General features: G+C 44.1%; 1 protein-coding gene across 1 annotated transcript; it reads left to right on the top strand.

Annotated features, from left to right (window-relative positions):
* Window positions 1–34,935: 34,935 nt before the first annotated feature.
* Window positions 34,936–123,355, top strand: LOC144683929 (cyclic nucleotide-gated channel rod photoreceptor subunit alpha-like). Its single transcript, XM_078547518.1, has 8 exons — window positions 34,936–35,186; window positions 94,188–94,317; window positions 101,029–101,091; window positions 101,745–101,795; window positions 101,891–102,055; window positions 111,595–111,702; window positions 118,666–118,772; window positions 119,849–123,355. The coding sequence occupies exons 2-8, from the start codon at window positions 94,214–94,216 to the stop codon at window positions 121,264–121,266; spliced, it is 2,016 nt and encodes a 671-aa protein (XP_078403644.1). The 5' UTR covers window positions 34,936–35,186; window positions 94,188–94,213; the 3' UTR covers window positions 121,267–123,355.
* The last annotated feature ends 19,471 nt before the right edge of the window (window positions 123,356–142,826 follow it).

Genomic DNA, 142,826 nt, shown 5'->3' with positions numbered 1-142,826 from the left:
CACGTGTAGTTGCTGTTGAGTATATTGTAAATAAACTTAATGTTTCCACCCAAGAAGTGTCTGCAGATCAGCTCTATCATTAATAGTACAACTCGGCCATCCTGCAACAAACTGGGAATGAGGATAAAACAGGATTGAACAGGAGAAATCAAGTTAGAAAGAAATCGGCACTGTACCTTGCCCAGTGATTGTAAGTAGCAAGCTCTGTTAGAATTAAGGAAGTTATCCCCTCTCAAAATGCCACAATTTGGGAGAATTGAACCTTTTGAACCAGCCACAGACGATTGTTCTCATTACACAGAACGCCTCATGTTCTTTTATCAAGCAAACGAGATTACACAGGAAGAGAAGATGCGAGCAATCCTCTTGAGGACTTGTGGGAGCAAAACCTACAGCTTGATTTGAAGTTTGACGGCACCCAGTGCCCCAGATTTGAAGAATTTCAATGAATTGCTGCACCTCGTGAAGGGTCACTTTCAATCCAACCCTCAGTCACAATGCAAAGATTTAGGTTTAATTTGTGAAATAGAGCCCTGGGTGAGACAATTGCATGCTGCATGGCAAATTTGAAGCAGCCAAGGGAACGTTGTGAGTTCTGTATGACTCTGAACGACATGCTCAGAGATCGTTTAGTGTGTGGTGTGAAAGAGGACTCTATTCAGAAAAGATTATTGTTGGAAGTGAATCTGGGTTTCAAGAAGATGCTAGAGATAGCGCTGGCCATGGAAAGCGCAGTAAGAGATTGTCAAGCAAAAATAGCACCGTCCTCCACATCGGGCGAGAAACCTCAGCCAAAAGCAGCGCAAAAAAGCAAGGCTCTGCCTAGAAGCGGGAAACAGCTTCCATTAACCGAAGAATAAAGAAAAATAACTTAGCAGTGAAATCGAAGAATAATTTTAATAGAGGTGGAAACAATCAGTCTTTTGGCGATTGGCAGCTTAAAAAAAATTGAATGCTCCTATTGTCACAGAAATGGACATATGATGAGGCAGTGCAAGGAAAGATTCAAGCAGGCTTGTAAACAAAAGAAGAAGCCCAATGAAATCTACAATGTAGAAGAGCCTGAAACAACAAATTCTGACATTTACTCATTGTTTAATCTGAAAGTTGGAAAGACAGAACCAATATTTCTCACAGTGAAAGTAAATGTTAAAATGAAAGTAGACATGGGAGTTTCCACTGTAATTGGGGAACATACTTTCAGATATTTCAATAATGGTGAACATCAAAGCTTGGAACGAACAGCAGCCAAGTTAAAAACTTACACAGGTGAAGACATTCAAGTAAAAGGCATAAGCAGAGTAACTGTCCATTATGGAAGCCAATTAGCAAACCTACCAGTGTTGGTATTGAGAGGCAGAGGACCCAAGCCTTCTAGGGCGAAATTGGTTAAGGGAAGTCAACCTTGATTGTCCATCGAGATTCCAAAAGGAAGCTGGAAGCGTTCCTGTTCCCAAAAAGGAGTGTGTAAAGACTGAACAACCTGAAGAAATGCTGGCTGTCTTAAGCAAAACCCTGGAAGAACAGCAGAAGAAACTCAAAGGGACCCTGCTTGATGATCAAGTTCGAGACAAGGTGAGCAACCTTTTAAGGGAAAAAGAAAACCTGTTGAAAGACCTTCACATGCTACAAGATGCCCTCTAGTCAAAGTTGTACATCTGGAAAAGTATGAAGAGAAACAGAAAGAATTCAGCACCTCTCTGAACAAACTGAAGAATCGGTTGGCAGAGAAGACACAAAAATGTTCAATTTTCCAGGAGGCAGCAAACAATTACAAAAAAGCGACGGAAAAGCTGAAGAATCAGCTAAATGAAGCCAAAGAGGCTTAGGAAGCAAAAGTCGCAGAATTTTCCAAGAAGCAGACAGATAATGAAATTTTGGGAGACTCAGCCACAGTGCTGAGACAAGTTGAGCTTGCATCTGAAGGAAGTCTGGCCAATAGTGAAGCCAAAAAGAAGGCCGAGATTAAAGTCTGCACTAGAAAGAAGAAGACACGTAGAAAGAAGATACAGAAACACTAATGAGGCTTTCATTCTGGCAGCATACAAATACACTTTCATACCTAGGCCTGGGAATCAAATCACACATGCTGATGCCCTTAGTCATTTGCCTTTACAAGAAAATGATGAGCATGTCCCAGTTCCACAGGAACTTGTTTTACTGTTAAATTTCTTAGACTCCTCGTTGGTATGTACTCGACAGATTAGAGACTGGACAAGTTGGGACCCAGTCCTATCTCCAGTATGAGAACAAGTGCTACGTGGTTGGTCTCAGGAGACCATCTCTGCCGAAATGAAATCGTACTTCAACAGAAACCATGAAATAACCAGCCAGGATGTGGCTCACCTACACTGGGTAGAAGCTACATATATTTATATGCAAGGATCCATCTTCTGCAGGCAAAAGAAACATCTAGGCATTGCACCTTTTTTGAATGGGTGGGACAAAAGCTCCCTGGTGTATTCTCCAAGGCAACATCTTGACTAATCAGAGTCAGCTTGCCAATCAATCAGCACCCTTTTGTATTGGAGTATGAACTGCTGCTCCCTTTTTAAAAAAATGTCTAAATTGTGTCTTTCCTGATAGCGCAAGCTTCAACAGCATAGCTCCTTTTTCAGCTATACTCAAGTTCCGTACTTTTAAGCTAACACCTGAAATTTCTTGATCTTCTTTGCAAAAATCAGCATTATGCTTTTAAAGGATAGGTTTTCATACCTTACTGGTTACATTCCTGCATGTGATCAAAATATGTGAGGGTGACAGTTCCCGTAGAAACATACAACAACAGTGTACGTCTAACAGGTAATTCTATAACATTATGTTGCTAAATCTGTCACATTGTTTTGCCTCACCCCACAGTGAATTTGGAAGGACACTCCCATGTTTTTCTAACTATTAATGTTAATCATCAGAAAACAATAGATAACACAGGCCTGAATTCACAAGATGCATTTTGCATTTTCATTGGGTGTGGCTCCCTGAGAGTAGCAGAAAAAAAACTCTCTAGTACATAAGGACAAAAAATTCTTATGGGAGGGGCAAGAGAAGTGACTTGCAGTGATCATACCTTGTGGTGCGTCATGCAGTGTCAAATAGGTTTGTTTAGTTGCACAAAGGATGAAATGGTTTTTCAAATATTAATGGAATAAAGAATGTTAACCTGCTGAACTGCTAAGCATGCGTATAGTTCTGCAAGGCTGTAATTAGGAAATATACATTAGTCATTGCTGTTATTCTTGTTGAGCAGTATTTATTAGTAAACCATAAGCAGTATACAGCTCAGTGCGCTCTTAACATCAGGTCATAACCTTATTAATGTTCCCTTAAAGTGTAATAATAAGCCAGATTTTGCTGGAGCGTGGCACCTTACAGTATGTCCCATTAGTTAGACTTACAATTCCACATTTCAGTTTCAGGAATTTTTGACCACAAAATTGCTGGGAGTGTGAGCTGATAATGGTATATAATAGAGGATAATAGAGCATTTGGGAACTTAGTGAACGATGGGACGAGTGAAGCTGCTTAACTGATATGATTTAAAGACTGGGAAATAAACAGAGGAATGAGAAATAAACAGAGGAAGTTAGCAGAGGAAATTAGAGGTGGTGAATTCAATTCAGGTGCAGGAAGAGAAATAAAAATGAGGGAAAGAACAATTGGATTCATTGAGAGAGAAAAAGAGACAGAAAGGAAAATAAGAAAAAAAGTTTAATTTGCCATTTTTAAAATCTCCTAAAATTATTCACAACCTGAAGGAATGAGACCACACACTGAAATTGTTCATTTTTCTGGGCTATAGAGGTTCATTGGCAGCCATTGATAATGATTATGGAGTTGAAAGAATGCTTATTTTGAGATTTTAAGTGCTTATTAAATTTACCACAGAAATTTAAGTGCAAACACAACAACATCATAAAGATCACAGGAGGAGGCGGTGGCATAGTGGAATTGTTACTGGACTAATAACCCAGAGATCCAGGATAATGCTCTGGGGACCCAGGTTTGAATCGTGCAACAGCAGATGGTGAAATTTGAATTAAATTCAATAAAAATCTGGAATAAAAGTCTGATGGTGATTATAAAACCATTGCCAATTGTAAAAAGCTATCTGGTTCACTAAAGCCCTTTAGGGAAGGAAATCTGCCATTCCTTATATGGTCTGGCCTACTATGTCACTATGTGACTCCAGATCCTCAGCAATGTGGTTGCCCCTCAAAAAATGCCCTCTGAACAAGGGCAAATAGGGAATAAATGCTGGCCTTGCCAGCAATGCCCACATCCCATGAACAAATAGAAAAAATGCCATTTTTGTAAAGCTAATGACAGAGTGACAAATTCCGTCAACAACTTTTGCCAATTCACATGGTATCTCGCTATAAGTTGCTGGTGGATTTGCGCATTAAAAAAAGAGTGCGTTATTCAGCTGCCATTGATATTTTTTAGCAAAATCTGGCCCAATGCTTAAAACTATTTTTAATAGTCAGAATTTTTCAAGATACAATACAAGTTGGGTTGTTTGCTCTGTGTATTAACTTAAAAAGAAAATTATTTCATGGCAGCGTTTTCATAGATCACTAACAACTAAGAAAATACAGTTTCTTTATACACAGAGCAATTTATGTCACTATGTGACACAGCTACTATTAAACTTCTGGGTAAATTTTTTTTTATAAACACTCCTTTAATTTATTTTGTGATTACATTAAAATGTATGGCCTCTGAGTATTGTCTGGGTGACCAAGGGAAATAATCTATCAATATTTACTTTATAATTTCATATTCTTGAAAACCTTCAATAGCTGCCCCCAACACCCTCCAATAAAAAAACCCTCTCAGGTCCAGTCCAAAAGCCCCTAAAGTCTGATTGACTCTACACCACTGTAAACTCTAATCTCTGGGAACATTCTAATGAATAAACGTGGCATTTCTTCCATTGCTTTCATATCCTTCCTATAATATAGGGTTCCCAACCTGCCAAAATTGTTCCTGAGGAATTAAATATAAATACCCCAAACACTGCTGTGAGCAACCCAGGAGAAAGAGCATTAGGGCATTTTTTTAAAAAAATTCTTTGAGCATTTTCATTTATTAGCTATAAATGAATATGAATAAATGAATATAAATTAATACTTTGCATCCATCTTAACCAAGGAGGTAGATGCTACCCAGGCCATAGTGACAGACAAGGAAACTCTGTCACTAGAAGGGTTAAAAATTGATAAGGAGTAAGTGTTGAATAGACTTTCGGTACTTAGTCTACAAGGCACTGGGACCAGATGAGATGCATCCAAGGATATTGAAGGAAGTGAGAGTAGAAATTGCTGGGGCACTGGACATAATCTTTCAGTCTTCCCTAGACTCAGGGGTGGTGCCAGGGGACCGGAGAATTGCAAACGTTATGCCCTTGTTCGAAAAAGGTTGTAAGGATAAGGCCCAGTAATTACAGACCAGTCAGCTTAACTTTGGTGGTGGGGAAGCTTCTTGAAACAATTATTCAGAATAGAATTAATAGTCATGTGGAAAAATGTGGGTTGACATGGAAGAACCAGCATGGGTTTCTATAGGGGAAATCATGTTTAACTAACTTGTGTTTTTTTTTAAAAGATAACAGAAAAAGTTGATGAGGGTAATGCTGTTGATGTGGTGTGCATGGACTTTCAAAAGGCATTTGATACTGTGCCACACAACTGAGAAAAGTTATTGCTCATGGAATAAAAGGGACAGTAGCAACGTGGATATAAAATTGGCTGAAAAATAGGAAGCAGAGAGTAATGGCCAATGGATATTTTTCGGGATGGAAGAAGGTTTGTAGTGGAGTTACCCAGGGGTTAGTATTGGGACCCTTGCTTTTTCTGATATGTATTAATGATCTGCAAAAAAAAACTCTAGGTCTATAACCCAAATCATTGATATGGCCATGAACAGAGATGGTCCCAGGATTGTAGTCTGAAATTGCTCGTCAATGCTGTCTTTACAGTGTGGAACTTGCAGTTGATGCTGCAAAGGAGGGTTTTGATATTTTAATCCGACATGCACCTCCTTCAGAAGGCTGCATCAAAGTCATTGGGATAAGACCATAGAGCAGGTCAACGCACTGTCACCTCTGAGCTGTACAATCAATTGCAGGGACACAAGGCTTTCAACCTTCAGAAGTTGCCAAAGTAAGTTTGCCAACATTTAGCTTCACCAAGTTAAATGAGATAACACACCTGCAACAACACCTTTCACCTTAAACAGCTGTATCTGGGCTTTTAATGCTTTTGAAAATGTAGCCTTACTCAAACAATATTAGTGTATATACCAAGCTACATTATTCAAGCAAATCTTGTAATATTGTAACTTAGATTCGGAAGACAGCCTACCAATATTTGTACCAGTGGTAACTTACATGCTTATGGTCTCCAATTTGCAAGGAACTGGCAAAGAATTCAGGTGTTCCTCAGCATAATGAAGCAAAACAGGGCAGCTCCATGAATACTGGAGAGTAAGACAGATATTCTCCTCAGTGATTCTACCTGAATACAGGAAGGGATGGGCCTAGGTCTCCAATGATTTTCCTTTGTTCTGCCCTATTCGTTGCTGCTTCTCAGAACTGGCAAAATGAAATGAGGGTGTAGGATCTGAGGAGCAGCAACAGAGGCCCTGACTGGCTCATTCCACGCAAACCCTTGAACTTGCTGAGGAAGTGTCCAGCAGCAGGACCATGACAGGAGTAAGTATAAATGAGGGGACTGTGTCTCAGGATGACTCCCGACATCCATGGAACTCAGCCGGCCCATTGGAATGGACATCTTCCTGCTGAGTCAAAAAGCAGTCGCGCAATCAGACATGGTGTGAGCAATTGTAAAACCATCATTTCCATCTGGACAGAAAGAGGCAAAGATCACTTGGAATTCCTTGTCTCTATATAGTGACACAGGTTGACAAATTTCTTGTTGTCCCTCTAAGCAACTAATGATAAGGACATATAATGAACCATAATTGTATACAAAATTTGCCAATGCAGAGCTTTGTAATTTTTGTAAGTATAATGCAATAGTTGTGATCATGAACAGGATGCTGTAAAATGCACAGCACTTTGTTTAAAAATAACAGGAAAGAGCTTCCCCTGCTGGTTGTGAAAACAAAGTACACAGCTGTCTTGAATCTTTGAACTTACTATTAAACACAATTTGTTCAATTTTAAAGAGATAATTGCACCAAAAAAGCTTTTATTATATATACCATACCTTTGGGTTGATTTATGAACAGGACCTAATGGTGGGACATTAATGGATGTTGAGTGGTTGAGATTTACATGGGTTAACTTTTAAACGAGATTTTTTTTATAATGCCAAAACCAGTTAAATTTGCTTATGTAAATATCTTTGTTTCTCTGCACAAAAAATCTCTTTATCTTCAGGAACTTTCAATATTGATAGCGGTGTGAAGCTGGTGATATCGGATCAACCAAAGATCAGCCATGATGGTATTGAATGGCAGAGCAGGTTTGATGGGCTCAATGGTCTACTCCTGCTCCTATTTCTTATATTCTATTTACACATCACACACATCGACTCCAATAGAAAAGTAATTCAGGCAAGACGTATAACTGACAGCCAATTCAATACTATTAGCTTTACACCGCTGCCTAATGTCAATATCATTCATCATTCCTGTGCTAAAGCTGTCAAGCTAGTTGATATTTTGTTATAGTGTCAGTGTAAGAAAGTTGTGTGGCACAGCAGATCGCATCCCTGCCTCCGAGCCCAGAAGTGCCTGGTTCAAGCCCTACTCCAGGGGCAGAATTTTCTGCATGTCGGACGGGCAGGCCCGACCCAATCTCCAGCGGGCGGGGAGCTGATCCCCGCTGGAGAAGCGGGCCCTGCCGCTATTTTACGTGGGTGGGCCAATTAAGACCCGTCCAGCGTGACGTCCGGCGGGAAGCGCTATGCGCTCCCTGTGCGGGCGGGGCGGGGCGGGGGGAATTATTCCCCAAAAGCGAGAGTGTGCTCTTTTGCGCATACACATGAAAGCATGAAAGAGCGCACATCTCCCTGAGGCTAAGTGCTGCCTCAGGGAGATCGCTGACACTTTTAAAAATATGAAAAATAGAAAAATAAATTCCCTTACATGTCCCCGTCAAGTGACAATGTCACATGAGATGGGACATGTTCATAATTCACATAAGTTTATTAAACTTTTTAAAACCCTACATGAAACCTCATCCCGCCGGTGGATGAGGTTTCATGTTTTATCTATTTGCCGCTGGGGCTCCTGGCCTGCCCGCCAACCTTAAGGTTGGACGGGCAGGTCCTTTAATTGTATAATTGATCCTGTCAATGGTCTCAATTGGCCATTGACAGGTCGGCGGGCGCACAGCTGATTTTGCTGCAGGCCGTCCTTCCTGAAAATTTAAATGGGCCGGGATAACGTTGGGGGTTCCGCCTGACATCATCCCGTGTCATTTTATGCATCAGTGAGCGGGCCCCGCCCCCTGCTCGCCGATGGAAAAATTCTGCCCTAGGACTTCATGGCCAAGGAAGGTGCATTCATAACGCAGCCAAACAGGTTGAATATCAATATGCCAATGGCAGACAATGAGAGTGGGAGAGATTTGTGGTCAGCCATGTGATGGAAAAAAAATTGGAGCCACTATCACCATTATTCATAGCCCCAGGCTACAACAGGCATGTAGAAGTGTATGTTGCCACAACAACTTGGACTCTGACCCCTTAGGGGTCCAGTAATGTGGACTAGATTGGTGCCAATAGAACAGGGTTTGATCCCCGTTCTGACTAGGGTGGATTTGAGACCTGCCTTCTTGCCCTACCTGTGGAGGAGGAGAAAGAGGTGCTGAGGATCAAACCTGCCTTTGGGCAGTGAACTGAAGTATCAGCGTACAGTATATATATGGGGATTATGTTCTTACTTTGGAATTAGGGATTTTTCTTTGAAATGTAGGCAATCACTAGGTTCCAAAAACCATAAGTCCTACCCAACAACTGATTCTCCATGTTTGAAGACCCAATATAATGAACAAGCAAAATACACACATCTGGTCTCCCATTTAAAAGTTTTATGGTTGGCATTTCCTGGCCCTGCCACAGTGGTTTCCCCACAGCAGATGCAATGAGCCATTCAAATCTCCGTTGATATCAACGGGACTGGAAGACACCACTGGCAGGAGGGGCCAGAAAGTCACGCCCTATAGATTTCTAATACGCTGTTCTATTTCCAGTTACTACATGAGGCCCTCACCATTCCCCCTTTGCTTTGTTTAGCAACAAATCCATAAGTAGGACACATTTCTTTGTTTACCTAGCTATGCCATTTGAGAATCAAACAATACATTAGTTTTGTTCTTATCAATTCAGAGTCTACTGTCACCTTAACACCTGTACACAAAAACATAGGAATTAGAAGCAGGAGTATTACAAGAAATTACAGGCCAGTGAGCCTTACGTCAGTGGTAGGGAAATTATTGGAGAAGATTCTTCATGACAGGGTTTACTATCATTTGGAAGCAAATGGGCGTATTAGTGAGAGGCAGCATGGTTTTGTGAAGGGGAGGTCGTATCTCACTAACTTGATCGAGTTTTTCAAGGAAGTGACAAAGACGATTGACGATGGAAGGGCAGTGGATGTTATATACATGGATTTCAGTAAGGCCTTTGACAAGGTCCCTCATGGCAGACTGGTACAGAAGGTAAAGTCGCACGGGATCAGAGGTGAGCTGGCAAGATGGATAGAGAATTGGCTTGGTCATAGAAAACAGAGGGAAGCAGTGGAAGGGTGCTTTTCTGAATGGAGAGCTGTGACTAGTGGAGTTCCGCTGGGACCTTTGCTGTTTGTAGTATACATAAATGATTTGGAGGAAAATGTAACTGGGCTAATAAGTAAGTTTGCAGATGACACTAAAGTTGGAGGAGTTGCAGGTAGTGAAGCGGATTGTCAAAGGATACAACGGGATATAGATCGGTTGGAGACTTGGGCGGAGAAATGGCAGATGGAGTTTAATCCGGACAAAGCGGGGTAATGCATTTTGGAAGGTCTAATACAGGAGACCTGCAAGCAATAATAAGGCAGGAATTATATAGTAAATGGCAGAGCCCTTAAGTGCATTGACGGACAGAGAGATCTGGGTGTACAGGTCCACAGGTCACTGAAAGTGGCAACGCAGGTGGATAAGGTAGTCAGGAAGGCATATGGCATGCTTGCCTTCATTGGCAGGGGTATTGAGTATAAAAGCTGGGAAGTCATGCTGCAGCTGTATAGAGCCTTGGCTAGGCCACACTTGGAATATTGCGTGCAATTCTGGTCGCCACATTACCAGAAGGATATGGAGGCGTTGGAGAGGGTGCAGAGGAGGTTTCCCAGGATGCTGCCTGGTCTGGAGGTTATTAGCAATGCGGAGAGGTTGGAGAAACTCGGATTGTTCTCACTAGAGCGACGGAGATTGAGGGGCGACTTGATAGAAGTTTACAAAATTATGAGTGGCACGGACAGAGTAGATGGTCAGAAGCTTTTTCCCAGGGTGGAAGAGTCAATTACTAGGGGACATAGATTTAAGGTGAGAGGAGAAAACTATAGAGGAGATGTGTGGGCAAGTTTTTTACGCAGAGGGTAGTGAGTGTCCGGAATTCGCTGCCAGAGGAGGTGGTGGAAGCAGGTACGATAGTGGTGTTTAAGAGGCAGCTTGACAAATACATGAACAGGATGGGAATAGAGGGATACGGACCCTGGAAGTGCAAAATGTTTTAGTTGATGGGCAATATGATCGGTGCAGGCTTAGAGGGCCGAAGCGCCTGTTCCTGTGCTGTACTTTTCTTTGTTCTTTGTTCTTTGAGTAGGCCATTTGGTCCCTTGAGCCTGCTTTGCTATTCGATAAGATCATGGCTGATCTGACTGTGGCCTCAGCTCCACTTTCCTGTCTACATCCCCATAACCCTTGATTCTCTTGTCAATCAAGAATCTACCTAACTTAGCCTTGAATAAAAACAAGAGGAGACAATTAGTGAGTGACAGGTGAGTTATTGTATTATACATACTGTAGTAAACACTTTATATAAAGTTTAAGGTATGTCAGTGGAGCTAGGCCATGTGGAATGTGCATCCTGCAGGATGAGGGAAATCATGCAGGCACAAAGTGCCCTCGATGACTACATCTGCAGAAGTGTCACCAGCTGTAGAAATTTGAGCTCTGGGTTGCGGAACTCGAGCAGTGGCTGGTGTCAATGTAGTTCATCTGCAAGGCTGAAGATTACATGGATAGAGAGGTGGTCATACCGCAGCTAAGAAGCACACAGGCAGAGAGGGAATGGGTGACCGCCAGAGTATCTAAGAGAAACAGACAGATAGTGCAGGAATCCCCTGAGGTTATCTCACTCCCTAACCGCTTTCCCATTTAGTATACTGGTGAGCGAGATGGTTCCTCAGAGGACTGTTGCAAGAGCAAAGTTCGTGGCACCATGGGTGGCTTAGCTGCACAGGAATGGAGGAGAAAGAGTGGAAGATCTATTGTGGTAGGGGATTCCATAGTTAGAGGAGGAGGTAGGCATTTCTGGAGCCGTAGACGTGACTCCAGGACAATATGTTGCTTCCCTGGTGCCAGTATCAAGGATGTCACAGAGTGGCTGCAGGACATTCATTTGGAGGAGGGTGAAGAGCCAGGGGTTGTGGTCCACATTGGGAACCTAAGGGGAAACTCAGAGTAGAGAGGAGAAAAACTGGCAGTGAGAAGTAGAAAAGTATTAACCGATAAAGAGGATATATCAGAGAGTAATATCAGGGTAAATAGAACACTTGGAGAGTTTGATAGAATTAGAGTGGGCAACAGTAAGCTATTAGAATAGGTCACAATAAGGGGAAAAGTAAAGCCTAAATCAGGGATGATGTGCATGTATGTGAATTCACGGAGTATGGTTAATAAGATTGGTGAACTACAGGCACAGGTTGACAAATGGAATTATGATATTATTGCTATAACAGAGACTTGGCTCAAAGAAGGGCAGGACCTTGTATAGAACCTTGGAGCGGCCATAGCTAGAGTACTGTGTGCAATTCTGGTCGTCACATTATAGGAAGGATGTGATTGCACTGGAGGGGGTGCAGAGGAGATTCATCAGGATGTTGCCTGGAATGAAACATTTAAGTTATGAAGAGAGGTTGGATAGACTTGGGTTGTTTTCATTGGAGCAGAGAAGACTGAGGGGCGAAACATTCGAGGTGTACAAGATTATGAGGGGCATTGACAGGGTGGATAGGGAGCAGCTGTTCCCCTTAGTTGAAGGGTCAGTCACGAGGGGACACAAGTTCAAGGTGAGGGGCAGGAGGTTTAGGGGGGATGTTAGGAAAAACTTTTTTACCCAGAGGGTGGTAACGGTCTGGAATGCGCTGCCTGGGATGGTGGTGGAGGCGGGTTGCCTCACATCCTATAAAAGGTACCTGGATGAGCACTTGGCACATCATAACATTAAAGGCTATGGACCAAGTGCTGGTAAATGGGATTAGGTAGGTAAGTCAGGTGTTTCTCACATGTCGGTGCAGACTTGATGGGCTGAAGGGCCTCTTCTGCACTGTGTGATTCTGTGATTCTGTGACTGGGCATTAAATATTCCTGGATACAAGGTATTTAGGAGAGACAGCAAGAAAAGTGGTGCAGTAGCAGTATTGATTAAAAATGGCATTACAGTACTGGAGAGAGAATGTTCCAGAGAGGAGTCTCTCTGACTATAGGTAAGGAATGAAAAAGGCGCAATAACATTGATCGATGTAGTCTGTAGACCACCAACTAGTGAAAGGGATGTAGAGAAACAAAATTACAAAGAAATTACAGAGAGGTGCAAGAGTTTTAGATAATTATAATGGGGAACTTCAGTTATCCAAATATGGACTGGGCTGGGAATAGTGCAAAGGGACAAGAGGGATGAGAGTTCCTGGAACATGTTCAAGATAATTTTCTGCAGCAGTATGTTTTCAGTCCAATGAGGGGAATGGCACCGTTGGACCTGGTTCTGGGGAATGAGTTGGTCCAAGTGGATCAAATATCAGTTGGAGAGCAGGGGGTGGTAACCATTGTATCATAAGGTTTAGGTTGGCCATGGAAAAGGACAAGGAACAATCCAGAACAGGGATAATTAATTGGGGGGAAGCCAACTGCGATGGGATGAGAATGCATCCAAGTCGAGTGAGTTGGAATCAAATGTTGGCGGGAAAGACAGTGCCTGAACAATGGGCCACCTTCAAAGAGAAAGTATTGCAGATAATGTTAAGGTATAGTCCCTTGAAGGGGAAAGGCAGGACAAATAAATCCAGAGCACCCTGGATGATGAGAGAAAGAGGTGTAGGTGAAAAGGAAGAAGTGTGTGTACGACAGATGTCAGGTAGAAAATACAATGGAGAATCAGGCTAAATGTAGAAGGATCAGAGAGGAAGTGAAACTAATAAGAAAAGCCAGGAGAGAGCATGAAACGAGGCTGGCAGCTAACATAAAAGGGAATTCTAACGTCTTCTATAAGCATATAAATAATAAAAGGGTGGTGAAAGAAAGAGTAGGGCTGATTAAGGACAAAAAGGGAACTTGCATTTGGCGGCAGGAGAACTAGTGGAGGTATTAAACGAGGCCTTTGCATCAGGCTTTACAAAGGAAGAAGATGCTACCAGGCCAAGGTGAGAGAGGAGGTAACTGGTACACTAGAAGCATTTACAATTGAGAAGGAGGAGGTGTTAGAAAGACTAACTTTACTTAAAATTGATAAGCTACCAGGACTGGATGAGATGCATGCAAGGGTACTGAGGGAAGTAAGAGTGGAAATTGTGGAGGCACTAGTGATAATCTTCCAATCTTCCTTAGACACAGGGATGGTGCCAGAAGACTGGAGAATTGCAAATGTTACACCCTTGTTCAAAAAGTATTGCAAGGATAAAGCTGGCAACTACAGACCAGTCAGTATGACTTCAGTGGTAGAGAAACTTCTGGAAACTATAATTCAGGAGAAAATCAATATACACTTAGACAAGTATAGGATAATTAAGGAAAGCCAGCAAGGATTAATTAAGGGAAAATCATATTTAACTAACTTGCTGGAGTTTTTTGAGGAGTTAACAGAGAAGGTTGATCATGTAAACAATTTTTATATGGTGTATATGGATTTTCAAAAGGCATTTGATATAGTGCCACACAATAGCCCTGTGGGCAAAATTGTAGCTCATGGAATAAAAGGGAAAGTAGGCACTTGGATAAGAAATTAGCTGAGTGACATGAAACAGTGAGTAGTGATAAATGGTTGTTTTTCAGATTGGAGGAAGGTTTGCAGTCGAGTTCCCCAGGGGTCAGTGTCGGGACACTTGCTCTTCCTGATATATATTAATGACCTAGACCGTAGTGCTCAGGGCATGATTTCAAAATTTGCTGATGATACAAAGATTGGAAATGTTGTCAACTATGATGAGGAGAGTCTTGAACTTCGAAAGGACAGAGACATTTTGGTGGATTGGGCAGACAAGTGTCAGATGAAGTTCAATGCAGGGAAGTGTGAAGAGATTCATTTTGGCAGGAAGAATATGGTGAGACAGTATAAAATAAAGGGAGAAACTCCAAAGGAGGTGCAGGAACAGAGAGGACTTGGAGTATATGTATATAAGTCATTGAAGGCGGCAGGGCATGTTGAGAGAGTAGTTAATAAAGCATGGAGTATCTTAGGCTTTACTAATGGGAGCATTGAGTACAAGAGTAAGAAGGCCATGTTGAACTTATATAAGATACTAGTTAGGTCTCATCTGGAGTACTGCGTCCAATTCTGGGCACCATTTCTTGAGGAAGGATATGATGGCATTGGAGAGAGTACGGAGGAGATTCACAAGAATGATTCCAGGGATAAAAAACCATAGCTGTGAGGATAGATTGGAGAGGTTGGGACTGTTTTCCTCATAGAGAAGAAGGCTGAGCGGAGAGTTGAAGAGGTGATGGTATCGTGGTATTGTTGCTGGAGTGGTATTCCAAAGACCCAAGGTACCCAGGTTTGAATCCCACCATGGCAGATGGTGAAATTTTACTTTAATGAAAATCTGGAATTAAAAGCCTGATGATGATCATGAAACCATTGTTGTAAAAACCCATCTAGTTCACTAATCCCCTTAGGAGAGGAAATCTGCTGTCCTTACCTAGTCTGGCCTACATGTGACTCCAGACACACAGCAATCTGGTTGACTCTTAAAACCTCTGAACAAGGACAATTAGGGATAGGCAATGAATGCTGGCCTAGCCAGCTATGTCCATTAAAAAATTCAAGATCCTGAGGGACAGGGTAAATAGTGAGAAACTGTTCCCACTCAAGAGACCATCAAGAACTAAAGGGCATTGATTCAAAATAATTGGTAAAAGTGACATGAGGAAAAATTTTGGTAGTTGGAGTCTGGAACGAACCCTGAGAGGGTGGTGGACGTAGCTTTGATCAAGGTATTCAATCAAGGGATTGCTATCTGAAAAGAGAGCATGTACAAGATTATGGGGATAAGGCAGGGGAGTGGATCTAGGTAGAATGCTCTTTTAGAGAGCCAGTGCAGACTCGATGTTCTGAATGGCCTCCTTCTGCAATGTAAAGATTCTATGATGTGTACCATCTTTCCAGATCAGTATTACATGTTCACCATAGATTACAAGCATCACCATGGGAGATTTGGTAGCTTTTTTAAAAAAGGAATAAAGTTAAAACAACTCTTCCAGGACTGTATTAAATATTGCATCTGAAGTATTACATATTTTCTTGGCAGCCAATGTGACAGTAGAAATTTGTTAAATTTATTTTCACCACAATCCTTGGTTTCATTTTTTAAAATAAATTTTCAGGGATTTTTGCCACACTTCTCTAAGGCACAGTTGAGCCCTTTAAATGCAAGCTGTCAAAACCAAAAACTCAGCTGATGATACAAACCTGCTAGGATCTCTATATTGAGCAGCAACAGCCCCCCTCCTTCTTCCTGGTTGCCTCCCTTCATCCTGATTTCTTCTCCTCCTGCCTCACTGCCCTTCCCATGCCATCCCCTTTCCTCAGTTCTGTCTGAGGGCTACTGCTAAGAAGACAGCTGACTCAACTTTGTCTTCATATAACTTGCAAGCTGCCTCAGGACTGGTACCTACAACTTGCCAGTGATTAGGTGATGAAGCACAAGGCCCATTTTCAGATGACCCTCAGACCTCTGGCTCTGGCATGCACCCAGCTTGCCATCTGTTTCAAGCCCAAAAATGAATCAAACCAAATTTCCACCTTAATGTCTTTACATTCTGCTGTTGCAATGTGATGTGTTCCTAGCAGAAGAAAGTGTGGAGCTTTCCTGAGAGGTTGGCTGCAGATTTGTTTTTGATCTAGCGACCGCTTACCTTGCCAGTAGGTCTTGCCTGTATGCCAGGAATAGTTTGTGATGATTTGAAATCCATCGGACTATCCATGCTTTCAGTCACGTAGTCCTCTTGAAAGACAAGGCCTCATGTTGGCCATGGCTGTGTTAGAGGACGGAGTATAGCACTGTCACAGCCTTTTGGAATCCCTTGACACAATTTACTGGAATCTGTCTCCCAGCATGTGGAAGCTGACTTTTGCAGAATGTGGATCTCAATCCCTCAGCACCAATGGTAGCATTTCCTGAGGTGTTCTCCAGATACATCAGCTGGATACATGAATGTCCACTGCTAATGTGACTAATGAATTACGCTGCTCAGTGGCAATCTATCGATCAATTAACTCTTGCTTCATAACAGTGGACAGCTGGTCTGTGAAATTCACAGGTATGTGCAGCATGGCTTGCAAGATGCTAAGTGATTGGGGGTGGACTCCATTGTTTTTATGAATTATCCTTATTTCCATATTTGCCCAGTGAGGATAAATGAGTATTGCGCATGACTTCCACTCAGCAGTGTCCATCTGTCCTTCATTCTGTCCTTCAACCTCTTCCTCATTTATACCAGGGCAATGTCATTTTGTTTCTTCAAACCCTTTGGAGATTGTGACTGCAAACTGGTGTATTTTTGAAGTGAAGATGACATATGTGCTGTGGTGAGTCCTGCTGCTGAGAGGGTCTGGCGCTTTTGGGTTTGTGGCTGATCTGTACCAATACGAAAGAGCACATTACATGCACATAGCTAGGCATGTTTTTGTTATAACAGGAAATGGCACATTTTGTTGTGCAGCTGGGCCCTCACTTTAAACTTGCTGAAACAAATCTAGTATAACCAGCCTGAAGCACCTTCCTTTACTTGAGCTTATACATCAGATACATTGTGTCCAGTTTTCCTGTCAGTGCTGTCCATGCTATTGTCTTTGAGGGAAATGAGAGATTTGGATGGCTGACTTTTTCCATGCATGTGTTTGTATCTTATGTTGAATACAGATTTTTCTCATAACAAGAATAAAAATATGAATTGAATGAGGTTTTATGCTGTGTATTTTAATTAGTTGGGGAGTTTTATAACCTGATGCATAATTTACCTTGATGTAAATTACCTTGCCTAGAAGAAAATTGTGGGCATATTTCAGAGCTGCCGGAGTGTATTATAGTTATTTTGTGTGTCTCTGTGTGTCTGTGTCAATAATGGTGGTCAGTTTTTATCAGCTACGCCATTCGAGGTTTTTCTTTTATGGATGATGCTGTGCTAATTCTCAGTTGATGCTCCTTATTTCCCCTTGTTCTGCAAATACATATTATTATGGTTCCAATTGGGTAAAATACTATGGCACTTAAGCATCTAACACTTGCAGTTTACTGAGATTGCCTTCAGTGATTATCAATATATATGGCAGCCTCCAAACATACCAGACTACAATTATTCACTCTCATTCTTCACCTTCGAATTTCTTTGCAAGGTTAACAATTTTTTCCAAATTTTCTCTTGCTCTTATTTCTTATGTTCTTATTGCAGGCAAATGGTGTTGAAGTAGAAGATCAGCTACGATCTCAATGAATGGCAGGTTGGGCTCAAAGGGCTGAATGGCCTACTCCTGCTCCTATTCCTTATGTTCTTTCTTATGTTCCTCCAGATTCTTTTGGGGACCAAGCTAGTGATAGCCTCTCATGCGTGCTTCATTTTCTTTGTATTGTGCCTTGGGATACATTCACCTGGTTCCATTCTTCTTCATCCAGGCGTAGCGATAGAATCACATGCAATGGCTTCTGTTCCAACCATTAACTCTGGTGTCCCGCAAGGATATAAACCCCCTTCACCCCCTCCTATTTCTCATCCGCATGATACCCCTCAGTGACATTACCCGAAAACACAGAGTCAGTTTCCGCATGTACGCTGACCACACGCAGCATACCTTCACCACCACCTCACTCGACTCCTCCACTGTCTCCAGATTGTCAGACTGCTTGTCTGACAGCCTGTACTGGATGAGCAGAAATTTCGTCCAATTAAACATTGGGAAGACTGAAGGCAGTGTCATTGGTCTCCACCACAAACTCCCTTCCCTAGCCACCGAGTCTACCCTGCTCCCTGGCAACTGCCTGAGGCTAAACCAGAATGCTCTCAACCTTGGTGACATATTTGGCCCCAAGATGAGCTTCCAACCCCATATTCATGCCATCACTGAGTCCACCTATTTCCACCCCTGTAACATCACCCCAACTCTGCCCCAGCTTCAGTTCATCTCCTGCTGGAACTCTTATTCATATCTTTGTTACCTCTAGACTTGACTTGACTCCTGACTCACCTCCCGTGTTCTACCCTCCACAGGTGGTAGCCCAAAAATCTGATGCTCGTGTCCTAACTTACACCAAGTCCTGTTCAGCCATCACCCTATATTGACCAACCTATGTTGGGATTTGATGGGGTATATCTTAAAGTACTGTCAATCATTACCCGTGTCTTGACAGGAGGTGATTGTAAGCCCATGACTCTGAACTCAGAATAGAGCAGCAGATGTAGAAGTTAGACATTTATACAGAGCCTCCTGGTTAACATTGCATGTACATAGTCTCATCTTCAAATAAAGAACCCACATTATTGTTTTACCAATCCTTGTCATATGATTAGTACATTTATGTTGAACTGAAAGACTTTACATTGTGATAGCATGGTTTTTGAAGACGTGACTGAGAAGTATACAAGCCACAACCCTTTCTCATGCAGCAGAAGAACTGGTTTGGAATTAGACAACCATCAAGTATTCACCATGTGTGAGTGATTCTGCAGCACTGTGGGAATCCTACACACTATGGGGAGAATTTTCTCCCCGTCGGGCGGGCTGGTCGGGAGCGGGCACAGGTGGGCGTGGAGCCAATCGCTGCCCGCAATTGGCTGCGTGCTGCCATTTTACGTGGGCGGGCCAATTAAGGCCTGCCCAGTGTGACGCACGCCCGATAGTGTTCAGCATTACCTGTGCAGGTGGGGGAGGAAGGAGAATCAGGGCCTGCACTCTTTCGCGCATGCGACAAAAGAGCACAGCAATCTCCCTTAGGTACTGCAACTTATGGAGCTAAACTAAGCCTGAATCGTTGTTCCTATCCCAGTTATTCTGAATAATCCTGCAAAAAGCCACAGGATGACCACAAAATTTCCAACGCTCGGTTGAAAGGCAGTGGACCCCCTGTCTGAGTTTACTTTTTTCCCTGCAATGTGTAGAGCTCTGTTTTCTGGACTTGAATATGTCCAAACCAGACAAACAAGCTATTAAGATAAAATTGCTATAAGCAATGAAGGCTTCCACAGACTGAATGCTGTTGGACAATGCCCTAAAAATGCAGATAAAATATGGCCAACACTCAATGATCAATAACAAGGGAAGCTCAACTTCTGAATACACCATCTGGAATTCATGTCTTTTAGGCAACAACCACCAGAGACCATTGATCAATTCATAAGTAGATGCAGAGATAAGGGGCATGATTGTGACTTTACATTGTCAGAGCTAGCCGACAGAATAATTGAGCTTGTGGTGGAATCTATCCCAATAGAAGCATTCCAAAAGGACCTCTTGGATCAACCCAAAGGTTACAGTCTGGAAATACTACTGCAGAGCAGACGCAAGTACAAAGCCACACTACTTGGTAAACAGAGTCTACAAGCCATGCATAATTCATCCACCATCGACCTGTTAGCCAATGCAGGAAAGCCAAGTAAGCAATGTGGGCAATGTGGCTTCGTACATGTACCCAGGAATTTCCCAGCATTTAACAATGTATGCAAGGCATGTGGCACCAGGGGGCATTGGAAAAACCAATTCAGAAGGCAAAGGCCAGAACAAGTGGTTCAACCTCAAGAGAAGCCACAAACAAAGGCCAGACAGGTACAAAATTCCAATCAAGCAAGGGCAGACAACAGACATCGTCAAAGTAAGATCCATGAAATGTCTAGCCAAGCTTTACGGTCAGGTGTTGAGGATAACCAGACCATTGATATAGGGACAGCACAGATGCAGGGACAGCTCAAATTGTATGCAAAACTGGATACTAGTGCAGATACAAAAATCCTTCCACTTCGTACACTGAAATGTATGTACCCACAAAAGTAGAAGTGATGATTCAACCAACCAATGCCAAACTCACTGCGTACAATGGCTCAGAGATTCCACCCCTGGGATCCAATACACTCAAGTGTTGGTATAACAATACAACCTGGTCACCCCATATATTTTATGTTGTGGACACCACGGGTCCAGTGATTGCAGGCCTGCTTGCATGTCCTTGATCACCACTTACGGTATCATCAAGTCAATGATGAGGACCAAAGACCACAAGGAGTGTCATTGGAAACCCTGTACTTACACTGGGAGAAGTTCACTTAACTCTCCAACACTAATAATCAGCCAATAGGCTGCATGGCCCAGTTGGAACTGAATACGTATACCCACTCCGATCCTGCACACGTCATCATACTGCGGAACCAATGTGTAATTACTATCTGGCAGACAAATACAGACAAACTTTCCCAGTTATCACTCACAGATATTCCCAGGAGTCAAATATAAAAACAGGAAGACACAAGATGCCCACAACCAGCATTTAGATAACAAATTACCCAAACTGAATGTCGGACAAAAGGTTTGAGTACAACATCCAACTGATTGCACATGGAATCCAGCAGAAATTGTCAGCATGTGCCCAGAACCAGGATCATATCAAGTACAAACACCAAAAGCATGACAGTGTGAAAAAAGAGATGCCAAATCAGAACAATACTATAAACAGAAACACTGAGTAATCCTATTGTGAATAGGACACAGTCTGAGATGCAACACAAAGAGTACCCCTAACCAGCCTTCGCAAAACAAATAGCAGCCTCCAACCAAGATCACCATAATTAAGTCTGAACGGATAAGCAAACTGGTGATACATTTCAGAGACTTGTAAATTTATTGCCTTGTATAAGGGTATATTCAAACACAATGGCCAGGATTTTCCAGCTCTGCCACTGTAGTGGATGTGGCGAGCCAGCCAAAAGTCCAATGACTTCGGCGGCACCAGTAAGTCCCACCAATGGGTGGGACCCGAAAGTCCGCCAAATGTTATTTCCTTTTGCTGTCATGTAAATAGTTTGATTCCTTAAGGGTAAACCTCTATTTTATGAAAAAGGCGGATGTTGTGATATGCTGCTGTACATGTACCTTTAAGGGAGCATTTTTTAAACTGCTGTCAATCATTACCCATCTCTAGACAGGATGTAATGTGTAACCCTATGACTCGGTACTCAGAATACAGCAGTAGATTTTAGAAGTCAGACATATATACATAGCTTCCTAGTTAACATTGTATGTATATTAACTTATCTTCAAATAAAGAACCCACATTGTTGTTTTACAAATCCTTGTCATATGATTGTTACTTTTACATCGAAAAGAAGAATGTAACAACCTACATTGGCTTCCAGTTAAGTAACACCTTGATTTTAACATTCTCAACTCTGTTTTCAAATACTCCATTGTTTCGTCCCTTCCTATCTCTGTATCTCCTTCAGCCATACAAACCTCTGAGATACCTAGCCTCTTGAGGATCCCCAATTTTAATTGCTCCACCATTGGTGGTCATGCCTTCAGTTGCCAATGTCCTATGCTCTGGAATTCCTTCCTTAAACCCCTCTCTTTCCTTCCTTCTTTCCTCATTGAAGACACTCCTCAAAACCTACTTCTTTAGCTTTTAGTCATCAGTCCTAATATCTCCCATGTGGCTCGGTGAAAAACTTTGTTTGATAATGCTCCAGTGAAGAACCTCGGGATGTTTCACCACCTTAAAACCATGACATAAATGCAAGTTGTTGTTGCAGAACTTCATTTATAAATCTTGCTTTAGATCTTTAGTACTTTGACTCCAGTTATTGCAGAAATTGCACATCCCTGCAGTTGGAATGGTCCATGGTGCATGATTCATGCTGGTTAAGTGTCTCTAGCTATTTAAACAATATCAATTGAGGAGCTTTTCCATTGGCCATTCAGCTGTAAGTAATTTGAATGCACCTTTCTACACCCCAGTTTACAGAAAGTTTTTATGGGAGTATCTTAAAGGAGGAAAGAAAGAGAGGTTGTTCAGACATAGGCCCAAATTTTACGTTGTTTGAACAGGCGAGAAGACGTCGGGTGCATGTCCCAACGTCACCACGCACTCACACAATAATTTGCATGGTGGATGCGCACGGCAGCCAGAAGTGCACCCGCTGACAATTACGTGGGCAATTAAGCCCATTAAGGAGTCAATTGAAAGCAATTTTACATGGGCCAGTCCACTTTTAGGGTTGGCGGACAGGCGGCCTTCACATTTTTACTACAACCTTTTGAGTTCTGCTGCCAGGTGCTTGAATGCACTGCATAGATACAGTTTGCTGCAATTTTTTCTTCTCATTTAATCTGTCCAGGTCTGCAGCTCCCTGAGGCAGCTCCGCAGCAGCTGTCTGCCTTCAGGGAATTCGTTAGAAGCGCCCACCCACAACCTCACTTTTCTCGGCATCTGCCCTCTTCCCACCCCGGCCAGCTTCAAACTGGCTGCCCGTGAATCGGCCAGCCGGCGTGAAATGGCGTTCGTAGGGCCGATTGTGGCTGGAAGCGCATTTCACGTTCATTTCCGGGCCGGCTGATTGCACGTGCCCGACAAGCGCAAATTTCAGCCCATGAAGATAGTACAGAAGGAACAGGGATTAGGTACTGTAATTTTAAGAAGAGATTTTTCGCAATATTTTTCAAATTTAACAAAACGTATCAAATTTTCAACTGACATGCATAGCAAAACGGTCAAAATTTAATTTTCTCAATGCAATATATTTCTAATGTGAGCAATCCCACCCTTTAGTCTTCCTCTGTAAAATTCACACAATAGCAGCACATTTGGGAAATAACTTGGCAGCCCATGACCATTTTGTTCATCAAAATGAAATAAGTGGTGAAATGTTTTAGGCTGTACACATAATTTCTAATGTGCAATCCCAGAAGGATGAGGCGCTGGGAGTAGTCAAAGCCAATAGCGGTCTTTAAAATCTAAATTAGTCTGAAATCTGGTCTATCCAGGTCATGGCCCCCAATGTTGAAGTTCCCACAGGCCTTGTTGGAATCTAAGCCTTTACCAGCCCCAGATAGGAGGGTGGGGTCAGTGTGGGGAGTGCCAATACCAGGAGATGCAGCTCTCAGGCATACATGGTATAGGCGCAGTGGAAATGCGTGATGGCTGCACAATCCTAGTAGTGGGTCCCAGGCTGTTCAGCAAATGTACATTCTGCATCCCCAGGTATGTGGAATTTCAACCACATGATGTTTACAATTGTCAAGGTTGCCCAGGTATTTGGCTCCAATGAACGAGAGTATAGAGTGGACAGAGGGTTGTAACACTGTAGCCCCCATTGTCCAACCCATGCTCTCCTGAAGCGTGGTTCCTAGTGGGGAGCACAGGACGCGTGAGCTATGCAGCTGGTAATTTACGCTGCGCATTGGGCCACTGATTATGGTGCACCAGCATTCAGTGAGGGGTAATGGATGCCCGTCCTGTGTGCTGAGTAATATTTCAGGATGTGAGGTGAGACATTTAATATGTGGTGACACCGGACAAACAGGACAGGCTTGCCTGAACCTGGGGTGCCTGAGTGTCAAAGGTGAGGGTCGTAATTTTTTTTTTTTTTGCTTTTGACTTTGGTCTCCCCTTCAGTGCATACTCAGCTGCAGCACTGTCCAGGGGTCTCCATCTGTGTTATAGGGTGGTCACTTTAACTTGGATCGAAGTTGAGGGCCTTATATTCCTAGTTCACAGGCTGTGTACAAGCTCCCAGCTGCTTTTGCACCATCATCCACATAAGGAGTATCATAGGCCTCACGCATCTACACCCAATAACACAGAGAAGTGGGTGCCAGGTGCACTTCAGGGTATCAGGTTCCCACCATTGTATTACCTACCCCTATTTCTTATGTTTTGACTCACTGCATGCAATCTATTTTTAAAATGATACGCTAATTAGAGCTTACAGATGGAGCTAGTTCTAATAGGATTTGGAAGAATTACACAAAGCAGACCAAGCAGCATTTGATATGAGATTAAACCTAGCCTAGCAAAAGAAAAATCCCAATGCAACATCACCCATTGCTCAAGGTTACCTAATTGAAGGAATGCGTAAGGGAACTTTACATGAATATGGGAGAGGGAGTAGATAAAGAAACAAATCAGTTGCAATAGAAGTAATACTTATTCATTTTTACTGCCAGCAGGCATCTGTAGTATTAGTGAAAAGGATGTTTTAGTAGTGATGTACAACTGTGGGTTTAGCTTTAGCAGCAGGCCATTCACTGGGAAATGCTGAATGTAAGGTGACCCATAAGAAAATTAATTTCATTGTTTAAGTGAAGTTGATTTTCAGAGGATAATCATGAAAAGCAAATATTACAACATAGTATTTAATATATCTTCTGGTTCCATTCTCATGTATTCAATGCTAATTGACATATTTTATGTTGGTTATGGTATAATAGAGTATGAGCCCAGTTCATGTGACTTCTATTGCTGCTGTAATACAATTCTCTGCACAGAGGATATAGTATTGTGGTAGTTGTGGTTCTGTACTAACAATCCAGAGGATGTGAGAGGAAATCCAATCAAAGTAAATAGTGAAACTGAATTTAACTAATTGGGTAATTTGTGGGCTGGCACCTGGAAAATGGCTATAAAAGCAGCTGGTTTGTTGTAAGAACCCAACTAGTTCACTAACCTCCTTCAGAAACCTTCCACCCTTATCTGGTATTGTCTGCATTGGACTCTAGTTCCACACTAATAAAAACAGAAAATGGTGGAAATACTCAGCAGGTCAGGCAGCATCTGTGGAGAGAGAAACAGAGTTAACACTTCAGGTTAATGACCTTTCACCAAACTCTAGTTCAACATTATCTGTGGACAAGGCATTTGGCTCATTAGTGCTCATTTATTGAGAGCTATAAGAGCGTTTATAGCTCTAAAACGTTGTTTCTAGTTGCAAAAATCTAGAGAATGGTGTAGTAAGAGCTGAAGGACCTTTCCTGACTTCAAGCTTCTGTACAAACCAGTTGTTCCCAGGTATAGGTGCACAAGTTGGTCATACTGTAGAATGCAGCATGACCTGAAGAATGTTCAGAGGCCCCACAGAGCAGGACAAGCTGATGGAAGAGTGAGGGGGAGAAAGATTCTGAGGGGAAGGAAATATCCATCCAGGGTGTTCAAGGAGCAATTCTCGTATCTGAACCACAGCGAGTAATAGTGTGCGAGATATCTACACTTCAGTCAGGATTCCCTCACTGAAACCTTCCACCTGCTGCAACCATAACTACAACCTCAGAGCTGGGCAAGGACGGCATTGCCAGTGGCTCTGAAGGTGACTGTAACGGTGAATGTATGCGTTTGATTCCTTCCAGGCTGGAGCTGGAGATATTTGCAGCATCTCACAATTTGCCATCCAATATTGTGTAAGGGAGGTTATTGAATCTCTTTATTCAATGAGAACTAACTACATTTCACTTTCTCTTGCCAGAGAAACAGAGGCAGAGCAAGTACACAGCTTTGCTCAGATTGCAGGTTTCCCATAATTCAGGCTGCCGTTGACTGCACACACATCGCTTTGTGGGAGCCGCATATCAACTCTACATTATATGTGAAACTAACAGTTTCCACTCCCTTAAGATTTCACTGGTGTGGGATCAAAGGCAATGCAAAATCCACGCAGCAATCATGATGCCTTTATTCTGTGGAAGCCAGCTGTGTTAGCTACGTTGGAGCCCCCACAGCAAACCAGAGTATTTACTGGGCAACAAGGTTCACCGTTTGATTGCATGGCTCATAACGTTGGTGCACAACTCTCAAAAAAAGTGGGCAGCATGCATACGATGAAAGCCATGCTGCCGTATGAAATCTGATAGAGCAGACCGTTGTTGTGCTGAAACAGTGGGCTGGACTTTACACTCCCCGCATTGGTGGGTTTAAAGGGGAGAGAGTGGTCTTCCTGCTGCCTATCTGCTTGCCTCTGACCTGTATGAAATTTTACAGTGGGGGCATTGGGCCTCTTGAGGCCTTTATATGGCCACTTAAAACCTCATCCTGTCCCTGCTGCTGCATTACCCAAGGGAAAGGAGGCCCAGTCAAGCGGGATAACACGGTAGCTGCATGGGCTGATGTCAGGGAAGGGGGGTGGAAACTCCTTTCTGGGTCCCCTGTGCCCATCTGAGGCACACCTTGCAAGATCACACTTCCCCACTTTACCCTCCCCACCTTGGCCTCTCAAAGCCAGAGCCCTAACACCCTTAAACCCCCCTCGCTGGGGCCTGCTAGCCTGACCCGGTGAAATCCCCCTCTACTTACCTTGGCATTGAGACCCAGTGACGATCTCCATGGGGACTGCCTGCAGGCTGATCAGATGCTTCCCATGGGCTAGCAGTCCCTGAGGGGCGGAAATCCCCCCTCCAGCCTATTAGCAGCTAATCAGCGGTTAAATGACAGTGGGACAGCCATTCTTCCCATGGGCGGGCTCCCGTCCAACATTTTAACAGGTGGGATGGGGACCATGGTGCCCTGAAAATTCAGCCCCATGTTTCTGCTGTGTTGATGACTCTGGAAGAGATCTACATTGCTAGGCAGAGCGGGTGTCAAGATTCATGGTGGTCTGCTGCATTCTTGCACAATCTCACCATCATGAGGGGACAGACCTTCGCACCAGCTATATGGTGACCAGCTGAGGGGCAGGAGCATGAAGAGGAAGAGGAGCTACAAGAGAGAAAGGGAGGAGGAAACCTAGACCATGGCTTTCTGCTTTGCCTGCCTGTAAGAACTAATTCAAATGCAATACCAGTGTCCACATTCCCAATAGTCCCATAACTTCCCTTCCCTGTCTCAATGGCCATCACAGTGCCTGCTTATCCACAACGCAAAAATAAAAGCCACCATCAAATAAACATTCCAAACCAAAATTATAAATGAAACCATGGCAGACTGCATTCAGAAGTCATAAATCACCCTTGTGCATTCCCTTAATGCTTGTCTCCTGGGTGACTCTGTCTATCCTAGTGCTCATACTCCAGTGGCTGCAGCATGGCTGGTAAAAGGCTGCTGACTTTCAGTGAAGGAGACTGCAGGTGACCTTGCAGGACAAACCTGCGCAGCTCTGTCTTTAGGAGGCCCAGTGGCAGACTGCACCACATTGGCATGGGTGGCAAGTCTTGACTGATTTGCTGACAGGCAACAACAAGGCACAGGCAGAGTGCAGGCTGCGAGGATGTACGCTGTCATCCTGAGAGAGGACAGCAGGTTTATGCCTCATGGAGCCACTGCCATTCCTCTGGGGCAACACTTCAGCAATCCTAGTAATTTGTTGGAGATAGCCAACAGCTCCTTTGAACATTGTATTCCACAGCCAAAAAGCAAGTAGTCAGAGCTTGCATGGCAACAAGCTGATCTTGCACTCCCTCTACTGCAGCACCCAGATGTTGGGTTGTCACTGCTTGTGCTGCAACGGAAGCTGAGACATTGACCCTATTGGTGGATCCACAAGTGCTCTGATGGAGTTGGTGACCATTTCCATGCTGGAGAGATTGGGTTCCAAGTCCTGTGCCAAGTTGTTGCTGGATTACTCCGTGCTCCTCGACTTTGAATACAAGCTTTCTGACAGGCTTCACACTGCAACAAGCATTTTGTTGTATATACCCATCAGCTTTCTTCTGTAGGTTGCCCCACTGAAGTGCCTGTTGGAGCCCTCTACAGTGGAACCCAGGTGTCACATCTGTGAACTGGCACCAGCACCTTCCTTACAACCTAACTTGGCTGCAATCCACTCATGTTCGGTGTCACACCCCATGTAAATCACAACTTTAATCTATCCTCCAAGATACAGGCAGTGTCAGTACCCAAGCTGATGGCTGTGAGTTTGAAATCAAGTGTCTTCATCATTATTCTCTTCTGGGTGTTTCTCCACTAACAGGTTGCACATCTTGGGCATTTTAAAGGAAAAAGCCACAAGGGTAAGTGTGATGAGGGGAGGGGAAAAGTAAAAGGCGCTTGCTTATACCATCTACAGCTTATGCCTCAGAAGTGCTTGTAAATGAGGGTGACTTAGAGCCATATCCTGCCTTTTCCCCGTAACACTGCACATTGTTTCTATTTAGACAATCATCCAATGCCCTCTTGAATGCCTCAATTGAACCTGCTTCCACCACACTTCCAGGCAATTGAACCTTCTGTATTGTGTGGCAGTTCTTCGGCTGCTGGAGGCTGCACTGACTGCTTTTGCCTTCTCCCTCCCGACGGTCTGTGCCACTTTCCTATGGTGCCTTCTCGCCTCAGTGACCATCAGATGCTCTCTCCTGGCCCTCACATTTGCCACTACTGACTCACTAGAAAATCAGGGAGTTCTTCCAGCTGTTTGCAGACTCAAAGCTGCTAATTTTTCTACCATCCTACTGAACTGATGTTGACCAAACTGCTTTCGCTTCTTTCCTGGTAAACCAATGAGCGGTAGCTTTCTGGCTTTCAAACTAACCCACATGGCTAATGAGCTACCGGAAGAAAATTAAAATTGGTGATTTTGTATAAGTAATAGTTGGGACTACTCACTGCAATCCTGCCAATGGGAAGAGAATTCTGGTAACTGGGAGGAAATTTCAACCATCATTTCTTTGAATGATTGTTGAACAAGTTGGAAAGGCAAGTTTTCTGTAACAGCTCTGGAACCAAACATCATAGACACCAGATCCTGAATGGATGAGCACATATTCTCACACCCAGCCTTCAAGTCTCAGAGTTCTGTCATCAGCATCATAGAATCATAATTTTTAAAAAATTTATTCATGGGATGCGGGCTTCGCTGGCTGGGCCAGCATTTATTGCCCATCCCTAGTTGCCCTTGAGAAGGTGGTGGTGAGTTGCCTTCTTGCACCGCTGCAGTCCATGTGGTGTAGGTATACCCACAGTGCTGTTAGGAAGGGAGTTCCAGGAGTTTGACTCAGCGACAGTGAAGGAATGGCGATATATTTCCAAGTCAGGATGGTGAGTGACTTGGAGGGGAACTTCCAGCTGGTGGTGTTCCCATCCATCTGGTGCCCTTGTCCTTCTAGATGGCAGTGGTCGAGGGTTTGGAAAGTGCTGTCTAAGGAGCCTTGGTGAATTCATGCAGTGCATCTTGTAGATGGTTCACACTGCTGCTACTGTGTGTCGGTGGTGGAGGAAGTGAATGTTTGTAGAAGTGGTGCCAATTAAGCGGACTGCTTTGTCCTGGATGGTGTCCAGCTTCTTCAGTGTTGTAGGAGCTGCACTCATCCAGGCAAGTGGGGAATATTCCATCAGATTCCTGACTTGTGCCTTGTAGATGGTGGACAGGCTTTGGGGAGTCAGGAGGTGAGTTACTCATCACAGGGTTCCTAGCCTCTGACCTGCTCTTGTAGTCACAGTATTCATATGGCTAGTCCAGTTCAGTTTCTGGTCAATGGTAACAACCCCCAGGATGTTGATGGTGGGGGATTCAGTGATTGTAATGCCATTGAACGTCAAGGGGCAATGGTTGGATTCTCTCTTGTTGGAGTTGGTCATTGCCTGACACTTGAGTGGCGTGAATGTTACTTGCCACTTGTCATCCCAAGTCTGGATATTGTCCAGGTCTTGCTCCATTTGGACATGGACTGCTTCAGTGTCTGAGGAGTCACGAATGGTGCTGAACATTGTGCAAGCATCAGCGAACATCCCCACTTCTGACCTTATGATGGAAGAAAGGTCATTGATAAAGCAGCTGAAGATGGTTGGGCCCAGGACATTGCCCTGAGGAACTCCTGCAGTGGAGCTGAGATGACTGACCTCCAACAACCACAACTATCTTCCTTTGTGGTAGGTATGACTCCAACCAGGAAGAGTTTTCCCCCTGATTCCCATTGACTCCAGTTTTGCTAGGGCTCCTTGATGCCACACTCGGTCAAATGCGGCCTTGATGTCAAGGGCAGTCATTCTCACCTCACCTCGGGAGTTCAGCTCTTTTGTCCATGTTTGAACCAAGACTGTAATGAGGTCAGGAGCTGAGTGGATCTGACGGAACCCAAACTGGGCATCAGTAAGCAAGTTATTGCTAAGCAAGTGCTGCTTGATAGCACTGTTGATGACCCCTTCTATTACTCTACTGATGTTGGAGAGTAGACTGATGGGGTGATAATTGGCCGGGTTGGATTTGTCCTGCTTTTTGTGTGCAGGACACACCTGGGCAATTTTCCACATAGCCGGGTAGATACCAGTGTTGTAACTGGTACTGGAACAGCTTGGCTAAGGGCGTGGCAAGTTCTGGAACACAAGTCTTCAGTACTATTGCCGAAATGTTTTCAGGGCCCATAGCCTTTCAGTATCCAGTGCCTTCAGCCATTTCTTGATATCACGTGGAGTGAATCGAATTGGATGAAGACTGGCACCTGTGATGTTGGTGACCTCTGGAGGAGGCCGAGATGGATCATTGACTCAGCACTTCTGGCTGAAGATTGTTGCGAATGCTTCAGCCTTATCTTTTGCACTGCTGTGCTGGGCTCCTCCATCATTGAGGATGGGGATATTTGTGGAGCCACCTCCTCCAGTGAGTTGTTTAATTGTCCACCACCATTCCTGACTGAATGTGGCAGGACTGCAGAGCTTAGATCTGATCCATTGGTTGTGGGATCACTTAGCTCTGACTATCATTTGCTGCTTATGCTGTTTGGCATGCAAGTAGTCCTGTTTTATAGCTTCACCAGGTTGACGCCTCATTTTTAGATATGCCCGATGCTGCTCCTGCCATGCCCTCCTGCACTCTTCATTGAACCGGGGTTGATCCCCTGGCTTGATGGTAACGGTAGGGTGGGGGATATGCTGGGCCATGAGGTTACAGATTGTGTTTGAGTACAATTCTGCTGCTGATGGTGCACAATGCCTCATGGTTCCTCTTGAGTTGCTAGATCTGTTCAAAATCTATCCCATTTAGCACAGTGGTAGTGCCACACAACTGGATGGAGGGTATCCTCAATTTGAAGGTGGGACTTCGTCTCCTTAATGACGGTGCGGTGGTCACTCCTATTGATACTGTCATGGACAGATGCATCTGCGGAGGGAGGTTGGTGAGGATGAATATGTTTTTCCCTCAACACCTGCCACAGACCCAGTCTAGCAGCTACGTTATTTAGAACTTGGCCAGCTTAGTCAGTAGTGGTGCTACCAAGCCACTCTTGGTGGTGGACATTGAAGTCCCCCACCCAGAGTACATTCTGTGCCCTTGCCAACCTCAGTGCTTCCTCCAAGTGATGTTCAATATGGAGAAGCACTGATTCATCAGCTGAGGGAGAGTGGTACGTGGTAATCAGCAGGAGGTTTCCTTGCCCATGTTTGACCTGATGCCATGAGACTTCATGGGATCCGGAGTTAATGTTGAGGACTCCCAGGGCAACTCCCTCCCGACTATATACCACTGTGCCACCATTTCTGCTGGGTCTGCCCTGCTGGTGGGACAGGACATACCCAGAGATGGTGATGGTAGAGTCTGGGACATTATCTGTAAGGTATGATTCCATGAGGATGACTGTGTCAGGCTGTTGCTTGACTAGTCTGTGAGACAGCTCTCCCAATTTTGGCACCAGCCCCCAGATGTTAGTAAGGAGTTCTTTGCAGTGTTGACAGGGCTGCGATTGCCGTTGTTATTTCCGGTGCCTAGGTCAATGCCGGGTGGTCCATCTGGTTTCATTCCTTTTTTGTGTCTTTGTAGTTGTTTGTTACAACTGAGTGGAGTGACTTGCTAGGCCATTTCAGGGGGCATTTAAGAGTCAACCACATTGCTGTGATCTGGAGTCACATGTAGGCCAGACCAGGTAAGGATATTAGTGAACCAGATGGGTTTTTACAACAATCAACAATGGTTTCATGGTCATCATTTTAATTCCAAATTTTTATTGAATTCAATTTCCACCATCTGCCGTGGTGGGATTCAAACCCAGGCCCCCAGAGCATTACCCTGGGTCTCTGGATTACTAGTCCAGTGACAATATCACTACGCCATCACCTCCCCTAAAATGATACAGTACACAAGGTGGTAACTTGATTCTTTGTGCTCATGCCAGCTTTTTTAAACAGCTATCCAACTAATTCCATGCCCCTGCTCTTTCCACATAGTCTGCAATTTTTCCCCCTTCAAGTATTTATCCAATTCCCTTATGAAAGTTATTGAATCTGCTTCCTCCATCCTTTCAGGGAGTGCATAACAACTAGCTACACAAAAAAAAACTCATCTCATCTCTGGTTCTTTTGACGATTATCTTAAAGCTGCATCCTCTGGCCACCAACCCTTCTGCCACTGGAGACAATTTCCCCTTATTTACTCTATCAAAACCCTTCATGATTTTGAAACCTCTATTAAATCTCCCCTTAATCTCCTCTGCTCTGAGGAGAACAACACCAGCTTCTATAGTCTCACAACATAACTGAGGTCCCTCACCTGTGGTATTTTTCTAGTAAATCTTCTCTTTGCCCTCTCTAAGGCTTTGACATCCTTCCTACAGTATGGTGCCAAAATTGGAAAAAAATACTCCAGCTGAGGACTAACCAGTGACTTATAAAAGTTTGCAACAACAACTTGCATTTATATACAACCTTTAGCATAGTAAAATGTCAGAAGATGCTTCACAGGAGCGTTGTCAACAAGGTTTACTACATTTCTTCATGATTTTTGTACTTAACACCTCTATTAAAAAAGCCAAGGATATCATATTTCATTTTAAATCAACCGGCCCTGTTGATTTCAAAGATTTCATTACTTAAACCTTCAGGCCTCTCTGACCCTGCACCCCCTTTAAAATTGTACCATTATGTTTATATCGCTTCTTCCCAATCTTCTTTTCAAAATGCATTATGCCACAGTTCTCTGCGTTCTGCCATTTATCTTCATATTTCACATATCTATGTCCTCTTAGCATCTTCTACTATCCTCCTTACTGTTTACTTCATTTCTTATTTTTGTGTCATCTGCAAATTTTGAAATTATGCCCTATATACGAAAGTCCAAACCATTAATATATATCAAAAAGAGCATTATACCCCTGGGGGACACCACTGCACACATCCCTCCAGGATGATAAACAATCATGCACCACCACACTCTGAATTCTGCCCCTTGGTCAATTTCCTATCTGTAGTGCCACTACCAATATAATCACCTGGACTTCAATCTTGTTAGCAAATCTATTATGTGCACATATTGGTATTTTACTATCTACTTTGTATTTAACAAAATGATTCGTATTTCAATAGTAAAGCCTCCTAAAATTACTGGGATGACACCATTGGATTAGTGTTCACATGTTATCCTCCTGCTGTATATGCTTGATTATGCTTGTAGTTCCTTGCTGGATAACTGATTTATATTATTTAATTTTTGGAATGTACCATAGCTCATGGATGAAAGACTTTGTTATTATCTGTAAAGTAAACATTTAATTTGAGTTCAATTTACTAATTTCCGCTTGAATTCTAGTTTTACTTCACACATTTCTATTATATATATAATATATCTATATATTTATCCTATATACATATATTTATATATTTGAATGTATATAGTATATATATGAAGAATAAAAATGTAATAATAACTCAGAACATAATATAAATCTAACTTAAATGTTTAACCTCAAACATTTTGGTGAGGTTTGCCATGGAAATCTTTTAACTAGGTTCAAACTAATCAGAGGTGACTTTGTGTGGATATGAACATTCAACAAAGATTAACAACTTAATAATTGTAAATAAAATAAAGTATAGGAATATTTAAGGAGCTCCAGAATCCTGATTTTGATTTCACCAAGTTATCTTTGCCATTGCTTACAAGGGTTTTGGTCGACATTGATCCCTAAAGCAACATCACCAAAACTGATTATGTTACTTATCTCATTGCTAACTCTGAGACCTGTTGTAATATGCCTTTAAGGGATAGCAGCATGACATTACTAGAAGGGAAGTGTGTCATGTGATCCAGTCTTTGTTTCACTGTTGCTGTTGAGCAGAGCAAACACACACAGCTCTGCTGCTGATGTCTTCAAGCTTTCTATCCATGTATAAATGTTCCCATGTGCCTAATTTAAATAAATGAATCCACAACTCGTTTATCCAATCCCTTATGAGTGATTGGTGCCTTTATATCGACAGGACTTCTCTGCACATAAATTAACTACCATATTTCCTTACATTACAGCAGTGACTAGATTGCAGTTAAATCTTCTGGTGTTACTTTGTACATTATTTTATGACATACCACCATTTGATTTTAGTTTGCCCATCAATATTATAGCCGCTGCCTGGGACTTATATCATCTATTTGATGTCTGTAGTTTGCTCTATACACTGGGAAATTAAAATCAAAATCAAAGTTGGGATTGGTGATGCTAACATAAGAAGAGGAGATTAAGTCATAATGTTCAGTATTATAGCTAGTGGGCTGGATCTGGTAATCACCTGAGGTGGTTGTAACTGGTTCAAGGTGGACAGCAAAGAAGATGTTGCTGAAGTTGCAGCTCTGCATACTTACTGGTCTTTTGTTGTAACCGCAGATGTTTTCTTCATTTTGTGCTATTTTTCACAATGTGTGAATTGTCAATTTTGACTTGGCTGAGGGTTGTTGCTGCAGTTGAATGAAGGCAGTGCTTTGCATAAGCTATTGATAGCCTACTTTCTTTACCTGGATCCAACATAAATGTAGACAATCTGTGGGTGTCCAGGACTTGTGTCAAGAGGTCCATTCCATTGTGGTAAGTTTTTTTTAGTGCTGTGTCACAAATAGATGTGTTGTGGATATTGTTTGCTTTGTTTTTTATGTGTGTTCACCTGGTTCGTTGAAAATGATAGGTTTAGATATATTCTGTGCACTGGTACCTACTCAGCATAGCGAAGCTTTTAATTAATTAACTTGTAAACCCTTTTCTATTTTATTTGCGGAGACATGATGAACTCTTAAAATTGTGTCCCTCAGTCGTTGATTTTCAATGTGAAACACTGCTTGGTTGCTCCACGTAGTCTTCCAGATTCTCTCAGAGCAAAGTGTTGGCTTATCTAAACATATGCTACTGAGAGAACAACAGTACATTTTTGTTACAGCAGTACAGTACTTTTTGCTGTTTGTGCACAATTAAATTCTGCAGTTCCGTTGCCATTCAGTTGATGGCAGTGTTGTGTCATTTCTTTTTTAAATTGCATTTTAATTAGAAAACTGAACAAAAAGCAAAAGGAGGATATTCTTACCACAAATTTTGCAAAGATTATTTTACTGTTGTTGCAGTTACTCTTTAAGCACTTCACTACTCTATTTATTACAGGATAGATCTGAATTATTTTAACGGGATAGGACAGGAAGACCAAAGTTGCTTCACAGAGGATAGGAAATCAATTTAAGATACCTGAAAGGTTAGACATTGGGTAAAGATAGAGCATAATCCTTGCCAGAGATTATGTTCCCTCCATCCTCATGCCTGGTTCAGTTAATTTGATAACTTTAGTGCCATTGTGTTATTTTCTTGCTCTGGTAGGATTAGCAATTTGTTATTCTGTGCTCCAGCATCAATTAGCTAACAAACAAAATATTAGAAAAACATTCTGTCATTAATTCTAGAATCAGGGCAATTATATTTATATTGCTATGCATGACTGTGCATTGGAAATTACCCAGATTTCTGCAGATAAAAATGAAGAACATAACTTTCCTAAGGGAGAGGAAAGGAGTTGAGTGGAGAAGTGGATTAGCACAGTTTTTCAGTTTTATTATTTGGGCCCAAATATAACCTAAAATGATGACATGAAAGTGTGCCCTGCCCATTGGTTGAAAATATCCTTCTGAGCTGCTCATTTGTGTTGCCTTCACCCAGTTCCTAGTGGATGTAAAATACTCAGAACCAAACTACCCACAAATTGGTACACAACATTAAATTAGCAACTTCATTGGTAAATGCAATGAGATTAGCTGGTATGGGAAATGTAAAATGGTGCAGTGTGGGACATTCTGTACAGGCTATAACAAAGATGGGTTTTGGAGCATAACAGAGAAGTTTACTCTGGACCTATTCCTCACAATACCTGACTGGAATTTTTGATGCTGATGGTGATAGTGAATGCTAAATATGGAAAATTATCCCATTTCCTAAAACTAACATTGCTCAATGTGAAGACCATGAAATACCACAAAAACAGAATTAAAAATTCAATTAAAATATATATGTAAAATACTATTGTGTTCATTTGTGTTCTTCTGGCTTTGCATTTTTCCAAAAGTCTGGCCATAGCCAGCATTCAAGAGTATAGTATGAAAGCAATTCAAGATCAGTAACCGAGAAAATTTGCACTAGCTAGGTTAACTTCATGATTATGTCACAGTATAAACTTCCAGATGAATTATATAGCACAGTGCTCAGATTGACACTGGGGACCTGTGGATGTGGTTTTATTGTTTCATTACACTTGTCTTTATTTGATGCCTTTGTCATATAAATGGAATTTAGTTATAAATCTGTTTTCCTATCCGTCTGGATACAGCCGATTATGAGAAATAGCAGAGGTTTAATAGGATTACTGAATTCTCATATCTTTGTGGTGTTCATGAATGTTCAACAACGTTTTAGGATAATATTCATGGTTAACTAATTCCCAATGCTTCTGGCATATACTTGGGCTAGATAAGGGCCGGTGTGACTGCCAAACTAATCAATACATTGCGCAGTCTGTGATTTTAACAGCTAAAACAGAACAGCAAGTCCAAGTCCTTATTGTCACATTGCATTAGTTGTTATGGATGGTAATGAGAGTCAGTAACCAAAATAGATCATCATTGGAATGACCTAGCTCTGAGTGTGAAGATTAGAAGGATGATACCAAGTGTTAAGTGTATCTGTGTTGTTGGACATGTAATTCTTACCTGCTTGAAAGGGTCACACAAACTAAGACCCAATTGCTGAGACATTCCAAAATAGGTGCTGTTTAGACCTGAATGGTTAAAAGCAGGAAAGCAGAAAGCCCATTGTTGCTGTTGCGCTGCCTTGTTTGTGGGGCCGGAAGAAGAGCTCACAGAGAGTGCTGGAGGTGCAAATCAATAAAAAATGTCAAAATAAGAAGAAAAAAGTTTTGCAAGTCTTCGGAAGGCACCTCAATCCATCTGTAGAATTTGCCAACACTAAATGGGGTAGAGGTTAAGAAGTAACAAAGAAAAATGAAAAGGCAGAAAACCCAAGGTGCAAGCAACAGCGTAGCAAAGGCTCTGATGCCCTGCCTGATGAATGTTGAAGTGGAGGTGCTACTGGCTGAGTGCGGTCAGCACCTTTGTATATTTTCATAGAGATGGAGCCAAGTTTCAAGCCACAGCTGACCATTACTGTCTCTGGATGTGCCAGCCCGACACATCATGGTAGCTACAGGTGTAATTATGCCATCTAGCCATGTGAAGTTAGTTCCCAATCTGGTATATCTTATTTCATGTAATGTCACTGAAAACAAGATATACTGTGATTAGAGTTTTTGGTGGAAAAACATTATGGTTAGACTGCGATTAATCTATCCTTCATTTGCTGTCAAATCCTCCTTTGAGAGTAGGAACCACCACGCACACTAATTTTCTTTTAAACTGGGACAAGCTCACCTCTTTCTGCAAATATGAGCATGTAGATAGTGATGGATTTGCACAGAAAACGTTTTGTGGAGATTGAGCTGCTCGGCAATGTTGTATTGACCAACTCCCCTTCCAAAAATCTAGGATAGGGGAAGTTTTTTATATATATTTTTACATGCAATGTGAGCATTGCTGAAACAGCAAGAATTGTTGCTCATCTCTAACTACACTTGAGAAGGTGATGGTGAGTCACCTGCTTGAACCGCTGCTGTCCATGTGGTGTAGATACACCTACAGTGCGGTTAGGAAGGGAGTTCCAGGATATTGACCCAGCGACTGAGAAGGAACAGTAATATAGTTCCAAGTCAGGGCAGTGCGTGACTTGGAGAGGAACTTGCAGGTGGTGGTGTTCCCATGCATCTACTGCCCTTGTCCTTCAAGGTTGCAGATTTCGCGGGTTTGTAAGGTGTTGTCGAAGGAGCCTTGGTGAGTTGCTGCAGTGCATCCTGTATATGGTACACACTGCTGCCACTGTGTGATGGTGGTGGAGGGAGTGGATGTTTAAGGTGATGGATGGGGTGTCAGTCAAGTGGGCTGTTTTGTCCTGGATGGTGTCAAGCTTCTTGATTGTTGTTGGAGCTGCACTCATCTAGGCAGGTAGAGAGTATTCCATCCCACACTTGACTTGTGCCTTGTAGATGGTGGACAGGCTCTGGGGAGTCAGGAGGTGAGCTACTCTCCACAGAATTCCCAGCCTCTGACCTGCTCTTGTAGCCACAATACTATGGCCAAGATGTACTATCACCAAGTTTGCAGATGACACAAAAATAGGTGGGAAGGCAAGTGGTGAGCATGACACAAGGGGGAGAATTTACTTCCCGTCAGGCGGGTGATTTGGGAGCGGGAGCGGGCGCGTAGCTGATCGCCGCCATTTTGTGTGCATACATGCAAAAGAGTGCAGAAATCTCCCTGAGACATGGTGCTGCCTCCAGGAGATTAATTTAAGAATAAAACTTTGCAAAAAATAATTTAAAATATTATTCAGACATGTTCCCTTTTGTGACAGTGTCACACGAGCTGGGACATGTCAATGAATTTTACCAAAAATTTTTATTACATTTATAAACCCTTCATGAAACCTCATCCCGCATATGGATGAGGTTCCATGAAAAATGCGAAGGCCGTCTGGGCTCTTTGCCTGCCCGCCAACTTTAAGGTTGGACGGGCAGCCCTGTTAATTATTTCAATTGGTATTTAAATGGCCTTAATAGGCCTTTGACAGTTCAGCAGGTGTGCAGCCAACTCTGGTGTGCGCCCGCCGAATTGAAGATTGGAATGACGCGCGGTGACATCGGGACACACGCCCAACGTCACCATGCATCATTTTACACGTTGGCGAGAAGATTCAAGCCAAGGAGTCTAGATAGGAATATAGACAGGTTAAGTGAGTGGGGAAAAACTTGGCAGATGGAATATAATGTGGGAAAATGTGACGTTTGGCAGGAAGAATAGAGGAGCTGAATATTATTTAAATGGAGAAAGACTGCAGAAGGCTGCAGCACAGAAGAATTTGGGAGTCCTTGTGCATGAATCCCAAAAAGCTAACACACAAGTTCAGCAGGTAATAGGGAAGGCAAATGGAATGTTGGCCTTTATTTCAAAGGGAATGGAGTATAAAAATAGGGAAGTCTTGCTAAAACTATATAAGGCACTAGTTAGACCACACCTAGAATACTGTGAACAGTTTTGGTTCCCTTATCTAAGGAAAGATATACTGACAATGGAGGCAATCCAGAGAGGGTTCACTAGCTTGATCCTGGGTATGCAAGGATTTTCTTTTGAGGAGAGGTTGAGTAGGTTCAGCCTGTACTCATTGGAGTTTAGAAGAATGAGAGGCAACCTTATTGAAACATATAAGATTCTTAGCGGGCTTGACAGGGTAGATGCTGAGAGGTTGTTTCCCCTTGTGGGAGAGTCTAGGACCAGAGGGCATAATCTCAAAGTAAGGGAGCACCCATTTAAAACAGAGATAAAGAGGAATTTCTTCTCTCAGAAGGCAGTGAATCTGTGGAATCCTTTACCACAGAGGGTTGTAGAGGCTGGGTCCTTAAGTATATTCAAGGCTCAGATAGACAGATTTTTAATCAGTAAGGGTATCAAGGGTTATGGGAAAAAGGTGGGAAAGTGGAGTTGAGGATTATCAGATCAGCTATGATCTCATTGAATGGCGGAGCAGAGTCGATGGGCCAAATGGCCTACTTCTGCTCCTACATCTTATGGTCTTATATGTGCTGGTCAAGTTCAGTTTCTAGTCATTGGTAAACCCCAGGATGTTGTTGGAGGGGGGGTTCAGTAATACTAATGCCATTGAATGCCAAGCAGAAATCGTTAGATTCTTTCTTGTTGGAGATGGTCAATTCCTGGCCCTTGTGGTGCGAATGTAACTTGCCACTTATCAATCCAAGCCTGAATGTAGTCCAGGTCTTGCTGCATGCGGGTATGGGCTGCTTCAGTATCTGAGGAGTTGCAAATGGTGCTGAACATCCAGCAGACATCCCCACTTCTGACCTTATGATAGAGGGAAGGTCATTGATGAAACAGCTGAAGATGGTTGGACCTAGGGAAGCACCCTAAAGAACGCCTGCAGCGATGTCCTGGGGCTGAGATGATTGGCCTTCATCCGCCCCACACACCGTCCTTTGTGCTCGGTATGACTTCACCCTGTGAAGTTTTTCCCTTTGATTCCCATGGTCGATGCTGAGAGGCTGTTTCCCTAGCTGAAGGGTCTATAATTAGGATCACAGTCTCAGATAGAGGATCGGCTATTTAGGACTGAGATGAAGAGAGATTTCTTCACTTAGGGGTTGTGAATCTTTATAATTCTCTAATCCAGAGAGTTGTGGTTGCTCAGTCATTGAGTGTATTCTATAGATCATTATCAATAGGTCTTTGGACTTCAAGAGAATCAGGAGATTATGCAGAGAGGGTAAGAAAGTCAAATTGATGTCGAAACTCAGCCATGATTTTATTGAATGGTGATACATGGCTTGAGGGGCCATATGGCCTTTTCCTGCTTTTATTTCTTCTGCTCCTATGTTCTTACTGGAATTTAAAAAAATTACTTGTGCTCATGTGACAGACAGAAAGAGTTTAATCTGAAAACTCAAATGCAGCTATTTCTTATGTTCGTACAGTTTCTCTGTCCCCAGAAACTTATATCCTGAATATCCATTGAAAAAATGCCTATTAATAAGATAAACCTAATTGGAAAATCTAGGCCATTATTTTCTCAATCAGTATCCAGAACACAAAAAGCATTTTATTTATGCAATTACATCAATAAGCGATACTTTGTGGACTATCCCAATGAACATTATGTTAATTTACATTGTATCAGATTTTATAGTGAAAGGTATAGTGTCCATAATTAGTTGTGTTGCCACTAAAACATTAAAAAAATAATAACTTTTAAAATTGCAGAAAATAAATAGGGCTGCTGGAAAATACTGTGGTTAAAAATTACAGTGACTTTCCAAGAAAAAGATCATAGATAGCCCAGAAATACAGCATATATCTCACTTGAGTGCATTTATTTGATCATTTTCAGTTTGCCAGCTTGCTTCTTTTAAAATTGATCACTCAACAAAAACATCTACCGTATATAGTAGTGTAAAAGTCAAATTTTTTAGACCACTTTTTTAGGCAAAGAGTTACACGGTCAATTTTTACATGAGTAATATTTTAGAAGGATTGACATGCGTGCTTGATTTGGGCCCAAAAAAGTCAACGTAATCAACATATGAACATACGAATTAGGAGCAGGAGTAGGCCACTCGCCCCCTCGAGCCTGCTCCACCATTCAATAAGATCGAGGCTGATATGAATGTAACATCAACCCCACATTCCCGCCTATCCCTGATAACCTTTCACCCCCTTAAAAATCAAGAACCTATCTACCTCTGCATTAAGAATATTCAAAGACCCTGCTTCCACTGCCTTTTGATGAAGAGAGTTGCAAAGAGTCACTACCCTCTGAGAGAAAAAATTTCTCCTCATCCCTGTCTTAAATAAGCGACCCCTTATTTTTAAACAGTGACCCCTAATTCGAGACAAAAATTGCTGGAAAAGCTCAGCAGGTCTGACAGTATCTGTGGAGAGAAAGACAGAGTTAACGTTTCAAGTCCATATGACTCTTCTTCTTCATACGGATTCGAAATGTTAACTCTGTCTTTCTCTCCACAGATGCTGTCAGACCTGCTGAGCTTTTCCAGCAATTTTTGTTTTTGTTTCAGATTTCCAGCATCTGCAATGTTTTGCTTTTACCCCTAATTCTAGATTCTCCAACAAGAGGAAACATCCTCTCCACTTCCACCCTGTCAAGACTCCTCAGGATCTTAAAGGTTTCAATTAAGCCACCTCTTACTCTTCTGAATTCCAGTGGATACAAGCCTAACCTGTCCAACCTTTCCTCATAAGACAACCCACCCATTCCAGGTATTAGTCTAGTAAACCTTCTCTGAACTGCTTCCAACACATTTATGTCTTTCATTAAATATGGCGATCAGTACTGTACACAATACTCCAGACGTGGTCTCACCAATGCCCTGTACAACTGAAGCATAACCTTCCTACTCTTGTAATCAATTCCCCTCACAATAAATGATAACATTCTATTAGCTTTCCTAATTACCTACTGTACCTGCATACTAACCTTTTGTGATTCATGCATGAGGACACCCAGATCCCTCTGAATCTCAGAGCTCTGCTATCTTTCACCATTTAGATAATAAGATTGATTTTTATTCTTCTTCCAAAATGAACAATTTCACATTTGCCCACATTATAATCCATTTACCAGATCTTTGCCCACTCACTTAACCTATCTATGTCACATTGTAGCCTCCTTACATCCTCTTCACAACTTCCTTTTCTACCTGTCTTTGTGTCGTCAGCAAATTTAGCCACCATTCCTTCGGTCCCTTCATCTAAGTCATTTATATAAATTGTAAAAAGTTGAGGCCCCAGAACTGATCCCTGTGGCACACCACTCGTCACATCCTGTCAACCAGAAAAAGACCCATTTATGCCAACTCTCTGCTTCCTGTTAGCTAGTCAATCTTCTATCCATGCCAATATGTTACCCCTACACCATGAGCTTTTATTGTCTGCAATGACCTTTGATGTGGCACTCTTTCAAATGCCTTCTGGAAATTTGAGGGCAGAATTTTGCCCTTGGCGGAGGTGGGAGCAGTTGGGAAGCCGACTGCGATCGGCACCGCACCGCAATTTCACGCTGGAGGGCCAATCAGGGCTCGCCCTTTATCCCCACAAATGTAACTCCTTCAAAGAACTCCAATAAATTGGTTAAACATGTTTTCGCTATTACAAACCCATGCTGACTCTGCCTGATTGTCTTGAATTTTTCTAAGTGCCATGCTATAACATCTTTAATAATAGCTTCTAACATTTTCCCTATGACAGATGTTAGCCTAACTGGCCTGCTTTCTGTCTCCTTCCCTTTTTGAATAAAGGAGTTATATTTGCTATTTTCCAATCTAATGGAACCTTCCCTGAATCTAGGGAATTTTGGAAAATTAAAACCAATGCATCAACTACCTCGCTAGCCACTTCTTTCAAGACCTTAGGGTGAAGTCCATCCGGACCTGGGGATTTGCCAGCCCGCAGCCCCAGCAAATTGCTCAATACCACTTCCCTGGTGATTGTAATTTTCCCGTGTTCCTCCCTCCCTTCCATTTCCTAATTTACAACTATTTCCAGGATGTTACTTGTGTCCTCTATAGCAAAGACCGAAACAAAATACCTGTTTAATTTGTCCGCCATCTCCCTACTTTCCATTATCAATTCCCCAGCGCACGCTCACTTTGTTAATAGAGTCATAGGCCAGAATCTTCCGTTTGGCGTGCGGGGGCAGGCTCCGCACACCGACGCGTAAAATGATGCGCGGTGATGTCGGGCGTGCATCCCGATGTCACCGCGTGTCATTCCGACCTTCATTTCAGCGGGCACGCACTGAAGGCCTGTTAAGGCCATTAATTACCTAATTGAACTGATTGTCTGGGCTGCCCATCCAACCTTAAGGTTGCCGGGCAGGCGAAGAGACCAGGCGGCCTTCCCATTTCTCATGAAACCTCATCCACGGGCGGGATGAGGTTTCATGAAGGCTTTCTAAATTAAATAAAAACTTTTATTAAAACACATCTCCATGTCCCAGCTCATGTGGGGACATGTCTGAGTAATTCTTTTTTTCCTTTTTTGCAATGTTTTATTGTGAAATTAATCTCCCTGAGGCACGGAGCTGCCTCAGGGAGATTTCTGTGCTCTTTCGAGTGTGTGCGTGAAACAGCGCAGGCCCCGACTCTCCCTCCTCCTCCTGCCCGCACAAGTAGTGCTGAGTGCTTCAGGGTGCACGTCACGCTGGGCGGGCCTTAATTGGCCCGCCCTCGCAAAATGGTGGCGCACAGCCGACCGCTCCCGAACTGCCCACCCAATGGGGAGAAAATTCACCCCTAAGAGTCATAAAGTTTTACAACATGGAAATAGGCCCTTCGGCCCATTGTGTCCGCAGCAGTCTTCAAGCCCCTATCTACTCTAATCCCATTTTCCAGCATCTGGCCCTTGGTCTTGTAAGCTATGGCGTTTCAAGTGTTCATCTAAATAATTCTTAAATGTCGTGAGGGTTCCTGCCTCTACCACCCTTTCAGGCAGAGTTCCAGATACCCCCCACCCTCTGGGTGAAAATCATTTCCTCAAATCTTCTCTAAACCTTCTGCCCCTCACCTTAAATCTATGCCCCCTGGTTTTTGACCCCTCCATTAAGGGGAAAAGTTTCTTCCTTCTATCCTATCTATGCCCCTCATAATTTTGTACACCTCAATCAGGTCCCCCCTCAGACTTCTCTGCTCTAAGTAAAGCAACCCCAGCCTATCTAGTCTCTCTTCATAGCTGAAACACTCCAGCCCAGACAATATCTTGGTGAATCTCCTCTGCACCCTCTCCAGTGCAATCACATCCTTCCTATAGTGTGGTGACCAGAACTGCACCCTCTCCAGTGCAATCACATCCTTCCTATAGTGTGGTGACCAGAACCCAGGCCCAGATGAAATGTATCCCAGGCTGCTGTGGGAGTCAAGGGAGGAGATTTCAGGGGCCCTGATATTAATTTTCAAACCCTCTCTGGCCACAGGAGAGGTGCCAGAGGACTGGAGGACAGCTAATTTGGTACCATTATTCAAGAAGGATGATAGGGATAAACCAGCGAACTATAGGCCAGTGAGTCTAACATCAGTGGTAGGGAAACTTTTGGAAAAAATACTGAGGGACAGAATTAATCTCCACTTCGAGAGGCAAGGATTAATCAAGGGTTTGTCAGGGGGAGATTATGTCTAACAAATTTGATTGAATTTTTCGAGGAGGTGACTAGGTGTGTAGATGAGGGTAGTGCAGTTGATGTAGTCTACATGGACTTCAGTAAGGCTTTTGACAAGGTCTCACATGGGAGACTGGTCAAGAAGGTAAGAGCCCATGGGATCCAAGGCAATTTGGCAAATTGGATCAAAAATTAGCATAGTGGCAGGAGGCAGAGGGTGATGGTCAAAGGTTGTTTTTGTGTCTGGAAGCCTGAGTCCCAGTGATGTGCTGCAGGGTTTGCTGCTGGGTCCCTTGCTGTTTCTAGTGTACATTAATGATCCAGACATGAATATAGGAGGTATCATCAGTAAGTTCACAAGTGACACAAAAATTGATGGTGTGGTAAATAGCGAGGAGGAAAGTCTTATGACTACAGGATGATATAGATGGGTTTTAAGCCCACTGAAACTGTTAATACCTCCTCCCTCTCAATGCCAATTTGTTCAAGTATATCACAGTTCCTCTCCCTGATTTCTATACCTACATTGTCCTTCTCTATAGTGAATACAGATGCAAAGTACTCATTTAAAACCTCACCTACGTCTTCGTGCTCCTCATACGGATTGCCACTTTGATCCCTAATGGGCCCTACTCTTTCCCTGGTTATCCTCTTGCCCGTAATATACTAAGAAAACGTCTTTGGATTTTACTTTATTTTACCCGCCAGTGTTTTTCATGCCCCCTCTTCACTCTCCTAATTTCTTTTTTAAGTAACCCCCTGCACTTTCTATGCTCCTCTAGAGCTTCTGCTGTTTTGAGTGCTCGGTATCTACAGAATCACAGAATCGCAGAGTGCAGAAGAGGCCCTTTGGCCCATTGAGTCTGCACCGACACATGAGAAACACCTGACCTACCTACCTAATCCCATTTACCAGCACTTGGCCCATAGCCTTGAAAGTTATGATGGGCCAAGTGCTCATCCAGGTACTTTTTAAAGGATGTGAGGCAAACTGCCTCCACCACCCTCCCAGGCAGCGCATTACAGACCGTCACCACCCTCTGGGTAAAAAAGTTTTTCCTCACATCCCCCCTAAACCTCCTGCCCCTCACCTTGAACTTGTGTCCCCTCGTGACTGACACTTCAACTAAGGGGAACAGCTGCTCCCTATCTACCCTGTCCATGCCCCTCATAATCTTGTACACCTCATTTAGGTCGCCCCTCAGTCTTCTCTGCTCCAACGAAAACAACCCAAGTCTATCCAACCTCTCTTCATAACTTAAATGTTTCATCCCAGGCAACATCCTGGTGAATCTCCTCTACACCCCCTCCAGTGCAATCACATCCTTCCTATAATGTGGCGACCAGAACTGCGCACAGTACTCCAGCTGTGGCCTCACCAAGGTTCTATACAACTCCAACATGACCTCCCTACTTTTGTAATCTATGCCTCAACTGATAAAGGCAAGTGTCCCAAATGCCTTTTTCACCACCCCACTAACATGCCCCTCCGCCTTCAGAGATCTATGGACACACACGCCAAGGTCCCTTTGTTCTTCAGAACTTCCTAGTGTTATGCCATTCATTGAATACTTCTTCCTTGTCAAATTACTCCTTCCAAGTGTATCACCTCAGACTTTTCAGGGTTAAATTCCATCTGCCACTTATCTGCCCATTTGACCATCCCATCTATATCTTCCTGTAGCCCAAGACACTCAACCTCACTGTTAACCACCGGCCAATCTTTGTATCATCCGCAAACTTACTAATCCTACCCCCCACATAGTCATCTATGTCATTTATATAAATGACGAATAATAGGGGACCCAGCACAGATCCCTGTGGTAAGCCACTGGACACCTGGCTTCCAGTCACTAAAGCAGCCTTCTGTCATCACTCTCTGTCTCCTACAACTAAGCCAATTTTGAATCCACCTTATCAAATTATCCTGTGCATTTGCCTTCTTTATAAGTCTCCCATGTGGGACCTTGTCAAAGGCTTTGCTGAAATCCATATAAACTACATCAACTGCACTACCCTCATCTGCACACCTGGTCACCTTCTCAAAAAATTCAGTCAAATTTGTTAGACATGGCCTCCCTCTGACAAAGCCATGCTGACTATCCCTGATCAAACCTTGTCTCTCCAAGTGGAGATAGATTCTCTCCTTCAGAATTTTCTCCAATAGTTTCCCTACCACTGACGTGAGACTCACTGGCCTGTAGTTCCCTGGCTTATCTCTACAACCCTTCTTAAATAGCGGAACCACATTAGCTGTTCTCCAGTCCCCGTGGCCAGAGAGGAATTAAAAATTTGGGTCAAAGCCCTTGCTATCTCCTCCCTATCTCCTCCCTTGCCTTCCTCAGCAGCCTGAGACACAAATCATCCGGATCTGGAGATTTGTCTACTTTTAAGCCTGCCAACACCTCCAATACCTTGTCACTCCCTATATCAATTTTCTCAAGAACCTCGCAGTCCCTCTCCCCGAGTTCCATACTTTCATCCTCATTCTCTTGGGTGAAGATGGATGTTAAGTATTCATTCAACACTCTACCGATGTCCTCTGGCTCCACCCATAGATTGCCCCCTTGGTCCCTAATGGATCCTATTCTTTCCCTGGTTATCCTCTTCCCATTGATGTACTTATAGAATATCTTGGGATTTTCCCTACTTTTACCAGCCAGAACTTTCTCATATCCCCTCTTTGCACTCCTAATTGCTTTCTTAAGCTCCACCCTGCACTTTCTGTACTCCACTAATGCCTCCGTTGATTTGCTTCCCTTGTACCTGCTAAAAGCCTCTCTTTTCCTTCTCATTGTATCCTGAATATCTCTGGTCATCCATGGTTCTCTGGGATTGTTACTCCTTCCTATCACCCTTGTGGGAACATGTTGAGCCTGTACCCTCCCCATTTCCTTTTTGAACGCCCCCCACTGCTCTTCTGTAGATTTCCCCAGAAGTAGCTGTTCCCAGTCTACCTTGGCCAGATCCTTGATCCCTAATGGGCCCTACTCTTTCCCTGGTTATCCTCTTCCCATTGATATATTTGTGCACACGATCCTGCCTTATTTTACACTATGTGCAAGACACTAGGTGCATCATCTACCATAAACTTCCCTTTTTTCCTTATCCAATCCTGCATATTCCTCAACCTCCAGGGCTCTCTGTACTTGTTGGTCCCATCCTTCACCTCTACGGGAACATGTTGGGCCTGCACTCACACTATTTCATTTTTGAATGACTCCTACTGCTCTGGTATGGATTTTCCTACAAGTAGCTGCTCCCAGTCAACTTTGGCCAGATCCTGTCTTATCATATTTAGAATGCCTTCCCCCAGTTCAGAACCTTTATTTCTGGTCCATCTTTGTCCTTTTCCATAACTAACTTAAATCTTACCGAGTTATGGTCACTAAAACCAAAATGCTCCCCCACTGACACTTCTACCACTTTCCTGGCTTCATTCCCTAAAGCTAAGTCCAGCACCGCCCCCTTCTCTTGAAGGACTTTCTACGTGCTGGCTTAAGAAGCTCTCTGGGATACATTTCAAGAATTCTGATCCTCTAAGCCTTTCACCCTTTGTCTATCTCAGTTAATATTGGGGAAGTTGAAATCTCCCACTATTATTACCCTATTATTTTTACACTTCTCTGAGATTTGCCAACATATCTGCCCTTCTATCTCTCCCTGACTGTTTGGGGGTTTATAGTACACTCCCAGCAATGTGATTTCCCCCTTTTTGTTTTTATGTTCTAACCATATGGCCTCATTTGAGGAACCTTCTAAGATATCTTCCCCCTTTATTGCAGTAATTGACTCCTTGATCAATACTGTGACACCACCTCCTCTTTTACAATCCCCCATGTCTCACCTAAAGATTGAGCTGCCAGTCCTGCCTCCCTCAACCATGTCTCTGTGATAGCAATGATATCATATCCCCATGTGTTAATCAACACTCTCAACTCATCTTCCTTACTGGCAAGACGCCTTGCATTCTCCTTTGTGCCTTAACTTGACTATATATGCTCTGCCTTCCAGGCTGACTTGGTTTTTCTTCTATACTTGTCTCTACATCACCCCCTATTATACCTCCACTCTGTATCCCATCCATCTGCCAAACCAGTTTAAACCCCACCAACAGCACTAGCAAACCCCACTGCAAGGATGTTGGTGCAGTTCCAATTCAGATGCAACACGTCGGACTTGTACAGGTCCCACCTTCTCCAGAAATGGACCCAGTGATCCAGGAATCTAAAGCCCTCCCTCCTGCACCAACTCTTCAGCCACGCATTCATCTGCTTTATCCACCTATTCCTATACTCACTAGAACAAAACAAAAACAGAATTACCTGGAAAAACTCAGCAAGTCTGGCAGCATCGGCGGAGAAGAAATCAGTCAACGTTTCGAGCCTTCATGGCCCTTCGGCAGAACTGCAGCATAGTTTCAACAAGGGAGAAATATAAATTGGTTTAAGGTGGGTGGGGGGGGGGGGGGGAAGAGACACATTGAGGGTGTGGTGTCCGGCCCATATCCCGCGCATCCTCCCTCACGCCTTCTCCTCCTTCCCAGAAACATGATAGGGTCCCCCTTGTCCTCACTTATCACCCCACCAGCCTCCGCATTCAAAGGATCATCCTCCGCCATTTCCGCCAACTCCAGCATGATGCCACCACCAAACACATCTTCCCTTCACCCCCCTTGACGGCATTCCGTAGGGATCGTTCCCTCCGGGACACCCTGGTCCACTCCTCCATCACCCCCTACTCCTCAACCCCCACTTATGGCACCTCCCCATGCCCACGCAGAAGATGCAACACCTGCCCCTTCACTTCCTCTCTCCTCACCGTCCAAGGGCCCAAACACTCCTTTCAAGTGAAGCAGCATTTCACTTGCATTTCCCCTAACTTAGTCTACTGCATTTGTTGCTCCCAATGCGGTCTCCTCTACATTGGAGAGACCAAACGTAAACTGGGTGACCGTTTTGCGGAACACCTGCGGTCTGTCCGCAAGAAAGACCCAAACCTCCCTGTCGCTTGCCATTTTAACACTCCACCCTGTTCTCTTGCCAACATGTCTGTCCTTGGCTTGCTGCATTGTTCCAGTGAAGCCCAACGCAAACTGGAGGAACAGCACCTCATCTTCCGACTAGGCACTTTACAGCCCTCTGGGCTGAATATTGAATTCAACAACTTTAGATCTTAAACTCCCCCTCCCCCCATCCCCACCCCGTTTCTTTTCCCCCCCCACCCACTTTTTTTTCAATAATTTATATAGATTCTTCTTTCCCCACCTATTTCCATTATTTTTAAATCTAAAACTAAAACCTTTAGTCTTTCCACCCCACCCCCACTAGAGCTGTACTTTGAATATCCTGTTTTCCATTCTTAATTAGCACTTTTCTCAGACAAAGACCACCACCTTCAACACCTCTTTGACCCTTTTGTCTGTGACATCTTTTGATTATTATCTGCTCACACCACACCCTCAATGTGTCTCTTCCCCCCACCCCCCACCCACCTTAAACCAATTTATATTTCTCCCTTGTTGAAACTATGCTGCAGTTCTGCCGAAGGGCCATGAAGGCTCGAAACGTTGACTGATTTCTTCTCCGCCGATGCTGCCAGACTTGCTGAGTTTTTCCAGGTAATTCTGTTTTTGTTTTGTTTTGGATTTCCAGCATCCGTAGTAGCTTTTAGCTTTTTGTTTTTACCTATACTCACTAGCATGTGGCACCGGGAGTAATCCAGAGATTATAACCCATGAGGTCCTGCTTTTAACTCTTCTTATTTAAGATTCTATAGAAATTCTTACTATCTGTCTTTATATTACTAGCTAGCTTTCTCTCATACTCTAATTTTTCTCTCCTTATTAATCTGCAGTCATTCTTTGCTGTTCTTTATATTCTTTCCAATCTTCTGCCCTGCCACTCGTTTTTGCATAATTATATGCTTTTTCTTTAAATTTGACACTGTCTTTAACTTTTTTAGTTAACCATGGATGGTGGGCCCTCCCCTTGTAATTTTTCTCTCTTATTAGAATGTATCTCTTCTGTGTTTTCTGAAATATCCTTTTAAATGTCTGCCACTGAACTTCTATTGACATATCCCTTAACCTCATTCGCCAGTTCACTTTAGCTAGCTCTGCTTTCATGCCCTCATAATTGCCCTTAGTTAAGTTTAAAATGTTAGTCTTGAACATACTCGTTTCACCCTAAAATGAATGTAAAATTCAATCATATTGATCGCTGCTACGTGGGGTGCCTTCATTAGGAGGTTATCAATTAATCCCATCTCATTGCTCAAAAGCCTGCTCTCTGGTTGGTTCCAGAATGTGCTGTTCTAATAAACTATCCTGAAAACATTCTATGAACTTTTCATCACCTTTGCACATCTGATTTTTTCAGTCTATATGTGGATTAAAATACCCCATGATTATTGCTGTACCTTTCTGGCAAACTTCCATTATCTCTTCTTTCATACTCTGCCCTACTGTGTAGTTACAATTAAGAGGGCTGTACACCACTTCCACAAGTGACTTCTTGCCTTTATCATTCCTCAACTCAACTCAAACCGCTTCTACATCCTGGTTTCCTAAACTTCAGTCATCCCTCTCTAATGTGCTGATACCATTATTAATTAACAGAGCCGCCCCTCCACTTTTTCCTAACTTCCTGTCCTTCCTAAATGTCATGTACCCTTCAATATTCAAGTCCCAATCTAGTACATCCCATAGCCATGTCTGTAATGGTTATCAAATCGTACTTATTTATTTCTATTTGCGCTAATTAAATAAAGTATAAACTAACAACAATGAAGAATTCATTTTAACTCTTATTTGTCTATAACATTGCAACTATATATATTTCATCCACACAAAATAAATACATACCATAATACATACCATAACTAACTACAACACAAGTTGATTCCACATGTCTATAATTCATTGGCACAACGCTGCTAGTGAGGGTGCTGGCATATTTCTAACTTTACTGAATGTTTTTTCACCTTTCAACATCCAATGGTTCCACATCTTTCGGATACCGCCCTTGAGAAGTTTATTTATACACATATCCAAGGGCTGAACAATGCTCTTAAGAGCACCGGGAATAACTACTACATTGGTGTATGTGAACCTCACATCATTAGACTACATCGTCAGCGAGATGGGATTTGAACATGTCCCAAATGAGCAACTTTTTTTTGTGTAGTCCTCCAGTCTCAAGTTCCACACTTCTTGGCCCATTTCTTGAAGCCTCCTTCATTAATCCAACCTTTCTCATGAACATGGACGACAACGCCTTTCTGAAATTTCTCTTTGGGGAGAGCTTTGCCCTTGACTATCACCATTATCTTTATGCCACTCGCCATACAAGATGGAATTGCTGTGAACCGTGTCTTCTCGTGGCCAGTTGTTTTTACAAGGACAGTTTTTTCAGCAATCTTGGTTGTGGTCGTGTTTGCTGGTATGTCAAAGTTCATCAATGTTTCATCCATATTTCCAATGCAGGCCAATCGATATGCATTCTTCTCTTGATGTTGCATGACAAAACAATGGATATTAATGATCTTATCACCAAGTTCAGATGCTGCAAAATTTTCATTTCCTGACAGAGTACTAAATCGTGCCTTTCCATGAATCATGGCACTGGCCATGAATTCTGTAATACCATCTTTCTTTGCTTCTCTGAGAGTGTAGAGTTGGATGGCTCTGGGGTGATAATATGATCATTTTGCTGATGCTCGTTAACCCAGTCTGCCGCTTTTTTGTCCAGTTTAAACTAAGCTGTGTACTTGTTATTCTTTCTCGAAGGCATCGTGATAGATCATGTGGTACACATTCGTCTTTTTGATTGGCTGGGAGATTACCACTAGAATTGGCGGCAGGAAAATCTAAAGGTTCCCAAGCATGCTTTTAAATTAATGGACCATTGGAATTCACAGTAAATAATTAATAAATACAATGTGGTTTGATCCCTGAAAAACTTGCGTTGACTTTTACATGAGGTATATGAAAAGATGCAGTTTTTTAAGCTAAAAGTCATCATTTTTACACAAGATCGACTTTTACACGAGTGTATATGAGGCTTACATTTATATGGAATGTTTAACATAGTAAAATTCCCCAAGACATTCCATGTGTGTGATCATCACACAAAATTTGACAAGAGTCACATGAAGAAATATTAAGACAGATGACCAAATGCTTGGGCAAAAGGGAAATTTTAAGGAGGGTCTTAAAGGAGGAGGGAGAGCTATAACGGGAGAGAATTCATGAGCTTAGGGCATAGGCAGTTGATGGTGGAGTGAAGCAAATCATGGATTTGCACAAGGCCAGAATTAGAGGAGGGATTTCCGAGGCTGCAGGGCTGGAGGAAGTTACAGAGATAGGTTGAGGCGAGGCCTTGGAGATATTCTAAAACTTATGCCTATGGCTACATGCCAGATGGGCACTGAGGGAGTAGAATCCTTTTTGGTTGCAGTACATGTTGACATGTGGCACCCGCAAACCAATGTGTGAACAGTCAATGGCAGCCTGCATCATGGGGAAGCTCACAATCCGAGCAAAGAATATAAGAATATAGGAAATAGGAACAGGAGTAGACCATTCGGCCGCTCGAGCCTGCTCCGCCATTCAATAAGATCATGGCTGATCTTCTTGCGCTTTGATTTCCACGTTCCCATCTAACCCCGATAACCTTTGATTCCCTTGCCTAAAAAGAATCTATCTACCTCAGTGACCCCGCCTCCACCACCTTCTGAGGCAGAGAGTTCCAAAGTCACACAACCTTCTGAGAGAAAGCCATGTGTTCAATTGCCTGCTCCTTTCTGGCTAAATACTCCAACTGCTCCATCCCTGATCACCTTCACAGCCACTGGCACTGTCATCTTTATCCTGCTCTGAGGTTGCGGTTATGGCTGCAGCAAGTGGCAGATTTCAGTGAGTCCTGCAGGCATCTCACAGACTGTTCCTGTCTGGGGTTTAAGTAGAAGAACTGCCCCTTGAACACCCTGGACAGATATGGCCTTCTGCTGGGAGCCTTTCTTCCTCTCCTCCTTTTGCTCCCTCTTCTAGCAGCTTTTCCTGCCCTGCATCCCTCCTGTTCATTCTCCCTTTCGTGCTGCAGCCTACCACTGCACACATATCTGGGAGTAACTGGTTTGTGCAGAAGTTTTGAAGTCAGGGCGAACTTCTTCAAGATCTGTCATATCACTCCCTGTAGACTTCAGCAACTTCAAAGAATTCTATAAAGCACCAAACACTTGTACAATCATAGTAACAGCCATCAGCAACTAACCTGAAAGTAACATCGGTGCATCCAAACTTTGAGCTGAATATATTCAATAAAGCACAGTAAGATCCCATTGAAATCTGGGTTCTCTACTAATTCTGACCCCCATGTTGGCAGTCTATCACTTCATGTACCTCCCTAACCCTAGGAATTTCACATCCATATTTTCAGAATACCATCTTCCCATTACAGCATCAAGCTGTGTTTTTCTTTAACCAAATAGTTTTTTGGCATAGCAATTAAATTCCCTTCTCATAAATAAGTATTCCCTGAATCTGTCCTAAATCTGTTCTTAGTAGCTCTCTTATAGGAAATCTGTGCTATTCAAACTAACCGGACAATCTGCGATTTAAATTAACTAAATTAATCAAAGATAGACGATTATTTTAAACATTAAGATCAAAAAGCTGTTGATTTCAATTTTGTAACTGAACAAATTTAGTTCTTTGTTGGGATAGAAACCGAAACTATTCAGTTCCAGACACTGATTACATCTTAGAGTAGACGTATCATGAAACAAATGTATTATAAGTTGATTTGCACTTTAAATTGGTTTCACATTTTAAGTTGTATTTTTTTGTGCTCAACTGAATAACATTCAGAGTAAAACTCTCTGGATTAGTATCAGTGCCACAAGCTGGACAAGACTGGGAGAAAAAGATTAGAAGTTTCAACTGATAGTGTCAAGGATAATATACACGAGGATGTAGAAGTTCGGCTTTGCCCTGCCTCAGATCTGCCCACATACCTCCTCAGGTAATTCAGGACTGCAGCATCAAATGGACCAAATTGAAGTTCTTCAACAAAGTTAATCGCGTGACATAAAGAATTGGAGACTATTGGAGCTCCCAGGAAACACCGTAAATGCTGGAAATGGTAACTCCCACCATTTTTCTACAAGTCCTTCTGATCTTCTACCAGAATTACACCAGGAAACCAGTAGAATCCCTGTGGAATTTAAGGGCCCTGGTTTATTTAATTGTGAAGACATTGAGCCAGTTAACTAAGAAACCTGTTTGATTCTTGTAGGCGAGTTACCTATCCAGAACGAAAAACAATAAAAACTGGGAATAAGAATATTGGCCCAAACTGGTCTTGCATACCTTTCTTTTTGGGTATTTATGTACCTCAGCAGACAAAATAATATATGCTCTTATATGTAGTGAAATATGTTTACTATGTATCATTATGTTCATTACAAAATATGATGGGTTTAGTAACTTGTCACTAAAATCAAGAAGTTGGACGAAAGATTAATTTATTTGAAGTAGAGAAGAGACCATCTGTGAGTTATCCTAGATATGGTTGTTTTGTAACTCATACCGGCCACAAAATTCAGCTCTGTAGTACGGACGGTGTTAGTGATATGGAAACTTGGAGTCTGAAAATGGCAGCTGATCCATTTCCAGCCAGTCCGGAAGGGCCTGCTTTGCGCTCCATATTTGTAAGGGTGCTAATGTGGACCTGCCATGAACACGCCAGGTCTATGCAGAGTGGGATGATCGCGGTATCACTCAGTGCCTAACACTGATTTAGCACCAGACCTGCCATTCTGGACCTCATGGGGTTTTGTAATGCACTTAACCTGTAATAATTATGGTTTTATTTAGTGTGCAATGTACCTTTAAGAATAATACTTGTTAAGGAAGATCACATGATCTGTAGTAACCAATAAGAGAGTAGCGTGGGCTACCTCATCAGGCAGTGCAGTGAGTTGAAGTTGAAAACAGATGCATAGTTGTTGCTGAGTATATTGTAAATAAACTTAATGGGCAGAATTTTACAGTCCCGTTTTGGCAAGGACAGGGCCGTAAAATGTGGCGAGACATTCTAAACTTCATTGGTTTCAGTGGGAACATAAAATCCCGCTGCTGTAAAATTTCGCCCAATGTTTCCATCTAAGAAGTGCCTGCGCATAAACTCTATGATTAATAGTACAACCCGGCCGCCCTTACAACATAAACACTCCCAGATGAACATGCATTCAGGCGCATGAGGGACCACACACTACTGCAATTTAAAGAGATCAGTATGGAGCTTTCAGGTGAGGATCTTTTGACTTTCTTTTGCTGTTGCACAGTTAGTGGAAGTACTGTATCCTGCGTTATTGGAGGAGTTCTGAAAAGTTGGAGTCAGATGGGAGTGTTGCTGAACTTTTCCATGGAGTTCAATAGAGTTTGACAGCCTGTCAGCAGAAAGCCTGCTTTCACTTAGGTGAGTTACAACTGTATTCCCTCTTGGGCTGCAGCATGACAGGGTAACGAAGCACAGACAGCAGAGAGGGAAAGCTGTGCACGGAGGGAGGAGGAGAGCTCTCAATAGAAAACTGTACACACCAACAGGTCTCAGAGAACATCTCTGCTACCTTCATTTCAGCCAGGTGCAGTGTCTAAGGTGGCTATAGTTCACCCAGGAGGTGGACACTAAACTGTGCCACCTGCTTCACAACTGCACAGCAGATCAATGTTGATGCTACCAGTGGTGTGAAGATCAACTTGGCCCTCAATTTCTACAGCAATGAACCCTTCCAGGCTGGAACCAGTGGAATTGCCAACACTTCACATTTCACTATGTATTGCTGCATCAGGGAGGTGATAAAGGCCATGGACACCAGGAGAGCAGACTTCATCATCTCCTATCTAACCAGAGGGAAGGTATAAGCGCAAGCACATGGCTTTGCCAGGATAGTGGGATTCCCAATGATGCAGGGAACCATCGACTGCACACATGTGGCTCTGCAGGCACCTCAAATCACTGGGGAAAGGTTTGAGAATGCAAAGGCTTCTATTCCCTGAACATGCAGTTGGTGTGACCACCCCCAGAGCATCATGTTGGTGCATGCCAACTATCCTGGCAGCAGCATCTCTGCTTTTATCCTGTGCTAGTCAGCAGCTCCATACCCAGCCAGATGGTGACAGAGCTACCCACTCCAGATGTGGCTCATAACTCCCCTCCATCTCCACACCAGATGTGGGCAGCACGCAAGCCATGCCATCACGTGGAACATCGTGAAGTAGTGTTCGGAAACAATGGTTCAGCTGCCTGGATCACTGCAGTTTGGCTGGTAGAGGAAGACTGCAAATAGCCTTGCAGTATGCTGGCAATCATCTCTGAGCCTTGGGGGTTGGTTTTGGATTGTACAAACACAGCATGGGTGACTACAGTCTCAGATGGTTGGCAATGACTCAAGTGCTAGCAGAGTGGCAGTGGTCAGTGGTCAGTGCACAAGTATTGCCATTGTTATGACTGGGATGGGAAGAGTGTGCGAATTATCAAGCCCCGCTACTCTGCAGGCCATACCATTAATTTAAATGTTTAATTTTCTCACTGAAATTGTTTATCTATACTTCTAGTACCCAAAAGAAAAAAGACTCTGACCAGGCTTTTTTCTTAAGGTTTGACTCTGTCATGTCATTGCCTTTTTGTCTTCCAGCTTTTCATTAATTAAAGGTCTTTGCAGTTCAAAACAAACAAACAACTCCTTCACAAGTCGCATACAGCTCAGGTGATTTCTTGGAAGAGGCCTGCTTGTTGACAGTTCCAAGTTGAATCTATGACCCTTTTAAAAAAAACCTCTCAGGCAGCCTCCAATGTCCAAATAATAAAAAGTAAAATCCAGTTTAAAGATATATGATTCTAACACCATCCTGAGTGAAGGCAGCAGGTTCATGCATCATGGAGCCAATGCCACTTCCCAGGGTGGTACCTCAGCAATCTTAGTAATCTGCTGGTGCAGATTGCTGGACTGCTGTGTGAACCTGCAAAACCCTTTTGAACATTGGTATCCACAGCCATGATGGCAGCAGTCTGAGTCTGCACGGCAGCAAGCAGAAATTTCAGGGCCTTAGTCTGAGCTTCTGCAGCACTGAGGCATTGTGTGGCTTCTAGCTGTGCTGCAATAAAAGCTGAGTCATCAGGCACCAAATGCTGCATCATGGCTGCATCAGTACTGTCATAGATTTGGCCACCACTCCCATGATGGAAAGGATGGATTCCAACTCTCTGTCAAGTTGGAGTCAGTCTCCTCCATGCTTTTCGACAGGGCACTGTCTAGCAGGCCTGTCAATGTACTAACACCTCTGTGTGCATGGCCAACAGCATTCTCCCACCTTGTCACCCCATCAAATTTCTCATCTGATTCCTTTGCAGCAGAACTCATCCATAACCTTGCCCTCTGGGGAGCTGGCACATGTACTACCCTTTCACACTGGCCTGGCAGCACCTCCCCTCGATCCCACCTCTAAAGTATGCACAATGCTAGTATCTGAACTGGCGTCTGTTGCTGTCAGATCATGTAAGAGTGCTTCTTCATCAGAAGCCTGCTCCTGCTTGTGACCCTTCATGATGCAGCTGTACCAGCTGCCTAAGCAGAAGTTCTTGGGTAACTTAAAGCATAAATGTAGGAGGGAAAGTTTGGGGCAAGGGAAGAGGGATGGAGTCGAGAGAAAAGGTTCATGATCACAACAACTAAAACTTACTTTTTATGTCAGATAGTAGGGTGATGGTGAAGGGGGATTTGAGAAGGAACTTAAGGCAGTAACATACCGTCAGCCTGAAATTTCATGGAGGTGCCAGTTGCGACAGCCTCAGAAGAGAAGGCTCCATGACTGGAACACCATTTCCTCCAAGGGCTTCAGGAATCATAGGTTTGCCCATCCCCTGCCAGTTTTCTGCTTCCTATTATGTGCGACTTTGTTCTGCAAGAGAGTCAGTGATCGTGTTGCAATGTGTTTGGGTGATGCGGCTGTTAAAGCTGAACAGCTGGAAGTATGTGGAGGCTGAGTGGCTCTGAGTCCAGCGGCAGTGATAAGTGTGCAAGGGTGAGCTGGAACAGATGAATATTATGCATGTGTCCTGATTGCTGATGGGTGATTGTGATAGGGGTGTGATGCATTGAGCAGCAAGGGAGATTGGTGCTATGGTGGGTGTGGGATGGCATTTGAGGATGCATCCACTAGCCCTGACCACTCGTGTGAGATTATTGAACTTTCTGCAGCACTGCAGCCAGGTCCTTGGAGCCAAACACTTGAATTTACATCTGTTGCTATCTGGTCACTTACCCCTCAGTGTGTGCCTGGAAACGCTCCTGTGGAAACATGACCTCTCTCTCCCTTTCCACCTTCTGGACAAAAGCCTCCAGCGATGCATCAGAGAAACTGGCATTATGGCCACAGCCGATGTAAATTGCTGCACAAACCAAATTCCAGAGGGAAAATTGTTTTACGGGCTGACTGGATGACTGATTCAAACTGCATCCTCTCCCAGTCCAGTTCCAGCTGCTACATCTCACAGCAGCTCCACCTCAACAGGGTAATCTCACAGCTGGATGCAAACATGTTTCTTCTTACCTCTGACTCCCCTTTGATATCCAAATGAACTCTCAACTTATCTAAAAATGCAAATGTTAGATCTAACCTATTCATTTGTACCTCAAATCTCATGTTTTAACCACCCCCCCCAGACAACCTGTCTCCTATTAATCTCTGCCCTGCTCAATTAAATCATATACACACACACACACACACACACAGCCTTCATCACAGAATAACAATGTTCCCCCAAAATATTTTTAAAACCCCCCATTTCTCACACTGGGAGCCTTCTTTCTGGCCTGCTGCACCATCGGTATTCTTATTCCTACTCTGCAACACTTTTGGAGACAGTTCCACCAGCTCTGCAGCCTAAATGTGCTTTCCCTTTGAGATGCAGGCTGCATTTCAAAAATGCAGATTAGCTTCACATCGCTAACCATTTGTATACATGAGGCCCCTTTTCAGCATGCAGCCAGTCTGTAATGTGTTTCATGCAGGACTACATGCCACAATCATGCCAATGAATAGGCAGCCCGAGATTTACAAATTGACTGGGCACAGAGGAATTGCGTATTAGGATTCCCATGCCCCAAAACAGGCACCAGCCGATTTTTACCTCACAGAGTTAAAAGGAGCTCAGAGCATGGGAAGTTCTTCCAAAAGCTGTTGGTCTGTAGAGATTGTGAATCATTTTTCTTCAAACAGTTTGTGTTCGAGTAGAGATAGTGTAAAGTCACAATGCAATAGGCGAAACTTTGTACATCAAATGTATAGACACTTGAGCTAACCCAGAAGTTCTGTTTAAGAAAAATGATTAACCCATGACACACATTCTTTGTATCTTTATATTATACATGATGATTTTACTTTATAGGGGCAACCTTCTGCTTCATGCTTTGTGCTGGAGATGAGCTGTGAGAATATATATCAGAAATCCTGGTGCCTATTGTGTATGGTTTTATTAATTTTGATCTTTTGGAATTTCCAATATGTGCCCTGGTGAGATTCCTGTCAAAAGAGTGAAGTTGTAATATTTCCTCCTGTATCATTTGCTATTTGGTGTGCTTCATTTTGCTATTTGTTCATAAAGCTATCAGTGGCTCTGGCTTGTAAACATTAGGTTTGTGAGATAATATCTGCCATTTTGATAAGAATTTTGTCCGATTTAATTCGGTAGCTGATTAGTGCAAATATGACCATTGTCAGCTCCCGGGATGCATTTCGGAAATTGCAGAAGTACGGAAGAGATGAAACTTTGAGATTGTAAGAAATAAGAGGTCTGCTTACAAATCTTTCAGCTATCAACGAGAAGATGGTGATAAAGACTGTGTGTTTACTGAAGACACATTAGATATTGGTTGATAATCTGTAGATGATATGCTTATACTGTTTAATTGCATTGCCCGTCTACTACTTAAAATGCCCATGGCAGTTTCTTATGATAGTTAAAAAGCAATGACTATTATCCATATGCAACGTTCCCTTTTCTGGTCTCAGAAATGTTTTTATTTCTGGCAAAAACAGCTGTGCTTTCTTACTATAAATATCCTCCATAGGAGAAATCCACAATCACTTTGGCTGGGCTTATCCAGAGAAAAAGTACTATTTTTGTCTAACTGCACATTTCCTAGACTTGCAGAAAAGTGTTTGGATTGTGAAACTTTCAGCAATACTCCTTCAGCTGATATCTCTTCAAAATCTTTGGAAGGGAAATGTTTTTTTTAAAAGTGTGGATAGGTACTGAACAGATTCCAGGTGTGCTGAAATTCTCATTTACAAAGCAAGCAGGTGATGACATTGAGCAATAGGAACTGGCTGAGTGACATTGTCCAAACACAAGTATTAGTTTCTGGTGTTCTTGTCATTTATCTTGCTTAGCTGGCTGCTTCAAGAGAATTCTAGGCGATATCACATATGCTTTGCCCAGTCCAATGTCATCAAGGCAGGCCCACTGCTGCCCATTTAAGTATCTAATTGGCACTTAATATGGTCGACCTTCCCCCCCAAAGAAGGTGATGAGGAGCTCTCACCAGCTCTCCAGCTGGCAAATGAGACCCCAATTGCTGAATTAAATACTGCCCTATGCCTCTATTTAAAAAGCCCAGGATCTTGTGAGTCCTTTTTAAAGCCTTGTCAACTTGTCCTGCCACCATTAAAATGTATATGTGAACACTAAGGTCTCTCTATTGCTGCAGCCCCTTAATGTATCATTTACTTAATATCTTTTCTCCTACTACATCACCTCACACTTCTCGACATTCAAGCTCATCTTCCACGTGTCTGTCTGTATCACATGTTTGATCCTGAAATCTGCTACTATCTATCTCGCTGCTTGTTGCATTTTCAAGTTTTGTGTCATCTGAAAACTTTGAAAATATGCCCATATACCCAGTGGTGTAGTGCCAAATTTTGAGGTGCAGGAGTTGTAAGAAAGTGTGTTGGCCATATAATTTATAAATCTGCTATTATGTTGTTTTCCTATGTATTAATCATTTGAGTCCCTAAATGTCAGAAAAACTATGCTTTTTACGGGAAAAATATTAGTGCCAGTAGGCATTTTATTCCGAACCATGTGGTATTTTGGATCATTAGTCTTTAGCATAGCTAGAATTTCATTATGCAACAGTTTAAATATTTAATTCAAACCTTGTAAAAACATGAATTACTTACTTCTAACTGGGGGATGGTATATAGAGGAACCACTGCTGTTCTTGATTTATAGACCTGGGTATAAAGGGCACAATTTCAAAATTTGAATTTGATGCACGACTTGGAAGTATTGTGAACTGTGAGGAGGGTAGGATAGACTTCAAAAGGATACAGACAGGCTGGTGGAAATGGGCAGACACGTGGCAGATTAAATTTAATATAGAGAAGTATGAAGTGATACATTTTGGTCAGAGGAATGAGGAGAAGTGACATAAAGTAAAAGTTGCAATTCTAAAGGAAATGAAGGAGCAGAGGGACCTGAGTGTATATGCGCATAAATCATTGAAGGTGGCAGGGCAGGTTGAGAAAGCAGTTAATAAATTATACTGGATCCTGGGTTTTATAAATAGGGGCACAGAGTACAAAAGCCAGTAAGTTATGAAACTTCATAAAACACTGGCTCAGCCTCGATGAGAAGGGTATGAAGGTTTTAGGAAGGGTGCAGAAAAGATTTACAAGAATGGTTCTGAGGATGAGAGACTTCATTTATGTGGATAGATTGGTGAAGCTGGGGCTATACTCCTTGGGGAAGAAAAGGTTAAGTGGAGATTTGTTAGATGTGTTCAAAATCATGAGGGGTCTGGAGTGCATAAATGGGGAGGTACAGTTCCCATCGGCAGAAGGTCAAAAACCCTTAAGTGATTAGCAAAAGAACCAGAGGCGACATGAAGAAAAATTGCTTTATGCAACAAATAGTTTGGATCGGGAATGCACTGCCTGGGCGTGTAGCAGCCGCATTCAATTGTGGTTTTCAAAAGGGAACTGGATCATTACCTGAAGAGAAAAGATTTTACAGGGCTGCAGGGAAAAGGTTGCGGAGTGAGGCTAGCTGAGTTGCTGTTGCAGAAAACTGATACAGAGACAATGTGCTGATTGGCTTCCTTCTGTGCTGTACTGATTGTATGATTATGTATAGATACATTCAAGGAAGTTGATAAACATGTGAGGAAGAAAGAAGCTGAAAGTTACACTGATAGTGTGACGAAGGGTGAGAGGAGACTTGTGTGGAATGTAAATGCCAACATAGATGGGGTGGGCCAAATGGCCCTTTTCTGTGCTGTAAATTCCACGTAAAGCTGTCAGCAGGGAATACAAACAATGTACCATGTTTCACATCCACAGGCCATCACAGCCAAGGAATTAATGTGAATCACTCCCTCTTCCCCCCCCCACCCCCTCACTCTAACTCTCGCCCGTCCCACACCCTCACTCTATCTCTCACACAGTCTCGGTCACTCACTTACTCAGGCACTGGTGGGCCCCACTGCTCCAGCTACCTTACCTGGGACCCTGCTGCTTTAACCCTGGAAATTACTTTCAAAACTTACCTTCCCATTCTTTGCTGCTCATCCAATCAGAGGCTGGTTTCACTACTGAACCTATCAGCGGCAAATGCAGGGAGGGACCAGGCTGTGATTAGATGAGCAGCTTTACGACATTTTTTAAATATAAGCCACTTGAATATCCAACAAATTTGGCAGGCTGCATTGAGTTGGACAAGTCTGCTTTAAACAGAGGGTGCTGGAGCAGCGCTGGAATGCTTCGGTGCATTCTGGCAGCACTACACCACTGCCTATACCCAAGTCTACACCATTAATATATATCTAAAGAAGCAGTAGTCTCAGCATCAACCACTTGTGGATTGGAAATTGCAGTCTGAAAAACAACCATTCATCACTAAACTCTGTTTTCTGTACCTCAGCCAATTTCATATATAAGAACATAAGAACTAGGAGCAGGAGTAGGCAATTCAGCCCCTCGAGCCTGCCCCACCATTCATTACGATCATGGCTGATCTCATTTCGGCCTCAACTCCAATTTCCCGTCCTCTCCTCATAACCTTTCAACCCATTACTAATTAAAAATCTGTCTATCTCCTCCTTAAATTTATTCAGCGTCCCGGCATCCACTGCACTCTGAGGCAGTGAATTCCACAGATACACGACCCTTTGAGAAAAGCAATTCCTCCTCATCTCTAATTTAAATCTACCACCCCTTAGCCTAAAACTATGGCCTCTCGTTCTAGAATGCCCCACAAGGGGAAACATCCACTCCACGTCTACTTTGTTTATCCCCTTTAGCATCTTATATACCTCAATTAGATCTCCTCTCACCTTCTAAACTCTAGCGAGTATAGGCCTAAACTGTCCAATCTCTCCTCGCATATATGCTGACACTACCCTTAAATCCCAGAGGCGATGATTTTGCTAAATCTATTAATTGGGACTTTATTGAACACCTTATGAAAATCCAACATCAACATCTGTCATTACCAAGCATTGAAGAATGCAATCAGATTTGTTAGACATGATTTCCCTTTAAATAGGAGATAAGTGAAAGTAAATGGGAGCCAATTAGTGGCAGAGACAGTTGAAATTATAATGGGGGATGGTGGAAACATTAACAATCAACCATGATCATATTGAATGGCAGAGCAAGTTCGATGGGCCATACGTCTACTTCTGCTCCTATTTCTTATATTCCTATGTTCAAGTATTGCAATTTTGGTTGGCATGGGACTCCCAGAGTGCCACATATTATGTGCCTCAAGAAGTATGAAGAATTTATTTTGTAAGATTATCTTTTTTTGTGTTTAATATTGCATAATTTATGAAACAAGCCTTTTTGCACTGAGTTGGCTGTGGTTAATTATTATTGTGTAGTAAGATTTATGTACATAACTTATAAAAATCTTTGCCAGCCAACAATCCAAATGACCATTATCCAAATAACATGGAAGCCCATAAAAGATACATCTTCTCCCTTTATATTGCAATGTATTTTCACCCTTTGTTAGAGGAAGACATCTGCTAATTGTATGCTAATGTGTAGCATTTTGGGCACTATACCTCAGGATGGAAATGTTGGTCTTGGAGGGAATCAATGCAGAATGATATCAGGACTTGGGGATTTAATTATGAGGACAGGTTGCACATACTTGATTTGTAATCCCTTGGGTTTGAGGGGTGATCTAATCGAAGCCTTTAAAATGATAAAGGTTTTTGATTGGGTAGCTAAAGTGAGAGCTAGGCTATTTAGGAGTGCAGTCAAAAAACATTTTTTCACATAAAGGATAATGGAAATCTGGAACTCTCTCCCCTAAGGAGGGAGGTCATGCCTAACAAATTTGAATTTTTTGAGGAGGTGACCAGGTGTATAGGTGAGGGTAGTGTAGTTGATGTAGTTTATATGGATTTCAGCAAAGCCTTTGACAAGGTCCCAAATGGGAGACTTATAAAGGAGGCAAATGCACATGGGATACAGGGTAATTTGATAAGGTGGATTCAAAATCGGCTTAGTTGTAGGGGACAGAGGGTGATGACAGAAGGCTGCTTTAGTGACTGGAAGCCAGTGTCCAGTGGTGTACCACAGGGATCTGTGCTGTGTCCCCTATTATTTGTCATTTATATAAACGACATAGATGACTATGTGGGGGGTAGGATTAGTAAATTTGCTGATGATACAAAGATTGGCTGGTTGGTTAACAGTGAGGTTGAGTGTCTTGGGCTACAGGAAGATATAGACGGGATAGTCAAATGGGCAGATAAGTGGCAGATGGAATTTAACCCTGAAAAGTGTGAGGTGATACACTTTGGAAGGAGTAATTTGACAAGAAAGTATTAAATGAATGGAATGACACTAGGAAGTTCTGAAGAACAAAGGGACCTTGGCATGTGTGTCCACAGATCTCTGAAGGCAGAGGGGCATGTTAGTGGGGTGGTGAAAAAGGCATTTGGGACACTTGCCTTTATCAATCAAGGGATAGATTACAAAAGTAGGGAGGTCATGTTGGAGTTGTATAGAACCTTGGTGAGGCCACAGCTGGAGTACTGTGTGCAGTTCTGTTCGCCACATTATAGGAAGGAGGTGATTGCACTGGAGGGGGTGAAGAGGAGATTCACCAGGATATTGCCTGGGATGAAACATTTAAGTTATGAAGAGCAGTTGGATAGACTTGGGTTGTTTTTGTTGGAGCAGAGAAGACTGAGGGGTGACCTGATCGAGGTGTACAAGATTATGAGGGGCATGGACAGGGTGGATAGGGAGCAGCTGTTCCCCTTAGTTGAAGGGTCAGTCATGAGGGGCATAAGTTCAAGGTGAGGAGCAGGAGGTTTAGGGGGGATGTGAGGGAAAACTTTTTTACCCAGAGAGTGGTGACAGTCTGTAATGCGCTGCCTGGAAGGGTGGTGGAGGCGGGTTGCCTCACATTCTTTAAAAAGTACCTGGATAAACACTTGGCACGTCATAACATTCAAGGCTATGGGTCAAGTGCTGGTAAATGGGATTAGGTAGGTAGGTCAGGTGTTTCTCATGTGTCGGTGCAGACTTGATGGGCCAAAGGACCTCTGCTGCACTGTGTGATTCTGTGATTCTAAGAGACTGCAGATGCTGGGTTAATTCAAATTTTCAAGACTGAGATTAATGGACTTTTATTAGTTAAGGGTATCAAGGGAAGGGGGTTAAATGGCAATGAAGTGCAGATCGGCCATGATCTAACTGATTAATTGATCAGGTTGAAGGGCTAAATTGTCTACCCCTGTTCTCATGTTCCCTTTTGGTTATTTTTCTGTATTATCCTATATTTCTCAAATGCCTCTTCTTCATAACTTCATTTCTCTTGTTTATTTATTTATTTATTTTTAATTATTGGAACTTCAACCTTCTGTGTATCCCTTTAGCCCTAATTAAATGTATTTAACCTTCAATTTATAAATCTCTTATCTAATTGTGCTTGAACACTGATCTATTGTTTAATCTGTCATTATTTTTCCAGTTAATTGACTCGGTGTCCTTTCATTAGATAATTTCCAATCTGCTGCCTTAACCTTTTTTAAAATCTATTTTCAATGAAAAGTTAGTTAAGTTATGGTCACTTGGGACCTGGACTGTGTGACAGTGGCAAAACTGTCAGTGTTCGCCATCATTATCTCGTAGATGTGACAGTTGTTTCTGGTGTCTGCACATGTACAGTTAAACACAGGAATCCAGAAGTTGCTGCTGGTGATTCCCCATTCCTCCTCAGAGTGTGTTGTTGAAGTGCCTGCAAACGAAAATCTTTACAATTCACTGAACTGAAGAGAACTTCCATTTTTATGCTGTAATAACACTATTAAACCACCCTCGAAAAAATTACACCTTGTTAATGAGGTATAACTGGGTTTATAATGGTGTCATAATTATTTAATGGTGGTCATAACTATTGCTCAACAAGCCCTCTGGCCCTGGAAAGATAATTTTGTCTCTGTGTAATATCAATTCTTCCATTATAATGAAAATTCAATAGGTTTTCAAAGTAATCACATTGGATCTTTCACCTTCTAACCTATTTGTACCAATCTTTATTTTGCTTTCTGTAAAATTTATAAGAAGTGAAGAATAATTAGTGGATTTTACTTCCTGGTTTTAATGGAAGGGTTCTACAAGGTGAGTAGATGTTGTGCCTACTTGATGACACCATTTTTACTGAATGCCTTGAAATCTCCTTGATTTGAGGTCAGTTTCAAATTAATGCCAGTAGAAATGAAATCTACTCACTGAGGTCCTTAGACCTTTGTGGACAGCAATCTTCAAGATTAGCAGCAAACACACTTGTTTTGTTGCTGATTGGCTGATTGCAATATTCGAGCCATATTTCCTTGCGAAAATCCTGGAACTCCCTTCCTAACAGCATTGTGGGTGTACCTACACCACATGGACTGCAGCGGTTCAAGAAGGCAGCTCACCACCACCTTCTCAAGGGCAATTAGGGATGGTCAATAAATGCTGGCCCAGCCAGCGACACCCAGATCCCATGAGTGAATTTTAATTCCTGATTTATGGAAATAGTCCAGGATGAATTCTGAGGGACCCCTCCCCATTTTGATGACCAACTTTCAAACCTCCCAGGTTTGCCTTTCGGCAGTTTTTTTACCCAGTTGGGAAGCCAATTAAGGTAATAATGGAAGCAAAATACTGCAGGTGCTAGAGATCTAAAATAAAAATAGAAAATGCTGGAAAAGCTCAGCAGCGCTGGCAGCTCCCGTGGAGAGAGAAACAGATTTAATGTTTCAAGTCCAATATAACTCTTCTTCAGAAGATAATAATGGAGGCAATTAGCAGGCAGGCTTTGGAAGGCTGTGGAAATTTGCTGCCGGCATATAGGAACCCCATCCCTGCTGTGTCTGCAACTCAGCTACTCATGGAGACGAGAACAAAGTAGGAGGTTGGATCACTATGGGATTCATCTGCAGTGGTCACTTTAAAGGACAAAATTGGCAACGTTCAAGGTACCTGCAGGCAAATGCCAGCAATTGCTTGCTTGTCATCTGCAGATGGATCCCTGGATAGTGCAGATTGGCTGCCAGTTCCATCAGCGGTATGGAGTCTCCATCTTGTCCCGTCCTCTCCTTCTCCATTCACCTCAGCAGAACACAGCATTCATAGTGGGTCTGCCATCCGCCCTTCATTTCAGATGCTCTGATTTTTCCTCAGCCACCCACCGTCCCCAATTGGCCGGTGCTCCTAGAGGTGGCTTCTTAATTAGCGTCATTTGGAAAGATTGTGCCTGCTGTCCCACCACACAGAAGTCCGGGTTTGCCGCCCAGGAATCAGAGTGACTCGAACGGGAAAATTCAGCCCTTTGGGCAGAATTTTACGCCTCACAGGCGGGCGCCCGCCCGACCTGATAGGGCATGAAATCCCGGGAGATGATGTCGGGCGAGTGTCCTGACGTCATTGCACACTTGTGCAATATTTTGCTCGGCGGGCGCGCATAAAATCACACCTGCCGACAATTAAGAAAGCAATTAAGCCCATTAACGACACAATTGTCTGTGATTACCATGGCCTGTCCAACCTTACGGTTGGCGGACAGGCAAATCAGGCAGGCGGCCTTTGCATTTTTCATCAAAACTCATCCAAGGGCTGGATGAAATCTCCATTAGGAAATAAAATATAAATAAGTATCTGAGGACAGCATTTTTTATGAGGTATGCTTTCAGGTGCTTGATTGTGATGCATGGAGATTTTTTTGTGGCTTTTTTCAGCTTTATTTCATTATTTGGAGGTCTGAAGCTCCCTGGGGCAACTGTCTGCCTTCAGGGAGCTCTCTCACAGTGCTCACCCACGCCCGCGGTGAAGCCATCGCCCTCCTTCTTCCCAACCCCACCCCGACAGAGGTGCAATTTTCAGCGCACGTTTCACGCTGGCTGTTAATTGGCCAGCCAGCGTGAAATCACAGTCGGGGGCCAATCGCGGTCAGAGGTCCATGTCCCGGCCACTCCCGGGCCCGCCGATCGCGCGTGTCCGCAAAGGGTAAAATTCAGGCCTTCAAGTCTGTGTTATTACAACTTGGCAACTGTAATAATTTCTGCATTGCTTACAGATCTCATGGTCAAATTATTTCTTGTTATTTGTTGGTCTATAATGCACTCCCATTATTCCATTTTAAATCAACCCAGACAGCCTCTGTCAGTAAAACTTTCCCTTTCTTTGGCTGTAATTGTATCCTAATTATTAAAGTCCACCTTCATAGATTTTGTTTCCTTTTCTCTCATGAAAATTATCTGTTAGACAAGGCCAGTCCCACAGAGTATTTTTGTATTGGTTACTCCTGCCTCTTTCTAACCTATCTGAGTGTGATCCACATTCTTCTTCTGACTCATTATCCCTTTTTATCAGTGGAGTAATTACTGCCAAGAATGTTTCTTCCAGAAATCTTTCCTCCGCATCTATAGGACTGTACTGAACATTCCTCTGCTTGTGCAACATGACTTTCTGCCATTTTGTGCATGTGTAGCCCTGGATTCTTTGCATATACAAGTTGTCCCACATCATGCACATCACATGCATTGTTTGCTTTAACCCCTATTCCACCAGTGATATTCTCTTACCTTCTCTATTACTGTAGATTTAATTAATTACAACAAATTCTCACATTCCTGCCTGGCCTTGCAGGTGATCCAGTCTGTCTCAGTACTCAACTCCTGTTTGGGCCAAACTCATTAGGTGGAATTTTCCCGTCCATAATACTGCATATAACTCCAGCATGATGCCACCACCAAACACATCTTCCCTTCACCCCCCTGACGGCATTCCGTAGGGATCGTTCCCTCCGGGACACCCTGGTCCACTCCTCCATCACCCCCTACTCCTCAACCCCCACCTATGGCACCTCCCCATGCCCACGCAGAAGATGCAACACCTGCCCCTTCACTTCCTCTCTCCTCACCGTCCAAGGGCCCAAACACTCCTTTCAAGTGAAGCAGCATTTCACTTGCATTTCCCCTAACTTAGTCTACTGCATTCGTTGCTCCCAATGCGGTCTCCTCTACATTGGAGAGACCAAACGCAAACTGGGCGACCGTTTTGCAGAACACCTGCGGTCTGTCCGCAAGAAAGACCCAAACCTCCCTGTCGCTTGCCATTTTAACACTCCACCCTGTTCTCTTGCCCACATGTCTGTCCTTGGCTTGCTGCATTGTTCCAGTGAAGCCCAACGCAAACTGGAGGAACAGCACCTCATCTTCCGACTAGGCACTTTACAGCCTTCCGGGCTGAATATTGAATTCAACAACTTAGATCTTAAACTCCCCCTCCCCCCATCCCCACCCCGTTTCTCCCCCCCCCTTTTTTTTTCAATAATTTATATAGATTCTTCTTTCCCCACCTATTTCCATTATTTTTAAATCTAAAACTAAAACCTTGTTAGTCTTTCCACCCCACCCCCACTAGAGCTGTACTTTGAGTGTCCTGTCTTCCATTCTTAATTAGCACTTTTCTTAGACAAATATCACCACCTTCAACACCTCTTTGATCCTTATGTCTGTGACATCTTTTGATTATCTGCTCCTATCACTGCTTGCTTATCTCCACAATCACCACACCCTCAACTTCTCTCTCCCCCCCCGCCCCCCCACCTTAAACCAGCTTATATTTCACCCCTCTCCTAACTATGCTTCAGTTCCGCCGAAGGGCCGTGAAGGCTCGAAACGTTAACTGATTTCTTCTCCACCGATGCTGCCAGACCTGCTGAGTTTTTCCAGGTAATTCTGTTTTTGTTTTGGATTTCCAGCATCCGCAGTAGCTTTTAGCTTTTCGTTTTTATACTGCATATATGCTAGATTATCAATGAAAGCCTCTAATGTGCTTTCTCCAATTGGCGTGGATAGCGGGCCAAAGGGCATCTAGTTATTACTCATATGCAAGTTAAGTTTAATCAGTATGGCAGATCTGAGATTGGAGGAGTGAGCTTGGTAAGGTGGTGCATGTCATGAATGCATCCAAACCTTTTCCAACCTCCGTGGGATTGAGATGTTAAGTGTCAGGGTTGGCATCTTGTTCACCTCGCTCTATAATTTTGCGCCTCAGTTACAAGGCTATATCAGCAACAAGGCTAGTAGTGCAGACACAGCTCAATGCCATGACAGTGGCATGTTTTTTCTGAGTGGGAGCATTACTGGCCAGGATTTTACGACCCCTCCCACCCAAAATTCCCACCGAACTGAATGGGGATTTAAATGACTCGCTGCATCCGGCGGGGGGAGACATGCCGCAGCAAGGCCTTAAAATCCTGGCCGCTATTTTTCCCCGTGAATCATTAATCTGTTATATCTATCATTCCACAGAGAGAAGGAGCAAACAATAATGGAGCCTGTGCTCAATGCTGCCTTCTTGATGGTACTCATGGCAAGGAGGAGAAGGTGGTGCCTGGAGCCGCCGAGTGCAGTTCAGGAAGAGGTCCAGCCTGAAGTCCAGGGTCCAGGGGAACCCCAGCAAGAACCAGAGGATGAAGAGGTTAGACCCATACCATGGAGGCAACTCACTCGACCAAGGGTCTACCAAAGAAGGTTCTCCTATCTGCAGATGATCGAGAGACAATGTCGCGCATGTCTGCACTTGTCCAGAGATCTGGTGAATCATATCTGCCACTTTCCACGGGAGGATCTAATGCCCTGTGGAGTGGGAGGACACCTCCTGCCTTTGACCCTGAAGGTCAATTTCTGCACTCAATTTCTTTGTCTGCGGCTAGTTCCAGGGATCTACAGGGGACCGCTGCAGCATCTTGTAGGCCGCCACACATAAAAGCATCAAGGATCTGACAGATGCCCTCTACAGTAAGGCTCATCATTATGTGAGGTCCACACTTGATGAAGATAGCCAGGCTGCTAGATTTAATGATTTTGCGGCTATCTCAGGCTTCCCTGGAGTGCAGGGTACAATTGGCTGCACACATGTTGCTTTGAGGGCTCCATGGCATCAGCCCCTGATGTTCATCAACCAGAATTGGTTCCACTCCATCAATGTTCAACTGGTGTCCTATCACCGGAAACACGTAATGCATGCCTGTGCCCAAAACCCTGGGAGTTCACATGCATCCATCCTGAGTCACTAAACATCCGTGGACATGCTTGGAGTGTTGTGTGTGGAGGGCTCCAGTGTATCCGGCTGACACTCATTTTTCCTGTGGGGGCCCCTTCCCTGACTCCTTGACGAGAAAGGGCACCTGGAGGGAGGTCAAGATGCCAAGTTCCCATCTTGCCTAGCCACTGATTGATCCCACTAATGCCTATAGCCATGGAATACAGCTCCAAGCACAAATCTGGCAAAGCCTGCTGGACCAAGGTTTCCAAGGCAGCCGCCACCCTTCGCATGGAGGTCTCGGTGTGCTCGCATGTCAGAGCCACGACATCAGACAGAATGTGGACAGACTCCTCCATCCTTCGCTCTAGTCTGCTGAGTGACTCTCGCATCTCTGCCAGATTTTCTGCCTGGCATCCATGTGGCATCTCCAGCATTGTATCAGTGGCCATTCACCCAGAGGCTCATTACCTGACCTGGACTCAGCAGGTGCCTGTTCTCCAGGAGTCCTCCGAATGCCAGAAACCTGGGCTGTCACTGCCTCAGACTTTTGCGGAGACGTGTCAGTGAGGTGTTCTCCAGAGAGTGACCCCGAGACTAAACTACAGCTATGACCCACTGAGGTGTATGTCCCTATGCTGGAGGGTGCAGCTGAACGCAAAGACCATCTCCAACAAAAGAGAATCTAACCATCGCCCCTTGACATTCAATGACATTACCATTGCTGAATCCCCCACTATCAACATCCTGGGGGTTGTCATTGGCCAGAAACTGAACTGGACTAGCCATATAAATACTGTGACTACAAGAGCAGGTCAGAGGCTAGGAACCCTGCGATGAGTAATTCACCTCCTGACTCCCCAAAGCCTGTCCGCCATCTACAAGGCACAAGTCAGGAGTGTGATGGAATACTCCCCACTTGCCTCGATCAGTGCAGCTCCCAAAACACTAAAGAAGCTTGACACCATCCAGGACAAAGCAGCCCGCTTGATTGGCACCATATCCACAAACAGTCACTCCCTCCACCACCAACACACAGTAGCAGCAGTGTGTACCATCTACAAGATGCACTGCAGGAACTCACCAAGGCTTCTTAGACAGCACCTTCCAAACCTACAACTGCTACCAAATAGAAGGACAAGGGCAGCAGATACATGGGAACACCACTGCCTGGAAGTTCCTCTCCAAACCACTCACCATCCTGACTTGGAAATAAATCACCGTTCCTTCACTGTCGCTGGGTCAAAATCCTGGAACTCCCTCCATAAATGCATTGTGGGTGTACCTACACCACAGTGACTGCAGCTCACCACCACCTTCTCAAGGGCAATTAGGGATGGGTAATAAACGCTGGCCTAGCCAGTGATGCCCACATCCTGTAAATAAATTTTAAAAAATCATGACTGATCTGATTGTGACCTCTACTTTTCTGTCTATCCCTTTTACCCTTTGACTCCCTTATCAGTCAAGAATCTGAATCTCTACTAGTCTCTGGGGAAGAGAATTACACAGACTTACGACCCTCTGAGAGAAAAAACTTCACCTCATCTCTGTCTTAAATGGGAGACCCCTTATTTTTAAACTGTGTCACCCAATTCTAGACTCCCCCACAAGGGGAAACATCCTTTCAGTATCTACCCTGTCAAATCCCCTCAGGATCATATATGTTTCAATAAGATCACCTCTCAATTTTCTAAACTCCAATAGATACAGGCCCAGCCTGTCCAACCTTTTCTCATAAGACAACCCCTTCATCCCAGGAATCAGTAAAGTTAACCTTTTCTGAACTGCTTCAAATGCAATTATATCTTTTGTTAAATAAGCAGACCAAAGCTGTACACAGTACTCCAGATGTGATCTCACCATCATTCTGTACAACTCTGGCAAAACTTCCCTACTTTTAAATTCCATTCCTCTTGCAATAAACAACAACATCCCACTTAACTTTCTAATCACTTGCTGTACCTGCATACTAACTTTTTGTGACTCATGTACCAGGACACCCAGATCCCTCTGTGTACCTCAGAGTTCTGCAATCTCTCTCCGTTTAAATAATATGCTGCTTTTCTATTCTTCCTGCTAAAGTGGACAACTTCACATTTTCTGACATACTCCATCTGTCAAATTTCTGCCCACTCACTTAACCTATCTAATCCCTTTGCTGACTCTTTATGTCCGCTTCACAACTTACTCTCCTATCTTCGTGTCATCAGCAAATTTAGCAACCATACATTCAGTCCTTTCATCCAGGTCATTGATATAGATTGTAAATAGTTGAGGACCCAGCACTGATCCCTGTGGCACTCACTCCACTGGTTACATCTTGCTAACCCAAAGATGATTAATTAAGCCCTTCTCTCTGTTTCCTATTAGCTAACCAATCCTCTATCCATGCTAAGAGCTCCTCTTTCATATAGTAATGTTTGTTGTGGCACCTTGTCAAGTCCCTGTTGTAAATTTAAGTACACCACATCTACAGGCTCCCCTTTATCCATGTTGTTTGTTAATTCCTCAAAGCACTCTAATAATTTAATCATACACAATGGACAGCAGTGTCCACCTCTGCCAGTGGGGCTGCCATCCATCTAGTGCAGGAAGGCCCACTGCACTGGATGGACAGCAGCCCCACTGGCAGAGATGGGCACTGTTGAAGCAGATAGGAAGCCTGATTAATATAGAAAAATCGTAGGGCCAACATTGTCAAGGAGAAATCCCTCAACAGCAAGGGTATGGCTAGGAATGCACCCTTTGTGCACTTTTGTGGCCTCTTCATGGGACCAGTGATAAAACCACCTTGATGGCCCTACAGTTTGTCACCAGGAAGCCGCCTCCAAGCCAGTACCTTCAGCGGAAACATTTATTCCCGTGCCTTGCTGCCTTTTCTGGTGCTAGAGTGAGATCCTGCCACAGCATCATCAGGATTATCTACCTTTGCACTGCCAGACCCCTCTCAATAGTGGAAATCATGCCCTGCAGAAGCACAATGTGCATGTGTACTGACCTCCAACCCAAGAAAATAGGTTAAGGCATGGATGGATCCGACATTGTTGTTGGAAATCTCATTCCATCTGAACACCACGCGGAGTGCGTGGCAACCCGAGCACCCCACCCATTCCCCCTACCACCGCCTGCCCCACCTGTGACAGAGACTGTAGGTCACGCATTGGACTCTCCAGACACCTGAGACCTCATTTTTAGTTAGGGACAGTCTAAGAAGAATACACTAAAGAGCAGAATTCTCCCTTTATTTTGTACATTAATAAGCTGAAGGTTGAAAAAGAATTTTGGGGATCTATAATTACTTAAAATTACTTATTTTTTTTATTTATAATGCCAGTGTATCACTCTCAGTTAGCCTCTTTATGTAAGATAATCTTATGCTTCTGACCTACCACCATGATGTTGGAAAAGATGGCACTGCCACCAACATATACAGACACAAGGACAACCCTGTAGCCTTAAAGCTGACGTCTGTTCGTGTAAGCAGAAAGCATATAAAGACTGACAGTAAAACACAGACTGATGATCAGTTTCGATCACTTTGCAAAAGTACCTTGCCCAGGCCATATCTGGACAACTAAACAGACCGCTGGTGATTGTGACATAAAGCACCAACCAGGCCCTAGAAGCAGTGCAAAGATTAAGAATAAGAACAAATTGCCCAGTATCAGAATGAAGCCTGACTTGTTAGGTCACAGCTCTTCAGTGACATCCCAGAAGGTCATTATAAAGGCATTTACGATACTTAATGAGATCAAAAAAAATAAATCTGGAATTATATTTTAAGATAAGCCACTGCAGCAGTGAAAAAGGTGCAGGTTCAAGTAGGTGAAACAAAGACACTAGGCGTTTTTTCTTCACACAGGACAGAATTTTCCCGTTGGTATGCGGGGGTGGGACCCGCACGCCGACACGTAAAATGATGCGCGGTGATTTCGGGCGAGCGTCCCGATGTCACCATGCGCCATTGCAATATTTCGGTGGGCGGGCGCATGATGATCTCCGATGCGCGCCCGCCATTAATTAACGGGCCACTTAAGGCCCTTGAATCGCCAGTTGACTGTGATTTTGCGGGGCCCGTGCAATCTCTGGGTCGGTGCACGGGCACAACGGGCAGGCGGGTAGGACACATTTGTATAAACCTCATCCACGGGAGGGATAAGAGGGCTCAGTGGGGTCACGAGTGTGCTCTGTCAAATATTGATTTTTCAAAGTTACTGGTACTCGCCTATGTGATCTGCAATACTTCAAAACATATACCAGCTGCTTGGACTGAACTCACAACCTTCAGGTCAGCACTCTGCAATAAAGAATCTTTTTTGGGCCTGCAGGTTTCAGGAAGCCTTCCCTTAGCCTGGGAATGAGAGCTGAATTCTCCACTGACGGCACCTCCTCTGAAGAGGAAGGGAGGGCTAGAAGGAGAAGGATGGCAGGAGTGTACATTCAGCCTCCAGGGGAGCCACCTTTGGGAGGACAGGCGCAGGTAAAGGGGTGCAGGGCCAAGAGGTAGTGCAAGGCAGATGGGGTCGCAGAAGACACCACTATCCTGGTGCCAGGGTATACAGGCGGCGAAGCAGCTACCTCAATATGACTGAGGCGCAGTGCCAAAGGAGGCTTCGTCTCTCGGGGGAGACAGTCAACTACATCTGTCAGATGATTGGGCCTGTGATCGCCGCGAACTGTGTGGGTTGGCACCCCATGCCAGTGGCTCTAAAGGTCACAGCTGCCCTCAACTCCTATGCCTCTTGCTTCTTCTAGGGGTCGGTGGGTGATTTTTGCGGTGTCTCCCAATCGGCTGTCCACATTTGGGTCAAGCAGGTGACAGACGCTCCGTTCAGGCGCGCATTGACCTTCATCCACTACCGTTTGGACCAGGCCAGCCAGGCACAGCGAGCCAGAGGCTTTGCAGCAATTGCTGGGTTTCCCCTGCATCCACGGTGCAATAGACGCACACATGTGGCCATCAAGGCACCAGCAGGTGAGCCCGGTGCCTTCTTCAACAGGAAGGGCTTCCACTCCATGAACGTGCAGATAGTGTGTGATCACAGGATGCAGATCCTGCAAGTCTGTGCAAGGTACCCAGGCAGCTCCCACGACACCTACATCCTCAGATACTCCCAGGTGCCGGGGCTCTTCAGTACTCCAGCCTGGCTGGATGGATGGCTGCTGGGTGACAAGGGCTATCCCCTCAGAATGTGGCTCATGGCGCCTCTTTGCCATCCAAGAACAGAAGCTGAGCAGCGGTACAATAGGAGCCACGCCTCCACAAGGGCTGTAGTGGAGAGGACCATCGATCTTCTCAAAATGTGCTTCCGATGCCTGGACCGCTCAGGGGGCGCACTCCAGTGCCCCCCAGGTGGTGTGTCAGTGATAGTAGTTGCATGCTGCGCTCTCCACAATCTTGCGCTGGAAAGGGGGGACGCAGTGGATGATGAAGACGTGGACGCAGTGGCTGCGGCTGCACACGATGAGTCCAGCAGTGAGTCCGAGGATGAGCACGCACAGGGAAATGCTGTGGGGGTGGACACTGGCCTGGGCATACTCCAGGGAGGCAGGGACACGCGGGAGACTTTAATCCAACTTTAATCCAACCTTCTGCTAGCACACCACAGATGGACCTCCAGGACAAGCCTGAGCTGCAGGCTCCATACTCGATACCTGAGTGCAAAATCTGCCTGGATAGGAACATTAACTAAAGGCCTTGTTAATAAAGCTGAATGTCCCACAAAGCACTCATAACATTATTAGTAACCGTCCACCTGCAGAAGAAAAGAGTCACCCTCAGCCATGGTGACATGTCTGAATTTAATATTATAACAAAAGGAACTTAAGAAAACAAAATGACAAAGGTGTTAAACATCACATCAACTCATAAAGACATCATTGCAGGCCGACACAAAAGCACCAGCGATAAACCCGTGTGGTGTGCCTAAGGTGCCTTATGTTTACATTTTCGGGTGCTACATCTTGGTGCTGCCCCCTCGCTGGGAGTGGCATCTGAGACAGCCTGCTGACTCTGCTGTCCTGTTAGCCTCGATGACTTTGGTGGTCGTCCTCTGGCCTGTGGCGCCTATGCTGGCCCCACCTGGGAGGGAGCTGCCAGTGCCACAGCTGGCATCTCCCCAGTCATCGCAGCCTCATCGGATGCAATGGTCACTGGCAGAGGGGTGGAGGAGCTGTCGCCCTCATCCGGACAGACCTGAGAGGTGCCCGCAGAGATGACAGGCAGCTGCAGCGCCGACGTGAGGTCGCTTTGGACTGCTCTGCTCACCATGGATGGGAAACTTGGTGCCCAGACCATCTCCCACACTGGCACTGACCAGCTGAGGTCAATGCCGATGTGAGGGCTTGCTGGTCCAAGCGCATCCCCAGGAAGCCCTGATGGGTCTCCTGGAGGAGCCTCTCCATGAGAGTTGCCACTCTCTCCATGGAGGACACATGGCGCTCGGCCATGAGGCTCATTGCATTGGCAATGGTCCGTGTAGACTCCTCCACCACGAACACCAAGACAAGCATAGCCTCATGTATCTCCACTAGATGCTCCCGTACAACCGGCCGCATTTCCAGCATTTGCTGCCACATGGACAACTCCAGAGGCACATCATCAGCCACCGACTGAGCATGTGCCTGGTCCCCTGCAGTCCTCCGACTGATGGTGCCATGGGCACTCTCTGTCTCTGCCAGCTCCTCCAGTGACGGTGAAGTGCCCTCACCGCTGTGCCCCGGACACCAGCCAATGTTCTAATTCCCACCGAGGTGCTAGTATCTGCGCTGGTGCCTGCCTGGCAGAGATGGTGTGACGCTGGTGAGTCTGTGACTTCAGGGCCCACAGATGAGAGAGGGGGCCTCTGCTGCTCCTCCTCCCGGCCCTGCTCCACTGATGCTGAAAGGAAGAACGAGGACATTGGATCAGTTGACGTGGAGACAATGTCAATGTGCATCCCTGTCCCCCGGATCATTTTGCGCTTATCCTTCCATAAGCAATGGTCAAGCCATGCTGCAAACTTCAGCAGTGCCATGGCTGTTGGGAGAACAATGGTGACCTCACTGCTGGGCTAACATACCTGCCCATGGCACCCCAGCCTCACCAACACTGGTGAACCTGGGCACATGGCGCTTCTCCAGATCGAGGGTCTCCTGCTCAAAGTGGCTAAGAATTGCCACCTGGGCCGGCTCTCCACCAGTCCTCACCCGCTCGGCGGCATTATGTGTATTCATCTCCTGAAAAGGAGAGAAGAGCATTGATTAGTGCTAATTGTACCTGGATTATCTTCGCGGACGGCCCACGCCATCAGAATGGGACATATCAGGGCTCCAGTGCCTCCTCACTCCGCTGCTGCTGAACACCCACACAAAGATGCTAGGCCTGTCCCCCCACCTTCCCCCTTGGCCAAAAGCTGCCTACATCACATTAGGCACCTCACGGTCAAACATTCCATTGCAAGGAGGCGCAAGCACGTGGACCGCAAAGGACAGTAGATCGATCGGTGCCAACGCCACCTTGAAGCTCCCCTCCCAGCATGTCATCACCCTGACTTTGACCTGTCCTGGAGTTCCAGCACTGCGCCCAGGCGCAGATCCTCCAGGTTGTCCCAAAAACAGTCATGTGGGTCTCAGTGTACCACATGCTGCGGGCGCAGAATCCATCTCTTCACCACCCTCTCAGGGTGACCTCGGCATGCGCAATGTCTGCTGGCCCACCCAGCAAAGGACACATTCCGTCAATGATTCAATGCAGTCACTACACTCAGACTTGGGGGGGGCGCCATGGGGGAAAGCCGACCTGCTGGGTTAAGTGACCAATACCAACATTGTCCTCACCCTTCCTGACTGTCCTGAAGCACTTGTGACACTGGACCCAGGTGCGCCGCACCACGTTGCGGGAGCTCACCACCTCCTGCCAGGCATGTCTGGTCATGTGGGGGGGCCTTCTCCTCCCATCCTCGGGTACAAGGACGTCTCCCTGTGCTGCTACCTCCTTAAGGCAATCGTCAGAAAAACGAGGGGCACAGTGCCCCCCTTCCCTACCCTCCTGCCTGGCCTGCTCACCAGCAGCGCTCTGGGGGGTCCTTCCATTTACCACGTTTGACGGCCTTTGAAAGGCTACAGCAGCTTTTTTAAACAGGCCGCCGGGTCGCCATTGGACGCGGTGGTCATTGCAGTCCCGCCGCTGCCCGCCCACTCCCGCTGTCCTCGGGAGTCGCGATTCACACTGGGCGGGCTTTAATTGGCCCGCCCGCGTAAAATGGTGGCGATCGGGTCTGCGCCTGCTACCGCTCCCACTCCGCCCGCCTGACAGGCAAAAAATTCTGCGCACAGAGCTTGTCAGGAAAAGGAGATGATGCCTGTACAATGAACTCACAAAAGAAACAGTTAGATACAGTGATGCCATAATTGTTATTTTTGATGTATGAGATAATACCGACTGAATATATAGGGCTTTGGTGAGACCACACCTGGAATATTGTGTGCAGTTTTGGTCTCCTTATCTGAGGAAGGATGTTCTTGCTATAGAGGGAGTGCAGCAAAGGTTTACCAGACTGATTCCTGGGATGGCAGGACTGACATATGAGGAGAGATTGAGTCGATTAGGATTATATTCGCTGGAGTTCAGAAGAATGAGGGGGGATCTCATAGAAAACTATAAAATTCTAACAGGACTAGACAGGGTAGATGCAGGAAGGATGTTCCCGATGGTGGGGGAGTCCAAAACCAGGGGTCGCAGTCTGAGGATACAGGGTAGACTATTTAGGACTGAGATGGGGAGAAATTTCTTCACCCAGAGAGTGGTGAGCCTGTGGAATTCGTTACCACAGAAAGTAGCTGAGGCCAAAATATTGTATGTTTTCAAGAAGGACATGGCATGGCATGGACAAGATGGGCCGAATGGCCTCCTTCTGTGCTGTAACTTTTCTATGGTTCTATGGTTTCTAAGGAGTTAGATATAGCTCTTGGGGCAAAAGGGATCAAAGAATATGGGGAGAAAGCAGGAGCAGGCTATTGAATTAGATGAGCAGCCATGATCATAATGAATGGCGGAGCAGTCTCGATGGGCTGAATGGCCTACTCCTGCTCCTATTTTCTATGCTTCTATGAAGGTTTTCTTCATCTGAACCTAAAATATGTAGATAGATCTATCTTGCAATCTTATGACTTCTTATGACTGCTTCTAAGGTAAACAGTAGTGAATTGCATTTTTTCTTATATACACCTTCATGGGCTGTGGGTGTCACTGGCGAGGCTAGCATTTATTGTTCATCCATAATTTCTCTCAAGAAGGTGATGATGAGCTGCCTTGTTGAACCACTGCAGTTGATGTGGTGTAGGTGCACCAACAGTGCTTTGACGGATGGAGTTCAAGGATTTTGACCCAGTGCCAGTGAAGGTATGGCGCTATTGTTCCAAGTCAGGATGGTGTGTGACTTGAGAGGAACTTGCAGGTGGTGGTATTCTCATGGGTCTGCTACCCTTGTTCTTCTAGGTGGTAGAGGATGTGGGTTTGGAAGGTGCTGTCGAAAGAGCCTTGGTGAGTTCCTACAGTGCATTTTATAGATGGTACACACTGCTGCCACTGTGTATCGGTGGTGGAGGGAGTGAAAGTGGTAGCTGGTATGTTGATCAAGCGGGCTGCTGTGTTCTGGATACTGTTTGAGATTCTTGTGTGTTGTTGAAGCTTCATTCATCTGGGAAAATGGAGAGTATTCCATCACACCTCTGACTTGTGTTTTTTAGGTGGTGGACAGGCTTTGCAAGCCACTGGGCGAGTCACTAGGCACAGAATACCCAACCTCTAACTTGCTCTTGTAGCCATAGTATTTATGTGATTGGTCCAGTTAAGCTTCTGGTCAATGGTAACCTCCAGGATGTTAATAGTGGGTAATGCCATTGAATGTCATGGGGAGATGGTTAAATTCTCTCTTGTTGGGGGTGTCATAGTCTTTCATTTTGTAGCACAAATATTACTTGTCACTTATCAGCCCTAGCTCAGATGTTGACCAGGTCTTGCAGGCACAAACACCTTCATTATCTGAGGAATTGCGAATGGAAATAAACATTGCAATCAAAGCAAACATCCTCACTTTCCACCTTATGATGGAAGGAATGTCCTTGATGAGGCAGCTGAGGATGGCTACACCTAGAACACTGCCCTGCTGAATTCCTGCAGTGATGTCCTGGGGCTGAAATGATTGGCTTTCAACAACCACAGCTATCTTCATTTATGCTAGGTGTGACACCAGCCAGTGAAGAGTTATCCCCCTGATTTTCATTGACTTCACTTTTACTCAGGGTCCTTGGCGACACACTAGGTCAAATGCTGCCTAGATGTCAAGGGCAGTCGCTCTCACCTCAGCTCTGGAATTCAGCTCTTTTGTCCATGTTTGGACCAGGGCTACACTGAGGTCTAGAGCTGAGTAGTTCTGTCAGAACCCAAACTGTGCATTGGTGAGCAGGTTCTTTGTGACCAAGTATCATCTGATAGCACTGTCGATGACACCTTCCGCCAGTTTGCTGACGATTGAGAATAGACTGATAAAATGGTAATTTGCCGGATTGGATTTGCCCTGATTTTTGTGGACAGGACATACCTGGCAAATGTCCACATTATCGGGTAGATGCCAGTGTTGTAGCTGTACTGGAACAACTTGGCTAGGAGTGATATTCTGGTGCACAAATCAGACATTATCTGGTCTCATAGCCTTTGCTTCATTCAGGCCTTCAGCTGTTTCATGATGCAAGATGTTTCACCCATTTGGCATTTCTGGCTGAAGATGGTTGCAAATGCTGTAGCTTTGTCATTAGAACTCATACGCTGGGCTTTGCCATTATTGAGGATGGGGATGTCCATGGAGCCTCCTCCTTCGGTTAATTGTTTAATTGTCCACCAACATTCAAGACTGGATGTGACAGGACTGTAGAACTTTGATCTGATCCGTCAGTTGTCCGATTTGTTGGCTCTGTCTGTTGCACGATGCTTCTGCTAGTTAGCATTGATGTAGCCCTGTGTTGTGGATGCATCAAGTAGGCATTGGTTCTATAAAAAAGGAATTTATGTGTAATTGTAAAGTCATAGCACCCTGTTAAAGTTTATGTTTGCTAATCAAAGAGGGTGATTTTTCATGCGGCTTCTGTTACTCGTTTGCTGTAACTTTGGCAGAGAGGCTTGGAAACAACAGAAAAATGGTTTAAACACTATTTATGGGTGGAATTTTCCATGCCCACTGGTGTCACGCGTCTTTGGCAGTGTGAGTGGACAATGTGGCAAGAAGGCCAAAAATCAGTTTCACAACGTCATGAAACCAGTTTGCAATCATCCGCTCTGCCCTTTAATGGCGGACCACGTTTCCTGCTGTCGGGCGTCGAGAACCTCATTGTAATACCTTCGCATATCCTTATAAGCCCAGCTCGCTGGAATCATCCCCCAATGCTGGATCATCCGCCCACATCGGCGGGAAAACACGTCAGTTCAGAACACGTCTTGACACGTGTGATGTGCAGAAGTCGAAGCTTACCATCAGGGCCTTGCTCACATCGCGGACATCCGAGGAGCAGCAGATGCTGCAGCCCGACAGAACGTCCATCACATGCTGGGTGGAGTCTCATGGATATGGCTCCGCCGCGAAGCAGCTCACGGAAGGTGGAAAGTCACTGTTGAGGGTCTGCTCACAACAGATGATAGTCGAGGGGATGGAGAGGAAGGTTCAGCTGTGTTTGAGAGAGAAAGATGTACTGAGGGATTGGAGAGGAAAGTCTATGTTCGACTGGGAGAGGAACATGTGTTGGGGGGATGAGGTTGAGAGGGGGGAGACAAAGGTGTCGGGGGGTGAGGTTGGGAGCGGGGAATGAAGATGTCGGCGGAGTGAGGTTGGGGGTAGGGAGTATGGGGAGGAGGGGTTAATGGGGGAGAAGACGGCAACTGTGGAGGTAGTTGTAAATGGGAGGAATGTGTAAGGGAAGGAGTTTTGAGGAGGGGAAGGAGTCCAGGGAGTGGACGGAGTCCAGGGAGGGGATGGAGTCCAGAGGGAGGAAGGACTCCAGGGGTAGGAAGGAGTCCAGAGAGGGGAAGGAGTCCGGGGAGGGGGAAGGAGTCCAGGGAGGGGGAAGGAGACCAGAGAGGAGAAGGAGTCGAGGGGAAGAAGAAGTGCGGTGGAAGGAAGTAGTTTGAAGAGGGGAAGGAGTCAAGTGGGAGGAAGGAGTCTGGAGAGGGGAAGGTGTAAGGGTGGCAGAAGAAATAAGGGTGGAGGAAGGGGCAGGATGAAGCGGGGGTGGGGAGTCCGGTTGGGGGGAGGGAGTCCATGAATGGGAGGAGTTCCAAGGGGAGGGTAGTTGGATGGGAGTAATGAGTCCGGGAGAGGAATGGGTCCAGGGGGAGGGAGGAGTTCCAAAGAGAGGAAGGAATTCCAAGAGGGGAAGGACTTCCAAGAGGGGAAGACCATAAGACCATAAGAGGTAGGAGCAGAAGGAGGCCATATGGCCCATCGAGTCTGCTCCGCCATTTAATGAGATCATGGCTGATCTGATAATCCTCAACTCCACTTTCCTGCCTTTTCCCCATAACCCTTGATTCCCTTACTGATTAAAAATCTGTCTATCTCAGCCTTGAATATACTTAACGACCCAAACTCTACAGCCCTCTGCGGCAAAGAATTCCACCAATTAACCACCCTTTGAGAGAAGAAATTCCTCCTCATCTCTGTTTTAAGAGTACCCTTACTCTGAGATTATGCCCTCTGGTCCTACCTAGACTGTCCCAGAAGGGGAAACAGCCTCTCAGAATCTACCCTGTCAAGCCCCTTAAGCATTTTGTATGTTTCAATAAGGTCGCCTCTCATTCTTCTAAACTCCAATGAGTACAGGCCCAACTAACTCGACCTCTCCTCATAAAAAAATCCTTCCATTCCCAGGATCAACCTAGTGAACCTTCTCTGGACTGCCTCCAATACCAGTATCTTACCTTAGATAAAGGGACCAAAACTGTTCACAGTATCCTAAGTGTAGTCTAATTAGTGCCTTGTATAGTTTTAGCAAGACTTCCTTATTTTTATACTCCATTCCCTTTGAAATAAAGGCCACATTCCATTTGCCTTACCTATTCCTGCTGAACTTGTTTGCTAGCTTTTTGGCATTCATGCACGAGTACCCCCAAATTCCTCTGTGCTGCAGATTTTTCAGTCTTTCTCCATTTAAATAATATTCAGCTCCTCTATTCTTCCTGCCAAAGTGCATTACCTCACACTTTCCCACATTATGTTCCATCTGCCAAATTTTTGCCCACTTACTTTACCTGTCTATATCCCCATGTGGACTCTTTGTCTCATCCTCACCACTTGCCTTCCCACCCTCTTTCTGTGTCATCTGCAAAATTGGCGATGGTACATTCATTTTCCTCATCCAAGTCAGTAATATATATTGTAAATAATTGTAACCCCAGCACTGATCCCTGTGGCACTCCACTAGTTACAGGTTGCCATTCTGAAAATGCATTCCCCCATGTCCCAACTCTCTGTCTTCTATTAGCTAGCCAGTCCTCTATCCATGCTAATATACTATCCCTAACACCATGGGCTCATGTCTTATTGAGTAATTTTATGTGTGGTACCTTATCGAACGCCTTTTGGAAATCCAAATATATTACATCTACTGGTTCCCCTTTATCTATCCTGCTTGTTACCTCCTCAAAGAACTCTAATAAATTTGTCAGGCATGATTTCTCCTTCATGAAGCCTGGTTGACTCTGCTGGATTAGATTATGCATTTCTAAATGCTCTGCTATTACATCCTTTATAATAGACTCTAACATTTTCCCAATGACAGATGTTAAGCTAACTGGCCTATCGTTACCTGTTTTTTGTCTCCCTTCCTTTTCAAATAAGGGTGTTACATTGGCAGTTTTCCAATCCTCTGAGGCTTTTCCAGAATCTATGGACTCTTGGAAGATTACTACCAGTGCCTCCACTTTCACTGCAGCTATTTGCTTTAATATCCTCGGATGCAACCCATCAGGTCCAGGTCTTTAGCTCCATTAGTTTCTTTAGTACTTTTTCTCTAGTGATAGATATTGTATTTATTTCCTCCCCCACTTTTCCCCATGATTATTTAGTATTTTTGGTATGCTATTAGTGTCTTCTACCGTGAAGACTGATGCAAAGTATTTATTCAACTCCTCTGCCATTTCCTGGTTCCCCATTATTATTTCCCCAGCCTCATTATCTAAGGGGCCTATATTGACTTTGGTCTCTCTCTTCCTTTTTATATATTTAAAGAAGCTCTTTTTATATCCCTTGCTAGTTTACCATCTAAGTTTATTTTCTCCCTCTTTATTATTATTTTGGTCATCTTCTGTTGGTTTTTAAAATTTTCCCAATCCTCTGACTTAGCACTAATCTTTTCTACATTGTATGTTTTTTCTTTCAATTTGATACTATCCTTAACTTCCTTGGTTAACTATGGTTGGTTTATCCCCTTCCTACAATCCTTCTTCCTCACTGGGATATATCTTTGTTGTGTCCTGAACTATTTTCTTAAACGTTTGCCATTGTTCATTAACCGTCTTTTCTGTTAAACTCCTTTCCCAGTCCACTCCAGCCAACTCTGCCCTCATTCCTTTGTAATTATCCTGATTTAAGTTTAGCACAGATGTTTCCGACCCCAGTTTCTCACTCTCAAACTGAATGCTAAATTCCACCATTTTACGGTCACTGTTTCCTAGAGGATCTTTTACTCTGAGATCATTTATTAAACCTGCCTCATTTTACATAACCAGATCCAAAATAGCCTGATCCATGGTTGGATCCACAACATATTGTTCTAGGAAACTGTCCTGAATACTCTATGAATTCTTGCTTGTGGCTACCTCTGCCAATTTGATTTTCCCATTCTACATGGAGATTAAAGTCACCCATGATTAATGTACTGCCTTTTTTACATGCCCTCATTATTTCCTGATTATTTGTCTGTCCAACAGCATAGCTACTGTTGGGGAGCCTATAGACTACTCCCACCAGTGTCTTCTTCCTCTTGTTATTTCTTACCTCTACCCGTATGGATTCCACATATTCCAATGCAAAATCATTTCTTGCTATCATACTTATTTCATCTCGTACTAACAAAGCTACCTCACCACACTTTCCTTCCTGCCTGACCTTTCGAAAAGTCACATACCCCTGAATATTTAGTTCCCAGCTTTGATCTCCTTGTAACCATGTCTCTGTAATGGTTATAAGATCATACCCATTAATCTCTATTTGTGCCGTTAATTCATTTATTTTGTTCTAAGTACTACGTGCATTTAAGTAAAGGGCCATTCATTTTGCCTTTTTACCATTTTTTCCCCTTTTGACCCTATTTGCTGCTGTTTTTTTTATGTTTGTACACTCTGTCCCTTCCTGTCACACTCTGGATATCATTATCTAAGTAGCCACCCTGCAATGCTGCCATATCCTTTTGCTTTGTAAGCCTACTTATCCCCTCTCCAGATCCCTCCCCTGCTCTATTTAGTTGAGTTCCAAGAGGGGAAGGAGTCCAGAGGGGGGATATCCAGGTGAATGTGCAAGAGAGGGCTCTCTTGAGTTGATGACTGCCTCCTGGGGAGCAAACTGAGGGTGAGCATGGTAGGAGGGAATGGTGAGAAAGACAGAGGGCAGAGTGAGGCGGGAGGGTGGGAGGGCGAAGGTGCGACGGGATCAGTAGAAGGGACGGTGAGGGTGGCTGGTGGGGACTCAGAGGCTGACATGGACACTGGAGTGGGAAGGAGGTGGCTGGGGAGATTAATGGGGATGGGAGTGGGATTTTCTGGAATGTGCACATTCACCTGGACATGCCTGAAAGAAAAGGGTTGTGGCTGCTAGGTCACGGTGGGGGGTGGAAGGTGATGGCAGGGGGGGTCAACAGTGATAGGGGAAAGGAAATAGGTGTCTGGGGGAGGGGAAAGGATGGGAGGCCTGAAGAAAATTGTTAGACGCACCATGCTTGCTAAACTGAAAGTGAAACAAAATTTGTGGTGGGCAAGAACAGTTGCAGCATGGGAGTGTGATCAGTGGGTGGGCGGAGATGCAGCTCAGCTGAGATGGACAACTGAAAGAGAACCCTAGCAGGCGGCATTGAAAATACTCAGGACATTGAGCTGAGTGTGATACAGAAGGATTCACGTGTGTGTGGGAGAGTGCTTGCACGAGGCTCCGAAAGGCTCTGCCACACACACAATTCTCGCTCCAGAATCACTTGTGGGCCGGCTGTGTGCAGCTGAACTGTTAGTGGGTTGGGGGCGGGAAATGCACTGGGAGGACTCGCGAACCCTGTTAATGAAGCTGAAAGACACCAATACACATTATTCAGTGAAAGTGAATACATTTTCAGGTTGTAAAGTGACAAAATGTGTTCACCTGTGCAACCAACTGTGATCAGAATTTCTTAACTTATAAATGCCTTAGACCTCGAAGTGCTGCCCTGTCATCCATAGATGGGGTGGAGACAGCCTGTGCAATGGTTGGCCCTGTTGCCTCTGATGCCTTCGGTGTGGGTCCTCGGGAGAGCCAAGGCTTTGGGGGCCCCAGCTTGCTTTGACTGTCCTCCTGTGGGCCAGCTGCTCCCTCTGTAGTGACAGAGGACGAGGCTGAGGGGGCCACAGGCAAAGGGGACTTGGAGAGAGAAGACAGCGCCTCTGAGATTCCTTAGTGGATGACTCAGGGATATCCTGATGCCACTCCTCCTTCCTTTGGGTGCCTGAGGGCCCCAGCCTGACTCCTTGAAGGGAAGGTGCACATTGAGAGACGTCAAGGTGCCCCATTTCCCTGTTGTGTTGTCACTGCAGGTACTCACCCATGGCTACCGCGATGGAGTGCATGTCTGCACACACCTCCACATTCTACTGGACCAGGGTCTCCATGATGTCCGCCATCCTTCCCATGGAGACCTCTATGCATGCACATGTGGGCACCACTTCATCACAGAGCAGACGGACGCACTCCTCTAACTCACGTGCCTCTCTGTTGAGGGTGTCCAATAGCTCTGTGTGATGTTCCCCCGCCTTCTACTGACTCTCCAGGATGAGTTGGAAGGCCGAATCCAGAGGCTCATCATCTGACTCGGACCTCACAGATGCCTCTTCCCCAGGAGTCCTCTGAGTGCCGGGGAGCTCAGCTGAACCTGCCTCCTCCTGCTGTGGACACGTGTCCATGCAGTGACCACCAGATTGTAAACCTTAGTCTGCTCTAAATGTAGGTCCCGCCGAGGTGTGTGTCTCTGCCCTGGTGCAGGGTATGGGTAAGCGCTGTGACAGGTCTTTCAGGCTGCTTGTTTCCAGCTGTTCAATGGAGGGGTTTCCTCTTGTCTGGAGGTGAGGACCTGGATGGAGCTGAGGGACTGGCTGGCTGAGGGTGACAGTTGCTTGGCAGAGCTCCCTGTGAGTAGAGATAATTAGTGCACGGCAGCAGAGTCAAAAGGAGGAGAGAGAGCACTCATCTTTGCGTTGAGAGGGGTGATGTGCTGTAGGTTTCTCATGAGAATGTTTGCTGCTGCCTTCACCATCGCCACAGGCATGATCCAGAACCTCACCAGTCAGCGTGATGGCACACTCCACAAACTTAAGACTTAACCAAGAGAGGTTCTTAGTATACCCATGTTAACCACCAGTCTCTCTCTTTCATCCTGCAGGAGGAGTACATTAGGCGCATGGAGCCTGGTGAACTAGTTGTAGGCCTCATGGTGTACAGAGTATGGAGACGGTGGAGAAGAAAGCGTTGAGAGGCCTGGCTGCGCAGAAGGAGGAGCAGCACCCTCAGGAAGAAGGGGTGGCTGGGGCTCCTGCATACACTGCTGAAGAGCCACAGTGAGCCGTCATTGATCAGCGCCTAGCTAGATCCAGGATCTATAAACACCGCCTTTCATTCCTGCAGATGACCGAGAACCAGTGTTGCCAAAGACTGCGCATGTCTAGGGAACTGGTTGGTCACGTCTGCCAGCTACTGCAGGGTTTGGTGCCACGGGGATATGGAGGGCATCCACTGCCAGTGGCTGTGAAAGTGACCGCGGCGCTCAATTTCTATGCCAGTGGCTCCTTCCAGGGCTTCACAGGTGACCTCTGTGGGATATCACAAGCCTCCACCCACAAACGCATCCATGAGGTCATGGAAGCCATCTTTGCGAAGGCACACCACTTTGTGCATTTTGCCCGGGACCAGGAGGGCCAGGATGCAAAAGCGATTGGCTTTGCCCAGATCTCGGGCTTCCCACAGGTGTAGGGTGCCATCGACTACACTCACGTGGTGCTCACATCTCCATCGCAACACGTGGTCAACTACATCAACTGCAAGGCATACCATTCACTGAATGTGCAGCTGGTGTGCGACCACCACCAATATATCCTGCAGGTCTGCGCATGGTTCCCAGGGAGTGTCCACGACTCCTACATTTTCAGTCAGTCACAGACCCCTGACGTCTTCCAGGGTCCACAGAGGCTGCAGGGATGGCTCCTCAGGGACAAGGGCTACCCGCAAAGGCCATGACTGATGACACATGTGTGGCGGCCTCGGACTGCAGCAGAGTGAAGGTATAATGAAGCTTATGCTGCAACTCACAATTTGGTGAAGCAAACAATCAGGATGATGAAAATGAGGCTCCAGTACCTGGACCACTCTGGTGGAGCCCTGCAATACAGTCTGCAGAGGGTATCATGCATCATTGTCATCTGCTGCGCCCTTTATAACCTGGCGCTGCAACGGGGAGAGGAGCTGGCTGAGGAGGAGATGCAGGAGCTGGAGGTTTCCTCTGATGAGGACGTCATCGACGGTGATGATGGTGAGGAGGCCCTTGCACTGGGCAGATAAGGCAGGCGCGTTCGGGAGGTTTTCATAGCTGCTAGATTCATGGAAGATGATGATGACATGCAGTGAACAGACACCATAGATCCTCACATTGCATTTATGGACATTTGATCCAGTCTGGCTGATGGCAGTGCACATACCCTGTGATAAGGCTCCTGCCATGGAGATGCACTGGAGGCCCTAACAGTCACTTGATTGCTGTAGGATGATGATGACATGTAGTGAGGACACTCCATAGATCTTCACAGAGCCTCTGAGAATGTCTGACTCCTGTTTGGCAGAGGGCAGCTCCCTAGCGCTTTGTGATTAGTGTCATATCATAGAGACGCAGCCATGAAACTTTAAAAGCATCTGATCCTTTGTCTGCCTTCAGCACCTGACCCCTTCAGGAGCACAGCATCACCGGTCACAGATGCTGAGGAGATGTGGGCCAGCCCCACCTTAAAGGTGCTGAGAGCACAGGGAGAGAATGACAGAACTCTGTGACACCTGCCCACAACATTCTGGCAGCAATGACAAGCACCATCGAGGTGCAGGCATCAGTAATGTGTCCAGGGAGTGTGAGGCTGGACCATCACTTTGGTCTGAAGGCTGCACAAAGCACAGGGAAGAGGCCCTGGACTGAGACACCTGCCTTTATCTTGTGCAGAAAGGTTTCACATCTGAGTGACACGAACACTGCTCATCAGAACAAGGAGCCACAGGCAGTGAGACGTTCTTGGGAGTTTATTTACAATAGTGAACATTATGTACAAGTGATTAACACCCATGCCCAGGATATGCAACTAATTCTTCTTTCTTAACTTTCCTAACCCTGCCGCTATGTCTTGGTGCTCCACAGACATACACAGCGGAGGTGGAGGCAGCCTGCTGATTGCTGTGCCCTGTCTGTGATGATCTTGGCGGGCATCCTCTGGAGGGCTGAGACCTGGAGGGTCCCAGCCTGATTTCGGGGTCCTGCTGTGTGGCAGTGGCACCCCCCTGTGGAGCTGGAGCTTCTATGGTGACAGAAAGAGGGGCTGGACACTCCCAGAGTCATCTGGATGGATGGCCCTGGGGGGGTGGGGGGGGGATACACCTGCTGATCCTCCTCCCTATGGGTGCCCAAGGGCTCCTGGCTGACTCCTTGAGGAGAAGGGGTAGCTGGATTGCGATCGAGCTGCCCTGCACCCCTCATGCATACACACTGTTGGAGGCCAACTATGGCATCAACGATGGAGTTCAGCCCGCGCACCAGTGCAGGAGTAACATCCTGGACCAAGGTCTCCATGGCGGCCGCCATCCTGCCTGTGTTGACCTCGGTGCATTGCAATGCCGGCGCTATCACCTTAGACTGAAGATGGACAGACTCCTCCATCGTGCCTTGTAACCTGAGGAGTGCAGCAGACATCCCATTCTGATGTTCCCTAGCTTGCCTTTGCAGCTCCAGCAACTGTGACATGACTGAATCCAGACGCTCATCATCTGACTCGGACTCAGCAAATTTCTGGCCTCTAGCAGTCCTCCGAGTGCTGGACATCTGGGAAGTCACTGCCTCCACCTGCTGTGGACCAGACAGTGCGATGTGAACCCAAGGCTACTCTAAAGCCAGGTCCCACCAAGGTGTGTGTCTCTGTGCTGGTGGAGGATGTGGGTGAGCGCTGTGACGGGTTTTCAGGGAGGGTTTCAGCGGATTCCTCTTCTGAGTTTCCCTCAGGCTTGATTGGAGGCCCTGGGTGTGCGCAGCTACACTTTAAATATGGCACCTGGCGTGATGAAGTGGCGAGGTGATGATGTGGTGGGCAAATGAGAGCCCGCCCACCATTGAAAGGGGATGTTTCCCGGCAATGCATAATTAATGAGACGGGTTTGGGACAATGCGGAGCGAAAAGCCGCCATTGCAGCCAGCGGGTAAAACATCCTTTTCCCCGCCCGCTACCACACTTAGTGAAAATTTGGGGCGATTCCACCCTATGCTTTTTTCTGGAGTTTCTACATATAATCCTGAGAACCCCCAGTGGAAATTCAACCCAGTAATATTTTACCTTTGCAGGTTAAGTTTTTTCCATGGTCCTCAATTGTTATCCCCTGGTAGTATATTACCAGCCGCTGTTTATTCTCTACATCAATACTTCTGGCTAAGAATTATTCTCAGTTTATTTACTTTTTTTCTGAAAATGCTTCACATGCATTGTACAAAAAATTCAATCCTTACGGGGAGAAAAAGAAGGAAGAACCTTCTATTTACACATTTAAATAGATTGTGCAACAATAATGTGTGCCACAATGTAAAAGAAAAATAGAGTTTCGAGCTGTCTCTCACTCTTTATTTGCTTTGTTTCTTTCCAGGGTTGGAAATAACTTTAGTCATCAAGATGGCGGCTGTGATTAATACACACAAGAGCTACATACGCATTCCCCGAGTGTCCGTTCATCCTGCAAATGATGAGGTAGAGCAGATGGAAAATGGACAAAGCAGGTATGGCAGAATACTGCAAGCTAAGATATCTCCTTGCACCAGGAATCTTGTTACTTAAGAAAAGTTTCATATTGAAACTCAACAACACTACACTATGTAAAAGATACTGTCAAATGAAAAAAAACTACTCTATTGCTATACTGAACTATGTGTAGTTCTGAAGGAAAATGCACACATCTGCTAGTTTTGTAAGGTGCATGATTTTGAATGCCCTTTCAGGTATTAGCTGTAAGTGATAGAAGCGTGATGAAAATGTACAGACGTAACTTCCAGTGGAGTGGCAATTGAGTCTGATTGCCACTCCGCTCATAGTTACTTACTTTGAAATCCAGCTGCTCCTATCTTGCCCGACCTTCCAATTCAGGCCGGGTGAGATTTGTGTAGTGCAGCGTGTTCTCAGGGCCTACAGCTGAGGGCAGCTCGGTTGCAGGTAAGCCACGCCCTCTTTTTTTTAACAGCACGAGCTGCCGTAAACCAGGTAGGTTTAAAGATCCAGCTAAGTTTAAATGGCTTTGAAGGGCCAGGGAGAAGGTAAGTGTATATATAATAAGGTAAGTGAGTAGGATTTGGGGGGGTCGGGTCAGACTTTGAGGGGGGGATCAGGCCTGGCCTTGGGTTGGGGGGAGTCAGGAGTTGGGTCGAGCCTTGGGGCAGTCAGGTTGGGCCTGGGGAGGGTAGTCGGGCTTGTATTGGGGGGGCAGGGTCTAGTCCCGTGGGGGGCCGAGAGAGATAGTCTGGGTGGTGGGGGGGGGACCCGTGGCGGGGGGGGGGGGGTAAGTAGTTGGGGGTTGGGAGGGGTAATGGGGGGGTGGGGGAAGTCCTGTGGGGGTTGGGGGGAAGTCCTATAGAGATGAGAAATAATAAAGGCAAGAAATGGGAGTCGTGTACAGGCCCCTTAATAGCAACCACATGGTAGGATGGAGCATAAAGGAAGAAATAGTGGGAGCTTGTCAGAAAAACATGGCGATAATCATGGGAGATTTTGATGTACTTATAGACTGGAAAAGTCAGATGGGCAAACATAGTTTAGATGAGGAGTTCATAGAATGTTTCCAGGATAGTTTCTTAGAACAGCACGTTTTGGAGCCAACAAGATAGTAGGCTTTACTAGACCTGGTATTATGCAATGAAATGGGATTAATTAATCTCATAGTGAAAGCACCCCTAGGTAGCAGCGACCATAATGTGATTGAATTTTAAATTCAGTTTGAGGAAGAGAGGAGTGGATCCAAGACTATGTTTTTAAACTCAAATAAGGGCAATTATGAGGGCATGAAAGTAAAACTGGCTAAAGTGAATTGTAAAATTAGGTTAAGGGATAGGTCAATAGAGATGAAGTGGCAAGCATTTAAGGTGATATTTCAGAATACACAAAATAGATATATTCCAACGAGTAACAAAAAGTCCAAGGGACGGACACACCATCCATGGTTAACTAGAAAGGTTAAAGATAATATTAAAGAAAAAGTATATAATTGTGCAAGAATAGTGGAAGGCCAGAAGATTGGGCAGAATATAAGGAACAGTAAAGGATGACTAAAAGATTAATAAGGAAGGAAAAACTAGAATACGAGAGAAAGCTAGTCAGAAATATAAAAACAGATAGTAAGAGTTTCTATATATATTTTAAAAAGAAACGAGTTAACAGAGTGAGTGTTGGTCCTATAGAAAGCGAGTGTGGGGAATTAATAATGGAAAACAAGGAAATGGCAGATGAATTGAACAGGTATTTTGCATCAGTCTTCACTATAGAGGATACAAGGAACATCCCAAAAGCAGCTATAAATCAGGAAATGGAAGGGAGTGAGGAACTCCACAACATTACAATCACCAAAAAAGTGGTACTGAATAAATTGTTGGAGCCGCAGGCTGACAAGTGCCCAGATCCTAATGGACTTCATCCTAGGGTCTTAAAAGATGTGGCTAGTGAGATAGTTGATGCATTGGTTTTAATTTTCCGAAACTCCCTTGATTCGGGAAAGTCCCATTAGATTGGAAGATAGCAAATGTAACTCCATTATTCAAAAAGGGAGGGAGACAGAAAGCAGGAAACTATAGGCTAGCTTAATACCTGTCACAGGGAAAATGTTGGAAGCTATTCTTAAGGAAGCTATAGCAGGGAACTTGGATAAGTTCAAAGTAATCAGGCAGAGTCAACATGGTTTTGTGAAAGGGAAATCATGTTTAACCAACTTATTGGAGCTCTTTGAGGAAGTAACATGTGTTGTGGATAAAGGGGAACCGTTGGTGGACTGTAACAGAAGGCATTTGATAAAGTGCCACATCAAAGATTATTGCAGAAAATAAAAGCTCATAGTATAGGTGGTAACATATTGGGATGTTAAGAAGATTGGCTGGCTAACAGGAAGCTGAGTAGGCATAAATGGGTCTTTTTCAGGCTGGCAAGATGTAACGAGTGGTGTGCCACAGAGATCAATGCTGTGACCTCAACTGTTTACAATTTATTTAAATGGCTTGGATGAAGCGATGGTTGCCAAATTTGCTGATGACACAAAGATAGCTGGGAAAGAAAGTTGTGAAGAGGACATAAGGAGGCTACAAAAAGATATAGATAGGTTAAGTGAGTGGGCAAAGGTCTGGAAAATGGAGCATAACTTGGGAAAATGTGAAATTGTCCATTTTGGCAGGAAGAATAAAAGAGAAGCATATTGTCTAAATGGTGAGAGATGCAGAGTTCTGAGATGCAGAGGGATCTGGGTGTCCTAGTGCATGAATCGCAAAAGGCTAGTATGCAGGTACAGCAAGTAATTAGGGAAGCTAATAGAATGTTATCATTTATTGCGAGGGGAATTGAATACAAAAGTAGGAAGGTTATGCTTCAGTTATACAGAGCACTAGTGAGACCACATCTGGAGTATTGTGTACAGAATTGGTCACCTTATTTATGGAAGAAGTTCAGAGAAAGTTTACCAGACTAATTACTGGCATGAGGGGGTTGTCTTATGAGGAAAGGTTGGACAGACTAGGCTTGTATCTGCTGGAGTTTAGAAGAGTAAGAGGTAACTTGATTGAAATGAATAAGATCCTGAGGGCACTTGACAGGGTGGATGTGGAGAGGATGTTTCCTCTTGTGAGAGAATCTAGAACTAGGGGTCACTGTTTAAAAATAAGGGGTCGCCCATTTAAAACGGAGATGAGGCAAAAATTTTTCTCTCAAGAGTGTCGTGAGTCTTTGGAACTCTCTTCCTGAAAAGCCGGTGGAAGCAGAGTCTTTGAATATTTTTAAGGCAGAGGTGGATAGCTTGTTGGTAAGCAAGAGGGTGATAGGTTATCGAGGGTAGGCAGGATGCAGATTTGAGGTTACTATCATATCAGCCATGATCTTATTGCTCCTTGTTCATACGTTCGTATGTTCATATAGAAGTAAGCCCTCACCCTACTGCATATAAATAAGATGCCCTCCCATGCATGATCTGCTGAGTATCAGCACTGAAGGGTACCAGCAGATAGAATGCCAGCACTGACGATGTAGTCTGTATATACGAGGCTTGTGCTCTTTGGATTTATGTATTGTTTAACCTGCAAATAAATCTGCCCAAGTAGTTTTAATGCATATGTTTCAATTTCTGCCTTCGGAGGCTGCGAGAAAACATGGCAGCCCATGTGTTCTCCTGTAAATTGTTTATTGCAATTAGGCTTAATTGTTACAGCTGGCACACTAGTCTGTACACAGTGTAAATAATGACACAGGTTTTCAGTTCCTGGGAGATTTTGGTCTGTTTATAGAAACTGATGGCTGGCCGTGAGCATCAGATACGTTTTGAGAAAAAGCACGAAAGACATCAGGCAATTGTTCTAAACTGCTTGGTGCAGGATTTTGAAGTTGAATTAATTATCAATCTGATAGTCAATATGTACATCTGGCTGTTTGTCTAAATTTATTTCACTTTTTAAGATAAATGCTGCGCAGAATAAAACTACTCGGTTTATATAATACCCACTTAGGAAGTGCATTACTCTTTATAGTAGTATGCCTCAGACTAGTAGAGTAGCTGCTGAACAACTGTAATATATTAAATGTTCTATGTATGTTACATACTCCTTAATTGGGCATCACCATTCTGTGACATTCAATCACACCTGCAGTTGTACTCGCCAGTGTTACATGGGGCTGGATTAAATGCTGAGGTTGGGATGCCCGCGCCCCAGCATAAATGTCAGAGATGTGTCTGCCTCTGCTTGGCCAGCTTGTCCCATAGAAACATAGAAAATAGGAGCAGGAGTAGGCCATTCGGCCCTCCGAACCTGTTCCGCCATTCAATACAATCATGGCTGATCCTCTATCTCAACACCATATTCCCATTTTCTCTCCATACCCCTTGATGCCCCTGATATCCAAAAATGTATCAATTTCTTTCTTGAATATACTCAGCGACCTGACCTCCACAGCCTTCTGTGGTAGAGAATTCCTCAGGTTGACCATTCTCTGAGTGAAAAATATTTTCCTCATCTCAGTCCTAAATGGCCCGCCCCATATCCTGAGACCGTGGTCCCTGGTTCTAGGCTCCCCAACCAAAGAAACATCCTCGCTGCATCCAGTCTGTCTAGCCCTGTTAGTATTTTATACGTTTAAATCAGATCCCCTATCATTCTTCTAAACTCTAGTGAATACAGGCCTAGTTGAACCAATCTCTCCTCATACAACAGTCTTGCCTTCCCCGGTATCAGCCTCGTGAACCTTCGCTGCACTCCCTCTTTGGCAAGTATATCCTTCTTTAGGTAGGGAGACCAAAACTGCACACAATACTCCAGGTGTGGTCTCACCAAGGCACTGTATAACTGCAGTAAGACTTCCATACTTCTGAAATCAAACCCTCTTGCACTGAAGGTCAACATACCATTTGCCTTCCTAATTGCTTGCTACACCTGCCTATTTACTTTCATTGACTGGTGTACAAGGATACCCAGATCCCTTCGTACATCCACATTTCCCAATATATCACCTTTTAAATAATACTCTGCCTTTCTGTTTTTCACACCGAAGCATATAACCTCACATTTATCCACATTATACTGCATCTGCCATGTGTTTGCTCACACACACAACTTGTCTAAATTGCCCTGAAGCCTCCTTGCATCCTCTTCACAACTCACAACCCCACTCAGTTTTGTGTTGTCAGCAACTTGGAAATATTGCATTTGGTTCCCTCAGCCAAGTCATTTATATATATCGTGAACAGCTAGGGCCCAAGCACTGATCTCTGTGGTACACCACTAGTCACCACCTGTCAACCAGAAAAAGACTAATTTATTCCCACTCTCTGGTTCCGGTCTGTTAACCAATTCTCAGTCCATGCCAGTATATTACCTCTAATCCCATGTGCTTTAATTTTGCCTATTAGCCTCTTATGTAGGACCTTATCATAAGCCTTCTTGAAATCCAAATACACCACATCTACTGGTTCTCCCTTATCTATTCAACTAGTTACATCCTCAAAAACTCCAGTAGATTAGTTAAGCATGATTTCCCTTTCATAAACTCATGATGACTTTGTCTAATTGCATTAATGTTTTCCAAATGTTCTTGTTACCATGTCTTTGATAATAGACTTTAACATTTTCCCCACTACTGATGTTATGCTAACTGGCCTGTAATTCACTGTTTTTTCTCTCCCTCCTTTTTTAAATAGTGGGGTTACATGTGCCACCCTCCAATCTGCAGGAACTGCTCCAGAGTCTATAGAATTTTGGAAGATGACCACCAATGCATCCAATATTTCCATGGCCACTTCCTTTCGTACTCTGGGATGTAGATTATCAGGCCCTGGGGATTTTTCAGCCTTTAATCTGTTGTCTGAAAAATTTAAAATTTAATTTCCCAGAAATGTTAGGGAACCAAGGGTCTAATGAGAGGGAGGAATTGAAGAAAACCAGTACTAGTTAAAAAATGGTGCTAGAGAAATTAATTAGTATGAGGCGGAACTTCTGTCCGTTTCCAGGTGGAAATCCCACCTCAAGCAGCTGCCAGCCAATCGGGGAGGCCAGCAGCTCTGCATCACATCAGGCACGGTGGCCACTGCTGGTATTGCAGGAGGCTACACGTTGGGCGCAGGCCTCTCCTCCCAGCCATTAAATTGGAATGTCGGAGGGATGACACCCTTAATTGGGTATTAATTGCTCACTTAAAGACCTCAATTGGGCCATGGGTGGGCAGCTCAACCAACGCTTCACTCGTTGCCTGTAAAATTGTGGTGCAGTTGAGATGGCTGGATCAACACTGGGAACACCGCTGATGGCATGGTGCCCTAATTTACGGGTGGCACATAAGATTTAGCCCATGCAATTTCATGAGCTCTTAAGATGTTGAGGATGGTCATTCTCAGACCAAGAGCATTACTAATACACCCTACTGGATTTATTTCAGATTGTCAGCAGCCGCAGTATTTTGATTTTGCCTATTGGAAATCCACTTTGTCCTGAATTTCCATGAGCAACACCACAGAAAGTTAAAGGCTACAGTCAGTCTTACCAAAGTATGATCTCTGCTGTACAAAACTTAATTTACATCCTGAATACATTCATCCACTTCAAATATTCTTCTACTTTATTGTCCTGGCGTGGGCTGCCCAGTATTCATACATGCAAATTAGGTTATTTCAGATCAAAATTCTCAAGAGAATATTCTCAATTAGCCACTTGTAAAGTTTGTTTTAAATTAACTTTATTTCTAACCATTATGCTGTTGCTTAGGAACCAGACCCTTGCTGATGACATGGAGATGTCTAACATTAACAACAGCAACAACAATGATGAGTAAGTATAAAATTGGATTTCTGAAACAAGATAATAGTTTTGCCATTGTGCATTTAATACATTTTAAGAAAATACATAAATGTCAGATGTTGCTCTCTTGTCTCTGAATTAAAAGGTTTTGAGTTCAAACCACACTCCAGATATTTGAGAATTGTAACTTAGACCAAAACTTTGGTTCAGTACTGAGCTAGTGTTACATTATCAGAGGTCTTTTGGATAAGACATTAACCCTGTCTGCCCTCTCAGGTGGACATTCAAGATTCTATGGTACTATTTGCAGAAAAGCATGGAAGTTTCTCCTGGTGCTATGGCCAATATTTATCCCTCAACCAACCCCTGTAACAAATGATCTGGTCATTTGTCATTAGTCATTGTGGGAGCTTGCTGTGCACAAATTGACATTACAATGGTGACTACAGTCCAGAAGTACTTAATTGGTTGTAAAACGCTTAGAAATGTCCTGAATTCATGAAAGAGCCAATATAAATGCAAGTTTTTTCGCATAAATTTCAGACATTATTAAAATTAAAAGAAAAATGAGAAACATTGCAGTTTTAATATATTTCTGTGTGAACTTGTGCACAAATAAAGTTGTAGATGTACTTTTAAATGAGATTATGACAGGCTGAATGATTTTTAAAAATCTTTTTTAGAGAGAAAGGAAAAAATAAAGAATCCAAAAAGAGCAAAAAAGAGAAAAAGGGGTAAGTTGAAAAGACCTCATTATTTTTAAATTTATTTAAGCAAACTTTATTTCTCTCCTTCCTATAAAAGTGCTTAATCTCAATCCATTTTACAGTAAATCTGATGACAAAAAAGGAGAAAAGAAAAAGGACAAAGAAAAGAAAAAAAATAAAGACAAGAATAAGGAAAAGGCAAAAGATAAAGATAAGGATGGGAAGGAAGATGAGAAGAAAGATGAAAAAAAGGATGAGAAAGATGACAAAAATGATATTGTGGAAATGTAAGTGTCCTTAACTTTTAGCTCACTAGAGTTTGGCAGTATTTGTATAGCTGCAGATACGTAATTCATAGCAACCAACTTTTTAAAATTAAACTTTAACACCGACACTGCAAGAAAAGCAATGGTAATAATACCCAAAATAGTTTATAGTATTGTATTTTACAATAAGGCACTCCTTTAAGTCTCACTGAATGGTTTAATCACAAAATTGGTAAGCATACTCAAGAACCACTGCGAGTTGAAACATCAACTAATCTAAAGCAGAAAAACATCAGAGAAAACAAGAATGAGTTACATCTATCTCCTGAGCACTGCTGCTAGCAAACTAGGGAAAGGTTGAGATTTATGTCTGTGGCTTACACCTCAGCACTTCCTTTGCCCACTCACAAGCAGCTTTCCGGTTCCCAGAACTTCTCACACGAAACTGCAAGCAGACTAGGATCCCAACCTTTAAAAGGTAAATGCAATAATGTTTGCAAACTGTGAGCAACTGTCACATGACCAGATATTACATGATCAGATATCATGTGATCAAACAGCGCATGGTCAGATGATCCAACTTGGATTTTGTTATTTGGTTGCTGTTTTCAAGAACAGTGTTGTCCATTGTCACATGATCTGCACGTTTCCAGAAGTTTATAGCTTCAAAAAGCCTTTGACAGAGTGTGCTTTAAAACCATGTGGCTGCATCTCTGAAATCCTCACTCAGGTAAATGGGGGTTGTGCTCTCTGGTGGAGGCTCCTCATCTGAGGAGAAGGAGGGAGAAGAGGCCAGCTGGTCATGGCAGCAGCAACATGTCTGCCACCAAGAAAGAGCTGCAGATGATGAAGTGGTTGAAGGTCAACGAAGAAGAGGACATGAGAGGTGCATGAGAGAAGAGGACAGAGGAGGTGTCATTACCCTGCTGGCAGAATCTACAGGGAGTGCTCTAATTACCTGCACATGATTGAGGCACAATGTAGAATAAGGCTTCACCTTTCAAGGGTGGCAGGCACTTCCATTTGCAAAATGATTGGTGCAGAGATCACCTCAAACTGCGTTGGGAGGCAACTGATACCAATTGCTTTAAAAGTGACTGCTGCCCTGAACTTTTACGCTTCTGAGTCATTCCAGAGGCCAAGAGGGGATCTCTGTGGAATATTATATCTGCTGCCCATCACTGTATAAAAGTCCTGACCGATGCATTATTCAGGCGGGTATACTCCTTCATCAAGTTTACTACTGTTAAAGAGAGACAAGTGAGTGAGCGAGAGGTTTTGGGGTAATTGCTGGTTTCCCAAAGATGCAAGGCACCATTGATTGTATCTATGTGACTAGAAAGGCAGCCTGTGGGTCAGCGAGGGGCTTTTGCTATCACGCACTTAATGTACAGCTTATGTGTGATCACCATCAACAGATTTTCCGAGGTTTTTTGACAAAATCCTGGAAGTTACCATGATGCCTACATGATCTGGAATTGCCAAGTGCCAAGGCTTTTCACACCCCCACCACCTCCCCACCCCGCATGAGTGGATGGCTGGCTGATGGAGAATAAAGGATATCCACTGAAGAGGTGGCTCATGATGTCAATTAGACATCCTCGAACCCGTGCTGAGGAAAGCCAATCATGTCTCCACAAGGGCCACCGTCAAAAGGATGATCAGATGATCTGCTAAAGATGAGGTTTCAGTTTCTGGACTGGCCTGTGGGCTCTCTATAATATCCATTGGTTCAAGTGTCCAAGACAGTTGTCATTTATTGTGCTCTGCACAATCTTGCTCTTCCCCGGGGTGAGGCTTTGGAGGAGGATGACTGAGAAGAACGCTGTGAAACATCAGAGGAGGAGTACAACACCAATTCCAGTGATGAACCTGAAGAGCCACAGGCCGATTTGGAGGAACCGGCAAGGCAGCACTTTCTTGGAGCTATGGATGCCAGGGAAGCACTGATCCAGAGACACTTCCAGTAGGGTGCCACAGGCCTCATGAAAAATCCCAACAGAGGGGAGTGAAAGCATTGACAAACACCTCAAAAGCCCTTTAATATATCCTCTGGGGCCTCTGCCACTTCCCCATCGTAATCATTCAGAGACTCAGGGAGAGAGTGTCATTGAGTTGCAGGCCTACACTCTTCATTTCACTAATAAGCATGACACCAACATCTAGAAGGCAACACCAGTTCAAAAAAGTGCATTTGCACAACAGAACACACAGGTTACACAAATATATATCACCTACAGTGGCCTTTTTGTGATTATGGAGATTTTCTCATTTTTTCCTGAGTGCTGCATCTTTGTAGTCCCCCATCGCTGCCAGCCGTGCTGGAGGCAGGCTGCTGATTCTGATGCCCCATTGGTGTGGATGACTGTGACCATCGTCCTCTGGTTGCCTGAGGCTGTGAGGGCCCAGACAGAGGGAGGGGCTCCTGCACAGTGACAGGAGCCTCTGCTGTCATCATAGAATCCTGAGGCATTAGTATCACTGGCAGAGGGGAGGAGGAGATGCTGTCACATACATACATATAAACATATGAATTAGGAGCAGGAGTTTGCATTTGGCCCCTCGAGCCTGCTCTACCATCAGCCAATAAGATCATGGCTGATCTGATTTTGGCCTCAATTTCACATTCTGCCTACCCCCAATAACCTTTGACTCCCTTGTTAGTCAAGAATCTATCTATCTCTGCCTTAAAAACATTCATTATCCCTGTCTCCATGCTCTTTGGGGAAGAGAGTTCCAAAGATTCACAATCTAACTCCATCAAAAGCAACTGGAGAGGAGCCCCTGGATGCAGACAGCTGCCGCTCATCTGCCAACATGAGGTTTCTTTGGACCGCCTGCTCACAATAGAGGAACCAGAACCTGGCTGGGACTCCAAGTGCCCTGTCCTTCTCTCACATGAGCAGTGCGTTGCTGAGGTCATTGACTGTGTTTAAGCTTGCAAGTATTGTTTGAGCTGCTGGGTCTGGCTCTCCATGAGTGTCGCCAATCTCTCAATGGAAAAGACCAGGTGTTCAGAAAACAGGGTGATTGCAGTGCTCATGTCCTGGATGGACTTCTTAAATGTCAGTACCAGGGAGCACATACCCTTTGGATGCTCTGTTTGATCTCCATGCACCTCCGTTGGACATCCAACATTTGTCATGGATGACTCCAGAGGCATGTCATCTGCCTGGGGCTCAGCAACTTCCTGGTCTCCAACACTCCTCTGGGCATCAGGGTCCTGGGAATTGCTTTTTCCGACAGTTACTCTGGTGATTGTGCAGTCCTATACCCAAGTTGTGCTTTCATCTTGACGCACACACACAACCCCACCAAGATGCTGAGGAGGTGCATGATGCGGAACAAGGATGGGATGGTTCACCCTCTGATGCCCCCTGAACTTCCCTTGGAGATCAGCGGCGGACCCATTGGAACACTGGTCTGTCTGGAACATGAACAACCTGATTGATAAAAAAGAGCAGTGAGTGCACATGAGCAACAAGGCACCAGACTGAGTGACAAATGTATCATCTTACACACAGACATGGCACATGTCACAAGTGATGAGATTCCAAAGTCACCGAGATCAAACGTAATAGCCAGCCATCCCTTCACCAAAGCCCAGCAAATTCCTCATCGCCATTGCCGAGAATGGGTCCCCTTCACACTCACCATCCTCATCAATAACCCTCACCTCTCCTTTGCCAACTGCTCTTGCCCCTCTGAGCTTGTCATCTCAAGAATGTCTCCCCATTGGGGTCAGCACAGCAAAATTGGGCACTCTATCACTTGCCATGGAATGTTCATGGATGTTGTGCACTCTCTTCTCTTGTAAAGACAAAAACACATTAATGTCCAAATTGTGAATGGCTCATCTGCTCATGCTGGTCTCCATCATCTCCAGTTCATATGGAATGCACATCGCGCCACTGGTTCTCTACTGTGCATACCTGTTATTCTACACACCTCAGCTGGGTGCTAGGACTGCATTTGGCCATTAGTGTACCAAACTTTAACACATCTGGCAGACACCTCCCAGCCTCACCAAATGCATAGTCTCCCATAGATATTTGCTCCGATTACCGGATGTCTTCCTTACTCACCCTTACAGAATGTAGACAGTCATTCAGTCTCTTCTGGCGCTGCAGCCAGGTCCTGCGCACAACCTCACTGCTGTTGACCACAACTGCCAACTCCATCCAGGCCCTCTTGTCATCTCGCCAGAGGAGAATCTCCAACCATTCACAGACAGTCTACAGGAGCAGCAATACATCCATGAACCATGCATGTACACTCCTCCTGACTCACTGCACCACAGCTTCTGCTCGTGTGGACTTTTCAGGCTTCCGAGCATTGACTGAACTGCTTAGCAGCAAATTTTTTGTTTTATTCATTCAAGGGATGTGGTCTTTGCTGGCTGGGCCATTTTATTGCCTATCTCAAGTAGCCCTTGAGAAAATGGTGATGAGCTGCTTTCTTGAACCGCTGTAGTCCATGTGCTGTAGGTACACCCACAGTGCTGTTAGGAAGGGAGCTCCAGGATTTTGACCCAGTGACAGTGAAGGAATGGCAATATATTTCCAAGTCAGGATGGTGAGTGACTTGGAGGGGAACTTCCAGGTGTTGATTTTCCCATCTATCTGCTGCCCTTGTCCTTCTAGGTGGTAGTGGCTGTGGGTTTGGAACCTTGGTGAATTCCTGCAGTGCATCTTGTAGATGGTACACACTGCTGCTACTGTGCAACGGAGGTGGAGAGAAAGAATGTTTGTGGATATGGTGCCAGTCAAGTGGGCTGCTTTTTCCTGGAAGGTATCAAGCTTCTTGAGTGTTGTGGGAGCTGCACTCATCCAGGCTAGTGGGGAGTATTCCATCACACTCCTGACTTGTGCCTTGTAGATGGTGGTCAGGTTTTGGGGAGTCAGGAGGTGAGCTACTCGTCGCAGGATTCCTAAGTCTGAATCTTACCTATGTCGGGCAGGCTGGGCGGGAGCGGGCAGGGAGCCAATCGCCGCCATTTTACGTGGGTGGGCCAATTAAGGGCCGCCCAGCGTAATACATGTTCTGTAGTGCTCAGTGCTACTTGTGCGGGTGGGGGGAGGAGGGAGAGTTGGGGCCTGCGCTCTTTCGCGCATGCGTGTGAAAGGGCACAGCAATCTCCCTGAGGCACAGAGCTGCCTCAGGGATATTAAGTTCATAATAAAACTATTGAATAAAGGAAGTTAAAAATTATTTGAACATGTCCCATCATGTGACAGTGTCACATGGTCTGGGACATGTTTGTGAATTTTGCAAAATTTAATTAATTATTTTATAAAACCTTCAGGAAACCTCACCCCGCCCGTGGATGAGGTTTGCTGAAAAACACGAAGGCCGCTTGAGCTCTTCACCTGCCTGCCAACCTTAAGGTTGGATGGGTAGCGTGGTTAACTACATTAATTGTTTTTTTAATGTCCTTAATAGGCTGTTGACAGCTTGACCGGTGCGGAGCCACCTCCGGCGCGTGTCCGCCGAACAAAATATCGATATGACACGTGTCATTTTACGCGTCGGCGTGTCGGGCCGGCCCCCGCACGCCGACAGCAATATTCTGGCATTGAACATCAAAGGATGATGGTTAGTTTCTATCTTGTTGGATATGGTTATTGCCTGGCACTTGTGTGGTGCGAATGTTACTTGCCACTTGTCAGCCCAAGCCTGGATATTGTCCAGATCTTGCTGCATTTGGACATGGGCTGCTTCAGTCTCTGAGGAGTCGCAAATGGTGCTGAACATTGTGCAATCATCAGCAAATATCCCCACTTCTCATCTTATGATGGAAGGAAGGCTATTGATGAAGCAGCTGAAGGTGGTTGGGCCGAGGCCATTACCCTGATGACCTCCAACAACCATAATCACCTTCCTTTGTGCTAGGTAAGGCTCCAACCAATGCAGAGTTTTCTCCCTGATTCCCATTGACTCCAGTTTTGCTATGGCTCCTTGATGCCACACTCGATCAAATGCGGCCTTGATGTCAACGGCAGTCTCTCTCACCTCACCTCGGGGGTTCAGCTCTTTTGTCCATGTTTGAACCAAAGCTGTAATGAGGTCAGGAGCTGAGTGGCCCTGGTGGAACCCAAACTGAGCATCAGTGAGCAAGTTATTACTAAAATGTTACTTGATAGCACTGTTGATGACCCCTTCCATTACTTTACTGATGATAGAGAGTAGACTGATGATATGGTAATTGGCCAGGTGGACTTGGTCCTGCTTTTTGTGTACAGTACATACCTGGGCAATTTTCCACAAAGCCAGGTAGATGCCAGTGTTGTAGCTGTACTGGAACAGCTTGGCTAGAGGCGCAGCAAGCTCTGGAGCACAAGTCTTCAGTAATATTGCCAGATTATTGTCAGGGCCCTTAGCCTTTGCAGTATCCAGTCTTTTTAGCCATTTCTTGATATCACTTGGAGTGAATCAAATTGGTTGAAGACCAAAGGAGGTCGAAATGGATCAACCACTTGGCACTTCAGGCTGAAGATTGTAGCAAATGTTTCAGCCTTATCTTTTGCACTGATGTGCTGGGCTCCCCCATCATTGAGGATAGGGATATTTGTGGAGCTTCCTCCTCCAGTGAGTTATTTAATTATCCACCACCATTCACAATTGGATGTGAAGGACTGCAGACCTCTGATCCGTTGGTTGTGGGATCACTTACCTCTGTCTATCAGCTGCTTATGCTGTTTGGCATCCAAGTAGTCCTGTGTTATAGCTTCACCAGGTTGATACCTCATTCTTAGGTATGCCTGGTGCTGCTCCTGGCATGCTCAGATCCAGCAGCTCAAAACTGAGCATTCGTGAGGCAACGTGGGCCATCAGCAGCAGAATTGTATTCAACCACAATTCATACCCTCATGGCCTGGCATATTCCTCACTTTTACCATTACCATCAACCAAGGATCAATGCTTGTTCAATGAAGAGTGCAGGAGGGCAGACAGGAGCAGCACCAGGCATACTGAAAAGTCAGGTGTCAATCTGGTGAAGCTACAACACAGGTCTACTTACATGCCAAACAGCAGAAGCAGCAAGCAAGTAGGTAGAGCTGAGCCATCCCACAGCTAATGGATCAGATCAAAGCTCTGCAGTCTTGTACATCCATTTATGAATGGTGGCGGACAACTAACATGAGGAGGGGGCTTCATAAATATCTCCACACTTAATGATGGAGGAGCCCAGCATATCAGTGCAAAAAACAAGGCTGAAGTATTTGCAAAAATCTTCAGCCATAAGTGCTGAGTGGATGATCTATCTCAGCTTCTCTTGTGGTCCCCAGCGTCACAGATGTCAATCTTCAACCAAGTTGATTCACTCTACGTGATAGCACGAAATAGCTGAAGGCACTGTATACTGCAATGGCTATGGGCCCTGCAATAGTACTGAATATGTGTGCCCAGAACTAGCCACGCTCCTAGCAAAGCTGTTCCAGTACAGCTACAACACTGGCACCTACACAACAATGTGGAAAATTGCCCAGGTATGTCCTGTCCACAAAAAGCAGGACAAATCCAACCCAGCCAATTACCGTACCATCAGTCCACTCTTGATCATCAGTAAAGTGATGGAAAGGGTCATCAACATTGCTATCAAGCGGCACTTTCTCAGCAACAACCAGCTCACTAATGCTTACTTTGGTTTCCACCAGGGCCACTCTGCTCCTGATCTTATTACAGCCTTGGTCTGAACATGGACCATGTCCTGCAACATCACTGCAGGAGTTCCTCAGGGTAGTGTCTTAGGCCCAACCATCTTCAGCTACTTCATCAGTGACCTTCTGTCCATCATCAGATCAGAATTGGAGATGTTTGCTGATGATTGCACAACGTTCAGTATCATTCACAGCTTGTCATTTACTGAAGCAGCCCATGTCCATATGCAGCAAGACCTGGGCAATATTGAAGCTTGGACTGATAAGTGGCAAGTAGCATTTGCAAAATGACCATCTCCAACAAGAGACAATTTAACCATGTCCCCATGACATTCAATGGCATTACCATCACTGAATCCCCCACTGTCAACATCCTGGGGGTTTCTAGTCAAGAAACTGAACTAGACCAGCCATATACATACTGTGGTTTCAAGAACAGGTCAAAGGCTGGGAATTCTGCAGAGAGTAACTCACTCCTGACTCCTGAAAGTCTGTCCACCATCTACAAGGCACAAGTCAGGAGAGTGATGGAATGCTTTCCACTTGCCTGGATGAGTGCAGCTCCAACAACGCTCAAGAAATTCAACAACATCCAGGGCAAAGCAGCCCACTAGATCAGCTTCCCATCAACAGCCTTAAATATTCACTTCCTCCACCACCGACGCACAGTAGCAGCAGTGTGTACTATATGCAAGATGCACTGCAGCAACACACCAAGGCTCCTTCAACATCACCTTCCAAACCCATGACCTCTGCCATCTAAAAGGCAAGGGCAGCAGATGCATGGAAACATCACCACCTGCATGTTCCCCTCCAAGCCACACGCCATCCTTATTTGGAGCCATATTGCCATTCCTTCACTGTTGCGGGATCAAAATCCCTTCCTAACAGAACTTTGGGTGTACCATGGGATGGACCACAGTTGTTCCAGAAGGCAATTTACCACCAATTTCCCAGGGGAAATTAGGGATGGACAAAAAATGATGGTCCTGCCAGTGACACCCACATCCCATTGAAGAATAAAAAAAAAACATTGCTCCTGCGGACAACCCATAGTGGATAACGGGTCAGTGGATATGGAGGTGACATGGGGGCTACCCATTTCGGTAGCAAAAAATCCAGCCTAGTGTCCTACCCTCTCCTGCCTCCAGGCCTGAATTGGGCCTTTCATGCCATTGACTGGACGTTAATAGGCCAGAACTGATCAGAACTTTCTGACAGTCGCTTCACTTTATTGCCTGTGATTTTGTTGTATAGGAATAATTAAACTTTGCATTTTCCACTTGTGCCCTGCAGGACTTTTTCAAAATAAATTAAGGTCCTAGCATACATTTATAATTTAGCATATATTTCCTATGCTTCTGTTCACTGTTATTTTTTATTTTCTGGCCTTTTCTTGCTGTGTTTTTTGTGTGCATCTTCTGTTATTCTCTTAGGATGAATGCAAGAATTAGCAAAAATAAAATCTATATTATGGCTTGTTAAAGATTATCAAAACTAGTCATATATTTATAATAATTTCTTTACTGATTATTATTGTAAGCATGAAGTATAATTCACTGGTAACTTTTACCTAACCCTGTAAAAAATACATATATTTGCTCTGCCAACAAAAATATTTTTCTTCAAAATAGCAATTTTTGAAGATTCTCCGATAATTAAGATTCCCTCTTTTACTGTCCACTGATTCTGCTGCATATGGTTGACAACTGCAAATGTTGGAACTGTTGGACAGTTGTCACCTGGGAGTGTTGTCACCAAAATGTATTTTTTAGCAAATATTATATTCAATGTAACTTTCCTCTTTCAAATTCACATCTTTTTTAATGGTTATATTCAATGGCATATAATTTACTAATGAGATTGTTTTTATTTCTGTTCTGTACACTTTATGATCAGGCTGGAGAAAATGATTCCCATTCTTGACCCAGCGGGAAACATATACTACAACTGGCTCCTGATAATTACAATGCCTGTAATGTACAACTGGACAATGCTCGTAGCTAGGTAAGATGAGACAAGGAAAAACTGTCAGTATAAATGTTATGGTGGCATGGTGGAGTGATTAATGGTGGTTGTGATTCTCACCTTATTTAATCTTCCCATCTTTACTGTGGGAGATGACAGATGTAGGCTGGGGGCAGAAGGTAGAATGGAGTATTAACTATCCCTGGGTTGCTCTCAGGCATATTTTAGTCACTGACTCGGGGTAGAGTTGTCTGCAATCTGTGATGACCTTTGACCCAGAAGCAATACAGTAAGAAAAGTTTGTAAATCCTTTAAAATATCTGTGTAATCTGTAATTGTTTTTAAGACTGTTTAAAAAGGACTGTTAACAGTTTTTGTCAATGGTAAAGGAATCAATTGTAATTTTCTTGGATAATAAGAAATGCTGATCCATGTGACCTAGCAACCCTTGAACTGGAATCAGTACCAACAAGGAATTTAAGATACAGGTGCCATGTGGCTGTTAGACACAGAGAAAACAGACAAAGAAGCTACTGCTGTGAAGAAGATAGGAGAGCTTGTGGGAGATGGTGATCAGCACACAGATGTGGACACAAAGAGAAAGTGCACAGAGACAGAAAGAGGAACACACTGAATTCTTTTGAGGAGAAGAAGTAAACTCTCTCAAGAAGAGGTCAGATTTTATGCTTGACAGAAAAGGAAACAGGAGCTGTTTGGGGCAATGTGTGAGCTGGCTAATATGGTTTAAAACCTGAAAATCCAAGGAATGGCTCAGAGATGCTAAAGAGCTGGGTGTTCTCCCAGATGTGGCCAAACCTCGAATCATGTTGTTGGTTGGTCAGTTGAAAAGGAACTCTGGAAAGCTACACCATTAGGTTGTTGTGATCCGCGGGAGAGAGAGTTCATAGAAGTGTGCCTTGCTGATGACAATCGTACCCATGAAACTCGGAGGAGAAAGCTGCTGTCCGATCGGACTCCTGACCTACCCTGTATGAATAAAGAACAACATTTTGCGGAACTGTCACTATATAGTGCTACCTATGAGAGGAGTGATGCGGGTGCTTGTGGTTGTGTAAGACTATCTTTGTTATATCGACTATTTAAAGTGTCATTTGCCTGTTAATTCATGTTTTATTTGTGTTGATTCTGGTTCATTTTGAAATAAAAGTTACAAAAAGTGGTACCCTGATGGCAATTTCTTCATTTTGTGTCATTTAGTAAATTTTATTATTTTGGTTTACGGTTCCCCCATGGGCATCATAACAAAATTGGGTGCTGAGTCTGGGACCAAACCCAGAGACTATAAAAAGGATTCACTGTAACTTTCCAGCATTTAAACAAACGAGATTTCACATTGGCCTTTTCTATATTGTATTGGGAAATCAACATGGGTACTTTTGAGGATCAAGCCTTTGTTAAAAGGGAAGATCTGACTCTCAGAGAACTGAAACAGTTGAGAAAAGATGATTCACAGGTTGTAGCAGAGCACAGAGGGATTAACTAGGAGGGGTAGGAACTCTGAGGATTTAGCTAGGCACCTGGGGCTCAAGGAAGAAAGGGCTGGTTCCGTTAGTAATCAGGCCAGAATTAAAATAGAAATAGAAATAAGAAAGATTGGCTTAGAAAGAAAGAAATTAGCAAGAGAGGAAAGAGATAAGGGAAGGAATAGGGAAAGAGATAAAGAGAGAGAGATGAAAAAGCTCAAAACGTAGCATGAGTTCTGATTACCTGAACTTGAGCTGATGAGGAGAAGTGAGGCTGACTCAGAGAGAACTCCTAAGTGTGATTTGTCGGAGGCTTTTTGCTCTGCCTAAATTTAGTGAGGGCTAAGTGGAGATGTACTTTGGGTTCTTTGAGAAAATGGTCACAAATCTGAATTGGCCAAAAGAACAGAATATACTTTTACATAATCTTTTGATAGCTAAGACCTTGGAGGTGTGCTCATCTCTTTCAGCAGAGTACTTATGTGATTAAGAGGAAGTAATGACTGCTGTACTCGATGCTTACGAGTTGGTGCCTGAGGCCTACAACCAGAAATTTGAGAAAGAGAACAGACCTATGTAGAATTTGGCAAGGAAAATGAAATGGTCTTTGATAGGTGGTGTAGAACAATGAAGGTAGAACAGAACTTTCATAACCTTAGGTAGATGATGTTGGTGGAGGAATCCAAAAATAGTGTCCCTTTGGAGTTCAGGTCTCACCTGGAAGATCACAAAGTTCGTAAAATGAGGGAAGATTCAGTAATGGCAGATGATTATGAGTAACACATAATATGATTAGTAATAGGCCCCACTTTGGAACCCCTCAAGAGTAACTGGAGTGAGAGGAAGGTTTATGATGAGAAGAGATCAGGCCCTGCTGAGAAAGGTGGAAAAGATAAAGACCCAGGCCCTTCTCAGATTAGTGGAAGTGAAGGTTCTGAGGACAGGTTTAGTTAAAAGGAGCCGACCTGCTACTTTTGTCACAAGAAAGGACATGTGAAGGATGAATGTTGGAAACTAAAAAGCAAGCTAGTAGCATTAGTATAGTTGCACAATTCCCCTTCCGAAAAGACTGTTGTTGTTGGTAAAGCTTATGAAAAACAGTTACTTTCTCCTATGCTTTCTAATAGTGTGAATAAGGGTGCAGAAATTATAGGAGTTTCCTGTTTGAGGGTAAAGTGGCCGTGCTTTTGTTCACTGAAGCAGGCAAATCAATTATTACCCTTAGGGATACAGGGGTGACACAGTCACTGATGTTGGCCAATGACGACTTTCTCCCTAGATAGTTTGATGAATACCAAGGTATTAATCCCATGGATTGATGGAAACTATTTACCCCATCTTTATATAGAGTTAATTTAAAAGGTATCTTAGTTAGCGGTCCTGTAATTGTTGGTATTTCTAATTTGCTGATTGACAGTGTAGATATCTTATTTGGAAATAACTTGGCTGGGGATAAGATATTGCTATCTCCAATGGTTTCGAGAAAGCCCACTGAGGCTGTTGAAACTGAAATTATATAGGAGAAGTTGGGTGACATGAAAGACCACCATACTTTCTGTAAACTTGCTGTTAGAATTAATGATTTGAATAAATCTGCATCCAAGGAGTCATAAACTAAGCTTGTTAATTTAAAAATGACCTTGGAACATAAGGCTGAAAAGGAAAAGTTAATGGCAGTTAGAGACAAATTAAAGCTATCAGGAAAAGCATGAGCAAGATGAGGCAAAGCAAATTTCAACAATATTCAAAGTTAATGATGAAACAGAGGGAAAACATGATTTGAAAGAGAGTGGAAAAGTTAAATCCAGTGCTGACATAGAACTGCGAGGAAGGATACATGTTCTAGAACAAAATTTAAAACCTCAAAATGAAGAGGTAATCGTTCTTACCATAATGGAATTAAACAAAGCTCAAATGCATTTGAAAGACGAAAAGCAAAAAAGAAATTAAGAAAATTTGTGAATTAAATTGAAAGGGGTATGAAGCTTTCTTAGCTGAACGTTGACATAACATGAATGAAGCTCTTAAGGAAGCTAAGGAGGATTTTACTCGACAGAAGAATGAACTGCTTGCACAAAAGGAAGCTTATTAAATCTGCATTTCCTGGAAAAGAAAACTGAAGTGTTAAATCTTGCGAAGAAATGAAAGTTAAAAATTATCCTGAAATTAAACATGATGAGGTGAATTCAATTATTATGAAGGATGATTCGGATGTTTGGCTGATTGAAAGGTTTTTCAAAGACTTGGACATTAAAAAGAACATGCAGACAGGGAAGAAAATGGAGACCAAGAGTTAAAAACTGAACATAGTGGTTCAGAGTTTGTTTTAAAAAGTGAAAATCCTGATGACAATTTGTTGTCTGGCTTTCAGGAGGAACAAAGGAAAGTGCTCAATCCAGAGGTTAAGAAGCAATATGCCAGGAGATTTCTCCTTGAATTCCAATTTATAGCCAACAGTACCCAGAAGTCAGATGGTCTTCCTGCAATCACCAATGTTGTTCTTGACAATGTTTACCAGCTGACAAATTGTAAAACCTTTGGACCTCTCAAAAAATGCTAATCCAGGGTCGTGACTGTACAAAGTCCAATACAGATTTTAAAAAGCAACATGAAGAGTCAAAAAAGAGACAACAAACCTGCTGTTCCTAGAAAAGTTTGAAACCAAGAACCAAAGGCTGTTTTGGTAGAGTTTGCTGCTGTAGCAATTACACTAAAAATTCTGCACAATACCGGTCAACACAATTTGATTATGGATGCTCTGTTGAGAGTTTAAAGTACAAGGGATGGCAACAACATCATAAAGCCAGTTTTTGGGTTTTATAAGATAAGATAATACTGCATGTTTACAAAGAAGCTTGTTTTGTAAATAAAATGTATCATTGTTCTTACCTGTGCAACATGTAAAACATTAGTTGTTAGATTGTTTATGATATTAAGAACTCGATGCATTTCAAACACTGTTGCAAAAGTTTTCTTTTTTTTTTCCGGGCTGGGGGTGTGGGGGGGCGTGGGGCAGTAATTTTTAATTTCCTTAAAATTCCCATGGAATCTGTAATTGTTTTTTAAGAATGTTTGAAAAGGACTTTAAATTTTCATCAAAGGTAAAAGGATCAATTGTAATTTTATTGGATAATAAGAAATACTGGTCCATGTGACTTAGTGTCCCTCGAACTGGAAGCAGTACCAACAGGAAAGAAGTTAAGATACTGATGCTATGTGGCTGTTAGACACAAAGGAAACAGACAACATGTCAAAAAATGGAAACATACAGCAGGGAATCAGCCACTTTGTTCCCATACACCTCACTGCAATTGGTCATTAGTACATTAGCCTGGGAATAGGTCAGTGGATTTCTTTCTCAGCTGAGGACGGTGCTTTAGGTAGGAAAAGATATCAAAAGTGGAATAAGAGAAAAATTTTGAAAAAACGTATAGAACAGTATCAACCACAGGTTACATTTTTTCACAATTCCTTGCATGCAGAAAAAAATCAGAGCACTTTACAGAGCAGACGAAAAAGGGAAAACTGAAAAGGTAATAAAGAACTGGGGGCTGACAACACAGTCAAAAGAGATGTTTAACAGCAGAGAGGGAGAAGGCATTTAGAAACTTCTGAAGGGCACAGCATAGTGATTCAGCAGAGGGAGGAAAGAATGAGGGGTAATTGGGCTAACTTTAGGTGACTGCTGGTTGAATGCAGGGAAATAAAGCTAGAGGTGATTATTGAGATTGGTGTTAAAGGCCACAGAGAGGTTTGAAAATGAGAATGTGGGTCTTAAAAAATTATGGTAACTTATGGATTTTGACCAGAACAGGGTTGATGGGATTTCAGTACATGGTGGAGATGTAGACATTTTGTTGGTGTAGGCACAGAGGCTGGCTAGCAGAACATTTGAGCAATTCAACCTCAAGGTGATAAGGGTATGGATTAGGAAAGTGGTTTTGGAAATCTTGCTGTGGAGAAAAACAAATGTACCTCTAAGTTACTTTACTATTGTGTACATCAGACCAGACAGAAGGAGTAAGTGATAGAGAAAATATATAATAATATACTAAGGGATCAGGGGTTGACATGAAGCTATTAATGTATATAATATAATTGGAAAAGATTTTTCTTTTAAAATAGAGGTTTAGTCTGTAGGTGTGTCTTAATTGGATTAAAGGCAGCTAGTCTGGGTGCTTTGATGTGTACTAGTTTTGATATGCAAGAGAGATAGTGTGCATTTGCATTTATGAATAGACCATTCAAGAAGTGGGGTGAAAAATGATACCTATCTAGCAGCTACCAAGCAATATGTTTATATTACTAATAAAATTGGTACTATGAAAGGGGTTTTTTTGTTACAGAGGTTTAGTTCAGAGGCTGTTGATACTTTGAGAATTAACATTCAATGGGAGTGGTTGGTATAACTTCAGCAGTTTTTGGGTGTGCAGAGCAGAGGCAATGTAAGATCAAAAGGTAGCTGCAAGCCTCCAACTGGCTCCATAAGGAACCAAAGTGAAAAGAACCTAATTTTGATTTCATACGGTGAAAATGCTTTGCCTGGTGTCTGGTTAAGTATATGGGTTGCTGTTGCCTTAATAGAGATTAGTTTGGGAATTTGTTAAAAGTTATGATAGTAGTAATTTGTAGCCATGTGTATATTTATATTTTAACCTGTCTAAATTAATAAAATGTTTGATTTAGTTTAATGTAAAAGCTCGAGAACTGGAGGTCTGATTCTTGAATTTAGAGTTGCATCTCAAACATAACACTTAAAATTATAGCTTATGACAGTTGTTTAAAGTTTCCCTCTGGGGATTTTAAATAACTTAGCTTTACTAACTGCATCGGTCATAACATGGGGTTAGTTACAAGATTAAGTTGGAAAGGCTGGGGTTGATCTCCTTGGAGCAAAGGCGATTGAGAGAAGATTTTATAGGGGTGTACAAGATTATGACAGGCCTAGATAAGGTAGTCAAGAAAATCCCTTTCCATTAGCTAATGGTACAAGGACTAGGGAACACAGATTTAAGATTTTGGCTAAGAGATGCATGGGGAATGTGAGGAAGAACTTTTTTACACAATGAGTGGTAATTACCTGCAACTCACTGCCCATGAGGCTGATGGAAGTGGAAATAATCAATTATTTCAAAAAGGAAACTGGATACACACTTAAAGGAAATAAACTTGCAGGGCTATGGGGATCAAGTGGGAGTGGGACTGATTAGATTGCTCCATGGGGAGCCGGCATGGGCTTGATGGGCTGAATGTCCTCCTTCTGATTCTATAAAAGCCGATAGTAGAGCGAGGATAAGCGGCTATGTAATTCTGCCTGTGCTAGGATTACAAGGAGGACCTAAAAAGTTACTGCAATCTCAGAATGGACACTCATAGCTGCAAGGAAATAATTGCTGATCCTTGTAGACATGCTGACAATTTGTTGAAACATCAGAAATACTTTGGTATAAAATGTCACTAAATGCAATTGAATTGATGCTGAAGTATTTTTATTTTTCTCATTTGCTTTTTTGTATAGAGCAAGTTTTCAAGAACTTCAGTCAGATTATTTGAGCACATGGTTCATCCTTGATTACGTATCAGATTTTATTTACATACTTGACATGTATTTAAGGACAAAAACAGGTGAGTGTGCTTTTTGTCATTTTGTGCAAGGGGCTTTGGGGTTATTTTCTATCTGTGTCAATTTTAAGTTGCTCTGCTGGGCTGTAACAAATAAGATCCTGAGGGGTCTTGACAGGGTGGATGTGGAGAGGATGCTTCCTCTTGTGGAAAAATCTAGAACTAGGGGTCACATTTGAAAAATATGGGGCCGCCCATTTAAAACGGAGATGAGGCAAAATATTTTCTCTCAGAGGGCTGAGTGTCTATAGAACTCTTTTCTTGAAAAGGTGGTGGAAGCAGAGCCTTTGAATATTTTAAAGGTAGTGGTGGATATATTCTTGGTAAGCAAGGGGATGATAAGTTATTGGGGGTAGGTAGGATGCAGATTTGAGGTTACTATCAGATCAGCCATGATCTTATTAAATGGCGGAGCAGGCTCGAGGGGTTGAGTGGCCCACTCCTGCTCCTTGTTCGTATGTAACAAAACTGTGGCAGCCCAAAAATCACAGCGGTGTGCTCATTTTCTGGTTCCAACTTTGTTCCCATACCATTGCCATGTCTTGGCATGGGTGATCCAGGAACCTTCCTGCTTTAGGCAGAAGCCTCCTTCCACTACATTAATTGAGGTTGAGGTCCAATGACATACATAAGAAGGACCAATAATATGTTTAAGTGCCAGTAGGCACAGCATGCATCATACACACTCCATCCATTGGTAGCAGATGTTCAGCAGCCCAACTAGAAGGGTTTGCTTTGAAAAAGGTACATTTTATTTTATTTTTTTGAGGCTTGGAGGAGTATGAATGCTTTACTTGTTAAAGGTGAGGTTTTGAAAATGTATAGATTCTATGCTGAATGCACAGATAGTACTAATGATAAATGCATTACTTTGTGACAAAGCCCTAAAGTGCAAATTAACACCTGAGTTTGCAGCAAATTTACTTGGCAGTACTTAATATATTTTGGTTCAATTTGTTTCTCTTAATTTTAGTTGCTCTTCGCACTTCAATCCTGTGCCACATCACATCTGATTCTAAAGACCCTTTCAGAATTGTCCTATAATTAATTATTTCTGGTGTTTTCTTTTCCCCCTACAGGTTATCTGGAACAAGGTCTATTGGTCAGTGATGTTAAGAAACTCAGAGAAAGATACCTTTCCACTGTCCAGTTCAAATTGGATGCTTTTTCACTCATACCAACTGACTTGCTATACTTCCTACTGGGAATGGAATATCCAGAAATTAGATTAAATCGTTTGACTAGGGTTGGTCGAATGTTTGAGTTCTTTTCAAGAACTGAAACTCGGACAAACTACCCAAATATTTTCAGAATTTCCAACCTTGTCATGTACATCGTGATCATTATCCATTGGAATGCTTGCGTGTACTTCTCAATTTCCAAAGCTATAGGGTTTGGGACAGACACATGGGTATATCCAGATGTAAATATTCCAGAATTTTCCCGGCTTGCTCGGAAGTATGTGTATAGTCTCTACTGGTCAACACTGACACTAACCACCATTGGAGAAACACCTCCTCCAGTCCTGGATTCAGAATACTTCTTTGTGGTGGCCGATTTCCTGGTTGGAGTGTTAATTTTTGCCACCATTGTCGGTAATGTTGGTTCCATGATTTCCAACATGAATGCAGCTCGGGCAGAGTTTCAGTCAAGGATTGATGCCATCAAACAGTATATGCACTTCCGAAAAGTGAGCAAAGATTTGGAGAAGAGAGTTATCAAATGGTTTGACTATTTGTGGACAAACAAAAAAGCTGTAGATGAAAGAGAGGTCTTGAGGTATCTTCCAGATAAGCTAAGAGCAGAGATTGCAATCAATGTCCACCTGGATACACTGAAGAAAGTGCGTATCTTTGCAGATTGTGAAGCTGGCCTGCTAGTTGAATTGGTGTTGAAGCTAAGACCCCAAGTGTACAGCCCTGGAGATTATATCTGCCGCAAAGGAGACATTGGTAGAGAGATGTACATCATCAAAGAAGGAAAACTTGCTGTTGTTGCTGATGATGGAATTACTCAGTTTGTGGTTCTAAGTGATGGCAGCTACTTTGGCGAAATTAGTATTCTGAATATCAAAGGTAGTAAAGCTGGGAACAGAAGAACTGCAAACATTAAGAGCATAGGCTACTCAGATTTGTTCTGCCTCTCCAAAGATGATCTAATGGAAGCCCTCACTGAGTACCCCGATGCAAAAGCAATGCTGGAAGAAAAGGGGAAACAAATTTTAATGAAGGATGGCCTTCTGGATCTAGACATTGCCCAGCTTGGAGCTGACCCAAAGGACATGGAAGAGAAAGTAACAAGATTGGACATGGCAATTGACCTTTTACAGACTAAATTTGCTCGACTTATGGCAGATTACAATTCTACACAACAGAAATTAAAAGAAAGAGTGACAAAGATCGAGAACAAAATTAAACGATCAGAGACACAGTTTGAATATTCAGAACCGACAGATACTGAAGCGATATCTGAAATTGAAGGAAGTAAAAAAGAATAGTGTAAACATACATATTAATATTACAATAATAATACTTTTTTACCTTGCTGGATATACTGAAGATTCATATCTCAGGAAGAAAATTCCTATAAAACATTGACAAACTGCTATAAAAAAGATGATGTCTCAATGTTTAAAGTAAATTTTATACATAGAATTCACAAATATTGAAGAAATACAACTGAAAACTGACTTGGGAATATATTTGGAACTTAATTACAAATTATTAGCAGGTCTTTGATGCCAGGGTAGAATGTTTTATCCAGTACTCAAAATTAAAACTGCAGTGTTAAGTAAAAATGTCAGCAATGCTTTTTGCTTAAAGCCACTGTATGTGTAAGAAGAAAGAATTTATATTTACATAGCACCTTATCATGTCCTCAGGGTGTTCCAAAATGTTTTATTGTCAAAATGGATTATTTTCAAAGAGCAATCACTATTGTTATGTAGGCATTATGTATATTGTGTTATAAATAACCGTATTCAAAAATGTATGTTTTTGTAACCATAGCTGTGCAATTTCTTGCTTTCAGGTTCACACCCAACAGCGCTAAACCAAATGGACTTTGCAGGGTCATTAGATGGGGTTGGGCATTTTATTTATAAGGAGCCTCATCAAGTGCATCTCTGATATTTACCAGCCTCACAATCTTGTGACTTCTGTGGGAGTGTTACACAGGCTCTGCACATATCCCACTCATAATTTTGCAAATATTGCTATTTGGACCCCTTGCTCAGAAGCAGGAGTGGGACCTAAGGGAGGAAGAATTATTGCCCCTGAATCAGTGCCTGACCTCTCATTCACCTTATAAGGAATGAACAGAACTTCCTGAAACAGTGGAGATCAGTGTAGCTGGGTCTGTGCCATTTCCCTGGAGATTTGTTAGTCTCATTTCAAAGGAGTGCTATCCGTTATTACGAGAGGGATTGAACATAAAAGTAAGGATGTTATGCTTCAGTTATACAGGGCTTTGGTGAGGCCGCATCTCAAATTGTGTGTGTAGTTTTGGTCTCTTTATTTAAGGAAGGATGTAAATGCATTGAAGGCAGTTCAGAGGAGGTTTACTAGATTGATAACTGGAATGAGTGGGTTGTCTTATGAGGATAGGTTGGACAGGCTGGGCTTGTTTCCACTGGAGTTTAGACGAGTGAGGGATGACTTGATTGAAGTATATAGGATCCTGAATGGTGTTGGCAAGGTGGATGTGGAAAGGATGTTTCCTCTTGTGGGTGAGTCCAGAACTAGGGGCACTGTTTTAAAATTGGGAGAGACCCTTATAGGATTGAAATGAGGAGAATTTTTTTTCTCTCAGAAAGTTGTGCAACTTTGGAACTCTCTGCCTCAGAAGGCAGTGGAAGTGGGATCACTGAATATTTTTAAGGCAGAGATAGATAGATTTTTGTTAGGCAAGAGAATCAAAGGTTATCAGGGGTAGATGGGAATGTAGAACTCGAAACATAAACAGATCAGCCATGATCTTATTGAATGGTGGAGCAGGCTCGAGGGGCTGAATGGCCTACTTCAGCTCCTATTTTGTATGTTTGTCTGTTCATGCTGTAGTAACAGCAGGACACTGTTAGAACCTTTACAGACTTTAGAGTCTATGGCCAGATATTTCCCCCCGTCGGGGATGTTGTGCGGGGGCAGATGGGGGTGCCCCCAATCGGGTCCACGCCGCTATTTTACGTGGGTGGGCCAAGGCCCACCCACTGTGACACGCACCCAGAAGCGCTAAGTGGGGGGGGGGGAATTCCCTGAGCCGTTCCCTGTGGTCTTTCATGCATGCGCGCGAAAAAGCGCAGAGATCTCCCTGAGGCATGGAGGTGCCTCATGGAGATTTGTTTAAGTTATGGAAATTTGAATAAAGATGGGAAAAAAATTTAAGGACATGTACCCTCATGTGAAACTGTCACATGAGCTGGGACATGTTCATTATTTATTTCAAAATGTTTTATTTAAATAATAAACCCTTCATGAAACCTCATCCCGCCCGTGGATGAGTTTTCATGAAAAATGCGAAGGCCGCCTGGGCTCTTCACCTGCCCATCAACCTTAAGGTTGGACGGGCAGCTCAGCTGATTACTTTAATTACTTTTTAACAGGCCTTAATAGGCCTTTGACAGTTCGGCGGGTGCGCAGCGAACGTGCAGTGACGCCAAACGTCACCACGCGTTGGCGAGCTGGCCCCGCTCCCCGGCTCGCCAACAGGAAAATGCTGCCCTATGAGCCAGTAACAAATTATTGTTAACTGTGAAACAAATATAATTTAAAGGAAAACCATACATCTGAATTGCCACGTAATCTAAAATGTTACCTGGACATCAAGTTCAAATGAGGGACAACTAAGAGACACTAGTAATAATCAACATTTCTCTTTGCAAATAGATAAGTTGCAACCTGGAAATAGAAACTTTGTGGATATTATTAGCTTCAGTTATGTCTTAGTTCTACTTTCATGGAAAATGCTGCTTTTTGGCATGCATTAAATAGGTCGCAGGCGTGTGCGGCGACAGGGAGATTTTTCACCAAGTATATAATCTTTGAATACCTCTGACCAACAGATTTAAAATACAAACTAGAGAAACAGAATTATCTGAGAAGGTAGTGTCCATTTCTTTTAACAGTTAGACTGATATGACAAGATGAATATGTACTATTTGAGCCTAGATAACATAATATGGAATAATATATTTTATATGTAATATGTTATACATTGATAATGCTGAATTTTATATATGTTGTGCAACACAACTTGTGAGTGTTCATTCCTTTATACTGAATTTCAAATTCTGTTAGTGTCATATTTGATCACACTGATGTAGAAGAAATCCTTTCTGTAATGAAGTAACCAGAACTGCACTTCAGTTTGAGGGAGAAAAGAGTGGGTCCAGGATTCGTATTTTAAACTTAAATAAGGGCACAGCTAAAGAGAACTGGCAAATTAAGACAAGGGATAGGTCAATATAGATATAGTGGCAGACACTTAAGGGGCTATTTTAGAATACACAGAATAAATACATTCAACAAGAAAGAAAAACTCCAAGGGGAGGACCCACCATCTGTGGTTAACTAAAAAAAGTTAAAGATAATATCAAACTGAAAGAAAAAGCACATAATTGTGCAAAGATGGGTGGCATGTCAGAAGATTGGACAGAATATTACAAAACAGCGAAGAATGACCAAAAGATTGATAAGAAGGGAAAAATTAGAGTATGAGAGAAAGCTGCTAGAAATATAAAGACAGATAGTAAGAGTTTCCATAGATATTTTAAAAAGAAAAGAGTTAACAAAGTGAGTGTAGGTCCTATAGAAAGTGAATCTGGGGATTTAATAATGGAAAATAAGAAGATAGCAGATAAATTGAAAAGGTATTTTGCATCGGTCTTCACTATAGAGAATACAAGTAACATCCCAGAAATAGCTGTAAATCAGGCAATGGAAGGGAGGGTGGAACTTGGGAAAATTACAGTCACCAGGGAAGTGGTACTGAGAAAATTGTTGGAGCTGTGGTTTGACAAGTTCCCAGATCCTGGTGGACTTCACCCTAAGGTCTTTAAAGAAGAGGCTAGCAAGATAGTTGATGTGGTGGTTTTAATTTTCCAAAATTCCCTAGATTCGGGGAAGGTTCCATTATATTTGAAAATAGCGAATATAACTCCTTTATTCAAAAAGGAAGACAGAAAGCAGGAAACTACAGGTCAGTTAGCTTAACATCTGTCATAGGGAAGATGTTAGAAGCTATTCTTAAAGACATTATAGCAGGGCACTTGGAAAAATTCAGAATAATCAGGCAGAGTCAACATGGTTTTGTGAAAGGGAAATCATGTTTAACCAATTTATTGGAGTTCTTTGAAGAAGTAACGTATGCTGTGGATAAAGGAGAACCTTTGGATGTACTGTATTTAGATTTCCAGAAGACTTTTGATAAGTTGCAACATCAAAGGTTATTGTGGAAAATTAAAGATCATGGTGTAAGGGGTAACATATTGGCATGGATAGACGATTGGTTAGCTAACAGAAAACAGAGGGTAGGCATAAATGGGTCTTTATTTTGGTTGGCAAAATGTAACGAGTGGTGTGCCATAGGGATCAGTGCTGGGGCCTCAATTTTTTACAATTTATATAAATGGCTTGGATGAAAGGACCAAAGGTATGGTTGCTAATTTTGCTGATAACACAAAGATAGGTATGATAGCATGATGTGAAGAGGACACAAGGAGGCTACAAAGGAATATAGATAGCTTAAGTGAGTGGCTAAAGACCTGGCAAATGGAGTGTAATGTGGGAAAGTGTGAAAATGTCCATTTTAGCAGGAAAAATAAAAAGGAAGCATATTGTCTAAATAGTGAGAGATTGCAGAGCTCTGAGATGCAGAGGGATCTTGGGGTCCTAGTGCATGAATCACAAAAGGTTAGTATGCAGTAACAGCAAATAATTAGGGAAGCTAGTAGAAAGTTACCATTCATTGCGAGGGGAACTGAATACAAAAGTAGGGAGGTTATGCTTCAATTATACAGGGCATTGGTGAGACCATATCTGGTGTACTGTGTACAGTATTGGTTTCCTTATTTAAGGAAGGATGTAAATGTGTTGGAAGCAGTTCAGAGAAGGTTTGCTAAACAAATATCTGGACGGGTTGTCTTATGAGGAAAGGTTGGACAGGCTGGGCTTGTATCTGCTGGAGTTTAGAAGAGTAAGAGGTGGCCTGATTGAAACATATAAGATCCTGAGGGGTCCTGACAGGGTGGATGTGGAAAGGATGTTTCCTCATGTGGGAGAATCTAGTAGTGGGAGCCAATGGTTAAGAATAAGGGGTCACCCACTTAGGACAGGGGTGAGGAGAATTTTTTCCTTTCAGAAGGTCGCGAGTCTTTGAAACTCTGTTCCGCAAAAGGCAGTGGAAGCAGTCTTTGAATAGTTTTAAGGCAGAGGTAGACAGATTCTTGATAAGCAAAAGGGTGAAAGGTTTTCAGGGGGTAGGCGGGAATGTGGAGTTGAGGTTACAATCAGATCAGCCATGATCTCATTGAATGGCAGAGCTGGCTCAAAGGGCTGAGCGGCCTACTCCTGCTCCGAACTCACATATTCGTAAGCACACAGTTGTGGCCTAACAAGTGTTTTATATATCTCCAGCATAACCTCCTTTGTCTTATATTCTAAGCCTTGGCTAATAAAGGAAAGAGTTCCATATGCCTTCTTAACCACTTTATCAACCTATCCTGCTAAAATAGAAGGACTGGAAGATTGCAGCTATGAGGAAAGATTGGATAGGCTGGGGTTGTTTTCCTTGGAACATAGGGGGCGGGGGGAGTTTAATTGAGGTGTACCAGGTTGTGAGGGGCCTGGATAGAGTGAATGGGAATGACCTATTTCTCTTAGGGAGGTCAGTAACTAGGGGGCATAGATTTAAAGAGGTTGGTGGAAGGATTAGAGGGGAGATGAGGATTTTTTTTCACCCAGAGGGTGGTGGGGGTCTGCGCAATAGAGGCAGAAACCCTCAACTCATTTATAAGGTATTTGGATATGCACTTGAAGCCCCATAACCTCCAGGGCTATGGACCAAGTGCTGGAAAATGGAATTAGGCTGGGGGGGGCTCGTTTTTTTGGCTGGCGCAGACACAATGGGCAGAATGGCCTCTGTTTGTGCCATATATTTTTCTAAATTTCCTAAATATCTGAAAAAGAGGAATGTGCAGGGATGTGGGGAGAGGGCTGAGGAGTGACACTACATGCTCCTTAGGAGAGCCAACATGGATACAATGGCCAACTGGCCTTTTGTGCTGTAACAATTCAATGATTCAAAATCATCTTGCCAGTTGTGTACAGTAATTTAGTTTATACTAATGGGTTATTCATAATGACTACAAAATGGTTGTTGGTACTGTTCTTGACAACTTTCCAGATACAAAAACAATATTCGGTGTGGTAGACTTATGGCTTTTTCTTGGCATTATTATCATGTGATTATACGAAGTGAAACATTTTAATATTCACTAGTTTGTAAAACACATGGGGCAGGATTTTTCCTATGGCAGAGGGGCTGGGTGGGAGTGGGCGGGGACAGTCACCGCCCATGATCGGCTCCACGCTGCTATTATACATGGGCGGGCCAATTAAGGCCCGCCAGCGTAATACGCGACCGGTAGCACTCAGCGCTACCTGTGCGGGCGGGGGGAGGAGGGAGGGTCAGGGCCAGCGCTCTTTCGCACAGGCGCGCAAAAGAGGGCAGCAATCTCCTTGAGGCACGGAGCTGCCTCAGGGAGATTGAATGTATATTAAAATAATTAAAGAAATGATTTAAAAATGTATTTAAACATGTCCACTCACGTGTCACATGAGTGGGGACATGTTTTTATATTGATGAAAATTTATTTATTTATTTAATAAAAGCTTCAGGAAACCTCATCCCACTCGTGGATGAGGTTTCCTGAAAAACGCGAAAGCCGCTTGAGCTTTTTGCCTGCCCGCCAACCTTAAAGTTGGACAGGCAGCGTTCACAAGTGGTTCAATTAATTTCTTAATGGCCTCAATAGGCCATTTACATTTTGGCGGGCGCGTAGCCGACTCCGGCGAGCGCCAGCTGAACGAAATATCGCAATGGCGCGCAATGACATCAGGATGCACGCCCAACGTCATCGCACATTGTGCCCACCCCTGCATGCTGACCAGAAAATACTACCCATGGGTTCTGAAAAACCTCATGGTATAAGTTCCCTCACCCAGGACCCTTCCTGCTGACTCTGCCAAAGTTTGCATAGTCAGATGGAAACCCTGTGACTTACATGGTCATAGCAACACTGGGAACTCCCTATGCCAAAGGGGGTAGGTCTTGCATAAAAGCCGGGCCAGGGAAGAGTTTTAAGTCCATACTGGCAGCAACTTTAAGTTGCCTTAAAAGGCAGCTATCTTAAAATATTTAACAAAATATTCTGAGGATCCACAAGGTTGAGGCCTGACCCATGGGTGGGCTTCTTAACTGGCACAGAGCTGGTCAGTAAACCTGCTTTCACCAGGTGTACCGTCACAAAGGATATGCTGAGTCTCTATGAGGGCCAAAGACACGGGAAACCTCATTTCAGGGTCCAATTCCCCCACTCCATTTATTTCAGTGCCCAAGATAAAAGTAGACAGAAACTCCACTCCTTCATGATTATCCGGAAAATGAGGCATAACCCCAGGACCTGGTGTACCCAGGCTCTGGCCCAGTTTCCTGCTGTTCCAGTGGACTGGCACTAATGCATTGGATTGAGCAAAGAGTTTTAGCTCTTCGTAGAATAGGATATTATACTTGAGATCTCGTAGCAAAATAATTAAGAGCCAAATTGCATATTCTGAAAAGTAAGAATATTTTTGCCTCATATGGAAATATAAGTTGATTTAAAATAGATTTAGGTTTATCTTTACATGAATTGCAGATAGAAATTCCCCTCTTGAATTCAGTCAAGATTTGAATGGTTGACTGGACATGATCATGGTGAGCTTCAGTCTGGAAACTTCACAAATTGGGACGAAGGCTCAAAAAGAGTAATGTTGACATAGGGAACTGGAATGAGATAACCCTTTCTATTCAGTAATTGTGGTTTGATTTATGGCTATCAGCGTAGGCTCCAGCTAAGTATGATAGCTATGAAAGTTAAAAAATTATATCAATGAAATAGTAAGGCAGCGGCAAGACACTCATTTTTATATGCAAGCAGTCAGAATGTTGAGGTCAGGTTGAATTTTTAATTTTATTTAACAGGCAACTTTTCTAGTTTGAAGGGGAAAAATTCTCATAGATGAAGAACTTATGCTGCAGTTATTTCAAGTTTTCATATTTACTATGGTAACCTATGTGGTTTTTAAAAATTATGCATGTTAAATAAAATCCAAACTGTGCACAAACAACAGATATGCAAATAATTGATAGCATATAATAGGTATCTTTCTGACAATTAAAAGTATTGGAAAAACTCTGAAAATATAATATAAATAAATTATAAACAATGTCAATTATATTTGCTGTGAATTTAACAGATTAGTTCTTGAAGTTCACTTCATTTTAATTTAAAAGGTCTGTCTCCAAATTTGGAAATTGGTACCTTTCTATTTTGACTGGGATAATGGATGACTTCTAAGGATTAAGCATTGTGACAGCATAAAACATGGGAGAGGATTTTTCCCTTGTCAGGCAGGCTCCTGACCACCACCCGCGATTGGGACCGGACCGCGATTTCACACTGGGCGGGGTAGGAAGGTGAGCGTGAACTTCGTGCATGCGCATGCATGTGCGCTGGGAAAAATGCTTCAAAATAAAAAATAAATATTTATAAAATGTTATAAAACATGTCCCTGCTCATGTGACTCTGTCAACCATGAGCAGGGACATGTTATAAATGAAATTATAAAGTTTTTATTTTATTTTTATTTGCTGTTGGAAACCTCACCCCACCCGTGGATGAGGTTTCCTAAAAATTGCAAAGGCCGCTTTACCTTTTTGCCTGCAGCAAAACATTTCTTTCAATTACCTTTTTAATGGCCTTAACAGGCATTTTAATTGTCGGCAGGCGTGCTGCCGACTCCGGCACACATCCGCCAACCAAAATATTGTACGTCATTTTACACTTGGTTGGGTCGGGCGCATGCCCGCCTGACGAGCTAAAAATTCTCCCCATGGAGTTGTACTAATTTAGTGGATTTGTAGTAAAAACTAAATGGAATCTATTGGCTGAGCATAATTTTGTAAATCTTACTACAATCGCATTGATTTACCATAATCATCAATAAGCACGATTCGGAAGTGTGATGGAATACTCTCCACTTGCCTGGATGAGTGTAGCTCCAACAACACTCCAAGTCAAAGTCAAAGCAGCCCGCTTGACTGGCAGTCCATCCACCACCTTAAACATTCACTCTCTCCACCACTGACACAGTGATAGTAGTATGTACCATCTGCAAGGTGCAGTGCAGCAACTCACCAAGGCTCCTTCGACAGCACCTTCCAAATCTGCAACCTCAACCACCTAGAAGGACAAGGGCAGCAGATGCATGGAAACACCACCACCTGCAAGTTTCCCTTCAAACCACACACCATCCTGATTTGGAACTATTGCCATTCCTTCACTGTCACTGGGTCAAAATCCTGAAACTCCTTCCCAAACTACACCACATGGACTGCAGCAGTTCAAGGAGGCGGCTCACCACCACCTTCACAAGGGCAATTAGGGATGGGTAACAAATGCTGGCCTAGCCACCCAAGCCCACATCCAGTGAAAGAATTAAACAAAAAACCCATTGGCACACTGAAGACACACTTCAAGTACCTGAATCTATTTGCAGGTGGCCTGCAATATAGGGCAGAAATCTCCTCCCCCCCCCACCCCCCACACCGTTGGGGGGGTTGTGCGGGGGCGGGTGCAAATCTGATCGGCGCCTGTCATCGGGGACGCGCCGCCATCTTATGTAGGCGGGCCAATTAAGGCCCGCCCAGCGTGACGCTCGCCCGGAGGTGCTGAACGTTCCCTGTGTGGGCGGGGTGGGGCGAGGGGAATCCGAGTTGTTCCCTGCGCTCTCCCTGAGGCATGGAGGTGCCTCAGCGAGATTAGTTTGACGTGTTAATTTAAATAAAGGTGGAAAAAAACTTTTAAAACATGTCCCCACATGTGATACTGTCACATGATCTGGGACATGTCAAGGAAGTAATGTTAAAATTTTTATTAGATTTTAAAGCATCTTCATGAAACCTCATCCCGCCCGTGGATGAGGTTTCATGAAAAATGCGAAAGCCGCCTGGGCTCTTTGCCTGCCCACCAACTTTAAGGTTGGATGGGCAGCTCAGCTAATTGAATTAATTACTACTTAAATGGCCTTAATAGGCCTTTGACAGTTCGGCGGGTGCGCAGCCAACTTGGGTGCACGCCCGCCGAACTGAAAATCTAAATGACGCGCGGTGACATTGGGATGCCCGCCCGACATCACCGCACATCATTTTACGTGTCGGCGAGTGGGCCCCGCCCTGGCTCGCCGACCAGAGAATTCTGCCCGTAGTCTGACCAGGCTCCCAAAGATTATGGTGGAATGCTACATGCTGCACAGCTTTCCCTCACTAAACCTCCTCATGGAGGCCTGGCAGGATGAAGGCCTCTCAATCAGTAAGGACAATTAAGCAAGGGCAATAAATACTGGCCTTTCCAGTGATGGCCATATCCCTCAACTGATTTAAAACCTGTTCATGTAACTCTGTGTCAATTTTTTGTTTGATAACATTCCTGTGAAGTGCTTTAGACTATAAGAATATAAGAAATAGCTGGAGTAGGCTACTTGGATCTTTGAGATTACTCCACCATTCAACAAGGTCTTGGCTTATCTTCTACCTCAACTCCAATTTCCTGCATAATGTCTTTTCCCTTCATTTCCTTAGTACACAAAAATCTATTAACCTCTGTCCTAAATATGCTCAATGACTGAACATCCACAGCACTCAGGGGACAGAATTCCAAAGATTCACAACCCCCTTGAGTGAAGAAATTTCTCTTCATCTCAGTTCTAAATGGCTGAGCCCTTATTCTGAGACTGTGACCCCATATTCTAGATTCCCCAACCACTGGAAACACTTTCTCAGCATCTACCATTTCAAGCCCCTTCAGAATTTTATATGTTTCAATAAGACCACCTCTCATCTCCTAGACTTTAGGGAATATAGGTTTAGTCTATGTTGTATAGGGGTCTGGCACACATAGGGTTAATGAGGGACTGAGTACAGTACCACCCACATAGTGATGTAAGAGAGCACATGACACACAGCCAGGGTCAGTCTAGTGTTGGACAGAGCCATGTGGACCAGCAAGCATGGAGACAGCTCCTAGCTTGTATCCTTTACTGTATATTTGTAAATGGTTCTGAGAGTCATTAAAGACTTCCAGTTAACCTATGTATGACTACAAAGACTTCTTCAGACCTGCCGAACAGTATCCAACTCCCTATAACATGGTGATGGCTTGTGGAAATACCCAAGACCTCGCAGAAACTGCAGAGAAAAATTAAAATGCTGAAAGACTGAGAAAAAAATTAAGCAAAGCAGTCTGACCTGAAAAGAAGCTCCTGAATCGGAGGCGCAGAAGAAAAATTGCCAGGAAAAAGTTCCAAAGAAAGGTTTGGAAGCTGGAGACAGAAATTTAAAATTATTTTCTGTGGTAGAAGACTCCATTGAATATTCTTTGGAAGTTGAACTTCAGATCCCAGAGTGCAGAGTCAGCTGTCCAAGCAAGGGTGAGCTAAATCTTTTAAAATTCCAGGCTATAGCAAGTCCTGAGAAATCTTTAAATAATTCAGAGTCAGAAACAGTTTGAAAAGACCCATCATGAAAATCCGACCCCCTAGTCATGCTCCAAAATTGGAAAAGTAAATTTCAGAAGAATCACGCCTAAAGAATCAACCTTGAAGACCAGCAAAGGCCAGGATTCAATGTTTTCATGACCCTAAAGCATAGTGCTGAAACGGAGAAGTCTGCAGCCATTGTTTAAAAGTTTTTCAAACCAACCGCAGCACCATCTTGAATTTCAGCAACTTCTTAAAGCTGAACGTACACTTTAAAATATTTTAACTGTGGAGCATAAACCCACTCTTCCAGATCAATTTGGATTTATCCAAGGCCCAGATCAATCACATAACTGGGGACCTTGGAGAAAAAGATTCCTCAGATTCATGATTGCTTCAGTTCTGGATAAACAGACAGAATCTCAACAAGTTAACACACTGCTTTACTCAATAGGCTCAATTACGGACAACATTATTGAAAAAACAGGGAATCAATGAATCATCTGCTAAATTTGGAATACTAAAATCATTCAATGTTTATGTTAATCTAAGAGGCAATAAAAAAGCTAAATTTAAAAAGCGAGTCCTGCAGCCAGGAGAGCCTGTCGGTTCATTCATCAATGATTTGTACAGGATGGCAGTAGGTTGTGAATACAGAGACTTAAAATCTGAACTCATCAGAGAACTGTGTGCAATTCTGGTTGCCACATTATAGGAAGGATGTGATTGCACTGGAGGGGGTGTAGAGGAGATTCACCAGGATGTTGCCTGGGGTGAAACATGGGATGAAGAGAGGTTGGATAGACTTGGGTTGTTTTCGTTGGAGCAGAGAAGACTGAGGGGCGACCTGGTCGAGGTGTACAAGATTATGAGGGGCATGGACAGGGTGGATAGAGAGCAGCTGTTCCCCTTAGTTGAAGGGTCAGTCATGAGGGGACACAAGTTCAAGGTGAGGGGCAGGAGGTTTAGGGGGGATGTGAGGAAAAACTTTTTTACCCAGAGGGTGGTGACGGTCTGGAATGCGCTGCCTGGGAGGGTGGTGGAAGCGGGTTGCCTCACATCCTTCAAAAAGTACCTGGATGAGCACTTGGCACGTCATAACATTCAAGGCTATGGGCCAAGTGCTGGTAAATGGGATTAGGTAGGTAGGTGAGGTATTTCTCACGTGTCGGTGCAGACTCGATGGGCCAAAGGGCCTCTTCTGCACTGTGTGATTCTGTGATTCTGTGACAGAATAGTTGCTGAGGTAGTAGATGACACACTGTCTGATCTCATGCAAGCAAAGGAAGATCTAACCCTGAAAAAGGCAATCTAGGTAGTTAGGCAGTCAGAATTTGTGAGCAGCACAGAACCATCTTAAGGGGAGAAAATAAACCATGATGCAGGGGCCAGCCCAGAGTTCAGCTAGTTAAGCACAAAGACACTCCAGGTCAGGGAAAGCCATGCCCAAACTGGCCAGCAGAGCGGACATGCCAACGCTGCGTAGCAAAATACCCTTACAGGTGAGATCAATGTCCTGCAATTTCAGCCCAATGCTTCCAGTGTAACAGGATTGAGCACTACGGCAAACTGTGCAAGATAAAAATGCTGAAACTCACAGAAGGCTTAAAGATTATCCACAAGGTCAAGACTGCAAGCCCAGAAGATACACAGCCATACTTCTTGTGTGAGGTCAAAGATCTTGGTTTCTCACTTTGGAATGTGGACATTTCAGTCAATGGCCATTAAACAAATTTTAAATTAGACACAGGAGCCAGCGTGACAGTCCTGTCAGACAAAGAACCATGGCTAAAAGACTTCTGGCTATGAACAACAGACAAACCAATCTACGCGCCCGGAGGAATCCGACTTCCAGTCATAGGCATGATTCTGAAATCGCTAAGGTATGGTGGCAAACAAATCTTCAAGCTGATGTACATCATCCGCAATCAGCCTTTCTCTCTCTTGAGCAGAGATGCCTGTGTAACCCTGGATCTCCTCAAAACAGCAGAAGATCTCAAGACAACCACCATCGTTAATCGCACAGAACTGCAAGTTCCCAAGTGCTCAAACAAAAAAGAGCAATGAAGCTCTGAAGAAGTCATATGGACGCGCAACGTTAACTCTATTTCTCTCTCCACAGATGCTGCCAGACCTGCTGCACTTTTCCAGCATTTTCTTTTTTTTTTATAAAAGAGTATCCGGACTGGGACTTCAGCTCTGTACTGTTTTCTCTCTTTGTGGAGCAGGTCTGTCCATTGTCATTACAGATCAATGGTAAGACCAGCCAACCACCGAGGAGGTAACCATGATGCCTCCAGTGGAGAAAATAAAGAGAGCGGAAGATACACAGCCATACTTCAGCAGTGTGATAAGCCTCAACCTTCGGCTCCAACGGATGGTACAGCACGGTACATACACTGCAACTCCCAGCCAGCTTGCCAAAGCCACAAAAGGTGCTGCAATCAGGTAGCAGCCGTTCATTGCCAACAGTGAAACACAGAGGTGAGCATACCACTAAAGCTCATTCTAGTCACAGGAATACTCATCCTCTGCCACAGAGGATGTCATGATGATCCACATGACAAAGCAGAAGAAACAACAATGAGATGAGCATAATATTCATCAAACCCACATGAAATGAGTTAGGGTAGCAACCACTGACCAGCGCAACAGCCGAACCGACCAAATACAGTTCAACATGAAAGAGTGAAAGAAAAGGATGAAAATATACCCAGATGGCAGAACAACCTCCAAACCTATAGGAATAACCAGCAGTGACAGAGTCTACCGCTCCACCAACAATAGTGTGAACAAGATATGAGAGGGTTACAAACCCTCCAGGCCGCCTGAACCTTTGAATTCAAGGATTTGAAGGGGGGAAATGGGGTAGTGATAATGTAGTAATGACAATGTAAATGTATGATAGTTAAAACAATATAACAAATAAGGTAAACTATAATCACTTAAAATGCAATGGATAAAGATTCGGGGAGAGGTGTAGTATGAGGGTCTGGCACATATCGGATTAATGTGGAACTTAGTACAGTATCGCCCACAGTGATGTAAGGAAACATATGACCCGCACCCAGGGTCAGCCTAGTGTTAGACAAAACTGTGTGTACCAGCAAGTATAGAGACAGCTCCTAGCTTGTACTCTTTACTGTATATTTGTAAATAGTTGTAAGAGTCAATAAAATCTTAGAGTTAATCTACGAATGACTACTAAGACTTCTTCAGACCTGCCAAACAGTATCCAACACCATAAAACAGTCTACATAATCTCTCCTCATAACCTCTCATCCCAAGAACATTCTGGGCCAGAATTTTACATTCGGCATGTGGGTGCACGACCAACAAGCCCGAGTGTAAAATGACCTGCGATGACGTTGGGCATGCGTCCCGATGTCATCGCTCACTCATGTAATATTTTGTTTGGCAGGCGCACCTGCCGGTAATTGAAAGGCCTATTAAGGCCATTAAGAAGCTAATTGAAATCAAATTAACGCTGCCCGTCCAACCTTATGGTTGGTGGGCAGGCGAAAAGGCCAAGCAGTCTTTACATTTTTTAGGAAACTTCATCCATGAGCGGAATGAGGTTTCCTAAAGCAAATAAACATTAACTAAAAACTTTATTTTTGAATTAAAAACATGTCCCAGCTCATGTGACAGAGTCACATGAGGGGACATGTTTTTTTGAAATTTTGACTATCTTTATTAATGTTTTTAAAAAGTGCTTCAATCTCCCTGAGGCAGCTCCACGAAGGAGAGAGTTCATGGTCTGAAGTTGTTGAACTCAATTTAAGCCGAAAGATGTAAAGTGCCTAATTGGAAGATGAGGTGCTGTTCCTCCAGTTTGCGATGGACTTCACTGGAACATTGCAGCAGGCCAAGGATGGACATGTGGGCATGAGAGCAGGATGGTGTGTTGAAATGACAAGCAACAAGAAGGTCTGGGTCATGCTTGCGGACTGAGCAAAATGTTCCGCAAAATGGTCACCCAGTCTGCGTTTGGTCTCCCCAACGTAGAGGAGACTGCATTGGGAGCAATGAATGCAGTGGGCCAAATTGAAGGAGGTGCTAGTGAAGCACTGCTTCACCTGAAAGGAATGTTTGGGGCCTTGGTGAGGAGCGGGGAGGTAAAGGGGCAGGTGTTGCACCTTCTGCGATTACATGGGAAGGTGCTGTGGGAAGGGGATGAGGAGCTGGGGGTGATGGAGGAGTGGACCAGGGTGTCATGGAGGGAACAGTCCGTACGAATGACAGAGGGGTGGGGGATGCGTGTTTGGTGGTGGCATCATGCTGGAGTTGGTGGAAATGGCGGAGGATGATCCTTTGAATGCAGAGGCTGGTGGGGTGAAAAGTGAGGACAAGGGGGTCCCGATCAAGGTTCTGGGAGGGAGGGGAAGGTGTGTAACATGGGTCAGACACGGTTGAGGGCCCTGTCAACCTAAGTCTACATTTATGATATTAGTACTTTTATGACTCTGATACAGAAGGCATTTTCTTGATAAACACATCTGAAACTTAAATTCCCTGACCAGTGAGGTGAGGAATTTGAGGTCAGGCAAAGGAGGCTGACAAATATTCTTGGGGATGGCGTGTGAAAGCTCAAAGCAGAACCAGGAAGGTGCCAGTCTGCCTCCTGTTGGCAGATCATGAATCCAGGTGGCTAAAGAAAAATACAGCAAGGACAGGAAATAGCTTGGAACATGATCCAAAACAGGAGCAGGAGACCTGAGGTAGCTAACAATAAGAAATCTAATTCATATATCTAAAACTGAATCTACATACTTGTAAGCAGCACAGAAAAATAAATTATGAAAGTAGGAGGGAAGAAATACTTCAGAAAGTTAGCTTCATTTTGTCATCTAGTGGCCAGAGTCAGCAACTAAATAATTATTGGTGACAAATTAGTTGCAAGTTTGTGGTTTCAACAGAAATTGTTGGAAATATTCAGCAGGCCTGGCAGTGTCCATGGAGAAAGGAACAGATTTAACATTTCTGGTGAATGACATCATTAGGCCTTTGGTTTCAACCTGAAATGTTAACTCTTTGTTTCTCTTTCCACAAATGCTCATTATTTCCAACATTTTCTGTTTTTTGTTTCAAATTCTCAGCATGAGTAGTATTTTGCTCTTGTAGGTTCAATGTGTTACGATACCCATATAGGCCAATAACTTTTAAAAAGAAATTTGAACTTCCATAGCTAAACGGATGACAAAAAAGATTTCATGTTTTAAGACTTTTACTGCAACAAGCAAACTAGGATCAATGTTGACTAAACACCTCAGGCGGAATTGTCCCAGATTTGCTCCAAGTGCGGTAGCGGATGGGACAAAGATTTACCCACTGGCAGCAATGGTGGTTTTTCACATTGTACCATCCCAACCCCGCCTCATTAATCATGCATTCCCGGGAAACACACCATTTCACTGGCGGGCAGCCTCCGATTCACCCACCACGCAGTCATATCACCACTTCCTCACACTGGGGGGCATATTTAAAATGCAGTTGCGTGCACACCTCTCAGCGCTTCCAGCCCAGGACTGCTGCATAGAAGACATGGCCCCAAAAGGTAGAAAGACTGCAGCCCCCTGATTCAGTGATCCATCCCTGGGATGCCTTCTAGACACCATTGGAGCCCTCTAATGTCCTCTAAACCCATGCTGTCCACAGGAGGCCCATCAGTGTCACCAATCTGGCTTGGGAGGCAGTGGAAGTGGTGGTCAGTGCCAATGCCACACAGAAGAAGTTTGTCATCCAGTGCAGAAAGAGGATGAATGATCAGCCAGGGTAGGGCAACCATCTCATCAATCTAAACTCACAAACTCCCAAGCCCATCACACATTCACTGGCATCTCAACACACTGCCAGCTCAAGGGACATCATCACTCACTATCTCACATGCACCCTCACATCTCCATCTGGCCTCATCTCCACTGGAGACTGCCTCCCTTGCCCTCACCATCTTGAGGCCACTTGCACAGGTCAACATGTGCCCCGACACACACCCTGGGATAACCTGCTTCCCCATTAATGCCCTAACCCTGCAGCCTCTTCCCTTGCCTGAGGCCACTTCTCCCCTTGCCCAAGCAAGCCATAGCCCTGCAGCCGTTGAAAAGCTGCCCCGCCTCACAGCTGGTCTCGTAAGTAGAAACCTGTCTGTGAGCCCCCGGGATGTGGTGCTGCCTGTGAAGCCTGGCGCTGATGACCATGAGTGCTGACCAAAGCAAGGTAAACAAACAAACCTCAAAGTCCCGAGCGAAGTGCAGCTTGCCAGGTGCATGTCGCTTATGTTCAGTTGTGAAACACTTTGGTGTGGTGTCTGGATGATCCAGGGTGGGGGGATAATGCCAGCGAGCTGGGCTTATAATGATATGCAGATGTATTACAATGAAGTTCCTGACGTGCTGCGGTGGGAAACGCGGCCCACTATTCACAGGCGGAGCAGATGATTGCAAACTGGCTTCATGATGGTGTAAATCGGTTTTTGGCCTTCCTGCCATATTGTCTGCTCTCACACACCATGACGCCCAATGCCCTTGTGTTGGCAACTTATACTTTAAACTACAGAACAGAACAGAACCTTCCCTGTTTACTTTTAACATAACTGAAAATCCCATTTCACAACTGTACTTATACTGTTCCTTAGGCAGGCATTCAATTCTCCCAGAACCAGTTCAAAGTGAATCCTTAGCTCCAGAGGGTTTATTTCTGTTCTTTTCCTTTCCCAGCTTAATACCTTTTAACCTTGGCATTGTCTTTCACAGTGAGGGTTTTTCCTGCAGGTTCCCCCTCTAGTGCAAGCTAGGTGAATCTTCCAGCCTTGTTTCAAATCCTGATTAATTTGGCCTTTTCAATCCAAGCGTGAGCTCCCACCCACATTCCTGCATAGTGAACCATAGACATATTTGACTTCTAGCTGCTCTCTCTTTTCCAGATCCTGGCTGACTAACTTGTCTGTGAGATTCAGTGAAATTTTAGGAAATCCTGCAATCCAATCCTTCAATGGTTTCTTAAGAACTCTCCCCATCTCAAAGTCCATCTCCATGGCAGCATGAATCACATGGGCCTTGTATCCAGGTTGAAATGCTGATTGGCCATTCTATAGACCACAACTCTATTGTATAATTGGAAGTAAATGGGCAGTTTAAAGTATAATCATTTATAACCTGACATTCCCAACACCTTTCTGGGACTTTGGAGACTAGGGCCAAAATTTTGAGGTCATTGGGCGGGCATGGCAGGTGGGCCTGGGAGCGATTGGGCCCAGACCGTGATTTCACGCTTCAGGCCAATTAAGGCCTGCCCAGCGTGAAATGTGGCTCCGGGCTGGCCGGGAAGGACCAAGAGAGGGCAGGGGCAGGAGCTTATCGGCCGCCGGGTCCAATGGTGATCTGTCGGCCAGTTTAAAAACGTCCCAGGCAACTCCTGGAAGGCTGCTATGGAAGGACGTCTCCTGTACTCTTGCTATGGATTCGAGTGTAGTTGGACACAGCAGGCAAGAGGGCGGGTTGGGTGGGCACTTGGCCCCCCCACTTTTCTGATGAATGCCTTGCCATCCTCCTGGAGGAGCTGGCAGCCAGGGGGGGACACCCTTGTCCCCAGGGATGGGAGGAGGTGGCCACCACACCTCACCAAGATGGCATGGGAGGAAGTTGCAACAATGGTGAGCAGCCATGATGCGGTACGGAGCATCTGGGTCCAGTGCCAGAAGTGCTTCAATGAGTTGTTGCGCTCAGTAAGGGTGAGTACCATGTTGGCATGGGTCAGTATGCAGAAGTGTTAAGGTGTGGCTGTACCCTCATGGACCTCAGGGATGCTAGAGTCTTAGTGGCAACTGTCAAAGACGTTGGAGCTGGCCAAAGGGGTGAGCCCTGGCCGCTTGGACTGAGTGCCTTGCGGCTCGAGGGCCATGACTTGGATGTGCCCTCCTCAGCTGGGGTTGGCCAGGCTGCAATGGAGCTGCAGGTACAGAGTGGACTAAACAAAGCGTTGTTTCAGGAGAAGATGGCCCACAACAATATTGAAAAGTCGTGGACTGGCAGAGGCCCCGCTAGCCTCCTAATCCTGTCCAGATACGAGCAAGATGCCCAGGAGCTTGAGAGCCAGCATGCGCCCCATGCATCTGGGCGTGCAGCGGCACAGGTGCCACACAAAGGTAAGAGTGCAGTGCACAGAGGTGAGACTTTCGGTTTGTGGAACCATTCTAGTCTAGTGTCTCCTTGAACCTGGAGTTCCCATTGATCATTGGAAGATGAGGACACCGTGATGCAGATCTCCATGGTCTCACCAGGGTGCCTAGCATGCACAATGACGCTGTGTTGACTTTAACTAACAACATGTCTTTGTTCCCCCTTTTAGGTTCGCTAGCAGGCATGCACTCTGCAGACCCCGAAGAGCCACCCCAGACACTGGAGGACCACCGAGCTTCTGTTGCACCTGTGTCACGCCCGCTCTGTAAAGCAGGCACCAGCGCAGATACCAGCATCTCGGTGGGCATTAAATCAGCGGCTAGTATCTTGCTGCACATTGGTGAGGGCACTTCACACTCGCTTGAGGTGCAGGCAGAGGCAGAGTGTGCCCAGGGCACCGCCAGTCAGAGGACTGCTGGAGACCAGGACCATGCGCAGCCAAAGACTCATGATGAGCCTCTGGAGTCGTCTATTAGGCGGCAAATGCTGGGTGTCCAGTGAGATGTACGAGAAGATCTGGTGGAGATCCATGATCTCCGTGATGAAGGAGTCCATGCAGAGCATGAACACTGCATTGACTGTCATGGCCAAGCACACTGCCTCCTCCATTGAGTGGTGACTCTCATGGAGAGGCAGCTCCAGGAACAGAATCAGGGGTCCCTACGGCTGCACTGGGACCTGCAAGCCCTCACACAGGCACTGATCTCAGGTGGTCACTGTCCTGTGGGAGATGGATGAGGCACCCAGTATCCCAGCTAGGTGCCCGTTCATCAATGGTGAGCATGGAGGCCCAGAGCGACCTCACGTTGACACACGACCTGCCTGCGGGCTCCCCGCATGCTGCTCTGGATCAGGGCAGCAGCTCCTCCACCCCTCTGCCAGTGGCTTGGCATCTGATGTGGCTGCAGCGACTGGGGAGATGCCAGCCGTGGCACTGGCCACTCCCTCCCAGGCGGAGCCAGCACAGGCTCCACTGGCCAGAGGACGACCACTAAAGTCATCAAGGCCAACAAGACAACAAAGTCAGCAGGCTGCCTCCAATGCCGGTGCCAGCGAGGGGAGGGTGGCAGGGGGGTGGGGGGTGTGGGGGGTGGGGGTGGTGGTCACCAAGATGTAGCACTCACAAATGTAATTTAAGGGAACCATGAACACAAGGGGGACAGGTCATTGATGATTTTATGTTCATTTGTGTTGACTTTATGTATACTGGTCTAGAGTTGAAGACCGGGAACATTTATGTAAATATTATTGAACAGTCAGAGTGAAATAAATTGTGTTTTTGTCATAATGACCTGAGTATGCTTCACTTCTTTGTTTCATTGGTACAAGGAACGCCAGTATGTAATGCAGGATGTGGGGGGTCTGGACTTAATTGCACAGGCACTGTGTGTTCTTTGTGTTCAAATGAAAGTCCTTTCAGACATCCGGGATGGAGGCGGCAGCCCTGGCATGCAGGTGAAGCTGATCTTTGGTAGCCTTGTTGATGGAGCGTTGGATCAAAGCGTCTCTGCCTCCTGCAGGTCTGGCTCCATGCCCTCAGCGTTCTCACCGTGCCTATCTTTGGACTCATCATCTGTGGCCAGTGCAGCAGCATCAAGATCCTCTCCCTCCAGTGGGTCCCCCTTTACCAGTGCCAGATCAAGGAGAGATGGAGAGCTTAGCATGTAACCACTATCAGTGACACCTGCGCTGTGGGGTGTTGTACTGCTCCACCTGAACGGTCCAGGCATCGGAAGCGCATCTTGAGAAGACCTACGGTCCTCTCTCTCATCGCCCTTATGGAGACATGACTCATTGTAACGCTTCTCTGCCTCTGTTCTTGGGTGGTGGAGAGGCGTCATGATCCACCTTGTCAACGGATAGCCCTTGTCACCCAGCAGCCATCCATCCAGTCGGGCTACAGCACTGAAGAGCCTCGGCACCTGGGCATGTCTCAGGATGTACTCATCATGGGAGCTTCCAGGTATCTTGCACAGAGTTGCAAAATCCACATCCTGTGGTCACACACTATCTGCACGTTCATGGAGTGGAATCCCTTCCTGTTGATGAAGGCACCGGGCTCACCTGCTGGTGCCTTGATAGCCACA

The sequence above is a fragment of the Cetorhinus maximus genome, chromosome 1 (assembly GCF_964194155.1).
Source record: "Cetorhinus maximus chromosome 1, sCetMax3.hap1.1, whole genome shotgun sequence".
In the NCBI taxonomy this organism is placed as follows: domain Eukaryota; kingdom Metazoa; phylum Chordata; class Chondrichthyes; order Lamniformes; family Cetorhinidae; genus Cetorhinus; species Cetorhinus maximus.
The sequence above is the reverse complement of the archived record's forward strand: the minus strand, read 5'-3'. Positions and strand labels throughout refer to the sequence as shown.

Bases quoted from the DNA above. Each gene is read 5' to 3' on its own strand.
- LOC144683929 (XM_078547518.1), top strand. From the start codon at position 94,214: ATGGCGGCTGTGATTAATACACACAAGAGCTACATACGCATTCCCCGA. The intron at 101,796-101,890 runs GTAAGTTGAAAA...TCCATTTTACAG, and splicing joins AGCAAAAAAGAGAAAAAGGG to TAAATCTGATGACAAAAAAG. The intron at 118,773-119,848 runs GTGAGTGTGCTT...TTCCCCCTACAG, and splicing joins GTATTTAAGGACAAAAACAG to GTTATCTGGAACAAGGTCTA.